The 119904-nt window shown below is 44.3% G+C and overlaps 8 protein-coding genes across 8 annotated transcripts; 3 read left to right on the plus strand and 5 right to left on the minus strand.

Annotated features, from left to right (window-relative positions):
• Positions 1–10009: 10009 nt before the first annotated feature.
• LOC127210005 (beta-defensin 4-like) lies at positions 10010–12585 on the minus strand. The gene is made up of 2 exons (XM_051169676.1): positions 12367–12585; positions 10010–10248 (listed from the first exon to the last, which is right to left on the minus strand). The coding sequence occupies exons 1-2, from the start codon at positions 12422–12424 to the stop codon at positions 10115–10117; spliced, it is 192 nt and encodes a 63-aa protein (XP_051025633.1). The 5' UTR covers positions 12425–12585; the 3' UTR covers positions 10010–10114.
• A 9497-nt stretch (positions 12586–22082) lies between these two features.
• On the minus strand, positions 22083–23041 carry LOC127210274 (beta-defensin 14-like). Its single transcript, XM_051169965.1, has 2 exons — positions 22935–23041; positions 22083–22263 (listed from the first exon to the last, which is right to left on the minus strand). The coding sequence occupies exons 1-2, from the start codon at positions 22990–22992 to the stop codon at positions 22115–22117; spliced, it is 207 nt and encodes a 68-aa protein (XP_051025922.1). The 5' UTR covers positions 22993–23041; the 3' UTR covers positions 22083–22114.
• A 15568-nt stretch (positions 23042–38609) lies between these two features.
• LOC127209816 (sperm-associated antigen 11B-like) lies at positions 38610–63294 on the minus strand. Its single transcript, XM_051169458.1, has 5 exons — positions 63234–63294; positions 62578–62727; positions 61323–61439; positions 40704–40760; positions 38610–38811 (listed from the first exon to the last, which is right to left on the minus strand). The coding sequence occupies exons 1-5, from the start codon at positions 63292–63294 to the stop codon at positions 38648–38650; spliced, it is 549 nt and encodes a 182-aa protein (XP_051025415.1). The 3' UTR covers positions 38610–38647.
• Positions 63295–73332: 10038 nt separating this feature from the next.
• LOC127209781 (beta-defensin 15-like) lies at positions 73333–75855 on the minus strand. Its single transcript, XM_051169438.1, has 2 exons — positions 75770–75855; positions 73333–73523 (listed from the first exon to the last, which is right to left on the minus strand). Exons 1-2 carry the CDS (start codon positions 75816–75818, stop codon positions 73333–73335), a joined length of 240 nt encoding a protein of 79 aa, XP_051025395.1. The 5' UTR covers positions 75819–75855.
• A 2358-nt stretch (positions 75856–78213) lies between these two features.
• Positions 78214–80810, plus strand: LOC127209817 (beta-defensin 12-like). Its single transcript, XM_051169460.1, has 3 exons — positions 78214–78283; positions 78645–78686; positions 80677–80810. Exons 1-3 carry the CDS (start codon positions 78214–78216, stop codon positions 80808–80810), a joined length of 246 nt encoding a protein of 81 aa, XP_051025417.1.
• A 4211-nt stretch (positions 80811–85021) lies between these two features.
• On the plus strand, positions 85022–88900 carry LOC127210273 (beta-defensin 13-like). The gene is made up of 2 exons (XM_051169964.1): positions 85022–85082; positions 88758–88900. Exons 1-2 carry the CDS (start codon positions 85022–85024, stop codon positions 88898–88900), a joined length of 204 nt encoding a protein of 67 aa, XP_051025921.1.
• A 6765-nt stretch (positions 88901–95665) lies between these two features.
• Positions 95666–99648, minus strand: LOC127209818 (protein FAM90A16-like). The gene is made up of 5 exons (XM_051169461.1): positions 99595–99648; positions 98842–98979; positions 97919–98011; positions 95986–96609; positions 95666–95797 (listed from the first exon to the last, which is right to left on the minus strand). Exons 1-5 carry the CDS (start codon positions 99646–99648, stop codon positions 95666–95668), a joined length of 1041 nt encoding a protein of 346 aa, XP_051025418.1.
• A 6554-nt stretch (positions 99649–106202) lies between these two features.
• Positions 106203–106938, plus strand: Ccdc70 (coiled-coil domain containing 70). Its single transcript, XM_051169984.1, has one exon. It carries the CDS (start codon positions 106267–106269, stop codon positions 106936–106938), a length of 672 nt encoding a protein of 223 aa, XP_051025941.1. The 5' UTR covers positions 106203–106266.
• The last annotated feature ends 12966 nt before the right edge of the window (positions 106939–119904 follow it).

A 119904-nucleotide genomic window follows, 5' to 3' on the forward strand; every position in this document is an offset into this window, starting at 1 on the left:
AAAAGCAAAGGGATTGTGAGTTGAAGCCAGGCTGGGTTATAAAGTGAATGACAGGATAGCTTGGTGAAAACCTGTCTCAAAAACAAACAAAACAAAACCCTACATAGGTTTTATAGTAAGCCAGGATTTCCCAATGGGCTTTGTTTGTCCTTGTGATTTGAAAGATTTATGTTCAGTTTGGGTTCTGTTTGTTGAGACAGGGTCTCTCTGTGCAGCACTGGCTAACCTCATACTTGCTGTGTAGACCAGGCTGGCCTTGAACTTGCAGTGATTTGCCTGCCTCTTATCTCTCAGGTGCTGGGATTGAAGGGAGACACTTGCCCCATTTCAGAAGCTAAAAATGACAAGAGATTTTGTCAATGGAAACTCCCTTCTTATTCAGTTTCAATATTCTGTGCTGAACCGATTGAGAGAGGCAATTCCCACGCAGGCCGAGCTCCTGCCACGGCCAGTTCTTGCACGGCCCACAGCTGGTGAGGCAGGCAGAGCCAGAAGATACTTCAACAAAGCCATCAGTGTAGTACACAGCTGAATAAATGGATGGGCAAATGGAAGAAAAAAAGGAGGAGGGAAAGAAGTGTTGTAGGCACCATCTTTGTGTCTCCTGAAAAGCTCTGTGTTGGGATGGGGCCCTCACTTGAGAGATCCATGTCCTTACAGAACAGATCTACCCAAACCTTTACCATGGGGTTCTCAGCCTCCATGACTATGAGGAATGAAATGCCATGCCCACACACGTGCTTCCCTGCTTATCGCAGTTCTTTGAGCACCTTGAAGGAACTAAGGCAGAAAGAAGTAAAGGAAACAGAGAAGTGGCGGGGGGGGGGGGGGGGGGGGGGGGGGGAGGGGGGAAGAGAGAGAGTCGGAACTAGGAAAGGAATTCAGAGACCCAGATATCCCTACCCACTTCCTAATGGCTGTTCTACACTGATAAGTGAGGTTCCTGGTGAGGAGTCAAGGACTCATGGCGCTTGAAGGTATTGGCATTGACTAAATTGCTCCACCTCTGAAGTAGGCTGCGGTCTTTAGTGGATGGAGAGAAAGAAGCCTTACTAGTTAAATAAATGGCTGTGTAGTTAGATAGGCTTCCATTCAAAGTCTGCTTTGCCACTCACAGTTTGAGTGATGCTTTGCAAATAACTTGACCTTTTCAGACTTTCCTTCTCCCTCTGCTCTTGCCACACAGCGGAGTGTGTGGGGAAACACTCTCTTCAAGCACCCAGCTCCTTTTCTCCTTGGTGATGACTTTATTGCCAACTTCCTTCTCTAAATCCCAGGAATGGGGACTTAGGGAGAGTCGGTGGGGTTTATTCAGCGGTACCTGAGATCATAGCTAGGAATTTCAGAATAAACTGCAAAAGGGTTAAGGAAGGCTCTCTGTATCTCTTTCCTTATATGAAAGCTAAGCAGTCTCAGAAAATGGGGAGGGGGGAAGAAATTTAAAATTAAATAAAGATCATTTGTGTCTCTTTCAGTCCGTGAGTCAAAGGTCAGCAGGGGAACAGGCTGTGTGGAATAAAGGTCTTAGAAAGGAACTAGAAACGTAAATGCAAATCCCGCCAGGTTTCACTTCTAAATATTAGCATAACTTAACAGTTTTATCATTTAATAAAACAATATTGAACTTCACTCCAATGAGAACCTTCTCAAATAACTTCATGTTCCACCGTCTTAAAAGTGACATTTAAAAGTCATACACCATTCATGTGACATAAGTACTTTCTTCAAGCAAGATAAGGCAGGTCAATACTGAGCCTAAATCCATCTCAAAATTTACACCTATTTTACAGGATTTTTTTTCCCTGCTGAAATAATAATATCTGAAGAATGAACAGCATGGCTACAGGAAGATGGTGAGTGTGTTTATGTGTGTGTGCACAGGCACACACCCTACTGTGTTGAAGGCTTTTAGAAAAACAAGGGTATTTTTCTAAAAACAAGTTCTTCTTAGAATAAGGCTAGAGTGTTGTTAGATGGCCGCCTTTACATTCTGACCCTTCTGTGCCGACTACTGGGTTTTGAGAGACCTGGAGAAGACCCAGTACCCTGCTCTTCATTGTCTCTGTGGGAAAACGTTTACTTCCTCCTTGGTCTCCTCCTCCTCCTCCTAAGCCTTCCTCATTCAGAAGGGAACTAATTCTTGTCCTGAGGGCTGCCCTCATTCTCTACTCAAGTCCCCAGAGTCTTACTTCCTGACACTGATGCCCTGGAGATTATATTCCAACACGTAGGTTTCGAGCAGACGTCAACGTCCAGGTGATAGCAACCAAGGAAAGGAGAGAAAGCATGTGAGGCAAGCCTCATCCACACTTCTCTCGCATGTACCTGCGATTGTCTCCATCATCCACTCACCTCCCCCTCACCACGACAGGCCACTTCTAATAACTTACCTAGAAGTTGGTTCCCTCTGCCCGCCACAGGCAATGTGTCGCCTGCACATTCAGATGGAGCCACTTGAGAGCAGGTGCCAATTATGATGTAACTGGGAGTCAGGAGAATCATGTGCAGAGGGAGGGCCTCATAAAACAGGCATTATGACTCCGATGACTAGTCAGACCTGAGCGGGGAAAGGAAAGAGAAGGAACTGGGGGCTTGTGGGACACCAGTTTCACTGAAAAACCAAGCAAAGCAGTGCATTGTAGCTGCGGGGTAATGTAGTGTCAAGGACATTTTTTGATTGATAAACTCAGTAGTACGGTGTACAAGGTAAAGCTTTATGGCTGAAGAGCCAGGCTCCTCTCCTTGGGTTTCCTGGACTATGCACCTCTAGGTATCTTCCCTCTCCTTTGTCCTATTAGATTGGTGCTTCTCAAAAAGACCAAATAATCCACAAAGAAAGGGAAATAGAAAATGCAAGGATAATCAATAGAAACTGTCCCCCACGAATCTCACAAATACCATATGCCTGATGGGTAACAAGAATGAAAAGGCCACCTACTCAGAAGCCGGGGAATGCCAACCTCGGGGTTACAACCACATGGCTTTTACATCTGAATGTACATGTACGCTGTCCACTGCACTCAATGTTGGTCACACAAGCTAACATTTTATTAGTTACAGTCAGCCCAAAAGGAAACCCCTATGGAATGTACAGGCTTGTAATTGAAGACAAAAATCACCCACAAACCTTGTGCGTTTAAAACTCTGCCATGGTCCTCAGGTTGGACTGAGCCTAACTAGGAGTCTGGCAGAAAGGGTGCTCATGAATTGACAGAAGCTGGCCTAGAATCTTCTCAAAACTCACATGCATGTTCATGACTGAATCGAGAGGGGGGTGGGAGAGGAGAGCTGAGATGGGGGGTGTCATTGGGCAACCCTCTTTTTTTCCCCTCATGGTTTCTCCAGATGGGCTCTCAAATGGAGTAACTTGAAAGAGATTAGGGCGTGCACAGCACCTGTAAAGGCTTACCTCACAGGTTCTGGCAGACGGAGAAGCACATGCAAGCTTCCCACCCCTTATGGCATCACAGAGGCCTTCTCAGCTGCAACAACTACAAATTGGGCCTATTAGGGACTCAAGTGAAGCCTCCCTAAGCCGCCTCGTGGTTGAAGAACAAGCTGCCTTTGGGAACATTTGGAAACACAATGTCTTGCAGAAGCAGAGACTCATTAAAAATGAAACCTAAAGCACTTAACCAGCCTCATGCGACACGCAGCTCAGCAGAACTGAAAGCTGGGACTGACCACACTGGATCCAATAGGCCAGAGTTACTAACAAAGGGTAGCTGTGCTGTGAGAGCAGTTGGTGGGCACGCCCTTCACACCCGTCTAAAGACTCTGGCCTCAGACAAGGAGAGATGTTTGCCTCTCCTTTTGCGCAACAGGCAAATGCCAAAGTGACAGGGTCCTGTCAATCCTGATGAGGATTGTCCTTACTTGGGGCCAATTATGTATGATTTAGCTTGGAATACCCATTCTTAAAAGGGGGTCAAATGGGGAGCAAGGCTTAATAACCAATATAATTCTTCCTTTGTCTATACCCATGTGTGCCTAATGTGTTAACCCATCTATTTGCTGCATGCATACAAAAATAACCAATGTATATCGGTCCTCCTAACAATGGTAATAATAAACATATATTTGTGGTTTGGGGTCACTTACACTGTGTCAGGAGCTAAGCATTTTCTAGGTATTGTTTCAATCTGCTCTGCTACTGGTGTGAATCTGTGTTCTCTAGCCTCCATTTAGTATACGGCAGACAGGTGGTGTTTGTGGAATTCGTGGGGGTCACTTTCTGTTCATTATCCTTGTATTTTCTATTTCCCTGTTGTTTGTGGATTGTTTAGTGTTTTTGAGAAGCACCGATCTAATAGAACAACAGCGCTGAAAGACACACTAGAGACATGGAAACCAAGAAAACCAAGGAGAGAAGCCTGGCTCTTTGTCCATAAAGCTCTACTTTGTATAACTACTAATGAATGTATCAGTCTAAAGGCCCAGTCTTTACCTCGAGCCACACAGCTAAAAATCCTAATAATGAATGTGGGCAAATCTCTGTTTCTGAAAAGTTTCCAAGTGAATTTGTGCTCCACAAGTTCTGCCCCCAACCTCCACCCTTGCTCCGGTGTCTCCTCTCCTCGGCACCACAGAGAGCTACCTTTTTCCTTCAGCAGCTTCCTCCTCATCCCTGACATGCACTGTGGTGAAATCTCTATCTCTCTGCCTGCAACAGCAGACTGCAGTATACTGACAGAATACTGTGAGCCTCTAAAGAGGGTGCATGGGGCTCTGTGTTGGTCACAGCACAGAAGAGAAGAAATTAGCTGAGGAGAGGATCATTCTCAAATTCTGTGGGACCCTCGCATCTTCTATCATCTCCTCATCTACAAATTACCCCTACAGAGAGCATCTTTCTTGTCTCCTATAAGAGACAGACTTCCCCCCAAATATGCTACTTTCCAGGGTGGATTATTTGGGATTGGAAATACCTGTGTTTGCCTAAAAGTGTTCTTAGATTCTGAACCACCAAGGCTAACTCCAGAAGCATCCATGCCCTCAAAATAACTAAGTAGGCTTCAAGCCCCTCCCTGCTAACTCCTGTGAAAGCTCTCCAACAGCAGGAAATCACACCCTATATATTACACCCCATTTCCCACCCCCCAGCTCTGCCTGCTTTCCCAGAGGCATACCAGACCCAGGGATACCAAGTAAGCCCCACCTTCAAACCCCTGCCTTCCAATTCCCCTGAATGCACCTCCAACAGCCTTACACTGCACCACATACCCTGTGCCCCATTTCCCTCCCCACAGCACAGCCTATATTCTTAGAGGCCTACAGTCACAACCATGGACAACCAGGTAAGGCCCCACCCTAAGCCCTTACCCACCATATTCCCTAAACATACCCATCAACTTAAACTGCACCTACCCCTTGGACTCCATTTTCTACTCCACAGTCCACCCTGCTTTCCTGGAGGCCTGCTAGCACCAAGAACCCCAGGCCACAATGGTACTAAGGACCCCAGAGGCAAGGGTAGCACACAGGCCACAAAAACCCATAGGAAACCCCCTACCAGACCTGAAAACTAGCTATCACCAGAACCCCAGGCCACTCAGGACAGTAGACAGAGAAAAACAAACAAGGAAACAAACCATAGAAAAACATCCTTTAAAAAAAAAATACACCACTGGGGGCTGGAGAGATGGCTCAGAGTTTAAGAGCACCGGCTGCTCTTCCAGAGGTCCTGAGTTCAAATTCCAGCAACCACAAGGTGGCTCACAACCATCGATAATGAGATCTGGTGCCCTCTTCAGGTGGAGAGGTGCACAGGCAGGCAGAACGTTGTATACATAATAAATCAATAAATCTTTATATATATGATATATATATATATATATATCAGTAGCCCTCCTATATATAAACAACAATTGCTCACAATAGCCACAAATAATATAAAGTATCTTGATGTAACGCTAACGAAACAAGCAAAAGATTTGTTATGACAAGAACTTCAAGTCTTTGAAGAAAGAAATTGAAGAAGATATTGGAAGATGGAAAGATCTCCAATGCTCATGGATTGGTAGGATTAACGTAGTAAAAATTGGTCATTTTACCAAAAGCAATCTACAGGCCCAATGCAAAAACTGCATGGTATCGGCATTAAAACAGACAGGTTGATCAATGGAATGGATTAGAAGAAGCAGAAGTCAACCCACACACTCATGGACACTGAATTTTTGGCAAAGAAGCCAAAACTATACAATGGAAAAAAAGAAAGCCTTTTCATCAAATGGTGCTGGACTTGAGACCAATGCCACAATTGATGATATTCTGCTATAATTCCAGACAGGTGCCTAGCATAACTGTCATCTGAGAGGCTTCACCCAGCAACTGAGGGAAACAGATGCAGAGACCACAGCCAAACACTAGGCGGAGCTTGGAGAAGTCCATGAAAGAAGGGGATGCGAAGGGTTGAAGGAGCCAGAGAAGCCAACAACATCACAAGAAAACACACAGAATCAACTAACCTGGGCCCACAGAGACTGACCCACCAACCAGACAGCATGCATGAGATGGACCTAGGCCATCTACACAGGTCACAGTTTGCAGCTCGGTCTTCATGTGAGACTCCTAACAGCAGTAGCCGGGGCAGTCCCTGACTCTGTTGCCTGACTTTGCACCCTCTTCCCCTAACTGGGCTGCCTTGCCTGGCCATAATAGAACATGTGCCTAGTCCTACTGCAATTTGCTGAGCCAAGGTGGATTTGATAGCCTTGGGAGGCCTCCCTTTTTCTGAGCCTTTTCTGAGGAGAAAGGGAAGATAGGAGGATGTGAGGTGAGAGGGAGGGACTAGGAGGAAAAGATAGATGGGAAGAAGCTGCAATCGGAGCGTCAAGTAAATAAACAAATTTAAAAATAATAACCAAGCAAAATCTGCCCATCAAACTTAGTAAACCAAGTCTCGCCCTCCGTATGTTTTACTCCCATTTTGCTGCCCCTAAAATGCTGGCCACTGATTGTTGTTTTCCGGTGGACCACTGTGCCCTTTGCTGAGATGCAGCCTAAGGCCTCGTGCCACCTGCACTCCTCCCAGGGAACGAGTCCTTCATTCTTAAAACACAGGCTTCTGCTGCTTTGTGCTTTGTCACTTTAATTCCCATGCCCAGAGCCAGGGAATCCAGGAAGACAGAAAACAAACCATCTTCCTTCCTTCACACCCATCAGGTTCCCGCTCCCTGGTGGCCTCTGCAACAACCTTTGTAGTAAGCGACGTTGTAAAGTGTAGACTTGTAGCCTTCACCCCCATGTTAGATAGGTTTCCAAGAGACAAAAGCCAACAGCCATGTGAACAGGAAAACGCTGGCCACTACCCAGGGATGGCAAGCTGCACTGTTTTTCTTTCTTAGCCTATTAGGGAGCTCGATTCACAGAATGGATAAGCATTCCCCAACACAGCCTCTCCCAGGGCAGCCACGCTCTTTCCTTTAGGAACACCTAGCTTCTGTTTGGCTTAGTCTCTGAAGCCCAGTGGTGTTGCTTCTATGTGCACACCCCCTAGCTCTGGTTTTATCAGAAAAGCAAAGGGTCCTTCCATTTTTCTAGAAGTGCAAAGCTATTTAGAATCTCCTTGCTTTTATCCATTTTACCTAGGCATTCCAGGGTCTTGCCTTCAAAAACAAAATAGCCATTAGAGTCTGCGCAGGTGGACTTCGCTGCGGAAACCTAGCATCCTCTAGAAGACAAGAACGACTGTCTCCACTTGCTGCAGTAACCCTGGTCTCTTTTCTGCAATCTAAGACAGTGAGTTTGAGTAGCAGTGAAGCAACACATTTATTATAGATAAAAATGCAGATTATCAAGTGAGTTGAGGACAGCATCTGAGGAGCGCAGCATCAGATGTATGTGTGTGGGTTTAGTAGTGCAATCACAAGGTCAGATATTGTCCTTATAGAACAGTCAGATGCCTCATTATTTGGGGATATTTTAAATCACTCTCATTTGTGTATATGTGTGTTTTGTGTAGCATTTGTTTATATGGGTAAGTACATGTGTTCACGCATGTGAAAGCTGGCAGTCAAGTGTTTTCTTCAATCACTCTCTACCTTATGTTAAAAAAAATTATCATCACTACTGTTATTATAATTGTATGTGTGTGGTGTTTTTCCTGTATGTATGATGTGTACAATTATCATTAAGGCCAAAAGAAGGTGCTGGATCCGCTTCTGGAGTTACATGTAGGTGCTGGGGACCCAACCAGGTCCTAGAGCAGCCAGTGCTTTTATTTGATTACCCATTTCTCTGGTGCATCTGCCTCTTATCTTCATTTTTTGAGATAAATCTTTCATTGAACCTGTGGCTCGTGCATTTGGTGTGGCAAGCTGGCTAGTGAGTTCTGGGGATCCATGTGCCTCCATCCCACCCCCCAGGGCTAGGATTGCAGATGTGCCTCCATCCCACCCCCCAGGGCTAGGATTGCAGATGTGCCTCCATCCCATCCCCCAGGGCTAGGATTGCAGATGTGCCTCCATCCCACCCCCCAGGACTAGGATTGCAGATGTGCCTCCATCCCACCCCCCAGGGCTAGGATTGCAGATGTGCCTCCATCCCATACCCCAGGGCTAGGATTACAGATGTGCCTCCATCCCACCCACCCCCAGGGCTAGGATTACAGATGTGCCTCCATCCCACCCACCCCCAGGGCTAGGATTGCAGATGTGCCTCCATCCCACCCCCCAGGACTAGAATTGCAGATGTGCCTCCATCCTGCCCCCCAGGACTAGAATTGCAGATGTGCTGCCATCCCTGGATTGTTACATGGGTGTTGGGATCAAAGTCAGATCTGTAAGCATGCACAGCAGACACTTTACTCAAGATAATAGCAAATGGGTATGTGCGTCTGACGTGACAGAAGTACAGTGTCTGAAGACTGAAAACTGCTCAGTCTTCAGACTCCAGCTGTTAATTTAAAGACATATTGCATTGTGATCCTTATCTTCAGCAGATAACCTCTCTCATTACACTTCAATTATCTGACCAATGCTCCTTTTATCAATTGCATCTATCCAGGGGAAATATTTTTATTATGAGCTCTCATTTCTTCTTTCAGTCTGGGAGTTTAGAAAATCTAAGGCAGCATGTTGGAGCTGAATTATACACATATACATGCGCGCGCGCGCACACACACACACACACACACACACACACACACACTGAAAAGTTAAGCTAAAGAAATAAAGAGTTTTGCCCAAGCAAAACACAGGGCCCATCACACTGTAAATGCTCTGGGAAAGTCAGGCTTAGGACAGACACTGACTTCTCTTCCTTTCTAACTATATGAAAGTCTCACTTTCATCTTCCTCAGCTCTTCCTTCTTGTTGCTTTTTGTTGTTTGTTCGTTGTTGGTTTTTGTTTTTCAAGACAGTTTCTCTCTGTAGCAGCCCTGGCTGTCCTGGACTCACTTTGTAGACCAGGCTGGCCTCAAACTCACAGAGATCCCCCTTGCTCTGCCTCCTGAGTGCTGGGATTTAAGGCACACGCTACCATGCTCAGCTCTTGCTGCTTTCTGCTAAGGTCTTGTTTTCCCTTCATAAGTTCCTTATGTCTTATGTCTGCATATAAGAAAAGTCCCTTGCTGACTCAACTTGGCCATTCAATTTAAAATAACATATGATGCAATATTTCCCTTCGGTGGCTGGTACATAAATGAATAAGGCCAAACCCACACCCGAGAGATCTCATAGCCAAAGAGTGTAATAAAACCTTAACCATAACCACATAGGCACAATTGACTAAGAGGCACAAGCAAAAGGGAAGCTGAGAATGGCTTCTTTGGCTTGCGATGGGATTGGGTGGATGGAGCGAAGAGGTTAGAGGAGTCAAGGGGATGCAGGAGGGGTAGGGTGAGTGCTGGTTACAGACAATCACCCAGTACATCACCCAGTACATCAGAACCAGGAACAAGATGCCCATAACCCTGCCAAGTATAAGAGAGCCTTGCTTGTCCACTGATTGACTTCCCAACCCATGAGAAAACAAACTGCAAGCTCACACAGCCACTGGGCAGCACATCTTTGTATTTAAACGAAGTACTTTAATTTGGTTTAAGCATCGTGTGCCTTCGTGGAGGAACAAATTCTGGTGCTTTGTTTGTCTCACTGGTTCTTGGTCTTCTTATTTATTTTCTCTTGCAGCACCTGGATTTAGGAATGCCACAAGTGCCAATCTGTCGAAAATCTTTAGAACATGGACCCCAGCATATGCCTCCTTTGATCAAACAAGTGAATGGATTGTTGATTGCTTGGATAAAAGCTGAAAGGTGAGTAAGAAAAATCACATGTTAGAATGGAAGTGTCACATCAGAAGTACATACCCATGTCCTATTATTATCCTGAGTAAACCCCAGCAGAATTTTCTCCCAAGACTGCAGTGCCTGTTTGATCAGGATTGAGTCCAGTTCTTGGTAGAGACTGGCACTGCTGCTCTGTAAGGGGGCCGTTCGTTCTCCTGGGACCCGAATACTGCAGAGACTGCTCCACACCTGACTGCTCGGAGCTTTCGTGGACAGCAGGCTGGAGTTCAGTGAAGATTCTGTGTGAGTCCCTAACTGCTTCACTTCAGCCCTGCCTCTGCTTTTTTGCACACAAGCCCCTTCTTCTAGTATCAGAAACAGCTGGTGGGTATGAGTGTGTACATGCATGTACACGTGTGCACACATATTTAGAGGCCAGAGGTTGCCCTAAGATGTGTTTATCAGTTGCTCTCCACCTCAGTTTTTGAGGCAGAGACTCTCGCTGAACCTGGAACTCAATGAGTAGGTTTGTCTGGCTAGCCAGTGTGCCCCTGGCATCCTTGCCAGTGACATTACAGAAGTGCACCAGCTTTCTCTGTTTCTACATGGATACTCTTCCACACGGGCAAGATAAGCACTTGCTCACTGAGCCATCTTCTTATTTTTAACTAAGGTATTTTAACTTGCAGATAGCTAGATTTTTTTTTATTTAAATTTATTTTATTTTTAATTTATTCGCTTTACATCTAGATCATAACCCCTCCTTTTTTGTCTCTTCCTAGTCCCATCCTTCCTCCCTCTTTCTCCCTCCCTCCTTTGCCTAGTGCTCAGAAAGTGGGAGCCCTCCTCCCCTACCAACTGACCCCAGCCTATCAAGTCTTAAAGGACTGCCTGCACCCTCTTTCTCTGTGGCCTGGCAATATTTTAACTAAGTATTTGACCCAAAGCTTAATGTATAGGACTTGTTTAATGAAAACTTGATGCCTAAGTAAACTTACAATGGAAAACAAAAGTCAAAAGTAAAAATAGCCTTTTTTATTTTCTGGATAGTTTCTAATGTCTAAAATTAGACCTTAATCCCATTCTTCCTTTATCCTTCTCTTCTTCGCACCCAGCTTACTGTCAGACAGACTAAGTGTTTGGGTATCTCATGGAACCCAAATGCTCCTCTGTAAACCAGAGCCCATCAACAAAGTTAATGAAATTGTTTTTCTTTCTACAATTTCTGTCTGATGCAGTTCCAGGCCTTGCTTCGTTCATCCACATCACATTCTCTCTTGCTTGTTTTAGCCCCTTCTCTTGAGCTTTCTGTCCCTTTTGCTCTGTTTGCCAAACAACAAGGATGAAATATAATCTGGGGGCTGGGAAGATGGCTCAGCAGTTAGGAGGGCATATGGCTCCTGCAGAAGACTTGGTATCAGTTCTTGCCAGATCGTCTCAGGCAGCCCACAGCTGCTTGTACTCCATCTCCGAGAGCTTCAGTGTCCTTTTGTAGCCTCTGTGGATACTTTGCTCCTTGGCCCATGCTCATACACAGATTCATACATGTATACATAAGTTAAAAGAAAATAAACCTTTCCCACAAAATACAATTAACACAGAGTTTGGGAAGCTGTTTTCTGTGGCTTCCCCTGAGCTGTGAGCCTCATTACCCTTATAGAGAGTGTATGTGTAAGGGTCTTCCATTGGGGTGGGGGAGCAGGAAGTTCTCAAATAGAGGCTGAGCTGGTTATTCTGCAGGACTCTCTACAGTAAGCAGAGACTCTACTCCTTAAATGTAAAGGTTTCTAAATGAATACCTTTTCCTTCAGCTAAGAGTCAAGCTTTCTTCGTGTTATCATTTTTAAAGTCACCTGTAAGAGACTCGTTTCCAGTTTAGCATGAAGAGTTGGGAAATGGAAGTCAGGTGCTGCAGATCAGCTCAGAAAAGTCTACATTAGGCTCACTCAAAGTAAGGAGAGAAGCTCCTGGGATTGTGTTAGCAGTCACACAGTGCATGCTGTCTAAAATGTGCTTGAAAGAAAAAAAAAAAACAAAGAAACAAAGGTAAGAAGGGGAGAAGGAGAAAAGGAGAGACAGACAGACAGCAAACACTGTCTCTCATTTCCCTTGGGAACCACCCTACTTCCCTGCCTCACCTGGAAAAGGCGACAGCAGCACCAGGAGAAATGTGAGGAGGAGGCAATAGAGCTTCATGACTGAAGACTGGTCAGTTGCAGAGAGGCAGAAGGACTTGAGCTCAGTGCCTTATATAGGTCCAAGTGCTGGCTCCTGGGTAGAAGTCTACCCGAGCTAGATTCCCAGTAATTACAGGTATGAAACACAGAGCACCTTACCTCTCTTGCCAAGGAGTGGCCCTTTGAGAGCACACTCAGTGTCACTTACGCAAATGTGGGATTTCCTCCTGCACTGGACACCAAGAGAAGCTCCCTGCCTTGCTTCTTTAGGTGTACGGGACCCAGGCTGCGCTGGGTCAAACTTATCAGTTACAACTTGACCTTACATGACTGTTGCTCAGAGCTTTAACTTGGCCATCTCAGAGTCTGGCAACAGGCTTAGGTCCCAGTGGGAACTAGTTTCCCATAGACCCATCTGGGCTTGGGCACACTCAGCTGCTAGATGCAACAGGATGTGAGCCAAGTCAAGCTTTACCAGGTCAGAACATGGGCCTAGATTCATAGGCTTCTCCAAGTTACCACACAAGGGTGAAAATCATTTACTACTAAAAAACCTCTAGCAATTCTCCATCCACCCAATGTGGTAGGCATGGAGTCAGGTAAGGGTGCTGTTTCCTCTCACAGGGAAAGTAGTAAGTTGGCAATGTCTTGTCTGAACAAGTCTCCCTATGCCCACTGAAAACAGTGAGTGGGTGGTTCTGGCCACCAGGTGATGGTGCCATGCAATTCTATGGACCTTGATAGCCTTGAGGTCTGCAGTTCTTGGCTTTCTGAGACAATGTGAATATAATAGGTGAAAGGTCAAGTTGCTTCTTGGATTCTGAGAATCCATAATAGTGGCAAAGCACTCCTCCCACCATCTCCCTGTTGCTCTGGGTGGCATCAGTTCTGAGGGAGGGCGTGTGGCTCGTGGCTGAGTGAGATCTCTTGTATAGCCCATAATCCAGTTGTTCATTTTCAACCTCTAAAAGCATTGGGAGGAATCAGAACACAACTCATGCCAACAACTGAGAGATGAGGACGTTCTAAGGAAAAATAAGTTCCATTAATCATGATATTTTTTTCCTCTTTACGGGAAGATTAAATAATCAAGCAGGCAGAAATCTATAACTTAAAATCAGTTTTGACAAAGGCTGTCGTGAAGTTCCAAGCAAAGAAATTTGAGGCTGGGGAACAAGGAATTTAGACACACACTATCCCCACCACTGTGCTCTGAAAACCCATGGTCTTGGCCAGGGTAGAGGTATCTTTAGACTGGCATACAGTAGAGATATTTTTTTTTTAATCACACACAATAAGTGTGCGTTTTTGTGGATTACTGTGTACTATTTCAGTATATGCATACAGTTGGCAATGATCAAGTCAGGATAGTTAGCATATCTTCAAATTGCATATATTTCCTATATTAAGAGTAGCTCTACCCCCCCCCACCCACCCCCGCATTAGCTCCAGTGATACTAATATACAATAGAAACAGTGGAGACCAGGACTTAATTTTCTTATCTTTTTGTTTAAACACTAAATTCTCCCTACCCTCCTCACCCCTGCCTTTCTCTGGTCATTATTAGCCTACTCTGTAATTAGAAGCTTTCTTAAACATAACTGATGATGGATCTACAATCATGGTTTAATCCAAAGAGGAAGTTTCTGATGGATCAGGGAACGGCAGGGCTGGGTCAGGGTGCTGTTGCAAGTTACAAACAAAGCCGTGTCTGAGGCTAGAGAGTAGCCAAATGCCATCGCACCCCTTTTTGGGACTTTATTTCCCTGTGTGATGCGGGCTTGTACTGAAAAGCAAGCTCACTCATCCTCGACATGAAGATGTTTCTTCCAGGCCACGGAAGCACATACAAAAAACTGAACGTGGGAAGGTAATTGTCTGAAAACGTGCAGCCTCAATTAACTCTCCATCCCTCTCTGTTTGCATGTTCATCTCATGTTTGACCGACAGTAAAAAGCAAATGTATTAGTTTTCTCTCTGTGTGGCAAAGTCCTTTGGACAGATCAACTTGGAAGAAAGGTTATTTTGGTTCAAGGCTCATAGATTCAGTAGGCACCCCGGTTCTGGGGTCTGGCACAAGCCAGGACATCTTGGCAAAGGAGCATGCGGGGAGGTAAAGTCAGTCACCTCTTGGCAACCAGGAAGCAGAAGGGAGGGGTGTGGTATGTGGACACCCATGGTTGTGATGTGTGTCCAAAGACCTAGCTTGATTCTATTAAGCCTGCTTGCAGAAGGGCCCACCATTGCTCAGAGCAGCCGCAGGCTAACCAAAACTCTAATGCTTGTCTTTTTGAGGACATTTAAAATCTTTGTCAAGCCAAGTATGGCAGTGACTAGCCTCTAATCCCATCCACTCAGGAGGCCTAGACCGGAGGGCCATTGGAACTACATAATAACTTTGAGGCCAGCCTGAGAAATTTAGGGAAACCATGTCTCAAACTGGTGTATATGAAAAGGAGTTGTAGAAGAGGGCCTTTGGTTGAAGAGCACTTAGATAGCACACACTAGGCTCAAGGTTCACTCCCTAGTATCATGGTAGATTTCGTTTATTATTTTTTCAAGACAGAGCTTCTCTGTGTAACCATGGCTATCCCAGAACTCACTCTATAGACCAGGCTGCCCTTGAACTCAGACACCCTCTTGTCTCTGCCTCCCAGAGTGCTAGGATTAAAGGTATGTGCCACCATTGCCCAGCGAAAGAAATTATTTAAAAATTCTGAATCACATAACTTCACCAAACTTTTTCCTAATTATCTCATCATATCCTTCTTTAGGGAAACTTCCCTCATATGTCACAGTCCTACTTATATACAGGAAGAAGTACTCCTTAATTTAATTTAGAATCTGGCCAATATTTATATACCTCCCATTTTTACAAGTAGGATCATCTTAACTATTGTTTTTTTTTCCCCAAGTCATTTTAAATCTAAACACACACTTTAAATTAGGCTAGTATGATTACTTATTTGTAGACTTCTGTTTTGCTTTTGAGCAAACAGTCTTAAGGAATTCCTATAATGGAGGGCAGAGGCTTTATTGGGCTTAGAGGTTGAATGAAGTTAGTGGTTCCCACATAACTTGCTTAGCATTAGCTCTAACTCATCCTGTTTTGATGACTCATCTGCTTCCAATTGCTGTCAAAGCAATGTGCTGTCATCTAAAGATCCACCCATACAAGTGTGAATTTCCCATAAAGACCTGTTGCAATCCCACGGAACAGCCAGTAGCACTTTCCTGGATGATGTCTATCCTGTTTTGAACTCTGTGAATGAGAGAGGGCTTGATAATGAAGAAGAAGAAGGAGAAGGAGGAGGAGGAGAAGAAGAAGAAGCCAAGATGATCTGAGACATATGAGAAAGGAGTGAAGGGGAGAAGGAGGAGGGGAAAGGCGAGGGGGAGGGGAAGAAGGAGAGAGAGAGGAAGGGGAGATGGGGGAGAGAGAAGAGAATAAGGAGAGGGAGAGGATGGGGGACAGAAGAGAGAGGGGGAGGGAAGAGAGAGGGAGAAGGAGGGGAGTAGGAAGGGAAGTGAGAGAAGGAGGGAGGAGGAGAGGCAGGAATTGCCTCCCTGCCCCCTCTGCTTCCTTTGAGGACAAGTACCTCAAAGAGATGGTGACATCAGCCTAGCTGCTGAGGACAGTGGACTGTCTCTTCAAGAACTCTCCTCCCTGCAGCTCATACTGCTCTCTTTACATGGGCTAAGGTCACTTCTTGTGCCTCAGCCTGGAAGCCCACACAGCGATCATAAAGAAGGACCCCTCGCCAAAACATGGAGATGAGGTTGCGCAGCTTTTGGAGTGAGCTCAGGCGTAAACCTTAACCTAAAGGAGTTTTAGTTTCCTGGGAGCTTCCTGCTGTAGGCACAATAGTAACCTACAAAGCTTGGAGCTTGGAGAGAGCAGACTCACTGCCCTTCTCTTTTAAGGGGAGATAAAGACCACACCCCCACATCTCTCACCTACACCTGAGGAAAGCAAATAAGAGTCTGTGCCCGCATAGGCAGTGGTCAGTCTCCAGGCAAAGGGAAAGTCTACTGGTGGACTTTCAAAAAGCAAAGTCTTTCATAGATACAATTTCTGGAAAATAAGGTTTCTCAGCATGATGATGTTTTCAGTGTTTCTTTTAAAAAGTCGTTTTCCATCTTCCTTCTTTTCCTAATGGGGTGGGGTGGAGGCACAGAATGTTGTGGGATGTCACATAGGGCCCTGAACTATAAGGAGGGTGGTACTTCATGTCACACTCTGTTGCCATCATCTTAGCTTTCCCCCCCCCCCCTCTTAGCTTGACATCGTGCAAGTAAAGTGCAGGGAGGCAATGGAGCAAGCGCTTGGGAGGCTGGACATTTCTGGAGACAGAGCCACTGGCTCAGCCCAGAGGGCAAGGCTGGCCTGGCCACTCTGAGCATCTCAGGAGCAGCTTAGGGACCTCAGGATCCAGACTGGCGATAGTCATGGTTACAGCTGTGACCCCAGCTCGGCAAAAAAGGATGCTCTCAGTGTGGGCCGACCTTGGAAAGTGCATGTATTTATCCCAGAATGTGTGCACAAGTGTTAAATCTCTGGCTGGAATGCCAAGGGTCCCTGCAGCAGTCAAGGAATCACCTCTAACTAGATGTGACCATGTAAAAAGGCTGAAAACCACCAGAGTTCTTAAAACTCTTACAGGGGCCTGGAAACATCAACGCTCAATACAACCCCTGAAATGGGGACTCAGTGTGTGGAGAGTTGGGCTCAAAAGAGAATTACGCCATTTTCATGTGACTCTCCAGATAACTCCATTGTTAACGAGAATGACAATGCTTCTAACTTTCACTTTTCTTTCCTTCGAAGTGAAAATACAGCAATTGAGGGCAGCAACAGAGTGAGAAATCAACTATAGAAAAGCATGGAACTGGGCTGACCACCTCACCTGCACAAAACATGAGCAAAAATGTCAAAACCTCACTGTCAACATTTTCATTTAAAGTTAAATTAAGGAGCTGAAGAGATGGGTCAGTGGCTAAGAGCACTTATTGCTCTTGCAGAGGTTTGGTTCCCAGCACCAATATGGTGGCTAGGTTATCTAACCCACTCACTTCTAATCTCCATGGTCATATGGACAGACATGCAGGCAAAGCATTCACACATGACATGAAAATTAATAAGTCTCGAGCTGGGCATGGTGGTGCACGCCTTTAATCCCAGCCCTCGGGAGGCAGAGGCAGGCAGATCGCTGTGAGTTCCAGGCCAGCCTGGTCTACAAAGTGAGTCCAGGACAGCTAAGGCTACATAGAGAGACCCTGTCTTGAAAAACCAATAAATAAATAAGAAAGTCTCATAATAAAATAAGTAAAATTAAATTCAAATGCACATGAAACTAAAACATTTAAAGAATTAAATATTAGCATCTTTGTAAGAATCATCATCATCTTCAAGATGCCACTGTTGGATTCCAAACTGATACGTCTGCAACACAGCTCCTACACCTACACCTACGGCTCAGGAAATGTTATGAAAGAAGAGTTGGAAAGGTTGTGAGAGCCAGAGGACCAGGAAGAGTTACAGGCAATTAATGGCTGCTGAGAGAGGCAGACTCAATCTTCTCCAGGAATGCACCCCCTCACACGTTATCCAATTCCAAGTCATTCGCTCTGAAAACACACACACGTGAGCAATATTAAATGAACCCAGCAGGCTGTATTTATATATACATATGTGTATATTTATATAAAATAATCAAAGAAGGAGTCATGAATTTTAGGAGAAGTCACAGGAAGAGTCATGCAGGGAAAGGAAGAAATGGAAATGAAATAATCACAGTACTTACATAGAAAATTCTAAAGAAAATTTAAACTATTTTTTAAAAAGAAGAATCAACATCTCTAGATATAGAAATGTTTTTGTTTCATAATAATTTATCCTAATATTTCCTTGGTCTGCAAAATACCCTTTATTCCCTCATAGTGCACTGTCTGGCCCTTTAAAAAAAAAAAGTAACAAAGTTGCTCAAAGTATGTGTAGATGATCTAAGAAATTAATCTGTGAAAATGCTGACCAGAAAAAAATCAAATAATTAATCAATATATTTCATTAAAAATTATTGTTTTCCAAATTTTTAACAACTAAAATAGCCTTTTACCATTTAGAAGCCTGTGTTATTAGTCCCCTAAAGCTTTTATTCTTGTTACATTTTACAAATTACAAATTATTAGTAAAGAAGAAAGCTTTTTATCTGCTTGTTCTCACCATAAGTCCCTTCCCCTGATCCTTGCACAGATCCCTGTATTTTCGTTCAACACTGAGCTTAGTGAGGCTGGCTCTAGTTTGAAGGTGTCATTTAATCCTCGTTCACAAACCTGCTGGAGAGGAAGGACTCAATTTCACACCTGAAAATCCAGGACTTGGGAAAGTTAAGAGACATGGAGGTTAACCAACTACTAAGTGACGGGGCTGTCACTGGAAAACAAAACCAGCCTGTCTTCAAATTCTTTGCTGCTCACCCCCATGCAACGACCAAAGTATCTGGATAGCTTTACCCCCCACTTTTCTACTGCACAAAACTTGAAGGGTACTCTAAGTAACACCAGCCTTACCTGGCACTGCCATGAACCCCTCCAGTGCTCTGAGACAATGGAGAGCCAGGATGAATTTGCCAAGAATAAGATTGCAGGCTACTGCCATCTTGTGGTGAGGCTCTGTCAGTGTCCCCTTAAGGTGAAGGCCATCCATGGCTCCCTATCAAGTCGGGTGACCTCCATCTTTGGGTCCTCACACCATCACATCAGAAGTGCTAGGATTACAAGCTTGAGCCAACATGCCTAGTTTTATGCTGTGCTGGGGATCGAACCCAGGGCTTCATGCATGCTGATAAATGCTCTACCAACTGAGCTGCCTCTCCAGCCATAATTCAACATATTTTTATTCAGATAACTATTACTTATCTCTGGAAATTCCATTTCACCCTTTACATGTTTTACCTTTATCTCCATGAGCATTTTTACCCTAGGCCTTGGGCATGCTTACAGTGACTCGTTTACACCTCTGTTGTCTAATTCTCCTGTCCTTGGCTTCACTGAGTCCACCGTAATGCATGACTTTTCTTCTAGTAGTGGACTGTGTCCTTCTCCTGCTTCTCTGCCTGTCTGGTAGTTTCTTTGGGATCTAGCACAATGGACAGCTTGAGTTGGTGAATGATGGATTTGACCATCTCCTTTGAAGGCGAGCCAGGCTTTCTTCTGCCTCAGATTTAGGTTTTTGTAAAGAGCTCACTAAGGGCACCATGCTACTTCGCGATGATAGAGCGCTCTCCCCACTGTGCTGGTGAGAATGCATTTTCCAGGCCTGTGTTCTCCCGAAACATCCACACACTTACTTCCTTTCTTGTGCTCTCGTGTTTCTCTGGCCACATGATGTTTTGTTCTAAGTCATCACTCACCCTAGGACTGAAGTCCCACCTTCCTCTCTGGTGCGGTTCTCAAACACTGTCTTCATCGAAATCCCTCTCCTCTTTTTCCCACCTCTGAAGGGACTAAGGGCTGTGTCGTAGTATCTGAATTGTTGTCTCAAATGGCTCCATGCTGCAGCATTGCCTGCTGGTCGTGTGACTTTGCCTCCCAGTGCCCCTTCTGTCTCTCTGTCTCTGTCTCTGTCTCTGTCTCTCTGCCTCTGTCTCTGTGTCTCTGTCTCTGTCTCTCTCTCTGTCTCTCTCTCTCTGTCTCTCTGTCTCTCTCTCTCTCTCTCTCTCTCTCTCTCTTTGTCTCACTCTGTCTGTGTATGTGTGTGTCTGTTTGTCTTTCTCTCTGTCTGTGTGTGTGTGTCTGTCTTTCCCTCTGTCTCTCTCTCTGTGTCTCTCTCTGTCTCTGTGTGTGTGTGTCTCTCTCTCTGTCTCTCCCTCTCTCTTTATATCTGTCTCTCTCTTCCTGTCTCCATTTCTCTCTCTCTCTCTCTCTCTCTCTCTCTCTCTCTCCTCTCTCTCCTCTCTCTCTCCTCTCTCTCTCTCTCTCTCTATCTCTCTCCCCTGCACTGGTTGTTGTTTAGTGTCTGAAAACAGCCTTTCACATCACCCTTTTCTGATGGAAGATGAGTTCCATAAACTTTGTTAGGCAGTGTGGTTCTGCCCTTGCTGGGAGCCCGGCTATCCTGTGTACCCTCTAACTGGGTACTGATGAGAGGGGAGAGGAACACTACCTGGGTATGCTAGAAGATCTAGAAAACACCAAATAAAATGAAAGTACCTCTAAGCTACATGAACGTCCATCAACTCAAAGGATACCTGTTAACTAGTTCCACTGTCAGGGTACTAAGTGTCTAGAATTGAAGATCTAGGCTATGCTGCTAAGAATTAATAATCATGCAACAAAATGTAGAAAGTAGCAGTGAGTGAATGTCCACAGATCAAAAACAAGTGAGGGCTTCTGGTAAGGGTGTAAGTAGGGACTGACTGTTTTCTTTAAGGGGTTGACTACTAGAAGTTTGACTATGCTCCAATGAGTATGTGGACTTCTGATTTCCTCTTCCTCCCCTCCTCCTCTTCCTCTTCCTCCTCCCCTTCCTCCTCCCTCTCCTCCTCCCCCTCCTCATCTTCTTTCCCCTCCCCTTCTTCCTCCTCCCCTTCTTCCTCCTCTTCCTTCTTCTCTTCCTCCTCTTCTTCCTCTTCCTCCTTCTCCTTCCTCTTTGGGGTGGGGGGAGGCAAACCTGGGAGGCCTGGGAAGTGAGTGTGATTGGAGTGCATGATGTGACACATTCTCAAATAACCAATAGAAATATTTTGTTAGAAACAAAAAACAAAAATGGCACTCAGAGAAAGAATAAGCAGGCTACCAGGATGAGACTTGATAGGCTGTGACCATATGGTGGGGGAGGAGGTCACCTTCTGCCACAGACCTAGGGGAGATGAATAGGGTGAAAGAGGGAGGGAGGAAGGAATGGGAAAATACAAGTGAGGGGAAAACAATTGAGATGTAATCTGAATAAATTAATTTAAAACAACAACAAACAAAAAACAACCAAGCAAGAGCTGTAAATAGAGGACTCGGTAAGAACCTTGTAGCGGGCGCATCTAGGTTAAGACTGCTCCCATTTGAGAAGCTTGCTGTTTTGAGGAAGATGAAACAGTAAGACAGACACAGAGTTGAGCAACGTGTGGGTAGAGTCCTCACCAGGCAGGAAGCAGGGGAGGAAAGGCCCTCAGAGCAGGAGAGCAGGGAGAGCCTGAGGAAGCACAGGTTCTCCTTTCTCTGAGCAAAGGTTCTCAAAGGACCTTAAGGTTGACCTGGAGTGAACTAACATTTTAGATTCAGGAAAATGAAATCCTGGGGTGAAGGCCAGAAAACTCAAAGTAAGACATAAGAAGGTATTTCAAGAGATAATGACTCCCTTTCAGTGGGGTATAAAATGTACAAAATATAGATTGCCTATGTATGTACACTCCATATATGTACACATATTTATATATGTGTTACATACATACACATCTACCGGCATCCTTGGCCCTTGGGAAATATCTTGTAGACCACTAAAGAGAAGCTGTTTTATTCAAATCAGACTGAGTCTAATGACTATCTTAGTTGCCCATGTGTTAACAATGACCAGAATTTTTCAAAAAGATTAAGCTACTAGGATTTTTTAAACAATATATATTAATTTAATTTCACTTTTATACACTCCCAAGAGGATTCCCCCCCTCCCCTCATCCCCCAACATGGCGACATTCTCATTTTCTTCCGGGCGTTCTACTTCTTCTTTCGGCGGCAGCATTTACGACCTTTGTTAGAACATTGACCTATTTGCTCCTCCTTGGCAAGGCAGTTAAGCACAGCACATCGGCCACCTCTTACTCGGCAGAAGAATTTTTGGAGGCCCTTTAGGATGAATCCATCCCCTGGAAGAGGAAAAATACAAGAATAGTTTAGAAAAAAAAAAAAAGAGTGTTAGGAAGACATTGGATCCAGCAAAGTATGCATTGCTGAACTAGTTCCGTTTCACTTTTGTTTCTTTTCTCTTTTCCTATGAAATCACAAGTTAAAGGTGGTCTAAGCAGGAAACAGATGATGTCTCTACGGGCTGCCCCACAGCCATGAACACACAGTGGCCTGGTCTCTAAGCCACACCATAAGAACTGGGGGTTGGGACCGCCATAGTACCATGCGCTTTCAAGCAGCTCACCCTGTCTCTTTCCCTCCAAACACCAGAGCCCATTAGAATAGATATCTATGGGTTTGGGCATCAGACTAAATTGTTCTTCGTTTCTGCCAGAATTAAAATTTCACATCAGCTTTCCCATGTCTCATTTGTAGTACTTCAATGATGAGGTGGGTGGGGCGTTGGCATCAGTGACACTAGTTAGTCTTCTAAGAGTAGGGCAGGACTGACCCAGAAGCCTGCTCTAGGGCCCTTAATGATTGTTATTGGAAAAAAAAAAAAAACATTGGGGATGTTCGGTTCCAGTCAACAACTCCAGCTGATTTCATGCTCACCCAGAAGAACAGAGAAGGGCAGACTAAATGACATACTATGAACCCTTTCCGCCCCTTATTTCCCAATCCATCTTACCCGGAGCAGGCACCAAGAACAACAAGAAGAATGCAAACAGCAGATAATGGAGCCTCATAGTTGACTGCTTCCCAACAAGCTGAGACTGGGCCAAAAGGTGTGCTTCTCCACCTATATAACGAGGGCAAGCCATGATTACAATTATTGCAATGTGACAGTGATGACGATATGAAATATTTCCTGACATGCTTTTCCAGTGTCTCTCACCGCAGAGAACACACCCACTCACTCAGGAGCTTACAAACCTGATGGGTGTAGTCAAGTCTGATGAGACTTTCTTGAGGTCCTCTAGGCCCTGGGCATGTTTCCGGATCAATTTCTGGCTGTGGGTACGGATAGGACTGGTATGGACAAGATATTTCTTTTCAGGGGCGACCCCAGGACATGTAGCTTGGAACTGAGTTGAATTGCCTTAGAATGTGATTGTATGCCTTCTGTAGCTACCTAAAAAGCATAGAAGTAACCTGGAAGTCCTCTGAGAACAAAATTGGTTCAGCTTTAGATATATTCAGAAGTGAGAGACAGAACTCAAATTTAGATAGTGAAGACAAAAGTAAACTTGGGCTATATTAAAAGGCCTTTGCTATAGGGGTACTCTGGTTTAAATGAAACCTGTCTTGATTTTCATCATTGACTGAAAACTACCTACATTCATGAGTGAGGGTGGTTCATTTTGTCAGAGAGGGGGGGGGAGGGAGAGAGAGAGAGAGAGAGAGAGAGAGAGAGAGAGAGAGAGAGAGAGAGAGAGAGAGAGAGAGATGGTGCATATTCATCTTCTCCCAAGCCAGAGAGGCTTTCAAAAACAGCACTGCAGACTTCCAGGGTCTCTTAAAGAAGGTCCTCTTGTTTGCCTCCTCCTGCAGTTGTTTACAGAATTTATTCATTTCTTTCATTATCATCTTCCTTCTATCTGGCGCCTTCTCAGAAAAATGGGAATAGGGCTTCCTCAAGACCCAGCTATTCCACTCCTTGGAATATACACAAAAAATGCTCTACCACACAACAGAGACATATGCTCAACCATGTTCGTAGCTGCTTTATTCATAATAGCCAGAACATGGAAACAGCCTAAGTATCCCTCAGTAGAAGAATAGATAAAGAAACTGTGGTACATTTACACTATGGAATACTATTCAGCTACTAAAAACAAGGAATTCCAGAAATTTGTGGACAAATGGATTGAACTAGAAATGATCATAATGAGTGAGTTCACCCAGAAGCAAAAAGAGACAAATGGTATATACTCACATATCGAGACACTAGCCCAAGGGGCATGTCCCATGAAAGATTTTACTTACCAGGAAAGTGGGGCAGAGGGGAGAACATCCTATTGGGACTTTAGGTGAGAGAAGCATGGAAGAATGGGGAAATAGAAGATCCAGAGGGTCCTGGAAACCTACAAAAAGAACATTATGACGGGCAGATCTAGGTCCTGGGGTCCTGCTCAAACTATGGCACCAACTAAGAAAAATATAGGCAGTAAACTTCAAACCCCTACCTAGAACTATCCGATGGACAGGACATTCTCCACCATTGAGTGAAGAGTGCGGTCTGACTTTCATACGAACTCTGGTGCCCCATTTTTGACCACGTCCCCTTGATGGGGAGGCCTGGTGGCATTCAGAGGAAGGATAACAGGTCACCAAGAAGAGACTGGATACCCTATGAGCATATACAGGGGGAGGAGGTCCCCCTCAGCCACAGACATAGGGGAGGGGAGTAGGGGGGAAGCGGGAGGAAGGGAGGAATGGGAGGATACAAGGGATGGGCTAACAATTGAGATGTACTATGAATAAATTAATAAAATATTTTTTTAAAAAAGAATTAAAGAACTCAAAATAAAGTAGGTTTGGAAAAGGAAAAAAAATAAAAAAATAAAAAAGGCCAAGGTTCAGTTAATTCCACCAGGTATAAATTCAGCAGCTGCCTATATACCTATTTTGCACTCATTCCATTGCCCATAAACCTACTATTTTCCGGCATTTGTCTCAATAAACCATCATACTTTTTCTTTTAAACTTCAACATTGAATTTTACATATTCAGTCCAGTGGCTTTTTTGCTTAGCCATCTCACTTGATCTTTGTATCGCGTGATCGTGGGGGCACATTTCTACCTTGATCACCGCCCAGAAGTCATTAAGCACACCCCGTGTTGGGACCTTTGGAACTGAGACTTCCCAAGAGTCAAACATGAATAGTGTTTGGTATTTGGGCTCTGTGTGCATCATTATTTCCAAGTTAGATGGTAGAAAACCCACTGAGATTGGCATGACAAGACAACACACTTTCCATTTTGGCCAGTCCTGGTTGCTGCTTTTAACTCTTCGTGGGCTGTCTCCTCTTTCTCCTACTCCCCAATCTTGCTAAAAGTAAAACATCTTTAAGAATTTGACAATCTTTCTCTTCCTTCTCCCGGCTTTGTGGTCATTGTCAATCTTTATCAAGCACACACTATATACCATACACGACGCAGAGCAATAAAATTGCATTAATTTCATTTGAGTCATCCAGTAGTTTGATAAAGTTATATGTATTTTACAGATAAGTGAGTTGAGGCTTAGATAAGGTGATAAAATACCACACGAGGCAGATGAGTACAGGAAGCACTGCTTAGAGGAGTGGAGAAAACAGGGCTGTAAATCATGCAGGCCTATTTTCTTCAACGGAATGAGATGATTGATGCCTGATCACCTAGAAGGCTGGAGTGGATGTTTCTGACAACCTGGTGATCTTTTTGCTATTCTATGGAGCCAGCCTTCCTGGCCCTTACAATATCTTGAGCACTGTTTTAGGCCCTTATCCTGAGCTTAGTCTCTCAGTGAACAGAACCCACCCACATGCTTTGCATCTTCCACCAATAGAATCTATCCTTACAAAAGAGGCCCCCCACATACTTTGCATCTTACACCAATAGAATCTGTCCTTTTGAAAGAGGTCCCATGTACTTTACACTGTCCACCAATAGAATCCAGACCTGCGCTTTTTACAAACCCTTCCTCTCTGGGCCCTAGGCCTGAGCTCTATTTATCAGCCAATAGAACTCATTCTTATTGTCAAGGATGGGTGCTTTGCTAGGAAGTTTCTATGTAGCTATGCCTAAAGCTTTGCTATGAGAATTGTAACAGGGAGATTTTCCTCCAAAAGTTTCACTGTGTTTAAATGTGCAAGAGAATGAAACCATAAGATCGGACTCGCTAGAGGTTTTGATCCAGTCTGAGTGATCAAGTCCAGCTGTACCGAGTTTTCTTTTTCTTTTTTTTTTTTATTTAATTAATTTATTCAGATTACATCTCAGTTGTTTTCCCCTCACTTGTATCCACCCATTCCTCCCTCCCTCCCTCCTGCTTTCACCCTATTCGCCTCCCCTAGGTGTGTAACAGAAGGACACCACCTCCCCCACCGTATGGTCACAGCCTATCAGGTCTCATCCTGGTAGCCTGCTTACTCTGAGTGCCACCAGGCCTCCCCACCAAGGGGAAGTGGTCTAATATGGGGCACCAGAGTTCATGTCAGAGTCAGTCGCCACTCTCCACGTAACTGTGGAGAATGTCCTGCCCATTGGCTAGATTTGAGTAGAGGTTCGATGTTTACTGCATATATTGTCCTTGGTTGGTGCAGTAGTTTGAGCAGAACCCCTGGGTCCAGATCTGCCCGTCATGATGGTCTTCCTGTGGGTTTCTAGGACCCCCTGGGTCCTCCTATTTCCCCACTCTCCCATACTTCTATCACCTAGGATCCCAACGGGATGTCCTACATCTATCCCAATCTCCTGGTAAGTGAAGACTTTCGCGAGTTTTCAATCTTGGCTCTTCACCTTTTGCTCCTCTGCCAGCCATAGTACGCGCAGGGACCCCGTAACAGGTGAGGGTACCGGTAGAGAGGAGAATTCGTGGTGACACATGGCAAATGGTGATAGAAGACATGATCTGGAAAGAATTAGGATGAAGATTTCCTACTTTTTTGTTATTTGATAACACATGCATTTGTGTATTATATTCAATGTATTGTGATGGACTCTGTCCCCATTGTCCTCCAGTTTCTACTCTGTCCCCTCACTATAATTCTCCCCCAGTTTCATATGTTTCTTCTTCTTTTTTTTTTTTTTAAATCACCAAGTCCACTTAGTACCAGTATGTTTATGGGTAAATGGCCATTTACAGGAGCATGGGTGTTCTCCTAGGGGCCCCAGCCCTGGAGATAATTGACACACCCTTCTCCTGTAGCCATCAACTGCCAATCACACTTCAGCTCCAGGTGGAACCTAGTGGCTGCCTCCCCGACACATGCTGAGACTTTGTCTGGCTTGATCTTGCAGTCTTTGCTTAGGCAGTCACAGCCGCTTTTAACATGCTCAAACTAGTTTAAGAACTTAAACCTTAGCAGGGATGTAGATGTTTCTGTCATAGTTTGCAAAATCACATCCAACACCCCCCACCATGGGGGGCAGTGGCTGACTCTCAACTCTTAAGGCTGAAATAAAGCAAGAGATAGTACATCAAAGTCTATATAAGGTCACCCAAAGGACATTCTGCTATACATCTAGCAGGGATAGGACCATGCCCAGTGGGATGTGTGCACAATAATGCATCTTTGTTCACACTGTTAACTCTCGCGTCAGATCCTCCAACTGGACTTCACAACCCAGCTCCAGAGAGACCTCACCATGAAGCAGTTCTTGCCAACACCCTACACATTCTCTAAAAGAAAGGCATAAATGTTTTTTATAAAATGATCTTGAAGTCAACTCATTCATAGGCTGGGGACTGGAATCAAGAATATCATGTGTCCAAAGGCAAAAGGTGAGGCCCCGGGGATTATTTTATTTAATTATTTATTTTTTAATATGTTTTAATTGAAATAGAATTACATAAATTCCCCCTTGACTTTCCTCCCTCCGGCTCCTCCCAGCTACCTTCCCTTGAGCCCCACTTTCAGGTTGGTAGCCTCTTTTTTTTTTTTTGATTATTGCTATTATTATATATTACACACATATATGTGTTTATGTGTGTGCACAAATATGTAATAAATACAACTTTGTGAATTTGTTTTTAAAGTCCAACTAGATAGTGGTTGGTTGCTGCCTACATGTGAGTGCACTTAGTGCACATCCAGGTGTATTTTTCCATGCTGGTGATTATCTCACCCCAGTCATAATGGCCAAGGTCAAAAGAGCAACCAACAGTGAATGCTGTGATATGTATGGGAAATGAAAAATGGGGGGAAAGAAACTCTTGTTCACTATTGGTGGGAACACAAATTGGTAGAGCCACTTTTGATATCAGTGTGGAGAATCTTCAAAAAACAAAAAAATAAATCTACCACATGACCCAGATATACTACCCTTGACATATGCCAAATGGTATGAAACCCTACTCCACAAATAATTTTGTAGACGTATTTGTTGCTGCTGTATTCACAACAGCTAAAGAATGGAAACAACCTAAAGGTCCTTCACCAGATAAATGGATAATGAAAATATTGCGCAACACAATACTATTTGGCTAACTAAGTGTCTTAGTTACTTCTCTATTGCTGTGAGGAGACATCATAACCAAGGCAATTTACAGAGGAAAAAGTTTGTTGGGCTTACTGTTTCTGAGAGCGAGTCCATGACCATTATGGTGAGGAGTACAGCAGCAGGTAAGCAGGCATGACACTGGATTTGTAGATGTGAACTCACATGTGACCCCACAAACATGAGGGGGGGAGCTACATAGGGATGGATGGAATTTTGAAACTCCAAATCTAATCCTCCAAAACACACCTCCTCCAACAAGGCCACATCTTTGAATCCTTCCCAAACAGTTCCACCAGCTGGGGACCAAACACTCAATCATAATGAGCCTTTGGAGGGTATTCTTATTCAAATTATCACACTAAGGGTGATGAATACCTTTTCAGGTATTTCTTAGAAATTTTTATTTCTTCTATTGAGAACTATCTGTTTAGATCCCTAGCTCATTTTTTTAAATTGGGTGGTTTGTTTTCTTGATTTTTTTTTTTTTTTTTGTTCTTTGTATATTCTACATACTAATCCTCTGCCAGAAATATAATTGGCAAAGTTTTTTTTCCCATTCTATGAGTTTCTTCTTTAATTTATTGACTGTTTCCTTAGCTGTGCAGAATCTTTTAGTTTTATGATGTCTGGGTTGTCAGTTGTTGGCCTTAATTCCTTGGTTAATGGAGTCCTGTTCAGAAAATCTTTTCCTACATCTATATCCTGTAGGGAACTAACTTTGTTTTCTTCTATGAGTTTTAGTGTTTCAGGCTTCAAATTGAGATATTTGATGTAATTGCATCTAATTTGTGCAAGGTGGTAGATGTGTGTCTAATTTCATTCTACTGCAAGCAGATGTCCAGTTTCTCCAGCACCGTTAGTTGAGTGTGTTGTCTTTTTTTTTTTTTTTTTTTTCTAGCATGTGTTTTGTTTGGTTTGGTTTGGTTTGGTTTGGTTTTGGTTTTTGGCTTTGCCTCTTTGTCAAATACCTCTTGGTTGTAGTTGTAAGTTCTCATGTTTGGTCTTCTATTTAATTCTACTAGTCTACACATGTGTTTTGTGCCAGTACAATACTATTTTCATTACTATTGCTCTATAGTGTATCTTGAGGCCAGAAATAGCAATGTCCTCAGTCTTCTTCTTCTTTCTGCAGGGAGGGTATTGATTTGGTTGTCTGGGGTCTTTTCTGGTTCCACATGAATTTTAGGATGCTCTTTTTTTATTATTATTATTTCTGTGCTGTGGAGAATGTCGTAGTATCTTGATTGGGATTGCATTGAATCCATACATTTCTTTTGGTAGAATGGTCATTTTCACAATATAAATTCCACCAATCCATGAATAAGGGATGTCTTTCCATTTTCTAGTGTCTTTATCAATCTGGTTTTTTTTTGTTTGTTTCCTTGTTTTGTTTTGTTGTTTTTTTGGTTTTTGTTTTTGAAATTTGAAGTTTTCAATGTAGTGGTCTTTCACATCCTTGGTTAAATTTATCCCAAGATATTGTATCGTCTTTGATTCTAGCATCTAAGCACCATGAGTTAACTGGCTGCGCAGCTTGGGAAGTCTTGGTGCAGCTGTAATGGGAGTGCGCCCTTGGTCTCTCTCGGTGTATTCACTGGTGCTGTACACAAAGCCTACTGGGTTTTGCAAGTTAATTTTGTACCCTGCTATTTTGCTGAAATTGTTGATTTTTTTTCCCAGATGACTTCTGGTGGAATTTTTAGAATCTTTTATGTATAGTATACATCATATCATCCGCAAATAAAGATAATTTGACTTCTTGTTTTTAAATTTGTATCCCCAGGGGTTATTTTTAACAGGATGTCTGACACAATCACATAATCAGAGCTGGTTATTGAAATTAACTTATTGGCTAATGGTGCAATGAGCAAGGGTGAAACACTGCTTGTTTGTGATGGCTGGTACCCAAATCCAGCCCTGCAGCTGAAATTTTTTTTTTTTTAATTTGAACTTTAATGCTTTTTTCCTGCCCCAAATGATGTGAAGATGGTAATTACAACATGTGCTGTAAAAGTAAAGAAACTGTAGCTTTTGAACTCAAATTTGGAGGCTAAGCCATCTGCCTAGCAGACTGTTATGCTAAAATCTTTTTTCTTACTTGAGCTCACCTTTTGTTTTTATGTCCACCTTTCCACCTAAGGTTCAGGAGCTCATTTTCTCAATGGAGCGACCACTGGCTATAAGTGGGGAAGTATGAATGAGAGAGATTTAGGAACTGAAGAAATGCCTCACAGCCTCAGTAGGCCACAGAGCCATTCTGGCTTTGAGAATTTACAGCTAATCCCCTTATAAAAGTGTAGGCTGCAGCATCTTTTGTTTTTTGTTGTTTTGTTTGTTTGTTTTTCTTTTTCGAGACAAAGTTTCTATGTGATAGCCTTGCCTGTCCTGGACTCCTTTTGTAGACCAGGCTGGCCTTGAATTCACAGCGGTCTGCCTGCCTCTGCCTCCCGAGTGCTGGGATTAAAGGCATGCGCCACCACACCCAGCTGGCTGTGGCATCTTTGATGCTGACGCTGAAGAGAAATCCAGTCACAGGCTCTCACCTTCTCTTCTGTATGCTTCCGAGCTTTGTGGTTCCACCTGTTAGTGATCAGTGGGTCCCCTCTACAAAGGTTAGATAGTAAGGGACTTTTAGGTTTTGCTAGACACACAATTTCTATTGCAATTACTCAACTTCACAGGTATAGTGCAAAATGTATCAGGAGCAATAACCAAATTCCTATGGCTCTGCCCCAATAGGAACACTATCTACATCTGGATTTAGCTGGTGCTGTAGGTTGCTGGCCTCTGGCATACATTCAGGAGAAAATGTGTCTGGTGCGCAGTCTCTGCAATGGCATCAGTGGTCTATGCCACCTGGTACCTATGCTGTGTGCTCTGTTCCTTTGGATCAGGGCTGGCCTCACTGGCACTGTACTGACAGAGCTGTCTTCGCAATCCTTTGCACAAACATAAGGACCTGAGTCCAAGCTCTAGCACCCACATAAAGGCAGGGACAGTGCCATATGCCTGTAATCAATCAATCTTAATGACCATCAGACACACCCACAGCCAGAACCATGTTTCAGCTTTTCTCCAAAATATACTGAGGTCTGCCTTTTAAGGAAAAGGTTGGGGCGGGGGGGGGGGGGTTGAGAAGTGATAACCTGGCCTCCCTCTCAAGTCCCGCCCATTTTCTGCACCAGCAATGGCATGAAAGTGCTTCCCCTGTCATGAAGAAACAGTCTTTACCCACAGGGAAAAGCCTTTTTCTTCACACTTTTTATTTCTACACGGCGCCTCTCTGTGTGTTTTACTTCACTTTAGTTAAGTATATCAGGCGTCATATTATTCTGACACCGCACATTTGATTTACTATTTCCTGAATGTCTGAACTTCCTCTGTTCAACTTCCTCAGGAAGACACATCCGTTTTAGTGGCTCCTAACTGGAAGAATCCGGTGTCACCACCTCAAATACACAGAGAGAGAGAGTAACCAGTGTCTTAAGTGCCCCAGCAGACATGAGGTGAGATGGGGAAAATACCAAATGCATTCATAAGGCTTTAGGAAGTGAGGAACATCTTAGCGATGAGGGGACTATTTCCTTCATCAGTGTCACGACAACTGTGCTACGCTGAAAGGCAAGTGCCCATCCTAGGGAGTAGTACAAATACTCCACCCAGCAAGCTTGTGATGTAAAGAGATGAGATTATCCATGTTCGTGCTAAAAGGCGCATAGAAGGAAGTCTGAGGGGTTGGACCTACGCCATTCTAGACAGAGTGCCGTGGAACTCCCAGTTCTAACGCGCTCATCCTCCTCAACCCGGGCACGCTACACGCCCACAATTATCCCTCTGCACCTCAGGGTGGGTGATCCAGTCTGGCCACGTGCAAGGGTCACTGGATAGGAATAGAGTCAGGAACGAAATTTCCAAGAGTAAGTAAGAGAGGGAAGACAAATAGAATAGAAAGAGGGCTTTTGAGCAAGAGACTGAGCCTGGAACACTTAAGACACCACTTGGAAAGCCAACTTTTAAGGGGGCTTGGGCAAGAGTGTTTTCTTTTACAATCCAAAAGAGAAAAAAAATGTAAGTTTGCTTGATTTTTATCATTTTGCCTTCTCTAAGGAAACCCTGAAGCCATTTCTGTTTGCATCTGATACCTCTGGGTGTGTTAGGGGGGTTGAAGACACGAGGCAGCGGGAGATAATTATCTTTGTTCTCTGTAAGCTGCTGGTGAGGAAACACCATCCAGTGCACATGAGTGACAGCAGCAGAGTGGCTGTGCTGAGGGAGGCTCACGGACTGTCCGGGAGGAACCGGGATTCCATGGTATGGGTGACGGCCGTCACCTAGAGACACAAAGCAAGCACTGCTCCTGCTCCAGAATCTTCACTTAAAAAAAAAAAAAATAGTCAAGGCGCTATACTGGTTGCATAGGGCAGGGCTCTATGGAGGGGTCTGGGTGTAATAGTAAGTTTCAAAGCTCTGAAGATAGGGGAAGTTGATTCCTTAAAGGTGAGGACAAGTGCATGGCGGAGAGACGAGCCTTGCCTAGTAGCTGGCAGGAAGGACCTTAGGTCCTTCCACCCCCTCCCCATGACAACAGTGAAACGTGACACTTTCTGGTCCCTACGTCCATGCTCACCTGTGATGCACACCACCCCTAGTGTTACACTGCAGGCAGCTAAGCGAGTCATTCGTGAGTCTCGGCTAACAACTGGTTCGGCAGATGTGGAGTCCAGGAAGCCCTGGGTTGACTCACCAATGCCTTCCATCCCCTGGGACAGGCCCAGATCCATACCCTGTCTCACAAGTGTAGGTCTGCACCCAGCCAGCCAGCTAACATCCGCACTGCGCTTTCCTTGCTCGAGGGGTGGGGTGGGGTGGGGTGGCACACGTGTTTTGTGAAAGGAATGAGATAAAGAGACGCTCCTTCTATAGAGGAAGAAGACAGAGGTGTGCACACAATGACACAGAAATGCTTCCTCTGAGGACTTCACATAGTAACCTGTCTCCTGGTCCGCCCTCGAGTGTAGGAGAGTTTCCTCCTTAGCTTCCGCTTGACCTGGAAGCAATTATTTCTCCCCTAGGTTCCCTAGTTTGGCTGCCTGGAATGAGCCAACAGCAGCACCAGAAGGACAACAGGGCTTCATTGACCATCGCTATGTCCTGGAGGCTCTTACCTGAATGCCAGACTGGCTCGTGTGTCCTTTTTTTAAAAAAACTCCTAACATGTCTTTTCTTCCTCCTTTCCTTCCTCCCTCCCTCCCTCCCTCCCTTCCTTCCTTTATTCCTTTCTTCCTGACCCTTCTCTCCTTCTCTTTCTTTTCTCTGTCCAAAAATATAAAATAGACACCGTTTAGGATGTAAGAAAGAACAGTGCCACTCTGGGTGTTCTGGGTGGGACCAGGTGACAGATAACTGTTTCAGGCACTGTACATAAATGCCAGCTGCTGAGGCAGGAGGCTGGGGCCTGAGCAATGCATTGCAAAGCTTAGAAATGCATTGGGCATGGGAAACAGAGGCACAAAAGTTGGGAAGTAAATAGTCTGAGAGGTAAGAAATCTAAAATGCTTTGAGCTTATTAAAGCTTGCCAAGGGAACTGTTGTGGCTGGATTTAGCAGGGAGTCTCAGAACTCTGCTGGCGGATTTAGGTATAATTGCAAATACTTGGGAAGTCCCGAGCCATGCGAGAGGCAGAGGAACCCTGTCCTTGTTCCCCGAGTTCCCACTGGCTCAGCACCTGTAGCGGCATACGGCAGAGGGTCTGTGCTTTACTTCCTTTGTGCTTTTAAATAGAGTCTTAGAAGCAACTGGCTTAAGCTCTCTTTGGAAGCTCACAGGTCAAGGTGGGAAAGCTGCTTGTCAGGGTGGAGAGACCACACGATGGGTTCAAATCCTTTGCTTCTACTGCCAGCCTGTATCAGAGAAAATCTCCCGCATTCCTGTCTGTTTCTCTCTTCTTCCAAGGCAGGAGTTCCTCCCTGGCCTTTACTCCAGAGTCACTTGAGGTGACTTTCCAGACTCACGTGCACCCTTGCAAATCTAGAAACACCCAAGGTCCTTTCACATACACCCACCGAAGGACGTGGACAGGGCTCTTCTCTCTCTCTCTCTCTCTCTCTCTCTCTCTCTCTCTCTCTCTCTCTCTCTCTCTCTCTCTCTCTCTCTCTCTCTCTCTCTCTCTCTCTCTCCCCTGCCTCCTTAGTTGCATAGCCTTGAACTGCTTTCCTGACTCAGGTTTCCATTTCCCTGTCTCTAGGATCCGTGTGATACCCTGTATGCTAATTTTAAAAATAAATGTACGAAAGTTAGTTGTCTCCAGCATTTTGTCATAGTAACAGAAAGCAGACACAAGGATGAAGTTGGGTGTGCCTTGGAATGCTGCCTGGACTTCGGGGCACTGCAACCGGAATGCGTCTGCGCCTGGAGGCTGAGAAGATCTCATCTGAGTTTTACATGGTCCTGAGTCAGGCTACACTGATGTTCTTTGTCTCCCAAGATGCCTCTCTATGGCTCATACAGAAACTACCAAGCCCTGACTGCCCGGCTGGTAGAAAGAGCACGCTGACTCCTCAGAGTCAGCTAGAGGAAGCACGTTTCCTTGCAGGTGAGACTGATGACAGCCTCCAAAGGAGTCAGCTGTGGAGCAGCCTACAGTCCAGTGTGAGCTAATGCACAGGACGCATCTCCCTGGAGGAAGCTTGGGGACCTGGCAGGTCCATCTGGCATCCAGCTGCGCTGATGACTCAGGAATTTAGAGAACCATTCATTGTCTGGGAACTGACAAGGATTTGCTTCTCCGTAGAGTGAGGGAAGTGGTGGAGGACTGTGGGCGGACCTCCTAACTTCCAGTATAATCCCTCCAAGGAGACATTGGAGTAGCACAGCTCTGCAGCTGGCTGAAGAGCCCACACACCCTGCACAGAGCCAGCCCTGGGCCTTTGGGCTCCTGCTGTCATGGACCTCCCTCCTGGTTGGTGTACGTTGAGTAAAGGACCTGCTGGGGTCACAGCCACTGAAGACCAGCAGTGGGATGCAGACTCTCAGTTTGTTGTCTGCAGCTTCGCTGGACTCTACTCCCAAACAAGATATTCACGGGGATACTTTAATAAATATCCGGATGGATCAGTCTGAACTGAATTCTTTTCCACTCCCTAGAGTGACTCAGACTGAACGGCTAACATGTGTAGGACAGAGATAGACGTACAGTTAGTACCAAGAAAGTCAGGCTAAACGTGCAATTAATTCTGAATCTTGCAGAAATCCAAGGGGATTTTTCTTAACCATGGGACTAGCTTCAGTGGAGAAAATAAATAAAATAAAAATTAAAAACGAAAACCAAAACAAAACAAAACCCCTTTTGGCATTAGCAGTGGCGGCACGCCCTCTTGTGGTAATTATTGGTATCGTCGCGAGGCCCACCAGGGTTTTTTTGTTTTATTTTGGTTTTTTATCACCTCTAAAGACAATAAGCATCAATGGTAAGTCGGGACTGTTTAAGACCATAAATACTTTCATTTCATCATATAAGAAAACGTATAGCATGGAGAAGAGGAGTGAATATTGTTCTTGGTGCCCATTAGGATCTCTAAACTGATCCCTTCAGACTAAAGGGGCACCATTCACGGGTAAACTAAGTATCCGATTGCCTCTAAACCGTCTGGCAGAAGCCTCTTGCCCTGCCAAGAAGTTCTTTCCTACTGTCATTTGGAATTGTCAGTCTAAGCCTCAGTTTCCAGCAGGTAAGTAAGACTGCAGGTGCCTCGTCTCCTCTGAATGTTAAGTACAAAACCATTCTTTCAAAGAAGTTTTGCATCTCAACCAAAGAACATTGCTACAATGTTGCTTCAGATTATTAGAATGCCTAGCATGCGTGGGAACTGAACACAATACCCAGTATTGATTAGCCAATGTAATGTGCACACTTAGTTTTGTTTTTTGTTTGTTTGTGTTTGTTTTGTTGGTTTGTTGTTGTTTGGGTTTTGGTTTTTCGAGACAGGGTTTCTCTGTGTAGCCTTGGCTGTCCTGGACTCACTTTGTAAATCAAGCTGGCCTTGAACTCACAGCGATCCACCCACCTCTGCCTCCTGAATACTGAGATTACAGTGTGCCACCCCTTATAACCCCGGCACTTAGTTGGTGGACACAGGAGGATCAGCCTAAACTACATGAAAAAGTGTCCTCAAAAATAAAATAACAACCAAACACATTTTAAAATATACTATACAACGAGCAATATATTCTATGGTATTAGTGTATACTAGGGATTTATGAAATCCATCTGGCCCGGTCCTCCGTTGTCCCTGTTTGGGCTGTGTGGTGGGCAAAAAAGACAAAGGTATAGGTTCTCTCATCAGTTTGCTTGTGGAGAATCCCACCCAGAGCCACTAAGTGTCACCTGCTCTGGAAAGCTGGTGGTGTACTGTGCTGGAGCCCAACTTCCTCATCTAGCCTTGAAAAGCATAAGAAACAGCCACTCCAGAGCCCGGCGTCCTTGGGAGGGTGGAGGCACACTCCTGACCAAGCTCTAATCTTGGCAACCCCCCCCCCCCCCGCCGCCCCACCCCCGTCGCTCCCGCCCTCCCCACCCCACCACCCCCGCACCGGTTGCCACTTCGGGCTAGCTTTGTTGAGCTTGGAGAGGTGACGCTCCTGCTTTGTGGGCAAAAGTTTCACTAGCTCTGAGCAGAGGCTGAACCTGGAGCCAAGCACCCTCCCCACACAGGCAGCCCCACCGACACGGAGGATGCATTCCACTCTTCACAGGCACAAGAGAGTGCTTCAAGGAGATGCTAGTGTCTGAGGGGGGCTCCCTTCTGTGCAGTCCCAGGGATTATATTTAGGGGGGGGGGAATAATCAATACACCCAGAAGAGGCTGGAGAAAGGTGGAAGCCAGGATGCCAAATGCTCGGGATGAGAACCTACGGGCTTTTTATCTGCTTGGCATGTGGTCTCCGATACAGCTGCACATTTCCCTCAGCGACCATCTGCACTCCTCATCTGTAATTAACTCACCACTCTCAGGCAGCTGCCCCCACAGCTGAACACCAGCAAACGCCGCACTGTTGGGCCCTTCAGAGCTTCAAGTGTTCAGGAACATACTCTCTAAAAATAGCAGGGTGGGCTCAGGGAGGTGGCTGAGCTGATGAAAGCACTGGCTGTGCAAGTCAAATGGCCTGAGTTCCACCCCAGGGCCCATGAAGGAAGGAGAGAACTCATTCCCCCAAATCCTTACCACACATGTGCACATGGCAAGAGCAGGGGCGCTCTCTCTCTCTCTCTCTCTCTCTCTCTCTCTCTCTCTCTCTCTCTCTCTCTCTCTCTCTCTCTCTCACACACACACACACACACACACACACACACACACACTGTACACACACAAAGGCACCATACAGACACACACACCGTACACACACTCAATGCACACCCCCTCACAAACACATACACCTAAACACACACAAATAAATAAACAAGCATTTAAAGATAAAAGCAACAATGGACAGTTTTACAGGCACATCAAGAATCCTGTTTATGAGTTTCTGATTTCTATGAGTTTCTGACTTGGGGCAATTTGATTGACCTCAGGAGATCTCGCCCCCCCCCCCCCCATTTTTCTTAAATCCCAGGAATGGCCATCTTAACCTGTATTATATTCTCTAGAAGATGGCAAGGTCACCATGTTACTCGGTTGACATAACATAAGAATAAATGCTGAAAGGCAAGAAAATTCTATGTGGGTGTCGGTGTTACAATGTGAGGAGGCTCTGGGAGTGGGACAGGATCCCTAGTGGCCTGAGCAAGAAGGAAGACGCTGGCACAGGGCTTGATAAAAGGATTGCCATAGAGGACGTAAGGCCAGTAAGTTAGCCATTCCTGTCCCTTTGAAAATGGCGTTTGGAGCTGAACTTGTTCTCTGTTCTACCCTGTCCCTAGGTATGTAGGAAACGTCACCCGTTACAAAGAAAGGACAAAGCAGAAAAATAAAGAAAGCAACAGGAATTCCTCCAAGTCCTTTAAAATAAATGGCAAACTAACACCTTTTCAAAAAAAAAAAAAAATTCTTTCACCAAACGTTTGCCTTGGTGATAGATTATTCAGCAAGTGTTTATTGGGCAAACTCCATCAGCTGCACATACTCAAGGTCTTTGGGGTGTTTCCGGGTCTCCATCTTCCAGGAGCTTGTACCCCACATCCTAGATCTTTCAGCCTAAGTCTTCTGTGTCCCGTTTTCCATGAGACTGGGGATGCAGCATCTGTTCCAGGGGTCAGAGCAGATGTCCCCCTTTTTCTCACCAGAACGGCACATGAAAAGCCTGCAGTGGCCATGCTGCAGGAGGCAGACCGTGTTTCTGATTCCCGGTGGCACGTCCGCTGTGTGTGGATGCAACAGATGGAGATAAACAGCAAGTCCAGCCCACAGCCCAGTACTGAGTTCACTATATTCTTGCACAGCTAAGCCCCAATTTCAATGAGACTTGACCCCTTAGCTTTTCAGAGCAATAACTTATATCTCATGGTGTTACCAGGATGTGTGAAATACGCTGGCCCACACTGTAAGCCCTGAGAAACTTCGGTTCCATCAGAGTTCTTCAGCTCCCTGAAGATAGAGGTACAGTGTAGGGGCGGGAAATTCCTCTGTCCACTGCATAGTGGGAATTTTACACTCTCTCTGCAGCTTGGTTCCTTGCCCACAGACTCTGGGGTGGGTGCCTTAGAAGATCTCTTGTTCTCGTATAGCTCTGACACAGGTATTACTGGAATTCTATGCTGAATTAGAAATTTTAGAAAAAAGGAAAAGAGCAACAGGAGGCAGGTCTCTGGGTGTAGAAAAATTATAAATGTGTCTGCCTCCTGGCTTGTGGCTGGATTTTCACTCTTACTGCTACTATAAAGAAGAAGAAGAAGAAGAAGAAGAAGAAGAAGAAGAAGAAGAAGAAGAAGAAGAAGAAGAAGAAGAAGAAGAAGAAGAAGAAGAAGAAGAAGAAGAAGAAGAAGAAGAAGAAGAAGAAAATATGATGTGTGTGGCCTTCTATGTTAAAAAAAAAAAAAAAACTAAATACAGTCCCCATTAAAAAAAGCACCATGGGCCATGCATGGTGGCGCATGCCTTTAATCCCAGCACTCAGGAGGCAGAAGCAGGCGGATCACTGTGAGTTCGAGGCCAGGCTGGGTTACAAAGTGAGTCCAGGACAGCCAGGGCTACACAGAGAAACCCTGTCTCAAAAAACAAAAACAAAGAAAGCACCATGGGAAAGAGATAGTTTTAAAAAAGAGACTTTTCTAACAAGGCTAGACACACATCATGTGTTTAAAAGCAACAGTAATACAACATGGGTCTGATCTGTATAGAAAAACAGTCTCCTGAAATAGCCAAACTTCAAATGAGTATTGACTATGACTCTGTGCCTATCAAGTCCACCACAGTCTGAGGGGATACGGAGATGTGGGTGCAGTCCGCCTTGACAGAAGAGCCACTAGTTCAAAGGCTTCGGGGTCTGGACTCTAGTTTTCTTTGAGTAACTCATGTTCTTTCATTTGAAAAGTCATTTAAAGGATACATCTGAGGGGTGTGTGTGTGTGTGTGTGTGTGTGTGTGTGTGTGTGTGTGTGTGTAGGAGGAGGAGGAGTGGTAGTAATCAGCAGCAGCAGTAGTAGTAGCAGTAGGTTATTTACAAAAGCTAGGGGAATGCCACAGATGTGAGTACCTTCCCTGTCTACTACATAGCAGTGAGTTTACACTGTCTCTGCAGCTTGGTTGCTTGTCCACAGACTCTGGATTGCTTTAGATCTTTTGTTTTGTTTTATTTTTTGAGATAGGGTTTCTCTGTGTAGCCTTGGCTGTCCTAGACTCACTTTGTAGACCAGGCTGGCCTTGAACTCACAACAACCCACCTGCCTTTGCCTCCTGAGTGCTGGGATTAAAGGCATGTGCCTTAGAAGACTTCTGTTCCCTTCCAGCTCTGACACTTGTATCACTGTAAATCCAGGCTGAATAATCTATGTCAGATTGCAACCAGGTCTTTCTATTTGTATTCAAGAAAACAAGCTTCTATGTCTTGTATTATAAACCTTACCACTCTCAAAAACAAAACAAAACAAATAAATAAAACTCCCACACCTCTTCATTATAAAAGTGGTCCAACCGGGAGCCCCAGAGTAGCCTACTGCCTGTGCCCTCTGTCTATACCCAAACATGTCTCAACGCTGTCCACAAGCACAAATGGCAGTCCTGCCTTCTCCAGAGCTAGTCAGATGACATTTACCTGACTTTCCTTGGAGCAAGCAGAAGAAAACAGCGAAGAATAGCAAAACCTTCATGTTTTATGGCTCACTCTCCGTGCAGGGAGGCAGGAGCGACTAAGGGTTGAGTTAAGCCAGGTGAGGAAGGAGGAACGTGAGACCTTTATAGCCTCGGAGAACGCCACTCAAGAGTGAGGGCATTTATCTGCTCTGCTGGGTTAAGCTGTGGGCAGAAGGCACCAGGCAATCTTTCTTCTTTGCCTAAAAATAGACAGATATCGTAGCATTCCCTGGAGGCAGGAGGCCGGGATAGGCCAGTTGGGCATGTGAAACTCGAAACAGAAAGATAACCAACATTGGGGACCGGCCACTTGCACCAAGCACTATGGTAGGATGGTGGGGGACAGAGAATTAACTGCATAAAGACATGTCCTCGGCCTTCGAAGCATTCAACTGAGCAGGACCCACCCCAGTTGAGGACAGTACAAGCAGCGTTCTGACCAGAAGGTACTCCCCGACAGCCACTCAGCAGAAACAAAGCCCCATGTGCACCTAGAACATTCAGGGTCATGCGGCTCATCACAGTCAATAGGCAGAGTCTAAGTGGCACATTACAACATGACGAAACAATCAGTAATTTCCCACAGGGCAGTAAAAACAGAACATAAAGGACAATAGAAACAATATAGGGATGCAATGTAAACAAAAGTCCGGATATAACACACCAGATCCACAAATTTGCAAAAATCAAACTGTTGGAAGCCAGAATGTTATCCGTATTTGAAGAGGAAGGCATATCTCATACTCATCTCGTCTCTGTTTTAGTCTCTGGTCAGTTGGATTTACTTCTCTTAAAATCCCAATAAAAACTGAAAAGACTCTGTGCTTGAACTCAGGGTGGCTATGTTACCTGCCCAATACTGAGCTGGCCAACAGCCATGGAGGAGGGGCAGGACTCAGGCCTAGCCCCTCTCTGAGGACATGTACACAGTTAATGGCTGCCGAAAGAGGGAGAAACATTTTATCCAATGGTGTGGATAATGGCTAAGGTCTCCATGCTCCTGTGAAGAACTTACACCAGTGTTCCTGTACCAACCCTGATGTGACTCACTAGGTCAATCAAAAAGGCAAAAGACACCAAAGTAGGGAGTCCGGAGGTCGGCTGAGTCCTGCAGAAGTGGGAGGGGATACAAGGGAGCACTAGGAGTGAACGTGGCCAAAATATAAAGTATATGTGCATTAACCTGTCATAGTGAAACTCGTTATACGTAATTAATGTGCATCAATTATAAACCAAAGAGTAAAAAGAGCAAGTCGTAATACTCAGTGTTTCCATGGCAACCCTAACAGTTTCTCATTAGCCCTTGCAGTGGCTTCCGTTGTATAAGCAGATGTATGTACATCTATCCCTTCACTGTCATGTAAACAGCAGGCTCCACACTTCATTCTGGACTTTCTTGTGCTCATTTGCTGTATACTGGAGAGATGCTTTCAGTGGGAACATGGAAAGCTTTCTTATTTTTGTAACAGCTTCATAATGTTCTTGTCGGCTGACCTCTGCCTCAATTAACCAGGCTCCTACCTACATATTTGACCCCCAGCCTGAGCAAAGACGGATTTTTGAAAAGGAGGCGTCAGACACGATGCCAGACCGACTGCGTGACTGGACAGTGAGTTCCCTCCACAGAGAGGCCAGCCAAGGGCCCATCTGACATTTCCAGCTCCAGATCAGTGATCAAAGCCTAAGGACCCTGGCAACCGATGCCTGAGGCACAGGCCTGTCTGTCCTTTGTAAAAGTACAGGAAGTTGCCACCTAGGATAAAAACAAATTTGTGTGAAATTTTCAAAGAATTAATGCAAAAATATGAAAAAAAAATAAAAGTACTGATGAAAATAAACCTTGGGGTAACTTGGACCCTGCAATTGCTTCTGAACCTGTAATCAATCAATCATAAAAATAAATTAGAATAAAATGGATCCTTACCCTAAGTGATACTTACAAATTAAGGATGCAAAGCAGATACAAAACATGTGCATGTGTGAGGGTCAAAGTCAGACTGGTAGCTAAGCTGTGTGTTGGAGCAACTATACACGTGAACCTGCATCTCTGCTGGGCTGTTGATGAGACCGGTCAGTGAGCCTGGCTTCCTCGGTTCTCCCCTTTAAAACGGCATGTCTCGCTCTCCAGAGCTACTTAGTAACTCCTACTTGGGAGTCACTTTCTCAGTCTCCTCCTTGGAAGCCGACTAATCTCTGGAGAAGGAAGCGAAATAAATAGTGATGTTATTCATTTATGTCTGCCCGCAGTGAGCTGAACCCAGGTCATGAAGTTTTCAAACTTGAACTGTAATTTCATAGCCATGTTACTAGTGGTATTTAATGTACTTTTTGTTTAAACAAATGTGTGACTGGATACTATATTATTACTGCATTCATCCCTCCCTCTCTCTCTCTTTATTCGCCACCCTCTGAACCCTTTGTTTTCACCTAGTCTCTCTCTACTGTCAAGACTTGTGTCAAATACCTTTTTCTGTAAAATGAAAACTGAAAGTAGTAATCACTTAGAAACTGAGGTGAGTAGATCTTTCAGAGTATAGGCAGGTGACAAACTGCCGGCTAAGACACACACACACACACACACACACACACACACACTGCCTAATTCTTAACAGCCTGAATCCACCCTTCTCTTGCTTCAGCATTTGGGAGGAAGTCCCCACTAACTAAATAACTGAACATTGCCTGCGTTTTATCTCTGGGCTCTGAATCTGAATGATAAGAACAGTAAAAACAACTTTCAGGGGCTATTATAGTCCTAGCACTGCGTTTGCAATGCTGGGTGCTTAGTAAGTGATTGGCAGCCCATGCCCACCAGACCTCGGTATTATAGCCCCCAATGTGGAGGGGCCAGAGCCCGCATAGGGTGGAAGCTCTGCAGGAATCTGGGCCTAGGCCACTGGGTATCTCCACCCAATTTAGATCAGGTTTTGATGGAAGGATTCTGACGTTGCCTCCCAAGTGGACAATAAAGATCTTCCTCCCAATTTATCTCCAATGCAGTCACTAAATGAATGACTTGACAGAATTAGAACTGGTCCAGGAATGACATTTACCTGAGACAGAGGTGATGCTGAGACAGAACCGCACCACTGCCCAGAAAATGTGAGTAAAGCCGTTAGCTTTTTCCCCATGTATTTATCTCACAAGAGTAGAGAGGTTTGGTTCATTTGTTCTTAGCTGTAAACTTCGAGTCAGGACTGTTGCTCGGCATATGGCAGGTACCAGTAAGCATCTACCAAATGAGCCAACCTATTTGCCAACAGACACAGAACTTAAGTAAACACATGAGTAAGCAATAAACTCTACAAAGTAAAGGTAAGGGGAAATTATTGGGGAAGCCAAACAAACGAACTCCCCTATTTTTAAGCCACTGAGGGAATCAGAAGACAAATGTATCCCCCATATTAGCAAAAATTAATTCCTGCTAATTAAATAACCCATCCTTATTCGATGTTTGCTTCATATTTATAATTAATCAGACCAAGGAGTAGAAAACACAGGAATGGCGTGGGAAGGAGTCTTCTGTACTCGGCATTAGCTGCTTAATGAGCACGGATTGTTCTACTCGCTTCCTCTGAGTTAACACTGCAGGCAGGCACTGCAGACACTGATGTGACTCAGTCATCCAAGAAGTCGCTGAACCCAGACGTCCAGAGAACGCGGAAGAGTGCAGGGGAGTGATAAAAGAGGCCCACACGTCACAAATGTCATAAATGTGTCCGACGACCTGGCCCCAGGGGCAAAGCTGAGCTCCTGTGAGACTGACTGCCTTTGCCCCTCCCTTACCCGACTGGCTGCTGAGAGAGAAGACAGCTTGTTTTCACGGTGCTAACTCTCTGCCTTCTCAGAGCCCTGGATCTCCGGGCAAAGGAATACCTAAAGATTCAACGCCTTATGTACTGTGTGTCTTACAGTGAAACAGGGGTACCAACTGGCCCAGAGCTGGTGCCTCGGATAAGAGTGTAGCAGGCAATGACTAGAATTCTCTATGCCTAGAGTTCTTAGAGGTTAGAGGAGGATGGGGCAGGCATCCAAGCAGGGAGTCCCCAAGAAGTAGGGGCAGAAGGAAGTGTTTCTAGAATGTTCCCCTATTTCCCTCAAAGCTTAAATACAGTGGCCTGATACATCATCCCGTCATCCACCAAGCACTTAAACTCAACTGAGGAGAGGAGTGTGAGATCCACCTCTCTGAGGAGATCCCCGCCACATAAGGGCGGGATGGAGGGGGTGGCTACGAGTTGTTTTCCTGCCTCCTCTCGTCGGCCTAGGGAAGCTGATACTTGGATTGCTCCAGGAAGTTATTTCGTTTCATCAAGACAGCAGCAGAGCCTAAGTGTTTATGAACTCAGTCTCCCAATAGTTTTCCTTCTTACTGCCAACGGAGATTTCTTGGGAGCCATGATATCTTTTCCCATGACCTAAGAAATGGAAAAGAGGCCAGAGCAGCCCAGGCTTCAAGGTTGCGCACCACATCCGCAGACGGGGAGAAAAACTTAGGAGTGGTCATCACAGGTCAGATGAAGCCAAGCTGGGGACAGGCTTAACTGCCCCATTCCCGCTGCCCAGATGACTTAGGGTGCTGAGAAAGAATCACATTTCCCAATGATGGGAAAGCCTCAAGCAGTAAACATAGCAGAGAGATCAAAGCCTTGGAAGGCTTCTCCATTCCGTGGGTGGGACATTATGTAGGTAAGGTGCTGTGGAAATCAGAAGGCCAGGCAGTCAGCTGTGCCTCTCCTGACTCTTGAGTAGCCTGAGGTGCTGCTGGCTAGAGCAGCTTCCCACTAGAGTACACCTGGTGTCCATAAAGCGGGTGTCATTGTCTGGGATTCGGTAAGAAACAGCTTCTGCAAAAAGGACAGAAACAAGATGACTAATGGGACCATTATGTCCACTTCCTCATCCACAAACAGAAATGCAAAATATTACCTCAGCTGGGTGGGAGAAAAGTAAGTTGCGGTTTGGTTTGGTTTTTTTGTTTTTCTTGTGAATCCAGGGAGGTTCCACAATCTTCCTGGTAGCAAGTTTTAAAGTCTTGTTATGCTAATGTCCAGAAAGTTATTTCTTAAGTTCAATTTGCCATTCCGTCCTGTTGAAAGGTACTACAGAATATCGCTTTATGCTTGGAGACAGCTTTGTACACACATGCATATCCGGGAGTATAGGGTTTTTTTTTTCCCTTCCTTAGCATGGAACAAATAAGAATAATGCAATAATTTTATGGGCTACCCTGGAAAGATAAAATAATTAAAACCACCAATGATATTTATGTTGGACTTTAGGTTGATTTTAAACAGTGTTAACAATTAATTTTGCACAAAATTATGTTAATATTTGTTTCCTATGAGGACAGAAAGCTGCCTTTGGTTTTCATTTTTGTTTTTTGTTTGTTTGTTTGTTTGTTTTTAATCTTAAGCTTGTAGTGAGAAGTTTGTAATTTTGGTTTCTTTAAAACACACACACAGGGAATAGGATGAAAGAGGGAAGGAAGGGGGAACAGGAATATACAAGTGAAGGAATAACATGAGATGTAATCTGAATAAATTGTTTAAATCAAAAATAATAATAAATAACACACACACACAAGCTGGGCATAGTGACTCACACCTTTAATCCCAGCACTTGGAAGGCAGAGGCAGGTGGATCACTGTGAGTTCAAAGCCTGCCTGGTCTACAAAGCGAGTCCAGGACAGCCAAGGCTAACACAGAGAAACATTGTCTCAAAAAAAAAAAAAAAGAAAGAAAAAGAAAGAAAGAAAGAAAGAAAAAGAAAAAGAAAGAAAGAAAGAAAAGAAAAGAAAAAAGAAAAAACAGAAACAAAACAAAGAAACACAGAGAAATGTTATGGGGACATGTTTTTTGTTTTAATCCTAGTTGTGGGATATGGGTAACTGCTTCAGATTATCCATAGCAGCTGACTATGATTTGCCTCATACGCTAGCAGGGGTGTGATTTGGGTAGCTGCAGATAGTTTCTGCAAATGTAAGACATTTGAAATTCTGGGGACTCTTGAGAGGATATATGTTGGACCCTAGAGTCTAATTGGGTAGGGGGTCGTCGCAAGAGACCACTCGAGGACCACAGTGTTGATGTAAAAGCACAAGGTTTATTGCTGACGCGCGTCAGGGGACCTCAGCACTCACTGGAGAGGCGGAGGCACACCGAGTCACTGTTATAGGCTATTTTTAAAGGCTAAAACCGCAAAGGTTAGGACAAGGGGTAAGTCCGGTGTTGTAGGCCCACCATAAGTTGGGGGGAGGAATAAGAAAATGGTTATTACTGGTAGTAGTTATAGCACAAGTGTGGTTGTAGAGGTGTCGGTGACTGGGGGGTATGGTACCCAGACAGGTGTCTAGTCCTGAAACTTTAGTCAGAGTAAGTTTTCTGTGTTGGCCCCAGTCACAAGAAGAGTAATTGGTGGTGTTAACAAAAGAGGTGGAGGTTGCGACCCCTTTATAGTAAGGTGGGCTTGGGTTAAGGTAGAGCCAACAGGATTGAGTGGCCTGAGGACTAGTGGCATTAAGGGCTAAGAAAGCTCTTCTGACTAGGTTGAAGAGACGGTCTCTTACTTTGGGTAAGGGGGGGTTCCCTTGTAGTAAAAGCAGCAGGGGTTAAGGCTGGGGTAGATGTGAGGAGGGGAGGAAGAGATGGTTGCATTTTGGTGTTAGCGAGAATGGGGTTTGGACCTATGGGTACTGGGAGTGGTTGTGTTACTATTAACCTGACTTTAAATAGCAGGCCATCATCATGCCTTTCTTTGTATAGTCTAAGACCCCATGCATGGCCGGCGAGCCATCCTCAACTCCGTTTTCCATTTGATGTAAATTGAATCTGTAAAGGGTGACACCATCGCTTACATTGAGTGTCTACCTGGGTGTACCAATTAGGTGAGGCTGTGTTGGGTCTGGAATAATTGGCCTTAACTATGCTATAATCCCAGGACGATGAGGGCTTTCAGTAAGTATTTCCTGAAGTTTTGCATTCCCAGTTTTTACAATAGAATGTGGAAGCCCCTCTGCATTTGGCCACTATGGCTCTTGTTCGGTGTGAGCCAGGGCAGACGTAAAAAGACAGACGTCGTAACAAGCTCTTCCTTCTTGTAGTGCCACGTCCCCCCAGGGGTCAAGACCCAACCTCCCTTCAGGAGACTTTTTGGTGGGAACCTCATTGAGGTTTGAGTGTTTCTCGATATCTCAATTAGCAGGAGCTCTCATAGCCAATTTATATAAGTCAGGGTGCAGTGTAGGCCACCAGGTCCATAAGGGGGCTATGGACGAAGTCTCCTATATGGGTTCTCTAATATGGGAGAGCACTTGCCAAGTTAACTTCATGGGCTGGTGGGGATTTGAGGGAGAGTCATAGTCAAAACAGGGTACAAGGGTGAGAAGCAGAATACTCATAGTCAATCCCATAATCGAGTAAGTCTTATCTTGAGTGGATCTTGGGAGTGATGGAGCTGCCATCGTGGTGTCTCTGGGGCGGAGTCAAGAGTCGCTGGGGCAGCTTTGGCGTGAGAGGCGTGAACCCAGGCGGCTATTTCGTGGACCTTGAGAGCGGTGGGTGTGGTGAGCAGGACGGTGTAAGGCCCCTTCCAGCAAGGTTCGAGTCTTTGAGACCGGTGTCAACGGATGTAGACAGAGTCACCAATGTGGAAGGGATGTCTCGCTGTCTGAGAGTGGCCAGGCTTGTAAAGTTTGGGCAGTGGGGCCCAGACTTGGGCTTGAACTGCCTGGAGTCTTTTAAGGCGAGCCTGTAAGTCAGTTTTGAAAGCAGAAGGTTCATAAGAATTAAGCATAGTAGACAAAGGGGGTGGTCCCCCATACAGGATTTTATAGGGGGTCAGGTTAAAGTGTGAGGGAGTGTTTCTGGATCTGAATAGAGTAAAGGGTAGGAGGCGTCTCTAATCTTTTAAGCCAGTCTCAATGGTCAATTTAGTCAAGGTCTCTTTTAGAGTCCTATTTATTTATTTATTTATTTTTTACCAGTAAAAGACATGGCCACTGTTGTCTTGTGTTCTGGAGCCTCAGGGTTAAACGGAGTATACATGTGGAACCCTTCCAGCAACCTTTTCATAAAGGCAACAGGGCTTTCTTCTTTTCCCTGAGTAATAGTTCTTACCTTGGCCAAATTGGTGGGGCGCTTTTTAGCTCCCTTGAGACCTGTTAATAGAGCCTGGCGATAGATACGGAGACTCTCCCTACCGGTAGCTGTCTCAAAATCTCAATCTGGGCGTATCAAGGGAAATCCTTGGTCTATCTCATTAGGGAGCTGGGTGGGTATCCCCTTTGGTTCGAGCACATTTTTTCTTGTTTTTAGGAGGACTCTCTGTTTTTTTGTTTTGTTTTGTTTTGTTTTGTTTTGTTACGGTGAGGAGAGCCTGTAAAAGCTGTTGACAGTCATCTCAGGTGGGTTGGTGAGTTAAGAGGATTGATTTAATAAGGGAAGTTATGGCCTGGGGGTCTTGTGAAAAGGGAGGATTGTGGGTCTTCCAATTGTATAAATCTGATGCGGAGAATGGCCAGTAATGGATGTCACCAGTGATAGTACAAAGAGGAAACAATGAGGTTTCCTGGCCTGGATTTCGGTCCCACCGGCTACGCAGGCGGGGAGGGGAAGGAGGGGGCAGGGAGGAGTCTGAGGAGGGTTGGGGGGAAGGTGTAAGAGAAGGAGCTGAAGGAGAAGGTGTAAGAGGAGGAGCTGAAGGGTCTGGAGAGGGCGTGTGGGTAGATGAGGTAGGGAGAGAGGGGTTAGGGTCAGAGGGAGAACTCGAAGGCGTAGGGTAAGGTGGAGGAGGCAGGTCTAGCAGTAGGAGAGCTTGTTGTTGGTTGTCAGGCAGCACGGGCTTTGGGTGAACTCCTGGATGTTCTTTGGGTGTCTTAGGAGTCTCGGAAACTGTAACTGGGAAGAGAGAAGTTGGCAGGGGGCCCAGGAGGAAAGACTTGAGCCACTGTGGTGGGTCTCGGACCAGGGATTCCCACGTGATTATATATGGGACCTGATCCAGGTGGCCGTGGGACCCAGGTCTACAAACAACATCTTTAACCTGCAGGTTAAATGTCCCATTTCTAGGCCACCCCACATTAAAGGTTGGCCACTCTGAGGCACAGAAAATCTGCCAACGTCCTCTGCAGACATCTACAGACAAGTTATGTGCACGAGCTTGAACATCTTTGAAATGGTTAAGAGTCAAAGTCAAGGGGGTCGTCACAGTTTGTCCCGTGTCAGTACGGTCGGTCGTGAGAGAGGAAGACAGAGAGAGACAAGACAGAGACAAACAGACAAATAAAACCGAAACCTATCAGCCGCATGGCAAAATATCGGTGCCACAGAATAGGAATCAGATCGGATGGCAGAACTTCTCTGCCGTTTGGATTGAGGAGACCGACGCTGTCATCAGCCCTTCTCCAGACAACCACCGGAGCGTCCTCCAGGGTGAAGGGGAGAAAGGTCTGGACACATCTGTCCCCTTTCTCCTCCCAATACAGATTTGCGCGCTACAGAGGCGAACCGAAAGTGGGTCGCCGACCAGAAAAGGGAACAAACAGAAAGGAGCTCGCAGGAGCTCACGGGAGCCGGCAGAGCACAGACTAAAGGAGAGCCCGCAGGAGCTCACGGGAGCCGGCAGAGCACAGACAAAAGGCAAAGCGAAAGTAACTCATGGTCTCAGAAGTCAGTCGAGTCGGCGGGGCCCGGGCCATTGAAACCTTGCAACAAGTGGGTCGGGGGTCTCAGGGAGACCCCCAAATCCCAGATGTGCCCCCACAATGTTGGACCCTAGAGTCCACTCGGGTAGGGGGTCGTCATGAGAGACCACTCGAGGACCACAGTGTTGATGCAAAAGCACAAGGTTTATTGCTGACCCGCGTCAGGGGACCTCAGCACTCACTCGAGAGGTGGAGGCACACAGAGTCACTGTTACAGGCTACTTTTAAAGGCTAAAACCGCAGAGGTTAAGAGGGGCTGTGTGCCTTATGTTAGGATTGGCTCTGGTGGCCGCTAGGGGTGCTTGTCTAAATGTTATTGGCTAGTGCAGGGGTTGTTGGTCTTGAGGGCTATTCTTGGCAAGGAGGGGTGTTGGGGAGTTTGCAGGGAATTTCTAGATGGTATTTTCTGAGAATTGTTTACCTTAGTTGAAATTGTTTATCTCAGTTGGCCACGTTGATCTCAGAAACTAAAACTGGCCTTCAATTTTTTTCTGGGTCACTTTCCCAAGCTTGTCTGAGTCATGTTCCCAGGCTTAGGCTGAAAGAGAGAGAGAGCCTTACATATAGAAGTACTAGAGGCCCAAGAGAGGTTGCAGCAGCTGCTGCTCCTGTTGCTGTCATTGCTCCTACTGCTGCTGCCACTGTTCCTGCTGCTGCTACTCTTGATGCTGATGCTGCTCCTGATGCTGCTCCCACTGCTGCTGTTGGTTGTTGATGGTTGTGGTTTGTCAAATGGCCTTATGCAAAGAGAAAAATAGAAGAAATCAAATATCCTGATGGCAAAGATCAACCCTGCCCCCAATGAACTCAACACCCAATATCCTACCTAGTGTTGTTGGAAGGGTGGTGAAGGGTGGTAAATTTTTTTAAAAATTAAAGTAACCCAAAAGTCCAACATTAGCTTTTCTTTGGCTTCTCACTGCTTTTGTCTTTGTTGCATTTAAGTGGTGTGTAATATTCTTTTAAGGAGATAGCTTGTTATGGTATTGCTCTGTTTTGAACACAGTGATTTTTTTCCCTCAAAACTTAAATATTTTTGTGATCACCTGGGGATAATTTTTGAGAGGTGGAGTAACTGAAATGATAAGAACACACATCTTTGAGTCTCACATTCATATAGGAAGACTGACTCACAAGAAGTTTTTATAGGTTGTTCATGCTCCTCACTCCATAGGATTTGGCTCCCAATTTATCCAGCCCTGAGAGTAGATAGGCACTCTTGTGTGTTCCTAAAGCAAGGAGGTGGTTTTAAACAGGCTACAAGGTCTTGCAGCAGCCCTTACATACAACACAAAGGTAATAGACACAAGTCCCAGTGTCCGATTCACAGCTCGAGGGGTTTGCCTGCACATTGTTTCCTTGCATGAACTTTGTCTCTATGTCAAAAATTCAACTTGTAAGCCAGGTATGGTGCCGAATGTCTTTAACCCAGCACTTGCGAGTAAGGGTAGGAGGGCCAGGAGTTCAACGTCATCCTTGACACAGAGACTTATTAATATTTAAAAGGTTAGGTATATAGCTGTGCAGACTCTCAGCTAGCTCATTTAAATTATCCCAACAATTCTAGCTTAAGTATTGAGTTTGGGTCTGGTGTAGGCAATGTAAAACCTTACCTAAAAAATAGAGAAATAACAGAAACAAAAAAAAGAGCCCAAAATGTGCAACTCCCAACTGAGCTACAGTGGGCCCTGGGCATGGGTGAGGCTTTGTATTTTCAAGTCTCCTGGGGCTACAGAGAATTAACACCTAGTTTTATTTTTTATTATTTTTTTTGTGCATATGTACTTGTGTACGAGTGTGTGTGTGTGTATGTGTATCTGTGTGTGTGTGTGTGTGTGTGTGTGTGTGTGTGTGTGTGTGTGCAGACCAGAGACTAGCATTGTGTTATGTATGATGGGACTTTCTTGGGCCTGCCAGCAGTTGAAATAATGACACAGAAGACTTGCTAGTACTTAAATGCTGAGGTGTCTAGCTGGGCAGACTCTCGGCTAGCTCATCTAAATTATCCCAACTATTCTAGCCCACCACTAGCCATGAACAGCCAGTACAGCTATCAACAATTGAGTATGCAGAGACAAACTTTGCACAATGTACCCCAACATCTCCTCCTTTTGTCCAAGAAAATAGCTTTATTTCTAACATCAATAAACTATACACAATAAGAACAATTATGAGAACTAGCAGGTAAGAATTATACTCACACCATTCAGTCCATTTGTATTTGGCAACCTTGGAGACAGTATTCCACTCTCTGTCCCACATTGGTGAGCCCAAAGTTCTGTGCCTAAATCATTTTCTATCACTATTTAAGCTTTTATGTTAAGGCCTTAACCTTTCATCCTGACCTTCTAGTCCTATACACTTAATCCATTTTAGATTCTATTTTACTTGAGACAACATTCCACTCCCTAGGAGCTGTGTAGATATCTTTTGAAGTGGCCAAGTAGATTCTAGGAATCTTGTTAAATTATTGTGACATCTGCTCCTGTACCCACTAGGCCTTCAATCTCAATTCTATCTCATTGTAAATTTTAACTTTGGTCTCTTATCATTTAGGCAGCTTGCCAAGATATCTGGGGTTTTGTTTTCTTTTCTTTTCTTTCTGGTACCTTCAGAATCTTTTGTTTTATCTATTGGCACTGCCCTATCAAGTTAAGTTTTGGGCAATGCTGCTTGTCAAGCTTTAATTTTTCTAGTCACTTTCTAGGACATTCCTTGGATTACAGGAAATGAATGGCTTAAGTTGGTTTTGGCTGAAGAAAAGCCCCTGAGTCATTTTCTGACAGTAAGGAATTGCCTCAAAAATCTCTGGATGATCTACATTGATAAGCCCTATGTCCACATCTTTTGCGTTTCCCAGGAAACTTTCTCCCTGGATTATTACTAGAAAAAAAATTATATTTAGGAACTGTTTGTCTTCCACAGACAAAGCCTTGGATATTCTGAGCTCTCACACCTTTTGCAAATGCCTTCCCAATCACAACTGGCTTGTGAGCATCAGATCCAATATCTGAAGTATTTTTTATCCAGTCATATATAGGTGTGGATCTGACCCTTAGAGGTCTAATAGCCAAGTACATGATCATCGGTGGCACAGGTGTTGGTAAATCATGCTTATTGCTATAGTTTACAGAGAAGAGGTTTCAGCCGGTGCATGACCTCACAATTGGGGTAGAGTTTGGTGCTCAAATGATAATGATTGATGGGAAACAGATACAACTCCAGATCTGGGATACAGCAGGGCAGGAACCATTTTGTTCTGTCACAAGGTCATATTACAGAGGTGCAGCAGGGGCTTTACTAGTGTATGACATTACAAGTGACTTAGAATCTAGGAGAGAAGTGAAAAGAGAAGGTGGTGAAGCTTTTGCTCGATAGCATGGACTTATATTCATGGAAATTTCTGCCAAGCCTGCTTCCAATGAAGAGGAGGAATTTACTAACACAGCAAAAGAAATTTATGGAAAAAATCCAAGAAGGCGTCTTTTACATTAATAATGAGGCAAATGGCATTAAAATTGGCCCTCAGCATGCTGCTACCAATGCAACACACACAGGCAATCAAGGAGGACAGCAGGCGGGGGATGAGGGGGAAGGCTGCTGTTGAGTCTGCTGTCATGGGCTAGCTACCCAGTGGAGCCACGCACTGTCACCCTCTCTCCTCATGCTCAACTGAGACATGAATCTATTGAAATGGCTTCATGTCACAAGAGACTTTAATCCTTCAGATTCTTGTATAACTTTGAATAAATGGATAATGTTCACATAAAAAGACAGATTTTGGAGTCTGTATTCAGATCTATTTGCATTTGATTTCTAAGTCAATTGATGTGGTTATTTTTGTTAAATGTTGTCTTGTGCCCTTAACTATGAGCTGAATTGTATTAAACACCACAAAGTCATGGTGAGTATTTTAAATCAGTTTGTGTAGTTAGGTTTCCCAACGCCTGTGGTTACCTAATGTTTAATATTATAGGACTGTCCTCAAAGGTTTGTCAGTTTTCAAGAACATGAGGAAAAACAAAAGAACTCTTGAATTCTGTGTTTATCATTTGCTTTTTGTATATATAGTTTAACAACCTGCTTGGGTGTGACTTGCCAAGCTTGAACTCTATACATTCGCATGTATTCTATACTGTTCAGAGCTTGAGGCTGCAGAAGCATTTTTAGGAATTGCTTGGACACTGACTTAAACTTTCTGACATCATTAATGAGCATGCTCATCTTTTCTTGTCACTAGTCCAAGGAAACCAGCTTCCTGTGCATTACTAAAGGCTGTGTGCGTGTTAGCCCATTTTAATGCCAAAAGTTTGCTGTTTGTCCACAGTTTCCTGAGACTGTGTCACAAAAGGATTTGTCTGCCTTAATGAGTGCTGTTGGGTAAAGATGGTGTGATGAATGGGAAGGGCAGAAGCAGAAATCCCAACACTAAGCGACTCCAAGGGTGAGCGCCACAGGGAGAAGGTGTGCCATGCCACGTTCCTCTTCCCTTACACACAATAATGTTCCCTGTCGGTCATACAATTTCTAAGTATATTTTCACGCAGGACAGTTTGTCAACCTTGATGTACAGTGACTGTGTAAAATTTTTCTTTCAGTGGCAACCTATCTATAATCTTTAAAGTATTGTAAGCTTACTGTCTGTTTTGAGGGGGATATGAAAATAAATCTACCAGATGGAAAATCCTGTTAAAAGTAGAAAAGCTTTAGTCATTTACTCGCTGTGGTGGTTTTGTCCTTTCTTTTTCCTCCCTTGGTCTAGAATGAAATTGTTACAGCAGTGAAAAACAAAATCCAATTTATAAAAGTGGGAAAATGGTCTAATAGCCTTTTTGCATTTATCATTAGCATTTTTAACAGCTAAAGATCCAATTAAAATTTCTCTAGCAGTTGGATCTGATATTTCTCTATTTAGAGCTGTAGTTAATCTTTATAAAAGTCAGTGAAAGATTCATCTGAACCCTGAGTTATCTTTGTAAAAGAGTCAGATTGTTTTCCCTGCTGTTGAACTTTGCCTCGAGCATTGAAAGCTACTGTACAATATTGCTCTAAAGTGGTATCATTAAACATGATCTGTACTCTTAATTCAGAATATTGACCTCCACCTAGAAACTGATCCTTGACAATATTACCAGCTCTAGTATGATTTCATTGCTCCATAACAGAAGCCTCATCTTTCCACCATGTTAGCCACTGTAGTTGAGGACCAGATTCTAAGATGGCTGACATAAAAGCAATCCAGTTTTGTTTTGTTTTGTTTTGTTTGAGTTATACAATTGTATGTGGCCCAGTTATTATCTGATTTACATAGAGTGAATACCTGCCATGGGATAGTATTGATTCTTTAAACATTTATAAGTCTAGCACCTGTATGGGCTAGATTCTTTATGCCCCTGTGGGTTTCCCTCATCTGGAAGAAATTCCCTCACTGTAACTGGGAAAATCACCATGGGTTTTCTAATGGGCCTGGACTGCTATTTTGCAGCCTTGTCATAAGGTGGCGCTGTAGGATCCAGATTGAGTTTCTCAAAGTATTCCCTAGTCTCTGTCCTATTTGTAGCCCAGCATTGCACTTCCCACTCTTCTCCTTATCTAAGTCTGACTTATTCTGATCTTTCCTAAGGAGAGCATAAACTTACAATCATTACTGAGCATATAATTATTTATATGCTTATAATTAAAACAAAATCATTTAGGGTCGAAGTGGCCTCACCACTGTGTTCTCCATTTTTTAAGACAGAAATTTTTTCTTCTTCTTTTTTTTTAATCTCTCTAACTCTTTCCTTCCTTCAGATATTTCACTTTACTATTTCCAAATTAAATATTTTTTTCTTCAGCACCTAAGTGCATTTCAAAATGTAGCTATTTGCTTCTCTTTTCCTGCTTTCAAACTTATTTATCTCTATACCTAAATTTCTATAAACTCTTACTTCTGGGATGTGCACATTTTAAACATACATTACTGGCTCCAGGAAAGGTGGTGGTGGTGGTGGTGGTGGTGGTGGTGGTGGTGGTGGTGGTGATTTGCGGTGGCATGGGTTCCCTACGAGCTTCTCAGTCTGGGCCTGGCTTCCACCGCCTGCAGTCAGCCTGGCAGCAGCCTCTGCACCCCTAGAGTAGGTGTTGGGCAGGGCCAGTTGAAGGCAGCAGTGGTAACAGCCAGTTGGGCACTGCTGCCTCAACCTGGGCATTGGGGCAGGCTGCCAGACTGCTAGGTCAGCTCCCCCTGTCCTGGATTTACATGCGCTGTCACACTGGGCCAGTCACTCCACCTGTCCTGAACTTACTTTTTGTTACCACTGCCTTAAACTTTCATTCACTGAGTAGCATGCTTGCTAGGAAACCTCTGGCTCCCATGTCCAGAACTTTTGGGCTAAAGCCTGAATTTAGTGCCTAAGCTTGGATTACATGCCAACACATTGGGCACCAAATATATCAGGACTTTCTCGGACCTGCCAACGGCTAAAATAACGACACGGAGGCATACAGCTTGACAGACTCTCAGCTAGCTCACGTAAATTATCCTGACTATTCTAGCTCACCACCCGCCACCTGACTAGTTCTTTACCTGTGCCTCCACATCCCACTGCCAAATCGATGGTTTCCTTTCCTAGAGACCCTCCTAAGCAAGGAAGGTCCCTCCTCCACATCCTGCCTAGTTATTGGCTGTCAGATCATCATTAAGCCAATCAGCAAGTGAGAGAAGTGAATGTTTACAGCAGATGAGGCCAGTGACAGGGCCTAAGCATAACAATACCGGCTAGTGTCTCTGTGGGTAGAGCAACCAACAGTTGACTATACAGAGACAACCCTCACACAGTGCACCCCAACAGTTATGTACTTGATGTTCGCTAAATTAGAAGGGCTTGGGTGTTCTTACATTCATGCCATCTGTCACTGTAAAATGTTAATGAGCAGAGGGGGGATGCGGGGGGTGGGGCGGGAGGTGAATCTCCTTCCCGTTGTGCTTTCTTGAGAATCGACAGTGTGAGAAGGCAGAGAGGAGGGTTATAATGGCTGAGAAAGAGGCGGCCTCACCCACCCTCTCCAGCCAGCCAGGCTGATAGAGGGTTGGGGGATGTTGGGACAAAAATCAACCAACCCTGTCCGTGATTCTTGAGCTCAGTAATGTCGTGCTGGTCAAGTGCGCAGCCGCATATCTGAGACTCCTGCCGTCTGGGCTTCCCTCTGCTCCTCGGCATTTACATTCTTTCTCACTCTCTAGATGAAAAAGACATGACTGGGGTAGGGAGTACAAAGGGAGAGTATGGGCAGCAGTGGGCGAGGCGGACCAGGACAAGGAGACCTACAAAAACACACTTTGTCTGAAAATGCCATAATGGAATCTAATGCATATGATAAACATTAAATAGGTTAAAAAAAAAAAAAAAAAACTAAAAACATAGGTTTGAAAAAAAATCAGATATCAAGGAAGAGTAAGAAGAAAGGTGCTTTTGGAGGAGGAACAGGAAGAGGTAATTCAACAGGTGCAAAGGCACAGTTATACAGGACCAGAGTCTAGAATTCAGGGTGCGAGGACTCCAGTGAGAACTATTATATTATGTACCCAATACTGGCTGACTTGAAAGAGCCCAAGCTTTCTTACATTCACAAATATCAACCATATAAGATAAGAATGTTTGTCTACTTGACTTGTAGACATTCGCTATGAATATGCATACCAAAACACATCGCTAGTATTCTTTAAATGCATACACTAAGAAAAAGGAAAAAGTGGTATGCTAGCAAAGAGGTCAGCTCCTGTTTTCCGTCCAAACAGTTAACTTTTAATCATCTTAGGAGTTAGAAAGAATGTGTAGAATTTGGTGTTAATACACTGCTGATAGGGAATGAATAGAAATCCTCCTTAAAAGGAAATTAGGGCACATAGTATAACAATAATCCTACTGTCTGTGACCTAACAGTTTTCATTGTATTAGCTGGTACATTTATTAAAGACAATTAAAGTGATTATCATTGTCACTGTCTTTAATACCAAAGGATGGTAGCCTACCATGTGTTAATTTGTGAGTATTGGGCCCATCCAAGAAACAGAATTTATAATTTATATAGCCATTCAAAAAGGGATTGCACTACATATTATGTATAATTCAGATCTCCTTGAGGACATTTTAAGAAGCTGTATAAAAGTGATCTTCCAGTTGAATCTGCATAGAGTTTCCTTAAATGTGCTCTGTGGAAATTGGACCTTGTAAGATTGGATAATGAACTTCTAGAACTAAACAGACAAGGAAGCATATTACAACTAAAATAAGTGATGTCCAGATCCACTGAAGTACATGCCATGCCTTATCTATCATGGCTCAGGAGGGAGAGGGAGCCAATTAGAAGGCAATAGATTGACATTTTCCTATTTGGAAAAAAGAGCTGAGCAATGGGACACTGCCCTCCAGCATTCCCAAATCTCTAACCCACCAGGAAGACAGTGGTCCTCTTCCCAATAAATACTCTCGGCTGTGCTGTCATCTCCTCCTGGCCTGCAAGTTCACTTAGCAACCTTCCTGACTCACCCTGAATTCTTACTCCCTTTGCTCTGATCACACTGGTGTCCTCCCAATACTCTTCAAATACCCCGCACCAGGCTGGTCCTCAGTGCATGGCCTTTCGCTGTCCCCTCCCCTCAGGGCCCATGCCCACCACACCCTGATATCCCTTAGGGTTTCATCCAGTGTCAACCTTCTTGGTGGGACTTTATGTCACCCCTCTCTATAAAAGTCAACCTTCTGCCTCACAACTTGTATTTCCATCCATGGTCTTCTCCTCTCGTTATAGTTACTATTTTTCTAGCATGCCATGTATCTTACTTGCATATATTTCTCATGGTTTGACATGCCAGACAGAACACAGAATACACGAGCACAATGAGTTTGGCTAACGGTTGAATGCTTAAACCTAAATTAACAATGGATGCTGACCGGATATTTGTTGAGTAATTGAGTGAGCAAGTGAGTGAGGAACAGAAATAATATTGGATTTAAGACTAATAATGAAATAGTTACACACCCTATTTTACAGGAAACCTCCCCTGCCTCCTTCTCATCTTTATTCCTGCTTTGAGAACATCTTACCCAGACATGCACTCCCGCATTCCACCCTCGTGGTTTAATCTTAGTATTTTAACTTTTATACCACAAATAAACAACACTCTCTCTTTTTTTTTTTTTTTTTTTGGTTTTTCGAGACAGGGTTTTTCTGTGTAGCCTTGGCTATCTTGGACTCACTTTGTAGACCAGGCTGGCCTCAAACTCACAGCGATCCACCTGCCTCTGCCTCCCGAGTGCTGGGATTAAAGGCGTGCGCCACAACACTCTCTCTTGAATAAATTTTTCTTCTCTTCACTTAAGCAACACTGGCTTCCTACACCTGAACATCCAAGGCTTTATTGATAGTGGAACTCAATTCTCAGTCTGGAGGCCAGGTGTCCCACCCCTTACCAAGGTGTGTAGGTCAAGGAAGGACAGATGAGCTACCCATCACTGTTTCTCATGATCACTTCCTGTTGACTGGTAGGAAGTGACTGCTCTTCGGCTTTCCATTCCACCAAACTGACTCCATTCCATCTTTTGGAATTGTGTTACTTCAGATATTTCACTTAGGACCTCCCCACAACCTCCATAAAGCCATATCTGAATTACAGATTTCTTTTTCTCAGAAAGCGGTCTCTAACTATGGGTTTCAGCACCTGCTGGCAAATGACTGGAACCTACAGCTCTCCATTTCCTCTTCTCCCCTGGACTTACATACACCCACTCAACTCCCCAGTAGACATCTGTGAATGCCTTGGTATTCAACACATCCAAGCGGTCTCTAGGCCCATTCTTGTACCACGTGGGTAGCTTTGGCTACTATAACTCAACCCTATCCTGTTGTTTCTCCTTCTTCGTGGTCTGGTGAGCTCCACTTCTTTAAAGTTCTCTGACTGGTGACTTTCTCTCAACTGTCAACTCAATTTTAGTCATGACTGATTTTCTTAGACTTCAGTGGTAGCAACCATCTCTCCCCTAGTCTTTTTCCTTCCTGTCTCCAGCACATTCTTAACTGTTGTTAGAATGCACCCTGAAAGGCTGTTGCCCTGCCCCACCCCCCAGAGCACCTGATACAACTCCCTGTAGCTGGGGAGGTTTTAGCCCTCTGTTAGCCTCGGTGGCATTGCACCAGTTCCTACAGGAAGCACACCTGCTCCCGTGAGTTGACTTCCGTTGCTGCTTTACTTGAACTCTTCCCATTTAACTGGCTAACCATCCTCCCACATTCCTATTCCTTTGTACAAACTGTACCCTATGCCTGGACATTCCTGCCCCTCCCCTAAGTTAACAAGTTCTTGGCCATCTTACAGTGCTGCCTCAGCTTTTCCCAGGAGCCACTTCTGAATTCTCTATGACTACTGTCTAAGATAAATCGTATTAAAGCCATAAGTCCTAATTCATTATTTCTGCCCATTCAGATATTTAGTTTTGTGTGTGTCTTCCCCATGTTTCCAATTCACATTTCTCAGTGCCCGTGACAAAAGAGAGTGACCTAAATTATTCCTTAAACGAAAGAGCACGTTATTTGAATGCTTTTCTATGAAGGTTTATTACAGCTACATCTCCCAGCATGAATGGTATGACTTTGAAGATATGTCTGAAGCTAGTGGGCCTTTTGTAAGCTAGTGTGCAGACAGCGTTTGTTATTTAGCTTTGTAATAATAAGATGTAATAATAGATTGTCTGACATGGGTTGAAATGCCTCTGCCTTTGCCTGTTTAGCCACTTCTCTAGGGTTCCCACACCCGGAAGGACATTATAGTTCAGGAGAGCTGGCAGGTGTGCTGGGCTTCGGCTTCAGCTATCAGCAGCATCAGCTCATAGTTGTGCAGCAGGCATCTTTCTTTCTGGAGCAGTAGCCAACTTGAGATTCCCTATAATTACAGTATTCTTGACATTTACCTTCGCTTCTCTTGCAGTTGACAATTTGGTAATTTGGTTCAGGCTCTGCATAAAAGAACATCCGGATTAGTATCACAAGATTATGTCAAGAATTAGCCAGTGGTCATTTCCAAAGTTAAGGCTATGATGTGGGGAGTGGCAGTAGTTGGAAAATGGCTTGTAGCGGTCGTGATTTCGAATGCTAAACCGTGAACACAAGTCCAGACACACAGCTCTATTCCTTTAAAGTCTCCTAAGTTCCTATATTAACAACATGGGGTGGTACCGTGTCTTGCAGCAGTCTATCAGACATCCCATTGTGCCTGTATTGGTAATGAGACAGCTGCATTTTCTTTTTCTCTTCCCTCAGTCTGTTAAGTCCCTTAGAACAGAGGGTGAGCTCCAAAGGCATATAGATTATGATAGGAAGAGGCAAGAGTTGGAGTTGGTAGGACTGTGACCATGGAATGTCACCAGGAATTTACCAGCACTCAGTTGTCCTCCTCACCCACTGACTCTTGTGTCAAGGTCAGACATGACTTTGAGATTAAGATCATTTCAGAATCCACCAGCTCCTCCGGCCTTTGTGGGTTTGAGGCTGGCTCTGGGCTAGAATTTAGGGATAGACAAGAAGCCTAGATCTGACCAGAAGAATCCAGAAGAATGGCCTGGGCTTATAGTACTTTGACAGTGCCTTGTATCTGTCCCCACTAGAGTTGGTAAACAGCACACTCTACCTACTTCCTCAGGGACCCCTGCCAGAACTTCATCCCACACCTAGAGATTAGCAAGTATTTAATAAATTCCTACTAGATAAAATTTAGTAAATAAAATTTAGGAAACTACATTCCTATTTAGTAAATGACCTCCAAAACTAGGGGAATAAGGAACCTGGCAAAAGAATCATCTCCTCTGGTTACTGTTTGAATCAACCAAGAGATTACCATAATGAACACAGACAATTCGTCTCTTGGCCCATCAAGAACCCTATGTTTCCTGAGACCCTCAATGATCCAGTTCCAGCAGAAGCTGCGAGATCTCCCGACTTTTCCTGATGTCTAGGAAAGACTGCACCAACCACACCGTGTCCCCACCAAGCAGTGATGCTCACCTCATCCCATCCACCCTGCCACCCCCCCCCATCACGTTCATTCAACATTTCCCAAGTGGATGAACTTGCCTTGTTCCTTGGCACGTGACTTACCACGGAAAGGGGGAGTTCGTGGAGGCAAGTATCTCGCGCTGCGATGTAACAGCCGAGATCCATTTATTCCTTGCCCAGGAAATTCTTCGTTGGGGAAACTGGGAAGTTCAGTGGCCAAGTGGTGAACAGAAGAGGCACTAGGCAGCCCTGCTGAAATGAAAGATACTCTTAACCCGCTTTTCAGCAACTCAAGAGGATGGAACATGTTTAAACAGTGAGTGAGGGTCAACAAGAGGCTGGAATGCACTGCAAGGGGTTGCGTATACTCTTTATGTATATACTTTGACCCAGATGAATATATGTGTGTGGAGATAAAATGGAAAGAGTAGCATGTGAAAAAAATAATGTACGGGGAACAGTGGCTGTGAGCACCTCAACTACAGCAAGCTCAGCTTTTGTCTTGGACATCATAAATGCACTCCCCAAGAGTCTCTCCACCGAAAACTCAATGTCCTCTGTATAAGACGGAAGAGTGAGGACAACTCATGGCCCAGAGCCTCTGAGAACCCACCTCACTGACTTCTGCCCAAAAGCCCCATTAGGAAAATGTGCTCTGCGCTTTGATGTTCCTCTGGCCCACCCTAGACTTCTGTCCCCAAAGCAACAACTGCAGAAAGGGCCTGACCCCAAGGACTAAACCCACATTTCTGCTTTACCTGGAAACAACAGGGCCACAAGGAGGAGGCTGACAAAGGAGGGGAGGACTCTCGGCTTCATGGCCATAGAGGAGATGGCAGGCGGAGATGGTGCCCGAGGTGGGTGGGCAGCGGCTGCAGGCCCTCTTATAGCTGAGCTGGGAGAGTGGGCTGGGAGCCTCCAGACAGAGTGCACAGCCGCAAGAGTCACCAAAAGATGTGTTTGTTTCCCCCGCTGTTCCTAGAACAACCTTTTGAGTTATGTGTGTTTTTCAGGAAGTAAATGGCATGCCTGAGTGCTTTGGGTAGGCTTGATGAATACAAGAATTCAGGAAGGTAAATTAAGATGAAAGGCCTTGAAAGGCAAAATAAAGGGCTTTAGCACACCACTAACTTCCCCGGTTACTTTCCAGTAGCTCCCAAAGGCATCAAAACGGTGATCGCTGTAAAGCTACCACGCTGAGTCTATGTTGCCTGGAGAACCTTTTCATTTTAGTAGGGATATGTTTTACATAAAACATAAGACAAAACTGTTTTATTTTAGTGGGAAAATGTTTTACATAAAATACAAGACACACCACTAGGAAGGGCTCCAGGTAGTCATGGCTCTTAAAATTATTTTATCGCTGCTCTTTCTTCTCTTGTTTGGTCTCTTTCCCTGTTGCTTTGTTCCTCCCTTCTCCTTCATCTCCTTTGACCCTCTTTCTTTTCATTTTAAGCTACTGAGTCATCTTCATTTTTTCCTTCCCCTTTCATTCATTCTACTCCTTGGCATCTCCTGGTCACACCATTAGATTCAATTCAATTCTGCAGGAAAATGTCCTACAATTCAGCCCATATTTTCTCTAAAAACAATAACCACACGAGAGCCTCTTCTTCCTTCTATCCTTCATCTTTTTACCAGGCAAGTGTTGTTGTTTGTTATTTTGTTTTGTTTTGTTTTGTTGTCTCACTACATTCTCTCAAGCATGCATGACCCAGGAAACAGGATCCAGACTAAACCAAAGTAGCATAGGCTTTAGGTCAAGAGTTATTTTAAGAAGCATGGGCGAATAGCAAAGTAAAAGGGTCCAGAGGGTCCTAGACAAACCTACAAGTAGAACATTATGATAGGCAGATTTGGGCCCAGGGGTCCCGCTCAAACTAAGGCACCAGCCAAGGACAATACAAGTGGTAAACTTTAAACCCCTACCCAGATCTAGCCAATGGACAGAACATTCTCCACAGCTGAGTGGAGAGTGGGGTTCACACAAACTCTGGTGCCTCATATTTGACCATGTCCCCTGGAAGGGGAGACCTGGTGGCACTCAGGGGAAGGATAGCAGGTTGCCAAGAAGAGACTTGATACCCTATGAGCATACACGGGGGGAGGAAATCCCCCTCAGGAACAGTCATAGGGGAGAGGAATAAGGGGAAAATGGGAGGGAGGGAAGAATGGGAATACAAGGGATGGGATAACCATTGAGATGTAATAAGAATAAATTAATTTAAAAAATTTTTTTAAAAAGAGTTATTTTAGTCATAAAATAGACTATATTTTACACAGGAAATAATCTACAGTACTGGTACTTTCAGTTTTGAATGGATGAAATTACTAAGTATAGAGCAAGCAGGAATAAAAAGATAATAATGATTTTTAAAAAGCAACAGAAAGACAATAGAGCATTGAAGTAAACACTTATACACCATCCAGCAGAAACTGCCTGGGGTAGCCCCAAGCACCAAAACTCTCAGCTGGAGGGTGTGACCAAGAGAATCCCAGGAGAGCAGCATCTCCTGGTGAGACTGATCCCCTGGTCCCCATTGCTCCAACAGCTCCTCCTATGCTGCTGTGGGAGGGGCAGGGAGACTCAGGAAGATTGTAGGTTCCATATAAGATCCCATCTATTGTAAAATGGGCCAATTACTCTAACTCAAACCTTGGTGGATACTGGAGCAGAGGCCAGTTTGGTTTATGGAGATACAATATTATTTAAAAAGAAATCACTTACAATTATGAATGGGGGAGTAGGGTATACAAAGCAAGTGAAAACTGAAAAGTGGCCAGTCTTTGAAGTAGGGGTATAAAGCAATGATAGTTGCCAGCTCACAGAGTATTGCTGGCACCAACAGAGTAAAAGGACTCAAACTAGACTTCCGTGATGGAGTTCTGTGTAACGTCAGCAACTCCTGGGAAGGGTCACTGTGGTAACACTTTGCAAATGTGTCTCATTTGCACATATATTGCCTCAACAGGAAATGTCTTGGACTATTTGTATAACTGAAAATACTCATCTCTTGGTGAGTCTAAAATTCTGAATGTAAATCCATATCTATCATATCTCATCTCTATCGACTTAAAACATCTATCTAGACCTAGAAACATCTTAACCCCTAAACAACTAAGCTTAATTGTAAAACTAAGCTATCTGGTCTTCAATCCCGTCAGTGACTTGAAAAGGAATAAAATTAATTATTTGAGTAAGGAAGAAATTATATATTAGCAGTGAAAAAAATGACAGAGACAGTGTCACTGCCTGAACAGTCACCCAAAACTCTCTATAACACTGGAGCATCCTCTTCAGCCTTCTAGCCCAGTATATCTGACAGACATATTTATGAGGCAAGAACTATCGAGGACTTACCGTGTTTTGGCAAAGTTTGGCCATTGACTTGGCCAGCGTCCAAACTTGCCCATTTTTAGGCAGAATTCTGTCTGTAGCCAAAACAAAGATATTTCCCCAGTGGCTTGTTTGCCACATTTGAAGCCATGTTTTCTTGAAGGTTGCCAAATACTAATAGCCAAAACACTTTGAATGTAACACTAATATAATTCCTGATTGTTTCATGGCTCTTCTTGCTGCATGTAGCTTATTTTATATATGTATAATAATATAAACGTATATGTAAAAAAATTAAAAATATTTTTAAAAACAAAAATGCTCATCTGGGTGTGGAGAAAAGCGAAAGTGGGTGGAGAAAAGGGAGGCAACCATAGCAACCTGGGTATCTGAGGAACCAAGAAGAATGCGGGAGGGCAAGCCCTGGGAATGTGCGTGCACACAAGTTCAGCAGTGTCCCACAGTTCACACTGCCTTAGGCCTCCGCAGGAATTCAACACTGTGCAACGTGGTTATGCTGCTTTGTGTGTGACTCCTCGTTCCCCTGAGCCCACTTGATGGTGTGAAGTAAAACTGAGAGATTTCAATGCTAAGGAGGGTGTTATATGTTGCCTAGCCGTGCCCTGATTACAATGCGTAACTGTGTAAGTGAGAAGACTTCCAACCTTGGCATCTCTTTATTGCCTCCCGGGGGGCATCTCAATTGATCCTTGAAACGTGAGTGTGGGAGGGGAAAATCTAGAGTAGGCCAGTTTGGTCTTAGCGGCTTCTGTGCAGCTTCTGTGGAATCACGTGAGAGTTTTGAAAAGGTTACCCTAGAAGAGACAGATGACTGAAGAGAGCCATGTGAGGAGGACACTGACAGGGCCACACAGGACATTCTGGGGAAAGAGCTTGACATATGGGGAAGACAAAGCACAGTAAAAGCGTCTTTGGAAAGGGAAATCAGAAGGAAACTTCTTGGGGTAGCGGTAGACAAATAGGCTCTGCAGAATTGGACAAAGGTCAGCGTGCTCGTGGACAAACAATGTCAACAGGCCTGTTATCTTTCTTTGTTTTTCAGGCATGTGAGGCGTCTCAGAATGAACCCCACTGTCAGTTTGACATGCGGCGATTTCAGCCTTCTTAGCAGAGCCGCTCAAATGATTCACAAAGGGACAAAATAAATCTTCTTACAAGAATTCTAAGCAATAACAAATGCCTTTGAGGGACTAAAAACCTCCCATTGCTACAGATTTAAATAAGTCTGTTGAAGCTGCCAATTCTAATGAAACAATCATAAATTTGTAGACCTGAAAACTGTCTTCCTCTTTTCTGCTTTCTCCTTTTCTTTTCTTTTTTTCCCTTTTCATTGAAAATAGATTTTTTTCCCTCACATAATATATCCTGATTATGGTTTCCCCTCCATCTACTCCTCCCCTCCTGTCCAGATCCACTCTATGTCTCTCATTAACAAACAAACAGAATCCTGAGGGATGCTAGTAAAATATAATAAGTTAAAACAAAAATTAACACATCGGAATTGGACGAAACAAGTAGAAGGAAAAGAATCCAAGAGAAGGCACAAGAAACAGAGCGTGCACGCTCAGGAATCCCACAGAAACATTCACCTGGAAACAATAATATATGCACAAAGGCCCTGTCTCACCCACTGTTTTAAGAAGTGCAGACAAAGCGACAGAGCGAGCGGCATATCCATGTATATGAGCTACACACTGAAGACTGGATCCGGCTGTGTTGTGTGCACACCAAGAAAACCCCGTGGGCTTTCTAGGGAAGGTTAAAGGAAAAGACGGGAAATTCATGTAGAAAGTGTAGGACTTCTTGGAAGTAGGAGAGACTCAGCTCAGGGAGGCTGGGAAGGAGAAAGGCGACAAAGGAAGGTGGGATAACAGCAACTCACACACCAGCTAGACGCATGGAATGCTCTGGTGACAGTACAGTCGCATGACTGAGGTTTACCAAACTTAATTCTGTGTTTTATGAAGAGCTAGAAGAAAAATGCTCTGAGGTTCTCAGCTTCTCAAAAGATTGATGATGAGAGAGAGAGAAGTGCTGATCACCCTAACCGGCACACAATACATTATACACCTGGTGCAAGTTAGCACCCTGCGCTGGCAAATATATATAAACTTGTATGCTACTACTTTTAATTTATCTTTTATTCTCCTCTCCTACAATACACCCTGAGTGCAGCCTCTCCTCCTAGCTCATGCCCCGACTCCCACCTCCCCTCTCCCCCAGATCCACTGTTCCTCCATTTCCCTTCAGAACAGACCAGGCTTCTAGTGATGTCCTCTGCTGTATGTTAGTTTTTAGAGTAGTGATTTGGGGGACACGGAACATGTGTCTAGTCCCTTCACAGGAATGGTGCCATGCCACTCTGCAGGTTTGGTTCTTTTGAAGTAATGTCCTGTAAGGCTTTTAAATTCTGACATTTTGTGATTCTAAGAAAGGAACTTTGCATTCTGCTTCATTTAAACTGGCATCCAATGGCCCCCACATTAGCGTGACAGAGGCGTGTCTTGCAGAAGATAGCAGTGCGGGTAAGTGGGGTTAACATCCACCATCACCTAGAAACCTCCAAATCAAGAATAAAGAAGTAAAAAATGCATCACGTCAAAGAAAAGTGGTCCAGCACGTGAGGGTGATGTACGCCATCAGCAGTCATCGGTGCAGTTTGGGAACAGAAAGCATGTGAGATAAGGATAGCAATCGGTGACATTAGCTCAGTATTTGGGGGTTGTCCCAAGTGGGCATGGTGTGGTGCCTTCATTGAAATAGTCTTTGTCTTTCCAGGGAACGGGGGGCACTGGGATTTGACCCCTATTCCTGTCCACAGGCAAGACACACACACTTAGGTGCCTGCATCTACCCTTGGGCATCATTCCAGGTAACTTTACCTTAAGAAAAATTAATGGAGTACATTAGAGAAATGCAAATGTCTGGCCTTGGAAGCTGACGTCCTTGAACAAGTTCTCCTCCTCTTAGATCACAGATCGGACAGGCAGCACTTTGCTCGTACATCTTAGCTGAAGGGAGCACTTGTGTATCCTACAAAGCAACTGCTTATAACGGCTCCCCATTCTGCAGTAACAGGGCAAACAACTAGATATCACCAAATCACCTGGTTGGGGGTTAGAAGGACCAAGATCTAGAAAGGAAATAGAATTGATCTCTAAGGTACCTTTCAGGTAATATAAAGAATAAGAGGGAAAGAGAAGAGCATCCGAGGTACAAGTTCATGTTTGTTAGTAGCTTAGGAGATGGGATGAGGTCCAGAAGGCCTCAGAATTGCTAAAGGGAGACCCCAGAGAAAGAAGAGCACATATTAGCAGACGTGTTCCAGTCCTGCATCCATGGCGTGCCTATGTTATATGGCAACTGGAAGCCTCCCAGGTGACAGTGCTATTTGTTCAGCAAATGTGTGTCAAGTGGATGCTGCTTGGTGTGCTTTTCACAGTAGACAAGTGGGAACCATTAGGAAGCATCACAGTGTACAGTCTTGAAATCGTGTATGTCATGGTTTGCATGTGCTTTATGGGGTCAGGGATGAGCCCGGGAAACAGTCTCCTCGCTCACAGTTTAGTGGGCAGTGGCATTGTCTTTATCTCCTGCCATTGTGGAAGAGACTGTGGGGGACTGGAGAAAAGATGTAGTTTTAAATTATATGTTCAACACAAAGCCAATGGTGTGTGTGTGTGTGTGTGTGTGTGTGTGTGTGTGTGTGTGCAAAATATCCACAAATGAATGTTATGGCTAGTGCAACAAATGACAAAAAAGGAAAAGAAAATCAAGTGTACACAAGCTTAGAATTGCTCAATATCCATATATTTCTCCAATTTCTGTAGGTTTTTTTGGGCAGGTGGGGGCTATTTCTTTTTAGTTGTGTTTCAATTGATAAAGGCACAAGAAATTACTTTGATTTTTTTTGTGTTTGTGAATAATTTCTGTATGTTGTAAATATAATGTGTTTTGGAAAGGGATTCTGTGGGCTTCTGAAAAGACTGTTCTGAAGTCATTGGATGGGACAGTCTGTACATGACTTGACCCATGGCACAATATAACCTTACTGTTTCTATTTTTAATTTTCTTGTCTGGATGGTTCATCTATTGGCAAAAGTACTGTATTGAAATCACCCACTGTTATTGTGTTCGACCTATCTGCCCTTTAAATCTCATAGTTGTTCATTGGGTGAGTTAAAGTTCCACGTATACATATTTAAAATCATTATATCTTCTAGCTTGTATATCTAGATTGTTCCCATTATTAATATACAATGACTTTTCTTATCCCTTCTAATTTTGCCTAAAATCTTCACTGTCACATTTGCCTTTTAGATAGTAAACAGTTGTATATTTCTTTGTAATCCATTAAAATAGTCTCTCTCTTTTAACTGGGGAGTTGACATGTTTATAGTACTGCTGTGCAGTCTCCTTTTAAGTGCTGGCTTGGTGACCATGAACTGCTCTGATATATGTTCATCATGAAAGGTGTTCATATCGCCTCTGACTTTTACAATTTAATACTCAAGAATATTGTAGTCTTTGTGGGCAGTTGTGTTGTCTCAGAGTTTGAACCAAGTCATTTCCTGCTCTTCCAGCACCTACTGTCCTTGATGTTATTTACTCTGTTATCTGCCTTTGTAAGAACCTGGGCACTCCTCTCCCACAGCATCCAGTATTCTTTCCGTTCTATATATATTCCTGGAATTTTAAGTATAATATGATATGGCTATGTTCATTTCTGGCCATGACTTTCTGAGTTCTAAAAGACTCATATGCTTAAATATCATTCCTTTCCCTAGATTTGGGAAATTTGTCTTCTATAATTTTATTGACTATGTTTTCTGTGCTTTTAGCCAGTAATTTAATTCTCTCTTCTCTCTCACAAACTCATGGGACAATCTCTGCATAATTTTCCAAGGGTTTTGAATGTTGCAGCCATGAATTGTTATTGTTACCTAAATGTAATAATTCTTCAATTTTTGTCTTCCTTCTTTGTCTTTTAATTCTCCTGGGCTGGTCTATTGCTACTATTTTGTGTTGATGTTCTTATTTGATTCATTGAGCTTTGATTCATTTCTATGATTTTCTACATTGTTCTCTCTATTGTTCCATTGCTTTTTCAGAATTTCTATGCCTCTGATGAGTTTCTCAACCAAGATTTTGATATCCAACCCCAGGGTTATGAATTGACTTTTTTTCTTCGTTTTTCTGTTCATTTGAATCTGAAGTGAGTTTATTGATCATTTTAAAAGTAGATCTGTAGATCTATGGTATATACTTACTTATATCTGGACACTAGCCCAAGGGGCATGTCCCATGAAAGACTTTACTTACCAAGAAAGTGGGACATAGGGGAAGACTTCCTATTGGGACTCTAGGCAAGAGAAGCAAGGGAGAATGGGAAAATAGAAGGATCCAGAGGGTCCTAGAAACCTGCAAGTAGAGCATTATGATGGGCATATCTGGACCCAGAGGTCCTGCTCAAACTATGGCACCAGCCAAAGACAATACATGCAGTAAACATCAAACCCCTACCCAGATCTAGCCAATGGTGAGGGCATTCTCCACAGTTGAGTGGAGAGTGGGGACTGACATTCACACGAACTCTGGTGCCCCGTATTTGACCATGTCACTTGCATGGGGAGGCCTGGCAGCACTCAGAGAAAGGATACCAGGCTACCAAGAAGAGACTTGATACCCTATGGAGCGTATACACGGGGAGGAGGTCCCCCTCAGTCACAGTCATAGGGGAAAATGAGAGGGAGGGAGGAATGGGAGGATACTAGAGATGGGATAACAATTGAGATGTAATATAAATAAATTTATATATATATATATATATATATATATATATTTTTTTTTTTTTAAGTATATCTAAATTCCTTGCCATTCCAAGCACCTGAGTACCTGAGTGTTTGAATTCACCTACTTCAAAGTTGGGAGCTTTGACAGGAGTCATGTTCCCTTTCTGCTATCTCCTGTTTCCAATTTCACATCATGTTTCTAACTTGTGATTTTTGTATTGTTGGGGATTCACTCTGGCTGTTATTTGAGGGTCATGCTAGCAAACGTTCTCAGATAGGTGAAGGCAAACCACCATAGCAGCAATAACATCAAACAAACTAGACACAGAAGTTGCCACTGAAGGCAACTGCTCTACTCCTGATAACCATAGAAAACAATATGAAAGGAGCAGGAGGGAAAAGTGTCGGATGACAAATAGATATTCATAAATAAAATCAGATAAAGGCAAGAAGAGAAATAAAGTTTTTACAATGAAATTAGTTCAAAACAATACTAAAATGCAGTAAGAGCGGGAGAAAGAGGGATTGAGGGAGGAGAGAAGGAGGGAGAGTGGTCTTTAAAATGACAAGGACTTGAAGACAGCTTCTTCTGGGAATTTTCCAGCTTGGGGAGGGGAGAGGCTTAGCTGGCTCTAGTCATTCCCACGGCTCAGCCTAAGACTGAGCATGGCCTGAAATCTGAGTAGGTCAATGGCAGAGGCAGAAGCTTCTTGACTTTCTACACCTGGAACCTCTGCTAACCTCACAGAGCTTCTTAGCCTGTCATTTGCCTCAGAACCCCCTCAGTGTGTGGACCCACAGCAAACAAACGCCCAAGCCTTGTGGCTGAGGTTTCAGCCTCCCCCCACCCAAACCCCCTGTGAACCGGCACTGGAGACGGGGACTGTTTCTTACTTTTCTCCGTGAAGTCTGTTTCTACACGCTCCTCAACCTTTGTGCCACATCTTCAACAAAAATGTTTGCAGGGCGTGGTGGCGCACGCCTTTAATCCCAGCACTCGATAGGCAGAGGCAAGCGGATCGCTATGAGTTCGAGGCCAGCCTGGTCTACAAAGTGAGTCCAGGACAGCCAGGAATACACAGAGAGACCCTGTCTCAAAAAACCAAAAAAAAAATTTATACATGTATAAATGTAATATATTATCCCCTCTTAACCCCTCCCGCTCTTGCACATCATTTCTTTTTTTTTTTTTTTTTCCCAAAAGGTCTTCTTTTCTGGCATGGGGGTGGGTGTGGGGGTAGAGAGGGGATATGTTCCCCAGAAAACCTACAAACATAAGCGTGTTCATATCAGGAAGCAGTCTAGGAAGGGTAGAGGCTAGAGGCAATCCACGGGAATAATGAATCAACCCCGATTAAAGGCACTGTTCAAGGTGAGTAAACACTTTGAACAGGTGTTTATCACACTACTTCCTGCCCAGCACCTATCATTAACACAGGTACACCCATCTAGATACCTGCTCATTTCTCCGTTTAATTATTTCCTTTCTCCCTCCCTTTTGTTGAAGTCAGTTGCCCAAGGGTAAGTGACTCTAGTCCCCTTGTTTTAGGAGGAATGTCATACAACTTTGGGACAATTGCTGCACCACAAAAACGATAGGAAAATAAGCAAGGAGAGAGAGGCATGACAAGCTAAAGAAAAGCAGCCATTTATTTTCACTGAAGTATCTGCCTCCAGCAGGTGCCGCAGCAGAAAGACAACGTTACGTCATCCCTGGCTCTCTGTGTACGCCAGGTCCTCATCCGAGTTGTTGCCTTTGCTCTTCTCACAAGGCTGGATTGTCACACAGCACTTCAGACTCTTCTGACAAAGAGCAATAAGTTCTTCATTTTTCTGACAATATTTTGTGCATCTCCCATCAAGCTTGCTGCATTTCTCATCGAAAAATGCATTCTTGGCTACACAAAAGAAGAACCCCGCCCAGCTTAGTTCTTTAATTAGTTCAAATGTGTCAAATCATTACCTGTTATCTCGGTATAACATCAGCAACAGTCTCTCTATGGCCTTGTCTTAGTGCTTTGTCCTCCAATAGACGAACTTCTAGCGGAAGCATTTCCTATGTCATACTTTGTCTTTTTTGTCACACAAGGTGAAAGAGCAGAAAGACTTAGCTAGCACCCGAACGGTTTTGGTCAGGACTTTGGAAGATAGAAGCTAACATCCTTTAATACAAATCTACTAGAAAAATTATCAACTCAACTCATAAACGCTTTCACAGCCTGGAACTTCCCCGATGTGCTTTCAAAGATTGCTGCTCAGTGAGAGTTGAGAGCAAGATCTGAGACTGGGGAAATGGCTCACGACTGGTATTGAAAGATGTAAGGGTACATTGTAGGGCAAACGTTTCCCAGAGTTCACAGGAAGTGAAGAGGCCTGGCCTATGGTATATCCAGCTCACAGTGATGTGCAGGCAGATGAAACCAAAGAACACCTTAGTCCATGGGTTTCTAATGATCCTTACAAATAATTATCTGATTTCTCTATCACATTCCACCAAAATTCCACTGTACAAACCAAACACTTTAGAGAAAATGGGAGTAGTTGAGACCAGCTTCCTGTGACTTTTATTTGTTGATTTGCATGAGATTGCAGTTCTTGCATTAGCACCTTGCCAACAGCATTCATGAAAGCAGACTGCGGCTGCATGCTAAGGACAGACAAGCCATCTTAGCAGGGTCAAGTATAAGTGGCCCACCTTTTCAAAGTGCGTTGAACTCCACTTTCTCTGCACTGTCCAATGCTTTCTCTCCTCTCCTAACATAGTAAGGCCATGTCAGACTACAGGTTCAAGACCTTACTCTACCAAGAGTCCTTGTGGCACATCCAATGGACAGTGATGAGCCAGGAGCCTCTGGACCAAAAGAGAAGCTTTGCCTATAGCCTCCTAATGAGTCTAAATGGAGTCATATTTCGTACATTTGGTACAACTGATAATTTTATACTGCATAATCTTGCACAGTGTTGGCTAACCATCTAGTACATATGAGTGGTCTTTCAGGGGGGTTGGTTTTTTGAGACAGGGGTTCCCTGTGTAGCCTTGGCTGTCCTGAAGTCATTTTATGGACCAGGCCAGCCTCAAACTGACAGAGACCCACTTGCCCTACAGGCTTGAGCCACCACTCCCAGCAGTGGAGGAGTGGTCTTAATACCTCTCCTCAGCCGCCACTGTTCACATCAGTGCCGGCAGGATGCACGGCACACCATTCACTCACTGAAGGTCTAGATCTCCATATCCCGATACAGGACCTACTCGTGTAGATTTGTCACATGGATTCCCTGTGACTCCCAAGAGTCCCTTTCTCCAGCTCCCCGGAATTGGCAGGAGTCTACTCTTGCACTTTAATTTTGGAGTGGATACAGCCACATCTTTTCAAAGTTGCCAAAAGTTGTGAGGAAGTGCAGAGAACTCTGAAGTGGGAAGGATGTCCCTCACAGCTGCTACTGTGTACCAACACCACCTTACCTGCATGGCCTGGAAAGAAGCCCCGCCCAGCTGAGTCCCAGCCTCCATCCACGTACAATATACATATGGTAAATATTTCAGGCCAAAAGGAAGAATGGAATTCTCCTTAAAGACACTAGCTTTGGAGAACTGGATGCGTTTTGTTACCAGACGTCTACAACTCAGCACCCCAGTTTAGACATGCAATTAACAAATGAGTCTCCAGTGTGACCTTTCATCTGACGCCATAATGGACATGAATATTTGCCCCCTAACTCTCTTCTTCTGCATCTTTCTTTTTCTGTGTCCCCATTGCCTATTTTATTCTATACTTAAAACATTTTTTAAATAATCTGTGGATTTGTTTCATTTTTATTCCCCTCTTTAACTTTTGGCCATTATTTTTGTTAATAAGCACAAAGCCAGGCATCAAAATACAACTTTCTTGATTCCTTTTAACTTATTCAAACCCGTGAAACCTTTCTACTAATTGGAAATGCAATATACTGATACGTGATTCATTGATGAATAATAGGTGGTGGGGAAGTTCCCTTCCATAACAACTGTTCTCCTTCAAGGCCAACAGAGCAAAGATACCCTTCCATCCTAGGGTCGATCACATCTGGGCATCTGCAGGATAGACCTTGTGTCTGAGCCATCGCCACACAGCACCCTCCACATAAAGATGCTCATTTTCTTTACCTGCATCCAGAAAGAAGAGAACAGCAAAGAGAAATAAGAACGTCTTCATGGCCTAGAGGGCTGTGAGGGGTCAGCACAAAGTCCATGGGAAACGGCGCCAACACCCACTTTTATATATCTCTCCAGACTGAACAGAGCCTTGATCAACGAAGCTTATCGGAACGAACAAACCCACGCCCTGCTACAAAAAGCCCACCTGCCTCAGTGGGTGTCACTCAACCTACAGGTCACGGCTGTTTTTCTGGTTCTGGAAAGTTCCCAAGAAGGAAAATAGGCATGAGAGTAGAACAAAGGTGGGCAGGGATGGATGGCTGAGTGCAGGTTTTGTGGTGGGAGAATCTGGGGTGCAGACATTTGTATTGCTCATCTTGGCTGTTCCTTAATTGTTTCAGGTCACGGGTGTAGTGGGGGTGTGAGTATACAACACTCAGTGTTTCAGTTAAGAACAGGTGCACTGTGGTCAAGTGGACTCTGAACTCCAGATTCAATCTTTAGGATTCAATCTTTAGAATTCAATCTGGCAAAAGGAACTTGTCCATGCTGGGAAAAGAACATGACCTAAGCATGCACTCTGGTTTTTTTGTTTTGTTTTGTTTTGTTTTGTTTTGTTTTAGTTCTGGACTTTACAGTAGGCAGCCCATCTCATGTTACATCATATTATTTAATCTCAGAAGGTTTTTTTGTTTTGTATTATTTTGCTTATGTCTTTATTTAATTTTTGAGAATTTCATACAATATATTTTAACCATATTCTTTCCCCCCCCCCCCGATAACTCCTTTCAGATCTTCCCCACTACCCACCTGACTTCCTGTTGTTTGATTTGTGTTAGCCAACTACCCCGAGCATAAGGCCTGTCCAGCAGTGTGGTTATTAACACCCCGTGATGAAAACCAATTTCCCCTCTTCCAGAAGCTACCAAAATCCAAATAAATAAATAGCCTCTCGTCTAGGAGTGAGCTTTGCATCTACCTCCCCTTCCCTGTGTTGCAGCTTTGTCTGACTTAAACATGCTCAGGCCCTGTGTACACACTGCCACAGTCTCTGTGAGTTCACGTGTGCATCAGCCTTGCAGTGGACCAGTTCCCTGGTACGTACCTATTGCTCCCGGCTCTTACCATCTCTCCATCTCCTCTTCCACATAGATCCCTGAGCTTTGAGTGCACACTGCCCAGTTGTGGAGCTCTGTGTCAATTACCATAGGATGTGAGAAGGGTCCTCTGTAAGGGCTGAGCGGTGCTCTACTCTGTGAGTATAGAAGATGTCATTAGGAGTCATGGTACTATGCTCACTTAGCAGAGTGATTGTTCAAGGCTATATAGGAAGATAAACATAATAATAATAATAATAATCACAATAATAATCAGACATTCTGCTAAGCAAGTCTATGCCATGTGCCATGCTCTCAAAAGCCCCATGAAGCTGATATCAATAGTTATAACCCAATTTTAAGGATAAAGAGGCTGAGTGAGGTCTTGAACATTGTCAACCCATCCAAGGTGGTCTACTTGATAGGCATCTGTCTAACTATAGAGTGTACATTGTTCTTGTGTGGGGTGGGGGGAGTTGCTGAGAATTGAAGGTAAGGCTTTGTGTGTACCAGGCAAACACTTTACTACTGAGCCACACCCCAACCCCACTTTTACTTATTTTAGATGAAGTCTCATGGAGGTTACAACAGGCTGGCCTTGAACTCACTGAGTTCTCTGTGTAGGCCAAGCAGAACTTTAGCTTGTGATGCTCCTGCCTCAGTGTCTGGAGTAGTTGGGTTACAAACCTGTGAGCCCAGGCCTACCTTTGCATCCAAGATTGAAGACCAAAATGTCATGTAACTATACACAACAATGTGGCAGTACTTAGGACCTAGTTTGGGGGTGATATGAGTGGCATGATACCCACACTTTTAATTGTGAAAGGTGGCTGTGATTACAGCATTAGTCTGTGAGTAAAAGCTAACTTAGCAAAGGGGCATCACTCCTCATGTTCTCCTGACATATTTATAAATATTACAATGGGGATGAAGAGGGTAAGCATGTGCATCTAGGGATTGCTTTCCGGTCCCCACCAGAGCTCTGTAAACACTATGAACATTCAGAGAGCCCCTGGATTGAAATCATACCGGATCCCCAGGACACACTGCAAAGGCAATGTGTGTGCCTTGATCCTTGGGAAGATGGAGACATATTGAGATCCTCTTCCACAGATTCCTGGAAGTGTGCGTGGTGCTGGGTTCCACTCTTCTATGGGCTGTGGAGAAGTAGGGGCTTTAGAGGTTCCAAGGTTATCACCCACTACACAGCTCTTGATCCTGGCAAATGGAGCATGTAATTATGCCTTCTTTACTGATTCACTTCAGTGACCAAGAACATAACCCATTACTTTCAAATATAAATGCTTTCCTTCAAAGAAACTCTGGTCCCGTCTCCTGAAGAATCTCCGCTCAAACATGGCCCTGAGCAGAGAGATGTTCTATTTTGGTTTTGCTTTGTTCTTCATTGTAGCTCAACTGCTGCCAGGTAAAGCAATATTGATGAGATTTTGATGGGGTGATGGGGGCAGATCATGAAACCCAATGACTCTTCCATGTACCACCCCGAAACTGAGAGTTCATCATCTCTCCACCAAAGATCTTTTGGACCTGCACTAATGTTTCCTAAGAGCCAGCTGAACAGAGCTTTAATATTTGTTTTATTGTTTTGTACGTTGCTCTTCCTGGCTGCCAGGAGTACTGGTCTTGAGAGCTCAAATAAAGGTGGCAGCCATAACACCCGTAGTCCCTCAAAAGACATGTCACATGTGGGAGAAATCATTTAGAAATGTGTCATTTATTGCTTTAATATTCTTTCCTAAAATGTTTTTTGTTTGTTTTAAATTTAGGGTCCTGGGCAGGACTTGAGTATTCCCAGTCGTTTCCAGGAGGTAAATTATACCCTTTACCGGAACTTCCTCCTTTTCTCTTAGAGACTCAGGCCCAGTTAGCTTTCTTTGACTGATAGAGCCAAGGAGGGAAGGCAGTTGTGAAAGGACTGAGTTCTGGTCCACTGCCTCTATCTGCTGTCACTCTTGTGACCACGGTCATATTTGTGTTTTTTTCTTGTGACTTTCTGGTTCATTTGTGGTACTTAGGTTCAACCTCGTCCCCACCCATTAGCACTAGCCAGAGATCGTGGCAAATTGAATGAGGTCTGCACCAGTGTATGCTGCTGGGTAAGGAGGGGCAAGCAGAATGCTGAAGAAAGTCTAGTGAGAAGTCACCTTCATTGTACAAGAGCCGGTCATAATGGGTAGCCACAAGTGTTGGGTGTGCACAGGAGGTTCTCTTACATGGGAAGACGGCAGCACAATGTAAACACCATTACTATTCTTGGAGGGCTAGAGAAATGGTTAGAAGTGTGTGCCATGCAACCGTAAGGACCCAAAGTTTGGACTCCAGCATCCACACACTCTTGCTTGAGCCTGTAACCCCAGCACTGTGGAGGCAGAGCTAACTGGGACTTTTTTTTTTTTTTTTAATCTACCAGCCCAGCTTGGCGGCGGGGGAGGGGGGAACGAGCTGCAGCCAGGCATGGTGGTGCAGGCCTGTAATCCCAGCACTCAGGAGGCAGAGGCAGGTGGATCTCTGTGAGTTCGAGGCCAGCCTGGTCTGCAAAGTGAGTCCAGGACAGCCAAGGCTACACAGAGAAACCCTGTTTGAAAAAAAAAAAAGAGCTAGGGTTCAAAAAGAGACCCAGATTCAAGGCTGGAAATGACAGAAAAGGATACCCAGTGCCTTTTGTGTGTATACACACATGTGCATGTGTATCACACAACACACCTTCCCCCCTCATATGATAGTAATGATAATAATTAATAACTAATTGAATAGACTCAGACAATATTCCAGAGTGAGAAATGTGGTGCTCCTGGAGTACTAACTTCCTCAGCGCTTAACACACACACACACACACACACACACACACACACACACACACACACACACGCACACACACACACACACACACACACGCACACACGCACACACACACACACATGAATCACGCCACTTCATTCCTAAGGCAGCCTTACAAGTAAATACCACGAAGCACAAACATTTCACTTAGTTATTTTGCTGCACCACTAAACAAGTTAAAACCGTGCGCAGGTGTTTCCGGTCCACCCCTCAGCTGAATGTGGCAAGGTAAGTTAAGCAGTGTATTGAGAGTATGGAGCTGGTCTCAGGCCCCCACAAGAATTGAGACTCAAATTGTTCATTCCAGCTTCGAGGACTTGAAACCCAAGGCTGTCTCTCTCATTTTCATCCAGTAAATTTTCAGTAGTATCGGGCACGCATTTTTAATAGTTCTGAAAGATAAATGTCCCTCTGTCACTTCCCCTGGGCCCATGAAAGACAGTAAAAAAACATGGAACATGGATGATGGCTACCCATTGTTTTTAACTCTTCCCAGTTCCACACTGTGGTAAGCATAAGCTATGGGATAGGACTTTTCTTACACAGTGTGTGTATGTGTGTGTGTGTGTGTGTGTGTGTATTTGTAGAGGGCAGGGGTCAAACTTAAATGTCATTCCTCAGGAAACTTGGTTTGTTTGTTTGTTTGTTTGTTTGTTTGTTTTGCATCACAAATTCAGCTAGGCTGACCACTGAACCTCAGATACCAAACTGTCTCTGCCTCCCCAGCTCCAGGGTTTAAGTGTCTGCCACTGTGCCTGCCTTTTTATCCAGGCACTGGAGCCCTCATGCTCACCCAATAAACATTTTACCAACTGAGCTATCCCCCAGCCTCTGGGCTCATCGTAGAAAATACTCTTTGCAACCGTAGCTGCAAACCCTGCCTATGTAGCCAGTCTTACATGGTCTCCCCATCCCCCACGAAGCCCCAGCAAACATCTCAGCAGCTCTTTCCTGGCGCAGGGGAGTTTGCTGTGTGTGAGCCATGCAGGCTCGGTCGGGGGAAATGCAGGAGGGTGTGCACAGACAGTGAGAAGGCCTCCGGGATGTGCAAGCTCAACTTCTTCTGCTGTCGGGAGAGGATCCGAATACGGTGACGGTGACGACCGACGCTCCTTGGGCCTTAGAAGCCATACTGAATCGATGTCCAAGGAGAGAGATTCCTTGGCTTAACTGGGCCACAATCAGTGTAGCTCGGGCCCAGCCTCACCCCACTGGTGTTTCTGTGCTTCATTCAATCTTACGGTGACAAAAATCAAAAGAGCAATAAATGCCTTCTACTCAATCAGACACGACCGAACACTTCCAGAACACTTGTCATTTATAAGTCCTCTCCAGAATTTTCTCATATGCCTCAGGATCCCCTGAGAGATCGACTTTATCATTCCGCTTTGAGGAAACTGAAATCCAGAAAGGTTGCTGCCTGTAGGAATCTGGAGCTGGGAGACAAAGGGCAGAGTGTGTATCTCTCCAACATGCTAATTCTCATGGGATTAATAGACAACTAATGTGCCATCCTCCGCTCTATTGACCGTACTGTACTTCTACAGACTACAAGAAGAATTCCTTCACTGTGCTCTTGATGAGGTAATGCATTATTAGGCACTGGTTATAACAAGTATGATATTATCTTTTTTTAAAAAAAAAAAAGCAACTCCCATTTGCCCTGTTCATGCCTGTGGTGCTGAGTTTACATTGTTCCTCTCGCCTGCAAAAGGGAAGGGTTGGAGATTAATTAAGATGTCCCTTCGCATAGGATATCTGCAGGTGAAACACTGTAACTGGTTCAACTTCACTGGGTATTACATTAAGAGAAAATCAATTAACCCCCCCCCAATTAGAGAGTAATTAGAGAATATATTTTTAAATATTAAAGTTTAAGTTGTATATTTTTAAAACTTCACATTCAGCCAGTACATGTGTAATCCCAGAACTCGGGGAAGCAGAAGCAGGTGGATCTCTGTGAGCTCGAGGCCAGCCTGATCTACAAAGCAATTCCAGGACAGCCAAGGCTACACAGAGAGACCCTGTCTCAATAATAATAATAATAGTAATAATAATAATAATAATAATATTATTATTATAATATTATAATAACAACAACAACTTTATATTCAAAGAAACATTTTGGAAAGAAATTCTAGACCAATAGCATGTAAAACAGACTTAGACAAAAACACTGTGACTAGAGACAAAGATGTTTAATGACTGAAGAATCAATCCAAGAGAGGAGACACAATACTGCACCTTGAAGCAGAATCCTAAAATAATTGAAGGAAAACTAACACAATCAAACCTCTAAGGTCCAGTCTTTCCCAAGACTCAATAAAAACTCTCAGCAGTGAACATATATATAAAACAAATGACATGCACCCAGTACACAATGTCACGGAGAAAACATCTCCATTCAAAAAGAATCACGAGGCTCGCAAGGAAGGACGGTCCAACACTCGACCCAAGTCCAGCTGTGCAAACACTAAAGCTTTCTGCTCAGTGCCTGCCGTCTAGAGCATGGAGTGACATCGTGTGAACTCCAGGGGGTCTGGGTAGCCCTGCCTCCTGCAGCAGCAATATGGCTTCTTTTAGACTGGCCCATTTGGGGAGTGTGGCTTTCCTTGGCAGAGATCCAGCAGTCTTAGTATCCCTAATGCCCTAGGGTCTCAGCTGAACCATAGACTTCACTCCCAGAGCTTTGTGCAAGGCCTGGTCCAGGACTCTTTGCAGAGGATTTGACCCTGCTATAAGTCCTGTGTCTCCCAGGCTTTTCTCCGGAACCTTCTGACAGCCTCTGCATCCCCACCAGTCTTGCATTCTGCAAACCAACAAAACTAGGACACCAAGTTCTACTACCAACTCAGAGGTCACTAGGCCCTCTTGGCCTGTAGCGCTTTCCCAACTGAACCTGGGGAAAGTTGCCCTAAGCAACCCTCTCTCAGAAAGGCTTTCACGTGTGTTTGTACTTTTCCACCCTGGGCCCTTCAGTGGGATGGAACCTCACCCTCAAGGCACCTCTCCTGCTTTTCAATGGAAAGTACTTACTGTCACTTTAATGACACCAGTCTTTTTCAGGAAATGGGGGGAAAAGTAACACTTGGGATCAAGAGGAGCCTCTGGGCTTCTGGGTCTGAGGGGGGGTGTGTGATGTGAGCTGTAAGTACCTCCTTTGCTGGCTTTGTCTCTCATAAAGTGTTGAGCAGGGTCAGCACCTGAGGTGAAGAGCAGGTGAATGGTGAGGAGAGAGTCCTAGCATTCATCTATCCTTTCTTTGCTATCACACAACTGTGTGTGATAGTACTAAGTCTAAGTACTTTATAAAGATAGTACTAAGTCTAAGTACTTTATAAAGATAGTACTAAGTCTAAGTACTTTATAAAGATAGTACTAAGTCTAAGTACTTTATAAAGATGGTACTAAGTCTAAGTACTTTATAAAGATGGTAGTACTAAGTCTAAGTACTTTATAAAGATGATAGTACTAAGTCTAAGTACTTTATAAAGAAAAGTTTGTCCCACTCACAGGCTAACATCCCATGATCAGGTGACATCTGTGTTCAGCTTCAGAGAGGGTCTCCCATGTTAAGCCTTGTCGATGGCACCCTGGAAGAAGAACAAAGGCGAGAGCAAAATACAAACAAAAAGCCAGAGAACATGGAGGGGACATTCCTATTGTAGCAACATCTCTGCATCTCTGCATCTCTGCAGAGATCCAGAGTCCCCGTGAGAACCATGTTAACTCCTTATAAGGACAGTGGCCCCAGCAACCTAATTCGCTTATTCTAATGTTCACATATTTGCTGGTTTTACTTTGCTTTGGTTGAGACCAAGTCAGTCTGGGGCCCTGTTGGGCTGGTACCCACTATGTAGCCCACGCTGGCCTGAAACTCTCAGCCTCTACTTCCTGATTACCAGGACAGATTTGGTGGGGGGGGGGGGGCGTTGTTGTTTGTTATTTGGTTTTGGTTTGGTTTGGTTTGGTTTTTTGTTTTTTGTTTTTTGTTTTTCAAGACAGGGTTTCTCTGTGTAGCCTTGGCTGTCCTGCACTCACTTTGTAGACCAGGCTGGCCTCGAACTCACATCACCCTCCTGCCTCTGCCTCCCAAGTGCTGGGATTAAAAACCTGTGCCACCACTGCTCGGCTTAAACTCTACATATTAAATGTTCCGTTATACCTCACACATTAAGGAAAGCTGGCAATCCACCCTAGTTTACATCCCTACCTAGATGGTGCCTTTTCTCCAAAGTAGGCCTGACTCGGCTGCATCTTTCACACCCTTTTGGCAGCTCTGCGTATACCCCAGATGAACTTACTATTAGTGTGAGACTTGATCTGCTCAGTTCTCACTCTGTTGGTGACTTTGGTTTTTATTCTTCCAGACAACTCTTCCGAACAAAAACCTTACACTATCCAGGCGTGGTGGCGCACGCCTTTAATGTCAGCAATCCAGAGGCAGAGGCAGGCCGATCGCTGGGAGTTTGAAGCCAGCCTGGTCCACAAAGCAAGTCAAGGACAGCCAAGGCTACACAGAGAAACCCTGTCTCGAAAAAGCCAAACAAACAAACAAAAACAAAAAAACCCACAACTTACCCGGTCTCCTTTGCTTTTAGGACAAAATTAAGGCTTCTTGGTCACACGTATCTGTGTAACACAAACACACATGGCTTTTGCACCACAAATGGTTATGGAAAGAGTATTAAGGAGTATACCATAAGCTTGAAAGATTTAACACAATTTGCATCTAATTGTTTGTTTAGTCATGAATTGCTCTAAGCACAGCTTCCCACTAGAAAATTAAACAACACTAATGCAAGATCCTAATGGAAGAAACGAAATCAAAAGTGAGCTGGTTTCTCCTATGACGTTTAATATCTATTGGGATAGCTAATTTATTCTATACCAAAGGCCACTTTGCCAGTTTTCAATCAATTAATTAACAACTGGTGGATAAACCTTGTAAAAGGGTATGCTATACATAAAACTTTACTACAGGAAGAAAAGGGTGGACGGCTGCAGATTTTGTGAAAACGGGGCTACTTGAGATGGAGGTGAGGGAAAATGGGGGAAGCCTAAGAAGAAAGGAAATGGAATATTCCAGGCACGAAGGCAGGGTTCTTTCTCTGCCTTGCTTGTAATAAAAGACTTAGACAAAAAGCCCATCGCCTGGCCCACACGTTACTCAGTGGAGCGTGGAAAACAGTTCTCTCTTCAGGCTGTTTCTGAGCAGTAGCGTGGGTCTTCTCCTCTCTGAGAGAAAGGAGCCGGGCTCCGTTCCGGCGCCTCCCTCATCTCCTCTCCACCGACACCTGGAGACATGCGAATCTTCTCCGTACTTGTTGGCCTCCTCCTCCTCCTCCTCGTCCAACTCTACCCAGGTAAGAGGAAAGTCACCGGAGAGGTGGTGCTGGCAAGTTGACCTGGACCTGTCTTTGGATCGTTCACCTCTGCGGTCTTTAACAGTCTCAGGCCAAACCGATGCTGGAAACATTTCTCTGAGGCGAGAAACAGATGGATTCAATTAGGCTGACTTAGCTCAGAGACCGCTAGGGCACCTGGTCCACCCCTCTAGTCAGTCCGCACGGGGATTTGGACCTCTTCATTCTTTCAGGTCCCTTCCCTGTTTTTCAGATCTTTTTTCTTCTTCTTCTTCTTCTTCTTCTTCTTCTTCTTCTTCTTCTTCTTCTTCTTCTTCTTCTTCTTCTTCCTTTGTTTATTTTATTTTTTATTAATTTATTCATATTGCATCTCGATTGTTAGCCCTTCCTTTGTTTCCTCCTATTCCTCCCTCCCCATGTCTGTGATTGAGGGAGACCTCCTCCCCTATATATGCTCTTAGAGTATCGAGTCTCTTCTTGGTAACTTGCTATCCTTCCTCTGAGTGCCGCCAGACCTCCCCATCCAGGGGACGTGGTCAGAAAAGGGGAACCAGAGTTCGTATGAGAGTCAGGTCTCACTCTCCACTCAACGGTGGAGAATATCCTGTTCGTCGGCTAGGTCTTGGTAGGGGTTCAAAGTTTTTACTGCCTATATTCTCCTTGGCTGGTGCCTTAGTTTGAGGAGGACCCCAGGATCCTGATCTGCCTGTCATAAAGTTCTTCTTGTAGGTTTCCAGGACCTGTGGGTCCTACTATTTCCCCATTCTTCCATGCTACTCTCACCTAAAGTCTCAATAGGATGTCCCACTTTCCTGGTAGGTAACGTTTTTCATGAGACGTATCCCTTGGACTAGTGTCTTGATGTAAGTGAGTATATACCGTTTGTCTCTTTTTGCTTCTGGGTGAACTCACTCATTATAATAATTTCTAGATCAATCCATTTGTCCACAATTTTCAGGAATTCCTTGTTTTTAATAGCTGAGTAGTATTCCATAGTGTAAATGTACCACAGTTTCTTAGTCCATTCTTCTACTGAGGGACACCTAGTCTGTTTCCATGTTCTGGCTATTATGTATAAAGCCTCTATGAACATGGTTGAGCATATATCCCTGTTGTGTGGTAGGGCATTTTCTGGGTATATTCCAAGGAGTGGGATAGCTGGGTCTTGAGGAAGCCCTATTCCCATTTTTCTGAGAAAGCACCAGATAGCTTTCCAAAGTGGTTGTACTAGTTTGCATTCCCATCAGCAATGAAGGAGTGTTCCTCTCTCTCCACATCCTCGCCAATATGTGTTGTCACTTGAATTTTTGATCTTAGCCATTCTGATAGGTGTAAGATGGAATCTCAGTGTCGTTTTGATTTGCATTTCTCTGATGACTAACGAGGACAAGCATTTCTTTAAGTGTTTCTCAGTCATTTGACATTCCTCTATTGAGAATTCTCTGTTAAGTTCTGAGCCCCATTTTGCAATTGGGTTGTTTGGTTTTGTGGTGTTTAATTTCTTGAGTTCTTTATATATTTTGGATATTAGACCTTTGTCAGATGAAGGGTTGGTGAAGATCTTTTCCCAGTCTGTAGGCTGTCTCTTTGTTCTGTTGACAGTGTCTCCTGCCTTACAGAAGCTTCTCAGCCTCATGAGGTCCCATTTATTAATTGTTGACATTAAGGCCTGGGCTGTTGGTGTACTGTTCAAATCTTTAACACATCTCAACATATGACAAAGTGACAGCTTTAAAATGGGGAAAGCATCAACATTTTCCATGTCTCGGTAGTTGGTTCAAATATCTTTTTTGTTTGTTTGTTTTGTTTTGTTTTTCGAGACAGGGTTTCTCTGTGTAGTCATGAAGTCTTGTAGCCTGTGTAGTCTTGGTTTTCCTGGGCTTGCCTCTGCCTCTGGAGTGCTGGCATTAAAGGCGTGTGCCACCATGCCCAGCTGGTTCAAATATCTTACCCTGAGATTATTCCAGTTTCTTTCAGATCAAGTATATAATGGAAAATGATCTCCTTGAAATTGCTACCATCCTAATTTGTCTGCACTTGAGACTCAGGGTGCTTTACAGCAGCATACAACTTACACCAACCTGGCTAGCCTCCTAAAAATGCCCTTAAAACCTGCTCTGTGTACTCTGAGGTTCCCCGTCCCTCCTTCATAACTCCTGCGTATCTTGCCTTCCTGGATATGTGTGTCAACCCCAGACGCTCTATCAAGACAAGAGATCCTGACGAATGTCCTTACCACTCCCAAGACATTGTCCCCAGCTGTATTCATTCAGTTACACAAAATGAACAGGGGAGTTTAATTAAACAGAACCTTTGTCCTTAATTTTCTGGAGATATATTGATCTATTATTTCTGTTAATAAAAAAAAAAACTGAATCACTGAAAGAGTAAAGTCATTCAAAAACTTATAATGGGCCAGGTGTGGTGGTGCACGCCTTTAATCCCAGCACTCAGGGAGGCAGAAGAAGGCAGATCTCTGTGAGTTCGAGGCCAGCCTGGCCTACAAAGTGGGTCCAGAACAGTCAAAACTACACAGAGAAACTCTGTCTCAAAAAACAAACAAACAAAAGAATACATACATGGAACTTTAACACAAAACTGTTTTCCTAAAATTTCCCCCTTACAAGCCAGGTCTCAGGGTCTGTGCTGAGCTCCCCCTTACAAACCAGATTTCAGGGTCTGGGCTGAGCTCCCCCTTACAAACCAGGACTCAGGATCTGTGCTGAGCTCTTCCTTACAAACCAAGTCTCTAGTTAGCTTGTCTTCCCTCTTTGCCAAGAGGTCAGAGAATGGATACAGAATAGAAAAGTGATTCAGTCCTGCTTCCCCATCTCCTCCTACCTCAGGACTTCACTGTATCCAGATCAACACATAGAAGCTCAGCAACTTACCTGGCCCAGAACTCAGCCTACTCCTATTTGAATTCCAGTAAGCAGGGGTGAAAACTGTGACACCCCCCCCCGCCCCATCGCCAAGGCAATCAATCACACAGAATCTCAGAGGTGCAAGTGAATTCAGCAATTAATAGGAGGCAACAAACATGAGATTCAACTAGCGGAGGCAGATTCTTAGTTCTGATCCTCATAAAGTGTTTGAACTCGGTGCTTACATTTCTTTTCTGCAAGTGTCACTAATGAGAGGTTGTTGTTTAATTTTATATCTCAAACTTTAAGATCATATGATAGTGGGTTTACTGCTGATCTGCCTATAATATTAATTGCACTGTCTTTAAATTTCTATCTCTATCAGACACTATTAGAAATACAGAGAAAAACATCTTGTAGGAAAGGTTTGTTTCTTAGAATTGGGAAGTGGATTGCTTACTAGGACGAGACATTCTCTTTCCATGTGAGCTAGCTGATTTGAACAGAGAAATTACATGACCTGTGTCTTTCCCAAATGATTGCTAAGGGCACTGATTGCACATGATTTAACAGGAGTCTGAGCCTCTGTCTCCTGTCTCTGTCTGTCTGTCTGTCTGTCTGTCTGTCTGTCTGTCTCTCTCTCTCTCTCTCTGTCTCTCTCTCTCTGTCTCTGTCTCTGTCTCTGTCTCTGTCTCTCTCTCTCTCTGTTTCTCTCTCTCACTCTGTCTATGTGTCTGTCTGTCTCTCTGATTTTAGTAATGAGAGATTATTAAAAGATTACTAGATAACTAAGGCGGTTCTTTTCCCCTAGCCAGGGGCGCAGTTTACAGAAGACACCTCTGTACAAAGCTGCAAGGCCGATGTGAAATTGACTGCCTTACCTTCGAAGAAAAGATAGGGGGCTGCCGAGCCGACTTAACACCACTGTGCTGCAGAAAAAGAAAGAAACACTGAATTCTCAGCACCAGATACAAGGCTTCATCTCAGAAAGAACTTCCCTGCACTGTCTCTCATCGGCCTCCTGTCCAGTTTGGAACTTTCTGAAGTCAGCTCCATTCAGTCTCTAGGAAATGATTTCCTTGGGTCTGGCCTTCTGTGGCGCCAACACGATGTCCTGTACGTTCTATACACTGTCTTTCTGGCAGAGTCCTTGGATTGTTTCATTGGTTGAGAAGAGTGAGAAAACATACAAAAGCAGGTAAGATGAAGAGTTGGCCCATGACTCAGGTGAGGCACCTCGTCTGGGTCTCGCCCTAGCTTTAAGCAGATCTTTGACAATGGGTCTTTCCCCCAGATTTCTAACACATGTAAGTAAAAGAAACTTGACCCTCACAGTAAATTGGCTGGTCACTTCCAAAATAGCCCTGCCATATGTTGCAAGAAATTATTTTGGCTGCCTTCCATACACTGCATAGCCTAGAACATTGAGTTCCATATATAACAGAGATCATATGGAAATTCAGGGAGGCTGTACAGTGACCATGTCTCACACTGGCCACTTAGGGTGAGAAATTAAATCAGAGCCTGTGCAGACAGCCTACAGAGGAGCCCGTGTTCAGTTTATGACTTACTACACTCATAATTTAGGGTTCTGGCTTTTGTGTCTTATGTCTTTTTTCCATAGCTATATCTTTTTTTATTAAATGTTTTTACATATACATTTATATTATTACCCATATATACAATAAACTACCTATAGCAAGAAGAACCACAAAACAATCAAGAATTTTATATATATATATATATATATATATATATATATATATATATATATATTACATTCATAGTGTTTTGGCTATTTGTATTTGGCAGCCTTGAAGAAAACATCTTTCCTTTCTTGGTGAGTCTAAAATTCAGAATATAAATCACTATCTATCATATCTCATCATTATCAACTTAAAATACCTATCTAGACCTGAAAACATTTTAAAGTGTCTGACTTCCAAGGGGCTTAGAGAATTCTTGTAGGTGACAGAATTATTGTGTATCTTAATTTTGGAATGGCTGTATAATCAATCATGTATCTGTTGATTGGGTATGACATGCATGTGCGTGCACGCATGCACACATACACAAAGCATGCACATATGTCTGAGCTGTGTCTTTGCAATACACATATATGCATTTAAGATAAATGATGCCCTGGCATGAATTTATAACTATAACACTGGAAGTTAGCTTACTCTATGCGTAGCCTCTAGTAAATACACTCTAAATATAATGTAAATCAACTTGAAAGTGATTTTCTTTTAGTGGAATGAATATGATCTTTCAGAAATGGATTCCATAAACAAAATTGTTTATAGGATTTTAGGAACTGGGGCGGGGCGTGCTGTCTGCAGACACTGAAGTTATTCACTATCAGTATGAGAAGGAATCTTATCGATGATTCTTAATGTTTTCTTTTTGCAGAGAAGAATTTAATGACTAGCTACTGCCCTGGTGAAGCTCAATGCCACAGAGTCAGGAGTCCGTGCCAGAAAGACATCTTTCTACCTTAATTTTAGTTCCTTGTTCTTTCCCCTGCATCCCACGCAGGTTTATCTGTGCTGGCTGTCTCTGATGACTGCTCATGAGCGGCTATTACAGGCAGCAGGTGCTCATAAATAAAGATCTATTATATTTATGAGATTGCTTGAGACCTGGGGAAAGAAGTCTCCCTTGTTGTCAGTTTATATTGGAAAATGTCTTAATTATTTTTAGACATCATCAAGTCATAGCACCTTAATAATTTAATCTGCTTTTTAAAAATATGAATTTTCCTGCTAATATGCATTTGCTTTTAAGTACAATTCTGGCCTGTAACGATGAGAAACTTATCTGTGGCTAACTACCTGGCACAACCTCCACCCTGATTGGTCTCCAGGAGGGAAGGGCTAGACTCTGGTGTCCACCAGGCCCAGTGATTGTCCATCACTGGAGAATTGTACAGTCCCCACACGCTGCTTTTGTAGCTCACGCCCCACAGGGACTTACGTACCCCGCACATGTGTGATGACGCCTGACAGTTGTCACAGGATCTGAGGGTGAGAGCTTTGACTGGAGGCTCTTTTCACATAGATGACAAACGTGATGCATCTTGTCCCCTGTAGTAGGTGCCCTCATGCCTGGTAAGGGCGAAATGTTATCTGAAGGCTTTTGGAAGCTCATCGGGGAAGATGCTATGGCCACAGGGAGCAACTTCTCACAGACGGGGCATTTAAGCATTTGCCTGTGAGTGAAAGTAGCTTCCAGAATGTTGGCTTCCAGGAGCAGTATCATGGGCCCCTGCCTGGAGGAGAACCGAAGAGGGAGCAGCCCACAGAGTACCCTCTGGGGGAAAAAATCCTAAAGCAAAAGCAGCAGCCAGAGACTCTGCATCTGTGTGTGTGTGTGTGTGTGTGTGTGTGTGTGTCTGTCTGTCTGTCTGTCTGTCTGTCTGTCTGTCTATCTGTGTTGATAGCTAGTAAGTGAGATGCCCTTTTACACACTGTGCATAACAGACAGGCTCTCCACAAGCCTGTTTGATCTAGATTTAGAACAGTGGCTTTGTAAAACTCTAATCTTCAAAGAATGTGTGTGATTTACAAAACTCAACCTTATAATATCATGTGAATATTCCCCTCACATTTTGCTGCCTCCATCTTGATATTAGGGGTTCTCAAGGATATTTGCATTTCAAACACTCAAAATTTTGTTTCATCCCATTTTATAGTTTGTATTCTATCTTTCTATTAGTACTTCCATTTTTAAACAATAATTTATTTTTATTTTATATGCATTGGAGTTTTGTCTGATGTGTGTCTGTGTGGGGCATCAGTTGGAGTTACAGACAGTTGTGAGCTGCCATGTGGGTGCTGGGAATTGAACCCGGGTCCTCTAGGAAGAACACTAAGTGCTCTTAACCACTGAGCCATCTCTCCAGCCCCTAGTACTTCCATTTTGTGATACATAATTCTCTTGGTCTCTTTTAGGCTGTAATTCAGAGTTTCTCAGAGTGCTAAGGCCCTTTTAAAATCTTTTCCCCTTTGTCAAAGAGAAAATACTCCATGACCCTTATTAAAGAAAGATCTTTTTCTGGACATGAGCAATAGAAATGGGAGCCACTGAAACGAATAGAAAGTTACTGAGAGAAAATAAAATAAATGAACTGTGGATTCTGAGATGGGAAGAAGCAGCCAAGATCAGAAGCTAGGCAATCGCGCCCTCTAGTGGAAATATCATGCAATAACCCTTCCTTTGCATGCTGGTTTTGTTTTGTTGGGTTTTTTTGTTGGTTGGTTGGTTGGTTGGTTGGTTGGTTGGTTTTGGTTTGGTTTAGTTTGGTTTTGGTATAGCATTTATCCCACCCCCACCCCCCTTTACTCAATAAACTCTTTGAAGGCACTGCTAACTATGCTGTATTTCTTTCCTTTGCTGTCTGGACAGACATATGCTAATTGGCAAGTAACATACATGCCGGAAATGATAGAGTACCCATGGGACTTGAAGCCCTTTTGAGCCAAATGTGAACAGTGGAAATGTTTAGAAAGATGCCCCTTAACTACATTTGTCTGTCAAAATAATAACTAGTATCTTAAAACAGAAGTTAAATCCACACATAATTCCTATAGCCCATAACTATGACACTAAAATTAGTTTTTAAAGCAATCAGCTCAGTCGGAAAATTGTGGTTGGGAGTCTTGTTGAGGCTAAGGAGGTACCTCCATCAGTAAGGTGACTGACCCCCTGAACATGAGGACCTGAGTGCCAGGCCTAGACCATGGCCCCTGCTTGTTATCCCAGGTCTGGGAAGGCAGAGACAAATGCTGACCCCCATCATCTTCTTAGAAACCTCAAAGGTTGCTGTTAGGAATGGTCACAGTTTATTGTAGAAAATGTAAACATCTTAAATGCCATTCTCAGCAGATCTCTGAACTGTTTGAGGACCATCTATTAAGTACACCTGGGGCACACAGAGTTTGTTTCTAGTTACCTGCCTCAGACTCAAACCTGAAAACACTCATGGGAAGCTAGGTGAAACTTATTTCTAGAATTAGTACTCTGTATCACAGACCACAAGGATCCCCACAGAAAGTTTATAGAGAGATAATAACCTTATAGATTTTGAGATAATATCTAAACCTTAAGAAAAGTTTTAAAGAGTCAAATGAGAATGAAAAGATTATGAGATTAGAGGCAGTAGAATAGTTCATTTTTTGCTTCCCTCTGCCCCATGCCAGGTAGATCTTATGCTATGAGACAGAGATTTTGGAATTTTCCTCTAACAAGTACGCATGGGTTTAGAGAAGGAGAGAGTCAAACTCCAACCCCAAAGCCAGCGTTAATTTTTAGTTGAATTGGGACCACAAAAAGACCATTTGCCACTTCTGTCTGTAGAGGGCAGCAGAGACAAACTAGATATCAGCTATATCGCATAGCCAATTTACTTTTTCTTGGGATGTTTTATTTTGACAGCCCATGCTTTTCTTCAGATGTTTCAACTGCCTAGTGGTCTCCAGATTGCTTAGTTGGGTGTTTTTATTCTTCTGGAAAGATAAAAACAAAACCCTGCCCCAGCCCTAATTCTGGAGGGTACCTTTTTTTTTTTTTTTTTTGGAAGGTTATATATCTTTCCTAGGGAAAGTGTTCTTTTGGCAACAGAAAAAGTATTATCTTTCACTTTAAATTTTTTTTGAAATTCTTTTGAATTTTTGAAACTAAATCTATCTTAGTGTGTGTGGGTAAATTTATCTATATTCCCCCTTCTCTTTATATATAAATTCAAGTTTAAGTGTATTTATTTTTAGATCACAAAGGGCATTCATTTTTAATTTCAGCCCATCTTTTGCAAGCAGCTTTTAAATCTAAATCACTGTGAAGTTTATATGCCTGCCTCTGCCTCTGCCTCCCAAGTGTTGGGATTAAAGATGTGAACCACTGCCTGGCTGTGCATGCCTTATAGTCATAGGTTTGTCCTGGATTAATTTAGTTCTCCATTTCCCCTTATTTTTTTTAATATTAATGGTAAATTTCCAAATTTTTTGAATGTGCAGTCTATTATTCTTGCTGACTTAGTTTGAATTTGTTCCCTGGCAATTTTTTAATATTCAAGTCTTAGTTAAATATGATGCCAATTTGTCCACGAATTCACTCTTTTCTGACATTTTGTTGCCTTGCCTGAGTGAGCTACATAAAACTTGATCTCTTTGCTAAATTTTGCCATTTCCCCTCATGCCTCCCATGACCAGATATCTTTGCCATTTATCTGCCAATTAATAGTTTTCCATTTTGATGGCCATGTGCCTATACCATTGTACATGCACCATAAATTGGAGAAGATAGATTCTTTTTTCTTTTGCTTTCCTGCTTGTTTGTCTTATAGCCAATAGTGCTGCACTGACTTTGTGGTTCCCTCCTCATGATTGACCATTCTATGCCTTGGTCTATAGGCTGCCATTTTCCATTAGTTTTGGTTCCATCGGTAGTTGATGAACCATCAGTAACCCATGTGTTAGCCAAATATTCTGACCATTCCGTTGGTCTCTACCAGTTGTAGTGGATGTAAACATGTTTTCATTTTTATCCCAAGTGTGGGATGTGAAGCAGACTTGTCTGAGGGCGTGTGGTGTTTTTCCGCTAGAAACAGACTTGTGAGAGAACGGGTGATGTCTGTCCGCTAGAAGAGGATCTGCCTCTTGCAGGGGCATGGTCTTGGCCAACTGATAAACATCCTAGTTACGGACTCTGAGAGGAGATATCCTCTTGTGGAGTCTGACTAACTCCATTTTGAGAAAAGAAACTCCATTTTATACTAAGCATGACCTAGGCTGAACCTCAATTCCAAGGAAAACCATGACAAGTATCTGACCTTGCATTCCTTAGATATTCCCCTAGCAACAGCCAATCAGCTCGTTCTGGGAAAGTACCCAAACTCCAAATATACTTTCTGCTGAACAAAGTGGTTGATAGTGAGTGGTTTGGCACATAGCAAAAGCCAATCAGGGACAGACATGTCTTTCTGTACAAATGTCATCAAATTGTATGCTGTAAAACCTATTCCTTCGTCTAAAACCTATATAAACCCCACATTTCCTGAACTCGGGGCTCTCAACTCTAAACTCCGCATTGGTGAACGTTGAGTTCCTGGCTTGAGCTTGAATAAACTACCCTCCTGTGCTTGCGTCAAACACGGCTCCTGGGTGGATGTCTTTGGGGGTCTCATGATCAGGGCATAACTCTATCTTTCAGTGGTTTTAAGATCACATGGTGTAGGTACCAAGCATGATGTTGGAATCGTGAACATGATGGGGTAGGTTGAGAGCAACTTTTGTTTGTGGCTTGTTTTGGGGCCATAGGTAGTGTTTTTAAAAGGGAGGGGGGAGGTCCTCGGCCCAAGAACGGCAGTACAGACATAAGTTCTAAGCCAGTTTTATTGCTGAAAGTTGAAAACGTCATACATGACTATGAACACTAAAATAGCTGAAAAGACACACAGAAGTCCACTGATAATGACAAAGGAGAGGACAGGTGACCTTTCTTCAGAGTGCTAATCAGTGGCACAGGTCAGAGTTCAGAGTCCATGCTGAGGTGAGGCTACATGCGAAGAGCTGTGAGTCCACCCAGGATAGGAGCAGTCGTTCAGAGGTGGCCCTGACAGGTCACAGTCACGTCACCCAGCTGATTAACTCAGAGAGAGTCAGTCTGAAAGTGTCTGGCAAGTCTGATCGGAGAGGTAGCATCTGCTCTCCCTGAGACAGCTCACTCTCCATCACTATCTTCTGAAGAGGAAGAGACCTGAAGGTCCTCATAGAGGACACTCCTGGGGACCTGGGAGCCTGCTGCCTCCCCTTCCTCCAGGAAGGCGGTGCTCTCAGGAGGAGCCATTTGCTTCTTAGTGGCAAGTTCTGGAGACACTGTTAAGAACCTGGAGCTCCAGCAATCACTATGGAGTCTAGTAAAGACCATTCTCAGGGCTTGACATGCAACACGGCCAGCGGAGGCGGATGAGACTCAGCGCAGGGTGTGGATGAGAGCAGAGCTGCCCTGCTTTGCAGCTGCTGGTGGTGAGTGCTAGGCACCTGGGCTGTTATTTCCTTGCTCATTTCAGCTGCAGCTTTTAGTTCAAGTCTGTTGCCAATGGGAGGTGACGGACTTCCTGGGAAGACCTTCAAAACAGTCCTTGCGTCGCTCTCCCCTGGTCTGTTGGGAGAGCTGACTCTTGGTTTTTTCCGGACACTCTGGCTAGGCTCTGGGAAGTGCCTGGAAGCTTTGTTCCGTGGGGCCCAGAAGCTGAGTTTGGGGTTTTGTGTATCCTGGTGGAGGGCAGGGTGCTGGCTGGGCTGGGTTTTCCCACTGGGACCCTGGACTTTTGATGCCCTGTGGAACACTTCACCGATTCCGTTCCTTTTGGGGACAGCAGCAGCGGGGTGTTGATGCAAGAAACGCTGTAGCTTTTGATCCAGGTTTTCTGAAGCGGCGTTTCTACCATTCTGCCTGAATACTACTGGCTTGGTGACACCAGGGACAGCCATGTTCTGACCTCCCTCGTGCCTGGAAGGTAAGATGCAGGAGGCATCAAAGCTTTGCTTGGCAGGGTTTCCAAGGCACAACTGCCTCCCAGGAGGCTTTCTGGCAGTAGCCTCAACTAGGCCGACCATGTACTTCTTTGTGATTCCGGGACTGAACACTGGCATCTTGGTGTGCTGGGGAAAAAAACAATTTGTCAGCATAAATTTTTTAATTTTTATTTTTATTTTTTATTGTTAATTCATTCATATTACATCTCAATTGTTATCCCATCCCTTGTATCCTCCCATTCGTCCCTCCCTCCCGCTTCCCCCCTACTTCCCTCCCCTACGTTAGCATAAATTGACTATGTGCATCTTCCAAATAACACAAGGAGCTCATAATATTACCATGATAGGAGAATATATGTATAAGGCTACTATAATATGAAATTACTCAGGCTGCAATGGTGCATATTAGCCATTCAAAATCTGCAGAATTAGCGTGTGGGGTGGGGAAATGTGAAGAGCCTCCAACTCCTTGTAAATTTTACATGAACAGAACTCCAATAACTCAAATTTGAAACCCCTCATCATCTCAACAGGAGAAAAGGCATTTTTAAATGCCATATTAGCTATTCAAAAGAGTCTTTGAGGTCAACTCTGGAGCCAACAGATTGGGGTAGAATTTTTAAAAAAAGGATGTATTCGTTCCCCTTAAAGTTCTCAAAGTCTAGATTTAGAAGCAGCACACAAAAGTAATTCAAAATGGCAACAGCACAATCTATGGAGAGAGAGGAAGGTAACCAGAAAGCTAGGAGAGCAGGCGGTGTTTGTAATCTGATCTCTGGAGGAGGGGCCACCTGGAGACCAAGACAAGTGAAGAGCTACTCTACTGAAGGAGAAGCACACAGCAAAGGCTCATCAAAACCCAAGGCAGTCTGAACTATAAAAATGATCAAATGGGTCCTTGTTGCAACAGATTATATGCAATATTATATGTCAGGGCACATGAGGTGAGCAAATAGGCCATGCAGAAGGAAAGGGGCAGGTGGCAGGACACAGAGAGAGGGACTTTCAGGAACAGAGGAACTGCTAGTACTTACAGCCAAGTTGACGTGCTGGTCCCTCCTTCAAGGATCTATGGGAAATTTCTGGAAGGGAGCCTCCCTCTGCTGCTCATTACTCCTGTGGGACAGACAATAGTGTAGGAACATATTAGCCTTTAGTCTCAAATACCCACCCACTCACTCACTAGCAGACTACTTACAAACTCTCTGGCCCTTTCAGTGTTTGGGGACTGAGAGATGAGATATGGGACCCCCATGAGCTTTGCCTCATCTGGAGCCTTCCCTCCTGCCAGCCCCTTCCCCCATCACTCACTCACCTCTGTCCAGTGCCTTGACTGGGTTTCTTGTCTCTCTTGGCCTGGCTTTGTGGGCCCTGGTTTCTGTAGACCCTGGGACCTGCCAGGATGCTGATTCTCTTTCTCCCTCCTGGCTCTCACAGGCTGTGGAATTACGATCACACGGCCACACTTGATGGGGCACCTTTTGCTTTTCTCAGTGTGGCCAAAGGACCCACATTCTCTGCATTTCATCTGTGAGAGGCAAAGGAGATATCAGTGAGTCAAAACAGGGCTGCAGGGACCTCTCTCCCCTCAATCCTCACTCAAGGCTCAAAGGCCCCTTATGTTCTCCAGAGAGGACACACACTACAGAATGGGTTTAACCATCAAACGGTCGTTTCTGTGAACCTGAGAGAGGCAAGCACACTTGAAAGATGCATGGCTGATGTCAATTAGCCTTGTATCTGCCAAAGGAACCATCCTGCTAAAGAGAAGCTGGACCTACTTGCTTCTCTACTTAGGTCCATATGCAGAGGAAACGGTGCCTTTGCCTGGCCTTCTAAAACCTCTGCTATGGTCAGGACTATGGATCAGTGCAACAAATTTGACAGAGCCCCAGAACTTAGTAGACGCCCCCAGACACTGGCACAGCTGACGCCACGATAACACCATTCAGGCTGTAGTACTCAACCCACAGACACTACCACCTACCAAAATGAAAGCAAGACCCGATCCATCCAAGTCCGTAGTTCTTGGAAAGTCTCTAACTGTATTATCCTTGTCTTTTACCTCAGCGTTTCTGCCTCTGGCTTACTGTTCTGGGGAACTGAAGTTGTCAATCCAGGACATGCTCAAAACCTCACCCTGAGAAAGGTTCAGTGATCCAATGGGATATAGAGCCCTCCACCCCCCTCCCAGTGCATTCTGCCAGATGGCTAATCAGGACCATCTATTGTCTTAAACCCACTTCCCAGCACAGTCTTCTCTGATGAATACCCAACAACACAGGGGTTCTGTCATGAAGCCCAGTCCATGTGTCACCTAGCCCCTGCAGTTGCTGACACATATAGGCCCCCACTTACCCTAGGGTTCTCCTCTTCTGGTGGGGGAACTTTCTGTGCCCATGGGCGTCTTGGCTTTCCCTGGGCTCTTGGGGCTGCAAAGGCACCCTGGGTCTTCATGAGTGACTCCATCTTCTGGGGCTGTCGGCTATGGTTTTCCTAATCAGAAAGAAACGAAAGAGTTTGAACCAACACAGTTAAGCTTCACGACATTACGAGAATACGTGGCCTGCTGATGGCCACCACAAACATACCCCATTCTCTGTTTCCACCTCCCAAACACATTCAAACTGGGACTAAGGGACTTGAAGTGGGAACACTCTGGGAATGTGTCATGTTAGCAACACTTAATTGCTGGGAGGTGGTGCACACACCTTTAATCCCAGCACTCGGGAGGCAGAGACAGGCAGATCTCTGTGAGTTCAAGGCCAGCCTGGTATACAAAGTGGGTCCAGGACAGCCAGGACTACACAGAGAAACCTTCTCTAGAAAATCCAAAAAATAAATAATTAATTAATTACTTAATTAAAGCTGTCAAGTTCTGCTCAGGAACATATTATTTAAGTGAAATGTCATTACCCTCACAGGAGAACCAAACCTCACAATCGTTTCCCAACGTTCCTGTGCTTCTAACCACTGACCTCAAGGAAAATCAGATAAAGACTCCCAGCTGAGAGCATCAGCCTCCCCAGGGTCTCTGGAGCAGCATCTCTGAGCTGTGGAGATCGGAGCTGCACACCAGCAGGAGGAAGCTTTCTGGAGGCCAGCTGTTACCAGAGTGAGCAGAAACTGTTCCACAGGCTGTTTAGTGGGTCTAGTCAAGATCATGGCACCTGGTGTGGTGGCCCACACCTTCCTTTAATCCCAGCACTTGGGAGTCTATTGTAAGTAGGCACTTTTGAAACCTTGGGTGCACACTACCCATTTGATACAACCGCTGGAAGTCTCCTTCAGTCTGTGTCAGCAAATACAGCCATGAGCCTCTTGGGCTTTCCTAGCAATAAACTGCCCCTCAGGCAGGGGTCACTCAAAGGACAGACTGTGTGGCTGTCAGCTTTGGACTAAGCAAAACAGCACAACAGTAGAGCCTTTGCCTGGGCCTCACAATAAACACTCACCACCCACTAGAGGGGGCTGGCCAGTGACCGGAGTCAGCTGGTGAGTCCATTCAGTGTGCTCAAGGTGACTGTCCCATCACTAGGGGCCCCTCTAGGCCTTGACACATATAAGAATTCTCTTTCACAACTAACCCATGTGTCTCTAGAGGGGAAATAGATTTTACTCTATAGTTCATCTTGGTATCTTGTTTTCGGTGTCAAGGAAATTCAAAGCCAAAAATTTGACCAGGTTGCAGCAATTACCTAGAGACTAAAACAGCTGGTGTCCACTGAAGAGAGAGAGAGCATATGTGCCTCTCCCAGCACTCCAGCTGGGGTGAGAAGCAAGTGTGCTTATGTACACACACGTACATACACACACACACACACACACACACACACACACACACACACACGGCTGAAACATCTGCATTCTAATGACTTCCTGTGGGTTTTTGTTTTTGTTCATCTGTTTTTCGTTTTGTTTGTGGGTTTTTGAGACAGGGTTTCTCTGTATAACAAGAGCCCAACTGTCCTAGACTCGCTTCATAGACCAAGCTGGCCTCGAACCCACAGAGATCTGCCTGCCACTACCTCCCGAGTGCTGGCATTAAAGGCCTGGGCCACCACGCCCGGCTTGGTTTTTCTACTGACATTTTCCTTACTCTTTTCCTTTAGTTACATGTACCAAGGTATCTAAGACTCTAAGTTTGTTATGACACACAATTTGGAGAAGGAAGGAGTAATGACAGGCTTCTTCCCTGTGTGTGCATTTGAGTGTGCATGTGCGTGTGTGTTAGGGTGAGGTGGCTAAGCTCAGGTATTTAAGGATCACAAACTAGGAAATCAGCTGCAGGCTCTCCACAGCATGGGAGAGGTACAAATACGCCCTTATCTTCATTAGAGTCTAAGCGTCTCCCCCGAAAGCCATGTATTAAAGGCTGGATTATCAGATCACAAGGACTCCAACCTCACCAGTGAAATCGGAAAATGTTTCACATACTTGAAAATTAAGTAAAAGATTTGTAAGTAGCGAATGTAAACGGAGCAAACATGAAATTACAATGGATATGGGGGGGTGGTGTGGGGGGGGAACTCCTTTTAGATAAAGCCTGTCTTTTAGCTAGAATTATCTTTACACTTACTTGACAGCTCAAACTGGCCTTCAATTTGTGATCTCCCAAGTGCTGGGACTATTGGCATGTCCACTTCAGAGAAGAGTTTAATTGAATGATACTTAAAATCTTAAAATGCAGGGACATATAGAGGGAAATTGTGTTTTGTTTTGTTTTGTTTTGTTTCGTTTCGTTTCGTTTTTTTAAGATAGGGTTTCTCTGTTTAACAGCCCTGGCTGTCCTGAACCTCGCTTTGTAGACCAGGCTGGCCTTGAACTCAAAGAGATCCACCTGCCTCTGCGTCCCAGAATGCTGGGATTGCAAGTGTGTGCCACCATGCCCTGCTATGATGAAAATTGTTTTAAGCAAAGGAACAAATTAAGCCTTAAAAAGATCTTGCCATTTGCTTCCTGAGGACATTATGCTAAATTAATTAAGCCAGACATAGAAAAAAATCACTATCTGGTCTCACTTATATGTGGATAGAAAAAAATCACTACCTGGTCTCACTTATATGTGGATAGAAAAAAATCACTATCTGGTCTCATATGTGGATAGAAAAAAATCACTACCTGGTCTCACTTATATGTGGACTCTCAGAAGAAACAAACAGTCAAATGTATTAAACAACATGGGGTAGAAAGGGGTGAAACAGGAAGCATGAGATAGAATTGTGCTGCCTTGAAGGTTTCTGATAAGATTTTAAAAAGAAAGTAAATTTTCTGGGCTATAGCAAAACTTTCACTATGTAAAAGAAGAAAAACTTCTAGTGTTGAAAATGAAATGCTAAATTGAGGAAGTTAATAGCAGACTTGAGCTGATAGGAAAAGAATCCATGAAGCCAAAAGTGGATCCATTGAGACCGTACAGTCCAAAGGACAGAAAGAAGGAAGCAAAAGAAATTAAACTCCTGAGACTCATGGTGTTATGCCCGAATTTTGAGAGACTCCCTGAACAGACCACCCAAGAGCCGGTCCAAATGCAATGGCAAGGAAGTCATTACTGCAAGTTCGAGCCCGCGCCATCCTCCAACGCACTGACACAGCAGATGCAGGGAAGTGGCCTCAGGGTCAATTGAGATGGGGTTTTATAGGTTTTAGATAAAGAAATGGGTTTTACAGTATATGATTGGATGGCATTTGGGCAGAAAAGCTACAAGCAGGGAGTTACAAGCCTTGGCGTTTCATGGTTGGGCAATAGGTGAAGGGGCAAGTTGACCTATAGAAAAGATTGGTTGAAGCAAGTTTAAAAAAATGTATCTATCGTGAGGGAGGGCATTAGGAACTTTGGCCTGGTCTCTGCTAATTGGCTTTTGCTATGTGCCAGCCATCTTTCTAACTTCTTGGGTACACTCTCCTTTTCACAGGTCTCTTACCTAGGGGCCTCGTCTTGGCCTCCACCCGTGGCTCAGAACTGAGTACAAAGGGGTCACTGTGAGGACTGCTGTGGTAAGCGCAAGAGATGCATCACCAGCCTTCTGATGTGACAATGACTGCCTACACTCTGAAGGCTACAGGGCCTTCCCAGTTGGGAAGCAGCTAAGCAGTAAGTAGTCTTAAAAATAAGTCCCAGCCTAGTACGGTTATGAAGACCAGACATGTCTTTTTTTTACTGAATTTAAAACTGTCTACATAGGCACATGTTGTCAGTTTTCTATTAGTCTTAATATATAATGCATATATAGAGACTCAATTTTACCAATTTTATTTCTTTGAAGAGTGCTTGCTTTTCATATTTTGTGAAATGTGTTTGTGTGTACAGGTGTGTGGGAGTAAACCACTGTGTGTGTGTGTCAGAGAACAACTTGTAGGAGTCGGCACTCTCCTTTCACTATGTGGCTTCTGGGAATCAAATGCAGGTCGCCAGGCTTGGCAGCTAGTGCTTGTACCCCCCAAGCTGCCTTGCCATCCTTCCCAAAGATAAGGTAGTGGGAACCTGAGAAAAGCGTGGAGATAACTTTTCCTCTAATATTCTTCAGGAAACTGCCATCTATCTGGCTGCTGTTTCTTGCACATCTGCACTGTGGCAGAAATTACACGGGGCACTGTGCCCAGGGATGGGAGACGGAGGTACCACTAACTAGATGGGAGGACATTCCTGAGTCCGAGAGATGCTATGAGGAGGAGAGGATGCCTGGAAAAGGCATCTCCTTACCTAAATCTGGAAGGCTCAGCTAGGGCAGTTAGTTCTAGCTACCCAGAGGGAGAGGGAAAGAGAATAGAAGTAGGGACATTAGAATATTCTAGGTGTTCTAGACAAAGAACCATATAATGTCATAAAAATCAAGATTCTAAATTCAGTTATATTCACCCAACTTTTTTTTTTTTTTTTTTTTTTTTACTAGCTGCCAGGTTACAGAGGCAGCAGGAAGACACATCCACACAGAATGTCAAGCAGGTCAGGTAATGATAGAACACTGGCAGATCAACACAGAGAAGAAGGTAGAAACAAGAACTGAAGCCCACCCAGAAGGTGATAGAACTCTTAGACGGGACCTAGTTGGTGCTTTGGTACAGACGTAAAAATGTTCAGGTTGTGTCTAGAGAACTGACTATATGTCACACAGAGCAGCGTAGAGACAGAGGAAAGAAAATACACGCACGTGGTGGTCAGTTGGCTTTGATTTCCAGACAACAGAAGAGGCAGCCCTGTGCAGGCAGATATCTGGACAGCAAGATCAACACCAGAGACCATAGAGGAGGGGACAGACATATTGCCCAGAAGTGACCATGGGAAGATGGAACAGGAAGTGTGTACCTTCAAGAGATGTAAAGGAAGGCCAGGCCTGGTAGCGCATGCCTTTAATCCCAGCACTCTAGGAGGAAGAGGCAGGCAGATCTCTGGGAGTTCAAGGCCAGCCACATCTACAAAGTCTAGGACAGCCAAGGCTACACAGAGAAACCCTGTCTCAAACCGCACCCTTCCTCCCTGCCCCGCCCCCACAAAAAACAACAACAAAATGAGATGTGAAAGGTCAGAATTGATAGGGTTTGGTGCTTGAGAAGAAGTCTGGCATAGGAGAAGAGGCCAGAGATGAGCCTTGGGTTTCTGGGTTTTGTTACTAGAGGGAAGTGAGGTCAACAGCCACACATGGTATAGCTACATACATCTTTTCATGTATACATATACACCCATACACACACACACACCCTCCATTGGTGGGGTTAGCCATCCAACTGCCAGGTGTCTTGTAACAAGCAACTTTCACGTGTGAGCCACCCAGTGTACGTGAGCAGAAAGAGAGAGAAGAGAGAGAGAGAGAGAGAGAGAGAGAGAGAGAGAGAGAGAGAGAGAGAGAGAGAGAGAGCTCACTGTGTGTCATTTATTCCTGGCTTCCAGGAAGCACACTTGGGACCTGTGCCCCTGACTGCACACACCAGCCACATTCAGCTTTCCCTGCATGCTAGGCTCATCTTTCTCACCATGTGACCAGCCTTGCCAATTACCTGTGGATTGCCCTGATACTGACAGTGTTTAGAATCCTTATCCCTTCCTTCCCCTCCACTCCTACCTTTTCCCTTCCCTTCCCTTCTCTTCCCTTCCCTTTTCTCTCTTCCCTTCCCTTCCCTTCCCTCTCTTCCCTTCCCTTCCCTCTCCCTTCCCTTCCCTTCTCTTCCCTTCCCTTTCCTCTCTTCCCTTCCCTTCCCTTCCCTTCCCTTTCCTCTCTTCCCTTCCCTTCCCTTTCCTCTCTTCCCTTCCCTTCCCTTCCCTCTCTTCCTTTCCCTTCTCTTCCCTTCCCTTCCCTTTCTTCTCTTCCCTCGTCCCTCCCTTTCGTCTCTTTCCTTCCCTTCCCTTTCCTCTCTTCCCTTCCCTTCCCTTTCCTTCCCTCCTCTCTTCCCTTCCCTTCCCTTCCCTCTCTTCCCTTCCCTTTCCTCTCTTCCCTTCCCTTCCCTTCCCTTTCCTCTCTTCCCCCTCCTTCCTTCCCTTCCTTTTCCTTCCCTTCCCTTCCCTGCCTCCTTCCATTTCCCTGCCTTTTCTTCCCGTATCTTGTTATTTTCTTTTTTCTTCTCTTCCCATCTCCTCCCCTTCTCCCATCTTCTCTCTTCCTCTTCCCTCTTTTTTCTGGTTTGAAGGGGGATTTGTTGTGGGAAAGGGAGAAGAGGGGAGAAAGGGGGAGGGCGCCCATGACACAGAGATAGATAGATAGATAGATAGATAGATAGATAGATAAACAAACAGATAGATAGACAGACAGATAGAGAGAGAGAGACAGACAGACAGACAGACAGACAGGCAGGCAGGCAGACAGGCAGACAGGCAGAGATGGATGGAGAGAAATCCTCTCTTTACCTGGTGTTTAGTTTTTCATGGCCATATTTTTATATAATGTATATGCAGCCATCACCCACGCAAACACACAGGACACTGCCAGTGCCCCCTGAGGTCTTCTCAGCTGCTCAGTAATCAGCTCTTGGCTGTTCTCCATATGCTCCCCCTCCAACCACTGTCCTGACTACGAAGCTCACTTAGTTCTTTTACTCTTTAGGTTATAACTAACGTGTGTGTGCCTACACAGTGGGGGATTTGCTTGTCTCTGCTCTTTATTCTTTGAAATCCCTGGATTCCTTCATCACAGTATTCATAGGTTTCATTCAAGTTGCTGCATGCAGTTCTGTGCGTTAACCACCATGTTTCTCACTCCCTCTTGCTATGATCACTGGGCTGTTTCCAGACTGTGGACAAATACTTGAATATGCTGTGTGTGTATGTGTTTCCTTTGGCTGGTATCTGGACGTGAAATCGCTGGCTCATTGATTTCATAACTAAAGTAATAAAATCATATGAGTGGTTTTCAGCTGCCACAGCCTCACTATCATTTGGCGTTGTCTCTCTTTTTTAAATTAACCCTCTCTTTACCACATAATGCTCTTTTGCTAAAATAGTTTCCCTCCCTCCATTGGGGGGTTCACTATCCAATTGGCCAGATGCTGTGTAAAAAACAACTTTCACATATGAGCCAGCATGCTTCTGTACTAAGGCCTCTCTCTCTCTCTCTCTCTCTCTCTCTCTCTCTCTCTCTCTCTCTCTCTCTCTCTCTCTCTCTCTCATAGGACTAAGAGAGCAGAGGTTAAACTTTCTCACATCAGTGCATGTTCCCAAGCAATTTTCTCTATCAAATGTTACTCATGGCTGTGTTCTCTCTGGTGTACTCACAGGGTTTGACCAACTGACCTGGACGTGGCCGACAGCCCTGACTTCAAACACAACCACCCACCATTCTGATTGATTGGGAGATGTTTCCCTTCAAGGTGAGCAAATGGATGGGGCTGGCTTGCCTCCGGTCACTGGTGCTGTCCTCAGCCAGTATTCGTCAGAAGAAATTAATACATAAGCTGCAAGAGGAGAAGGCTTTTCGAGAAGAGATGAGAAATTTCCATGAGAAAATAGAAGACTTCAGGGAAGAGATATGGGATTTCCGAGGCAAGATCCGGGCTTTCCGGGGCCAGATCCTGGGCTTTTGGGAAGAAGAGAGACCTTTCTGGGAAGAAGAGACGATCTTCTGGAAGGAAGAAAAAACCTTCTGGGAAATGGAAAAATCTTTCCGGGAAGAAGAGAAGACTTTCTGGAAAAAATACAGAACCTTCTGGAAAGAGGACAAGGCCTTCTGGAGAGAGGACAATGCTTTATGGGAAAAAGACCGGAGTCTTCTTCAGGAGGACAAGGCCCTGTGGGAGGAGGAGAAGGCCTTATGGGTAGAGGAGAGAGCCCTGCTCGCAGAAGAGAAGGCTCTTTGGGAGGACAAAAAGTCCCTCTGGGAGGAAGAGAATGCACTCTGGGAGGAAGAGAAAGCCCTCTGGGTGGGAGGCGCAGGCTTCCAACTCCTTGGGGACCAGAGGCCCCAAAATGGTCCCTACAATGCCAACGAAGAGCCACAATCAACAGCCTTCCCCCGAGGCCGTGCTTAGTGAACACTGAACACACAGGGCCAAAGGGTAGAGACACCCCGGGGATCCAAGTCCGGGGTGACCCCATGTACTAGAGGAGATAGACACTAATTTGCCTCTTGGCCACAAAAGAGATAATAAAGTCCTGAAGAGAGGTTTGACGAAACAGCTCTTCGAGGAAGGTTGACTGCATCCTCCCTGCTATGGCCCCTGATGCTGTCTGTGATCCTTGGATCCCATCCTCCAGGCTCTACCCGCCTGCCCACTAGGGCTGGCTTCAGACAGTTCCCAATGTCCCCTGCCTGTGTGGGAGTTTGTAAGGTTTTATAAGGGAGACTCAGACGATGTCAGACAGAGGCCAACAGGGACAGAGAGGAGCTGAGACATCTGCCTCTGTCACTCTGTAGGGGTGACCCCTTCTTTACTCTGGCCAGTCCAGGAGGCCTGAGTTGGGTTGACAGACCTCTAGAAGTCTGTCAAACTCCTGGAAGCAGGAGCAAAGGGCCGTGACAGTGGATCGGGGCTCAAGAACACTCCTCATGAGCACTGACCTTTTCTGAGAGTGGAGACAAAAGCAGACTGGTGGGATGGTCAGGGAGCTCTAAAGACCTACCCTGGCTTGTCTCTGTATCTTTGCACCCAGATAGGTTTCACTGTACAGATCTCTGTGCTGTCAGTTCCTCAGCCCTCTCATGCTGACTTGTGTAAGCTTTCTCATTACTCTGGGTTGACAAATAAGGTACTTACATTCACAGAGACCCAAAAAGGCAACGTGATTGCATGTGGCCAGGAACAGAACACATGTCCTCTCCCCTGGTGTCCAGATCCTTTTCCAATATGACCTGCTGGCTCACAGCAGTTGTCATTAGAGGCCACCTACCTTAAGAGGTAGAGGCTAGTGAGGAAGTTAGGTCCCTGAGTGTCCTTGAAGGGAACAGGATTTAACGCAGGAGTCAGAGCCATGGATCAAAACCTCTAGAACTGTAGGCCCAAACAAACCTTCCAGTCTGGAGTGGGAGTGTACCTCAGGTGTTGTGTAATGAAAAAACTGAGCACAAGACAATGATGTAAACACTCAGATTTTTCACAAGTGGTTGCTGAGGCTCATACCCAAGATCTAGTCTCAGGGTAGTATGTGGAATGGCAGGGGTACCCAGAGAAGCAAAAGGGAAAGATCAAGCAGGCCCTAGATTCTCCCAAAGGGGAAAAAAATCATCATAGTTTACCCCCAAATGGGATGTACAGGATGAGAAAGGCAGCTCAGCAGTAAAGCTTTGCTTAGCATGTGCGAGGTTAGGGTTTTGGTTTCTAGGATGCAAACAAGCAAACAAACAAACAAAAAGGAAACGGAACATACAAGAAAATATAAAACAGGTTGAAGCAGGAATTAGGAGTACACAGTGAGTAGAAACAAACCTTTTCTCAGTGTCCCACGGAGACCACTGGAGGTGACAGCTGTCATTTGACGTGTGCCTTGGAGAAGCTACCCAGAGAGGAGGGTTGTGGGTCTCTTTCTTTCTTTTAGCCAACACACAGTTGTGACTTTTCACTGTGCCAAGCTCTGTTCTTCCAGAAATGGACAGGTGAAGGGGCCAATGTATCTCTATGCGGCAAATGTATTATTTGATGGTGAAGATCAAATCCTAACCCTATCCTCACGTACGCTGGACGCATTCCCCGCCCTCGTGACACCTCCAGTTCAGGCTTAAATCTTAGAATCAGCATCTGATTGTTCACATATGACACATAGGGAAATGACATTGGCCTCACCTGGCAGCTTCTCAGGACTATTTAGAATCATAGGCCTCAATCCAATCTATTGAACTAGGGTCCTGTTTAACAAGGCCCCTGGGTTAAAGTTGAAAGCGTATTTCTATAATATGAGTGGGCACAGGGGTGGGCAGTGAAGCCACAGTTCATTCACCTGGTCACAGCAGAATCCAAGGAAATGGTGCTGGTTTGGGCTGAAGCCGGAGTGGGGTTAGGCCAGGGAGGAACCACATCTTGAAGAGCCCCTGAGAGGCAGATCAGCCTCCGACAGGATGGCTGGGGTTTGAGCATACAGGAGAAGCAGATAACCAAGATGTGTAGGCTCCTGAAGAAAACCCAAGAAAGGTAGGGAAGTGACGAGTGTGATCTAGGACACACAAGATTGCAGGTCTCCATCATAACCTGTTTGCTCAGTGCTCAGCTCTCTGGGAGCTGGAGTTGTAAGCGGTTCTCAACCAGCCAATATGAGTGCTGGGAATGGAACTCCAGACCTCTGAAACAGCAGCAAGCACTCTTAACCACTGGCCCTTTGAAAGGACCAGACAAACTCCATTTTGAAAAAGAAACTCCGTTTTGTGTTAAACCTAGGCGAGGGCTGAACCCAGATTCCAGAAAAACCACAAACGAGTCTAAACATAAAAATATTCCCTGCCCAACACAATCAGCTCACCTTGGGAAAGTCCAAATATACTTTCTGCTGGTCAAGCTGACCTGAGCAGGTGGTCTGGCACATAGCAACAACCAATTAGGGAAGCCAGGCCAAAGTTCCTAATGCCCCCGTGACTGCTGCAACCAATCTTTTCTATAAGCCAACTTACCCCTACACCTATTACCCAATATGAAATGCCAAGGCCTGTAACTCCCTGCTTGCAGTTTTTCTGTTCAAGTGCCATCCAATCATATACTGTAAAACCCATTTCTTTGTCTAAAACATACAAAAAAATCCCTCTCAATTAAGCCTTGAGGCTGCTTCCTGGCATCTGCTGTGTCAGTGCATTGGAGGGTGGCCAGGGTTCGAACCTGCAATAAAGACTTCCTTGCCATTGCATTTGGACTCGGCTCTTAGGTGGTCTGTTCAGGGAGTCTCTCAAAATTTGGGCATAACACCTCCTCTTCAGGCATCTCACCATGTCTTTTTAAGTGAGTCAGTGGGAACATCTCTACCCATGATTCCTAAATGAAAGTGTATAGAGACATCATAGCTTTTTTTTTTTTTTTTGTCCTTTTTACTTGTCTTTAATTCTTTTACTTTCCCAATTCAGATATCCCATTTTCTTGTAACAACCAAAGCTCTGAGTTAGTCTGAGTCCTGAAACTCAGGAAGACAGTGAACTGACCAAGGTGACCCCATCTTCCTTTAGCGACCTGCTTTTTGTATGCTTCACACAATCGCTCCCTGGCCCTTACTAACCACATCCTGCTGAGCAGAACATTCTAGTCCAGCCGCCAGGGCAGCTGCAGGAAGTCCATTGTTTTTAAACCAGGGCTTTTAGAGTCTTTGTTAACAAAAACTTTTGAAATTTCTGCCTCTGCTATTATGGTTTGGAGCTTTATAACCCTGCCTCTCTCCAAAGTCAAGAGTCTTCTTGTCATAAGCCTGCTCTCAATAGGCAGGAAAAAAAAAAAAAAAAAGGACTCAATCTGACCATCATTAATGGCATTCTGTGTCTGTAAGGCATCTGGAGGCTGCAGGGAGACAGCCATCCAATCTGGTGAACCATTCCAGGGGAAGCAGCCCTTAGGATATTCCAGATCCCTGTGCCTCCCACACCAGGACAGAAGACCGGTCCTAAAATGAGCAGCGTTCCAGGACACAAACCCTGTCCTCCAGGTCTTCCCAGGAAGTAGCTTCTGATACATAAGCTAGATCTCTGGTATGGTCTAGTAAATCCTCATGAAGACTGCTCTCTGGTACCTTCCTCCAAAAGACAAGCTGCAGCCTTAGGGAGCTCTGGTCAGAAATGTTTATGTCTATTTTCTATGGATTACTAACTGACTGGCTAATTGGACAGTACAGTTTATCAGTTCTGTTTCAGCTACTGTTCTGTGCCTTTTACCCCCCTGATCCTCCTTGGAGACAAGGAGCCAGCCTTCTCTCTCAGATCGCTTTGGCTTATTGGCAACCAGAAGCCATCCTGGGTGCTCTTCCCTCCAGAGGAGTTCCTCTGCCCTGGTTTAGGAAAGACAACACTACCTTTTTTTTTTTTTTTTAATAGCTCTATAGGGCAAACTGCTCTACTTCCTGCTGATCCACACCCCCCCCTCTCTCTCTCTCTCTCCATCCCTCCCTCCCTCCTAAATCCTTGTCTCCTTCATTCCTAGGCCCTAGGATTACCTTCCCATTCCTACAGACTCAGCACACTGGAGCACTCTCTTGGTGCTTCCCTCTTCTCTTTGTCTCCCTTCCCAAGTTCTGCTAACTGCAGTTTAATTCCACCTCAGACACTGGGGCAGAGGTCGGGGGGGAGAGGGGGGGAGGAGAGGCTCAGACATTATAAACTGACACCTCTCCAGTATAGATTTCACAAGTTTCTCTTTGGAGGGTGGTGATGAGTACAGAGTCAGTCTCTCTGGGAGAAAGCTCTGTAAATGGGACTTGTTATGGTGAAGCCTGGACCCAGTGGTCCTTAGACCCCGCTACTACTAGACCTACCTGTCTCACGTGTACAAGAAGACCTGAAACCCAGACCATTTCCCCTACACTGATCAACAGTTAGCCCTGGTAGGCCTGTCTACCCGCAGGTATAGACCAAGAGGAATGCCCATTCCTGTTTATGAGTCATCCTCTACAGAAAATACCACGATCTCTGAAAAACCCCCAGGCTCTGACCTCTCATTCAGTCTAGTCTATAAACCCTTGGAATAAATTGGAATAACTGCCAACAATTGCCTTTGATTGTTCACAGTGAAATGTATTGGGCCTTTTTTTTTTTTTTTTTTTTTTTTTTTTTTATTCTCTGTTTCCGAGTTCTTTATATTTGCTGACTATTATTCCTCTGTCAGACGTATAGCTTGAAGAGATTCTTTCCCATTCCCCAGGCTTCCTCTTTACCTGGCTGTTTGTTCAGCTACACTTAAGTTTTGTACTGTTCCACTCGTCAATCGTTGACCTTAATTATTGGGCAAATAGACTTCTGCTTAGGAAGTCCCACCTACACCTATACTGCAGAGGGCACTGCCTATGATTTCTTCTAACAGTTTCAGTGCTGCTGGTTTCACTCATATTGAGGTCTTTGATCAGTATGGAGTTATGTTTGTACAGAAGTGATAGATACATGTCTAATTTCGTTTTTCTGCCTGTGGACATTTGTTAAAGATGTTCGCTCTTCTCCCACTATTGTTCTTGACATCTTTGTAAGTGGCTGAAGTTATGCACAAAAGTCGTTCTATTCTACTGGGCCAGTAGTTGTCTGAGAGGCTAAGTGCCTCCTCCTGCTAACCTAGACCTAGTCCTGGAAGCTCCTGGCCTTCTACTATCTAATCTAGGCCTAAAATGCTTTGGCCTCTGAGACTTACTGCTTAAATAAAAAGCTTACCCTTGCACTGCCTGCTCTTCCAGAGCTCCTGAGTTCAATTCCCAGCAACTACATGGTGGCTCATCACCATCTATTATGAGATCTGGTTCCCTCTTCTGGTATGCAGATGTACATGCAGGCAGAGCACTGTATATGTAATACATAATTAAATCTTTAAAAATAAATGAATAAAAGCTCACCCTTACTTTGGGCTGGCTGGTTCAATTCAGCTGTTCTGGCTCAACTCTTCTGCAAGCTAATTCATTTAATCTGGCTTCTTTCTTGGGCCTGAAGTGCTCTACTTGGCCTCAAACTAACTCAGAAATCTGCTCTAATCTTCTGGCTTCTTCTCATTTCCTGGTCTGTTCTGTCTTTACCAGATCTCTCTCTCTCTCTCTCTCTGCAACCCATTTCCTTATTATTATGCTGGTAAAACTGCCTGCTCTCTCTCTCTCTGAAAAACTGTGTATCTTATTTTGTCACATGTTCTCTGAGTCATCACCTTTTCTCCCACTCAATTAGACATCACTTTCAAACATCGGGGTTTCCTTCTACAAACTAACTTTACCTTTGTTTAAGAGTAAAGGCATGTGTCACCATGCCTGAATCTAAACTTTTCTTTACCTGATATTTGCTCTATACCAGGCCGGCCTTGAACTCAGATCTGTTTGCCTCCATCTCCTGGATTAAAGGTGTGTTTGTATTCCAGCTGGATCACACAGACCTAGAAGATCTTCCCATGTGATCTCTTGCTAGAACAGCCATGTTCTGAATTAACATTCCTCTACAACTACATGTCTTGATATTTAAGTCTTTGGTTTTGATCCATTGGCCTACGTGTCTGTTTTTGTCCCAATACCATGTTGTTGTTGTTGTTATTGTTATTATTATTATGATGATTAGGTTTTGTGGGTTTTTGCTTTGTTCTTTTTTTTGTTTGTTTGTTTTTTGTTTTTTGTTTTTTTGGTTTTTTTGACACAGGTTATCTCTGTATAGCCTTGGCTGTCCTGGACTCCTGTGTAGACCAGGCTGGCCTCGAACTCACAGTGATCCACCTGCCTCTGCCTCCCTATGCTGGGATTAAGGCGTGTGCTTGTTTTTATTATTATGACTCTGTAATAGATCATAAGATATGGAATTGTTATTCCCTAGTCACCGTCTTTTTGCTCTGGATTGTTTTGGATATCTGGGGTTTTGGCGTTCCATAAGAATGAGATAGGAATGTTGATTGACCACATACATGGACACAAAGCAAGTCTCAATACAAGAAAACTGAAATAACACCTTGCATCCTATTGATTACCACAGATTAAAGCTGGATAGCAATAACAATAGCAATAACAAGTATAAAAACTCATAGAAATTAAACAACTCATTACTGAATTAAAAATGTGGCAGGACAAAAATATTAAGTATGAAATTTTAAAATTTTATAGAACTGAATGAAAACAAAAATACAATATTCCCAAAGAAGTAGACACAATGAAGGAGGGGCTAATATGTAAGTTCATATCACTAAGTGCCCCTTTAAAAAAAATAACAAAAACAAAAAACAAAACTGGAGAGATCTAATATTAGTACCTTAATGACACATCTGAAAACTCTAGAACAAAAAGAAGATTTAACGCTCAAAAGGAGTAGATGGCAAAAATAATCAAACTCAGCAGTGAAGTCAATAAAATTCAAACAACAAAATATGAAGAACCAATGAAGCAGAGTTGGCTCTTTAAGGAAATCAATACGATTGATAAACCCTTAACCAACTTAATCCAAAGACAAAAAGAAAAGATACAAAGTAATAAAAAGAGAGACAAAGGGGTATATCACATCTGATACCAATAAAACCCAAAGAGTCATAAGAACATACTTTAAAACCTACATTCCACCTAGGTAGAAAATCCAAAATAAATAGATAATTTTTTGATCTATAAGACCTACCAGAGGTAAATTAAAATGAGATAAGCAATTTGAGCAGACATAAATCTCATGGTGCAGGGGTTCTCAACCTGTGAGTCCTGACCCCTTTGGGATGAAATAATAACCCTTCCAAAGGAGTCTGTAAAGACCATCAGAAAACATAGGCATTGGCATTATGATTCATAACAGTAGCAAAGTTAGAGTTATGAAGTAACAACAAAAAGAATGTTATGCTTGGAGGTCACCACAACTTGAGGAACTGTAGTAAAAGGTTGTAGCATTAGGAAGGTTGAGAATCACAGCCCTTATGGAATATAAATAGTCATTAAAAGTCCCCAAACAAACAAAACCAGGGCCAAATATGTTCCCCATAAAATTTTATAGGATCTTCAAAGAAGAGCTAATGCCAATACTCCTGGCATTTATTCCTGGCCAATTATTCCACAAAAGAGAAACCCAAGGATCACTACCTAACTCCTTTTGCAAAGTCAAATTGACCCTGAGACATAAACCACAAATAGACACAACAATGAAATTAAAGATCCTTAAGAACTCCCGACCCCAGGAACCTAAACCCAACTGAGACAGTTTATGATTTGAGGCTCAAAACAAGGGGTTCGTGCTTTTGGTCTTGGCTTTGCTTCCTGTCATTTGGCTGTTCATCACTCTGCTTTGAGATGCTCCTAGAGAGAAATGCTCCAGAGAATGCTTCAAGGTTCTGGGTTCTGGCTGCTGTTTCAGATTCTGGTTGCTGTGGTTGCAGTCACCTTTGCTGAATTGATGGTTTGCTATTCAACAGGTCTGCTGAAGTCCTGAGTACAAAGAATGGAATTTCTCCAAGGAATTGAGTCTTAAAAGTCTACTTCTTCTGTTCCTATTAACCTCTTTTCTCTCTTTTCTAGTGTTGGTGGGTTGGAAGGGAGGTATAAGCATTAAAGAGCCCCAAATAAAGTAGGTTTGAAAAGTTAAAAAGCCTACAATAGCTAAAATAATCCTGAATAATAAATAATAAAAAAAAATCCCTGATCTTAAATTGTACTACAGAGCTATAGTTGTAAGAATAGCTTGAACCAGGCAGTGGTGGCCTTCAATCCCAGCACTCCTGAGGCAGAGGCAGGTGGATATCTCTGAGTTCCAGGCCAGCCTGGTCTACAAAGCTAGTCCAGGACAGTCAAGTCTACACAGAGAACCGCTGTCTTGAAAACCCAAAATTAATTAATAAATTAATTAATTAAAGTTTAAAAAGGAATAGGTTTGTGTAGGATAAAAGCAGACAGGTTGATCAATGAAAAAGAATTGAAGACCCAGACCCATAGATGTCTGATTTTTGACAAAGATTCCAGAACGACATACTTGGGGGGGGGGGGGGCGGACGGACAGCATCTTCAACAAATGTATCACCCTGCATAACACATAACTCATCAACGCTATGATAGATATGATGGCCGTGTTATCACCTCACCATATACTCAAACTCTACAGAGGCTGGGGAGCCCTAGTTTCAGAGATACGTTAAATACGTTAAAGTTTACATGATCTCAGGATCTAGGGATGAACTCTTGCTTCATGTTCTTCGCCTTCTCTGACAGTTTTCTTCCTCCTCCTCCTCCTCCTCTTCCTCTTTTTCCTCTCTTTTCTTTTCTTCTTCTCCTCCTCTCTTCATCACCATCAATTCCCTTTCTCTGACTCTTCTTTCTTCATCATCCATTTTCAGATGCTTCTAAAATAACCATGAAGACGACTAGGATTCTGGCTGTGGACTGGGGTATTGTTTGGTCAGAGAGACATCTGGTGGCTCTCAAGTTCAGTTGCACTGCCTTGCCAAAGGACAGACACCTCTCTCCTGAACAGGAGGGTCCAGCATAGTGGATTGTGAGCTCTGGGGACACAGTGACAGGGTGGGCACACTCAGCTGTCAGCTAGTTCCACAAACATGGCTCCCTGTCAGTAAAAATGGAATTATGCAGATAGATTTTATGAGCACTGTGAGGACCATAGGCATGAAATGAGAGCTGGGGCCTGTAGCATCATCTCTGTGTTCAGTGGTTGCAGCTGGAACAGGCTGGACCACAGGGAGCGTAGAGATTGCCACGTGTGCCCAGATGCATCCTTCTACACAAAGGATATTGTTCTACAAAGTCCTGCTCCTGAGCTTTCTTCCTGAAGCCAGGCTGGGTTATAGGGCAGCTTTCCCAACAACTTACTTTCTCTTTTTTTTTTAAGATTTATTTATTTATTATGTATACAATGTTGTGTCTGCATGTACCGCTGAACACCAGAAGAAGGCATCAGATTTCATTATACATGGTTGTGAGCTATCATGTGGTAGCTGGGAATTGAACTCAGGACCTCTGGAAGAGAGGCCAGTGCTCTGAACCTCTGAGCCCTCTCTCCAGCCCCTCCCACCAACTTTCTTATTTGTTCGTTTAGAATTTTTGCCAGGTGTCCTGTGCATGGTAGGTAAGAGCTCCAAGTTACACCTTCTTGGCCCATTTTATTTATGCTGAGAAATACAATAGCCATTTCTACCTCAGAAGAAGAAAATGCCAGGTTTCCCTAAATCTTATTTTATTTTTGTCCTTGAATGGATGCTTTTACATTTGTGTAGTCATCTTTTTTAATAGAAGAAAGGCAGCTTCAGAGATTTCTTGGTATTGCTTAGTCTTCTCGCGTCTTATTCTGTAATTTCAGTGGTGGTCATCATCTTCACACAAAGGACAAGGGCAGACAGTAGACACATCTCCCCATGGAGTGACCCCAGACAATGGTGCTTCTGGCCCTGGCCACGCCCATTGGGGAATTTGTCTTAGGAAATCCTGTTTTATTTTACTCGTACTGGAGACTGCACCTACCATAATAGCCTCCAACCTCTCCAACCCCTTTACTCAAGTACTCATTCTCTAACTGAATCATATGAATGGTTGAATTTAGCCTGGCCTGGATTCTTTTTCCTTTTGGCTTTTGCAATTTTTAAAATAGATTTATTTATTCACTTTATGTCCTGGTTTTAGACCCATCCCGCCTCACCTTCCAGCCCCAGCCTCCCTCTCTCTCCCCCAACCCCTTCTATTCCTCAGAAAAAGAGAGCCCTCACCTCTACCCCACATCCTATCCACCCTGGCTCATCAAGTCAAATCAGGACTGAGCATGTCCTTTTCCCCTGAGGCCTGGCAAGGCAGTCCTGCCAGGGAGAAGTCATCAGAAAAGCTGGCAAGAGAGTCCATGTCAGAGACAGCCCCACTCCCCTTACTAGAGGACCCACATGGAGCCTGAGCTGCCCATTGACTGGATTTTCTTTTCTTCCTTCCTTCTTTTTTTTTTTTTTGGTTTTTCAAGACAGGGTTTCTCTGTGTAGCCTTGGCCATCCTGGACTCACTTTGTAGACCAGGCTGGCCTCAAACTCACAGCGATCCGCCTGCCTCTGCCTCCTGAGTGCTGGGATTAAAGGCGTGTGCTACCACGCCCGGCTCCTTTCCTTCTTTCTTTTTTTTTTTTCTGGCTTTGCGAGACAGGGTTTCTTCGTGTTAGCCTTGGCTGTCCTGGACTCTGTAGACCAGGCTGGCCTTGAACTCACAGCGATCTGCCTGCCTCTGCCTCCCGAGTGCTGGGATTAAAGGTGTGCGCCACCATGCCCAGCTTAAATATAGAGGGGTTTTGTTTTTGGTTGTTGTTTGTTTTGGGTTTTTTGCTTTGTTTTGTTTTTTGTTGTTGTTTTTTGGCTTTTTGAGATAAGGGTTTCTCCGTGTATCCTTGGCTGTCCTGGACTAAACTTTTTAGGCCAGGCTAGCCTTGAACTCACAGCGATCCGCCTGTCTCTGCCACTCGATTGCTGGGATTAAAGGCGTGCACCACCACGCCCGGCTGGATTTTCTTAAAGTGAAACTCGCCTTTATTAATCTGAGTTCCTTAATAAATTAGCACAATAGTTATGGATCTGTTGTTTGTTTGGTTTGGTTTGGTTTGGGCATGTCAATTTCCAGATGACATCAGAAATTTAGAATTATCATTCATTTATTATAAAGGCGATACCACCTTAATTCTTCACGTTATTAGGAATTGGATGGAAGATGCTGAGATCCAGCCTGGTACCTGAGGAAACCCTTCAGGGAGGCTTGCTAAATCCTCCCTTCAGTGAGCAACAACATGCCTTCCACAATGGTACTTGGGAACTCCATGCCTGACTACAAAGTCCTCTAGGGGGTGCTAGAGACCAAGCAGTGAACAAGTGAACAAGCACGTGGGTCATCTAGTAATGTGTTCATGTTGAGCCACAAGAGAGCCATGTTGGTACTGGGATGCAGATACTGAGAGGAGGACCGTGACCTTGGTAAAGGACAAAGTCATCAGCATATCTCTAGTGTACGCTTCCAGTCTACACAGTGTCCTTCTTAGGGTGACATATTACACCATTAGGCTACCTCATTTAGGGTCCCTGGCGACCCCAAGATACCGTCAAAACTTCCCCAGCAGAAGCCCCTGACTTGGTTTTTATACCCTTTCAAGGCAAGGGTCCCAAAGTATATCCCTGCTGATTACTGATGTGTTCCAGGGGGCCATCAAAGCCCCTTTGTCAACCTATTGGGCCAGTGACTTCAACAAGGGCTTCTCAGCAGTGCTGAATACCAGGCAGGCAGCTACCTGTAGACTTCAGCAGAGCTGTTTAGCCAGGGCAAGGCAAAAGAGTTCCCAACATCTCGTGTCCACATTGCTACAATCCTCCCAAACAAGTCCTCACCATCCAGGAAGCATGAGCTGACCAGGCAGAGCAAGCCACAGGCAACTCCTGGATGAAAAGTCATAGGAAGTTTTTGAAGACGGAACTGTTTCTGGTCATAAAAAATTCCCAACTCATTGAAAGTCTAAAAAGTAAGTTATTTATTTATTTGTACAATCATATAAATATTTTCATGTCCACACATGAATATGATGCTTATGTTCTTAGAGGGTTTAAAAATCAACACAATTAGATTATTTAGAAAATGATTACCATAGTCCAAAACAAGAAAAATTTGAAAACAAAGCTATGGATGGAATTGGGGGAGACTGGAGGTCACTGGAGAAGGGGTCGGGGGCTGGAAACAGTGAGAGCACACCAAATCCCTGCACTTGGGATTCTACAAGACAAAACTCAGCAAACACTAATGTGTAAAACTGAAACTCGCCATGCGGAGTGGAGGTTAGTAGCCTGGTGACCAGCTGCACGCTAAGTTGATACAACTAACCCATCTCCTGGTACATCTGCTCTCCAGGGACAAGGACCTTTGTCCAGTTTACTCTTAGCAAGCAAACTAGTATTCAAGGCAGCAGAGGAAGCACAGAAAAGCCTTCAGAGCCAGCCCAACTGTGTATTGGCTGTGAGTCCCTGGGAAGACTCTGAGCCCGCCCTGAAACTGTCCTTGTTTTTAAAATGTAGACAATAGCTACTATGCTACTTTTGCAGGCAAAGAGGAGAGTCACCTGCAAAAGGTACAAAACTGCCCTGGCCAGTAAGTGACATCCAATAAAGGGAATATTTTTTGTGTGTGTCACAAATAAGAGTCATCTGATCCTGCCAGTCTGTTCAAGGTGGCTCAGCCACTCAGTTAAGCCCTCTGATGCCACCTAATCACAGTCGCTGAATACAAAAGTATTTTTCACTGGGGAGCTGTGGCTATCTCCTCAGCAGCAGACAGCTCTCTCAGGAGGGCTTCACTCTCTTCTGATGGGACAGCTCCCTCCAGGCACACACTAGGCAATTGTGACAAACTCTGCTGGACCCCACTGGGTGACAGGAAGGTTCCCTTAT

This window comes from Acomys russatus, chromosome 27, assembly GCF_903995435.1.
Source record: "Acomys russatus chromosome 27, mAcoRus1.1, whole genome shotgun sequence".
Taxonomy (NCBI): domain Eukaryota; kingdom Metazoa; phylum Chordata; class Mammalia; order Rodentia; family Muridae; genus Acomys; species Acomys russatus.

Excerpts from the sequence above, each read along its gene's own strand:
- LOC127210005 (XM_051169676.1), bottom strand. The coding sequence starts at position 12,424 with ATGAAGCTCTATTGCCTCCTCCTCACATTTCTCCTGGTGCTGCTGTCG. Across the intron at positions 10,249-12,366 it reads GCTGCTGTCGCCTTTTCCAG|CTTTTATCCAAGCAATCAAC; the intron begins GTGAGGCAGGGA and ends CTCACCTTTCAG.
- LOC127210274 (XM_051169965.1), bottom strand. The coding sequence starts at position 22,992 with ATGAGGCTCCATTATCTGCTGTTTGCATTCTTCTTGTTGTTCTTGGTG. Across the intron at positions 22,264-22,934 it reads GTTCTTGGTGCCTGCTCCGG|GGGATGGATTCATCCTAAAG; the intron begins GTAAGATGGATT and ends TTCCTCTTCCAG.
- LOC127209816 (XM_051169458.1), bottom strand. The coding sequence starts at position 63,294 with ATGAAGCCGAGAGTCCTCCCCTCCTTTGTCAGCCTCCTCCTTGTGGCC. Across the intron at positions 62,728-63,233 it reads TGTGGCCCTGTTGTTTCCAG|CAGGGCTGCCTAGTGCCTCT; the intron begins GTAAAGCAGAAA and ends CTTTCATTTCAG. Across the intron at positions 40,761-61,322 it reads CAGAAAGAAAGATGCCTGCT|ACATGAAGGTTTTGCTATTC; the intron begins GCACAACTATGA and ends GTGAGCCATAAA.
- LOC127209781 (XM_051169438.1), bottom strand. The coding sequence starts at position 75,818 with ATGAAGACGTTCTTATTTCTCTTTGCTGTTCTCTTCTTTCTGGATGCA. Across the intron at positions 73,524-75,769 it reads TCTCTTCTTTCTGGATGCAG|CCAAGAATGCATTTTTCGAT; the intron begins GTAAAGAAAATG and ends TCTTTTGTGTAG.
- LOC127209817 (XM_051169460.1), top strand. The coding sequence starts at position 78,214 with ATGGCCCTGAGCAGAGAGATGTTCTATTTTGGTTTTGCTTTGTTCTTC. Across the intron at positions 78,284-78,644 it reads TGTAGCTCAACTGCTGCCAG|GGTCCTGGGCAGGACTTGAG; the intron begins GTAAAGCAATAT and ends TTTTAAATTTAG. Across the intron at positions 78,687-80,676 it reads TTCCCAGTCGTTTCCAGGAG|GGGAGTTTGCTGTGTGTGAG; the intron begins GTAAATTATACC and ends TTCCTGGCGCAG.
- LOC127210273 (XM_051169964.1), top strand. The coding sequence starts at position 85,022 with ATGCGAATCTTCTCCGTACTTGTTGGCCTCCTCCTCCTCCTCCTCGTC. Across the intron at positions 85,083-88,757 it reads CCTCGTCCAACTCTACCCAG|CCAGGGGCGCAGTTTACAGA; the intron begins GTAAGAGGAAAG and ends CTTTTCCCCTAG.
- LOC127209818 (XM_051169461.1), bottom strand. The coding sequence starts at position 99,648 with ATGATCTTGACTAGACCCACTAAACAGCCTGTGGAACAGTTTCTGCTC. Across the intron at positions 98,980-99,594 it reads AACAGTTTCTGCTCACTCTG|GAAAACCATAGCCGACAGCC; the intron begins GTAACAGCTGGC and ends CTTTCTGATTAG. Across the intron at positions 98,012-98,841 it reads CAGAAGAGGAGAACCCTAGG|ATGAAATGCAGAGAATGTGG; the intron begins GTAAGTGGGGGC and ends TGCCTCTCACAG.
- Ccdc70 (XM_051169984.1), top strand. The coding sequence starts at position 106,267 with ATGTTTCCCTTCAAGGTGAGCAAATGGATGGGGCTGGCTTGCCTCCGG.